Source organism: Astatotilapia calliptera, chromosome 16 (assembly GCF_964374335.1).
Source record: "Astatotilapia calliptera chromosome 16, fAstCal68.1, whole genome shotgun sequence".
Lineage (NCBI taxonomy): Eukaryota > Metazoa > Chordata > Actinopteri > Cichliformes > Cichlidae > Astatotilapia > Astatotilapia calliptera.
In genome coordinates this window covers 4,813,601-4,931,233 of record NC_137437.1, presented here as the reverse complement: position 1 = coordinate 4,931,233, position 117,633 = coordinate 4,813,601, and the positions used below count along the sequence as shown (strand labels likewise).

The following is a 117,633-nucleotide window of genomic DNA, read 5'->3' as shown; positions in this document are numbered from 1 at the left end:
AAAGTTCAGCTTGCTGTCACGATCCTAAACCACTCCTTTATCCTAGCGATGTAAGCACCGAGTGGCTGTAATGTCAAAACCAGCCTTTGTTCTCCTTTTATTCCCCACATTATTCTCCTGAAATGATAGAGCATGATCAGGAACATTTGTTGGACATGTCTTGCAGAAGCACAAGTGCAGCTTGCTGTAAAACTGCATGAAAGAGGAGATCTGGCTGTCTGCAGGAATGATGATCTATGTTATTAATCTCAGTTTAGAAAAGAAAGAAAAGACACAATACAGAAGCATGGTGTGTTACTCCAGAATTGGTTTTCCTGAATAAAGTTTTGATACAAATGTTTTGCATGGGGCCAGCAGACTTTGTGCAGGTGTGAATAACAAGTATATATTTACAATAAAGCTACAATATGAGAATCATATTTGCTTTTTTCATGTATAAATGCATAAACATGACTACCATGCACCTGTACACAAATAGCCCTAATGGACCATTGATGGTGCCTGTGAATTATAATGCCCTTCTCATAATTTTGGGGGGGAAATGGCTTGTTTTGTGTGTGCGTATGTGTGTTCGCGCGCCTTAATGTACCAGTGACTCACTCATACACTATGTAGGTGGGAACATTGTCTGTTGTATAATATAGCAGCATTGGACGGCTTTACCAGCTAAATACAAGCCAAAACCAAGTTGCCCATTAGCCTGACGCTGTAATGAAAATGGACGGGGTGCATGAAGCTGGGCAGGATAAGCACTAATCAGCGTGACCGCCTTCCTCATTTGCGCTGCTGTTAACATATCATGCCTTTGGACGTGACGTCTGTGGTGCAAATACTTTGCAGGCTTGGGCCCAATCGAAATGAACTGAAAAGTAAGCCTGCTGACACTGTGCACTACTGTCAGTGTGATCTAATGATACATAACATGCAAATATAAAGATGTGCTGTACACAAATAAAAAGCTATATTTATATGACGAGGAAGTGAGTGCAGAGTAAACAGGGGCATTTGTATTATTAAGAATGAAACTACAGACAGCTTAAAATAAAAGAAAGTTGTTGTTTTTTTAAATATAACACATGGACAAAATTTGCAAAATGCTCTCATACTGGATAAATGTTATAATGACCCGTGGGTCTGTCTGTAGGAGGCACGTCTGCTATGGACTCGTTCAGTAACTAAACAGGAAGATTTTACAAAGATCGAACAATATCGAACCATAGAGGCTGCAATATTCTGTTAAGTTATGAAGAGCTGAAACCTAGAGCCCCAACTTTGTTGTTGTTGTTTGTTTTTTAGTAAATTTCAGACTTTCCTAGTGAACTGCAAAATCTCTCAAACCTTACAGCCCCAGCTGGTTAGTGTAAGATATCTGTTAAAAGCAAACAGAAAAAACTGGTATTTCTATATATACAGTCAGGGTAAAAACAAAAGTACAAACTCCACATAAGGGCAAAATGGTCCTTACCAGATCTAAAAAAATAAGTAAATACAACCTCACATGACATTTTACAACATGTGATTATTTCTTTCTTTTACAAAAAGCCAGGTTACAGAAGCAGTGTGTGAAAACCAAAGTAAACTTTTAAAGCTTCAGCAGGAATTAAGAGGTAAGTAGCAGGTACTGCTAAGCAAATGCACTTAATTAACAGATCATAATTTCACAGCTTGCAGCTCTGAAGCATTCAGGTGTGTGCCAACACAATGTCAGTTTGTGAAATGCTGTGCAACCTTCAGAGGGCTGTGAATGAACGAATGCCTGCAGATTTCAATGCACTGAAGCGACATTGTAAAAAGAGAGAGGGCCAAAATTCCTCCGCAATCATGTGAGAGACTGATAAAGCCATACAGCAAACCAATCATTCAACTTGGTGCTGCTTAAAGTGTTGTACGAGGTGTTGATGGGGAGCAGTTAGTTTTCCACACAAAGCTTCTGCTTGGCTTAGTTTCTGTTAAATAACTAATGACATAATGTAACATTATAATATATAATGTTTTGTAGTTTATCTGACATTATATTTACCTTTCAGACCTGGTAAGGACCACACGATTTTTTATTATGTCCTGGAAAAAAACACAATAACAACAACAACAAAAACTTTCTGCAAGATGTGTATGTAAATACCATCACTTAGCAACAGCAAAGGGCCCTGTCAACTGCTACAAGTGTTAAAATTGTTGATGACAGCTGAATACGAAATGTTTTCTTTTACATCAACATCATCAGAAATATCAGCTTTAACGATCCCCTATACTTACATCTTTCTCTGAAGGTACACATTTTAGCCAATACAACCAAAACCTAAGTACTGATACTTGCTTGCCCATAATAACACACTTTAACCTACTAAGACCCGAACTTTTTCATGGCATGAAATTTTAATATCTCTTTGCTATTTGGGCTGATTGAGACCTGATGAATGGAAAAACAAAGAATGATCTTTTTACCTGATGTAGTTTCTGAGAAAAATTATATCCACCTGAGGACATTTGTTTTAAATTTCGATAGAACATTATAAAGTCACAATTAAGTAATGATGTGCAAAACTCTTTATTTGGTGTCTGAACACAGCAGCGTTTTTCCTGAGTACAAAAACAAAATGAGAAACAACAATTGTGCAGCTTTGAAGTGCTGCTAACAGTTGCAGGAAGACGTACGCCTGCAACAAAGTCAAAAAACGTAAAAGATTTCAGAACATTGCATGAAACACGAAACATGTCAGGTGGCAGTGTAATGTCCTCGTGAGTGGATATCAGGCCCTTGTATAGCAAAATTAAGTATGTCCACATATGCGATGTCCACATATGTGGATGCCAGGTCCTAGGAGGTTAAGACTGTCTAATGTTATTCTATCTAATGCAAGCTTCACAAAGACTGGCTGGGATTTAAAACCTCATATCTGAAATACTCTAGTAAGTGAGTGTGAACTTAATTTATTGGATAAACCGATAGTATCTCTGACTGTATATGTAGGGCTGTGTGTTTGTGTGTGTGCGTGTGTTCGTACAGGTGAGACTGTAAAGGCTGCTCTCTACACCAGGATGAGTCACACAACACTGCAGTCCTCCTCATTTTCTCCTTTGCGAGGAAAAGAGAGACAGAGAAACCAGCGCAGACTGAATTCTCCTCCTGTGGGTGAGGGCCTCTTCACCGTGGTGTCACTTCTTCACGACACAGTATCTTTGTGTTTCGCCCTCTTACGTCGTTCTGCGTCTTTACTCAATTCACCCGACACATCCCCTGTGAGTCTGAAATAACTGACGTTATTTTAGACAACAGCGAATGGTTTATGTGGGCGTTATGATGTTCAGCAAAGCATCAGCACAGCACATAATAACCGATTCAGTGGATCAGTGCTGCTGCTCACCGAGGCTGGTTTTCTGCTGCCTCAAACGCTGCCTCTAATTGAAACAGGGTTGAGTTTTGATTATTCCTCTTTGTGCTGCTGAACAAGCCGTGGCAGTAATTCAGTGCACCGGGATCAGGTTAGAGTCATCCCTCTGCTAGCTGCATGTCCTGGGTGACTCATTTCTCTCTCGTTTCTTTCTCATCACACTTACTTTTGTCCGTCTCTATTGGAAATTCACACACATGAGGACTTCACTGATTTTTCCCCTTAAACATGATAGTGCCTTCTCACTGTCTATTTGGTGGCTGAGAATGGAGTCATAAAGTATCAAAAGATCCCAATTGAATTTGCACAGTTGTCATGGTGAAACTGAAACTACCTGAATACTTGAAAGGCTGTTTTTTCTTACAAGTTGAGTTGTGCTTTTCAGTTCAGATTTAATTGGCTATGATATAACATCTGAAGAGCTGCCAGTGAGGGTGAGAGGTGAGAGTTAAAAAAAGAAAGAAAGAAAAGAAAGAGAAAAGCAAGTAAAAGTTCTGCATGTAAAATATCTCAGTAACTACTCTGGATTTAAATGAAAGACAAAAACACACCCGTCCATTAATTTTCTTAATCATTAATCCAGTTGAGGGTCACAGGGTTATTGGAGCCTTGAAACAATAGTTTTTCATTTAAAAAAAAATTGTTTCTTAGTATGAGTGTGGCTACGTCTTCGCCCACACTGTGTAAAATGTTCAATTTCACGCTCAGGCGATGGCAGTAGTGTTCTGTGTCACATCAGCCACAAACACAAATGTGTGTGTGTGTGGTTGTAATCACTGTGAAACGAATGTGGATATTCTAACTGTATATTATTAGCCACGATTTAACTGCAACTTCTCGGTTATTTGTTTGCTCTTCAGAGGATTAAGAGCATTGCTAATTTCATTTCAAATTAAGACATTTGGCTTTAACTGGAACAATCGATAATGTTGGATGACTCAGCCAGGGTAACTTGGAGTTGAAAGCTCTGTAATATCAGATAAAATAACAGGGAACATTGACACGCATAGGCTGTGGAAATTTGTAAATCAAAATGATTCAAATGCACTGGCCACAGTTTGCACAAACTTGGCTTGATTTGTATTCGTATAAAGAAGCAGCCACTAGCAAACAGTTCTGTGCTTGAAGGCCCTGCTGTGAGAAGGGTTAGCAGAGTTTCCAGTTTTTAACTGATTGGGATGCTTTTCAGCAACATCTTAGCCAACCCGGACAACAGCGAAAAATATGTTTGCATTTTTTTCTGAAGTAAAAGCAAAACTACCTGACACAAGCCCCTTTGCATGAAGAAGGGCATCTGGCAATTTTTACCCCAAAATGTAAGCAATATAAAGCATTAGTTATGCACATTATATTCCATCTTTTAAGCCAGAGATTTAATTTTAATTCAGTGTTTTAGTGACCTTATACTTGTTAAGAGAAGTTCTTATTGTTCCTAAGTTGATCATGTATTTCATAGGTAAAAATACACTATGTAAAATATGAAAGCCATTCCTCACACACTTTGTATAGATTGGACTCTGTTTCATACCATTTCAATTAAAAGTCTGTCTAAATGCCTATAGAGGAGAGACGTCTAAAACTGATGGCAATAGAATTCCTATGTAGATGCAGATGGACTGCAGGGAGAGTTGGGAAAAAATAAGAGAGACTCTGGCTGCAGGTATGGAGCAGGGGGAGAGAATAGGAATGAAAACCCTAATGGGAATGGGAGCATACATGAGAGGGAGGCAAGGTAGTTGGACTAGCGGTGGTTAATCTGGTTGACTTTAAATGTCAAGGTGGGTGCTGAGGACAAATGAAGAAAAGAGTCCAAGCTGGATGGGGAGGAGACTGAGGAGTCAGGAGTGAAGAATAGGAGTGATTTGTACCAGTGGGAGTGAGAGGGAGTTAGTTATCCAGCTAGACGAGTTGGGGAGGGTGCCACTGATGAAAAGGCAGGTAGAGCTGGAAGCAGCTGGGACAAAGATGCTGAGATTTGGGCTGGGAGCAATGCGGATGGGCAGGATTAGTAGGTTAAACAAGGATATTGAAGATGGTGAAGCAAAAAGGAAAAGAGAAAGGCCAAAGAGGAGATTTGTGTATGGGCTGAGAGAGGATGTGAAGAGGAGGGGTAGAGATAAATGATCAGAAGCGAGATATCCAGGGCTAATAATGAGCACCTGTTATGGGGTAAATAGCAATCACATGAAATACAGTTTGGGTGTCCGCATACATTTTGGGCATGAAATGCAGGTGTGGAGTTACTTGTAAAAGGTAGGATGGTTTTCTCTGAAATGTGGTGAAGCTGAATGACACAGCACGTGCAGTACACGTTCATGAATGCAATTCTGAGAAGGTGAGAAAAAAAAGGAGATCAGCAATAGTCCCTAAATAAACCCACAAATACAGGCTCTTTGCAGGAACTGAATATGGTTGCTTTTCTCTCTGTGCTGTGCTAGGTATGTGCAAGAGAGCAACAAGGAAGCAGAACAAGGAGTCATAAGACAAGTTGAGAAAATCAGTTGCACAACTCGGATTGAGATTATTTTGTATCAGATTTATATCTGAGTCTCTTTTCATTTGATGAGGACAGCGCTGAATAGAATCCACTGTTCTCTCCGTTAACAGCGAAAGAATTCCAGAAAGGGCAAAGGGAATTCAGCTGGAGGTGAGCCGGTCACAGCAAACACATGAGGCTCCCTGTCACATGCTCCCAGTACATTCATTAACACACAGTGTTCTTTTCCCCATGTGTAAATGGCAGCAGAGACATTTGCAGGCTTTAAAGTGGAAGAGCTGAAAGACAACAGGGCATACCTGTGCGGTAAAATGAAGGGCAGGATGATATATCAGGATGATATAAAGAAAATCCCATTACAAGTGGATCAAATCCACTGTGAGCCGGTAAATGACTAAATCTGTTAACTAAACAATATTTAGGCTGTAGAACAAAAACGCTTCACAATAAAAGCCATGACTTAAAACAAAATCAGACTGGACCAAAATATAAATAAAGAAAAATACATTATTTATGTAATGAGCATGTACTTCGGTCTAGAAAAGGACAATTTTACTTTTTTGAGCAAGAACAATGTGAGGATATGAGTGAAGTTGTTTTAAAGAGAATTCTGGCAACATCGGCGGTCATGTTGAAACGCCTCTGGGAACTTTTACAGTTAAGTTGAAGTATAAGTTACATTTGAATGTAATTGTCACCGAGAAACAAAAACCACATGTATTGAATCACCAGTCAAATCTCATTAAACATAAAGGGCTTATGAAGATTGGTTGCTGCCCCCCTAAACAAGGTTTTAAAACCTCTTTCTGTTAAACCCCTTTAGTGCTCTCTGTCCTGACTAATGTCTCTCAACCTGCTATAGATCGCGGGCAGCTGGAGATGAACAAATCTCTGTGTTACTGGAGTAGGGGGACGCAGTTTGGAACTGGCAACCTGCTGGGGGGGTCACTGAGATAAAATTCAACCCATGCTGTAAGGTACGTGTGGGGTGTGCCATGCGGGCTATCCAGCTGTGAGCGCAGTCCCGCCCATTCATCGAAAGCGCCCGGGGGTCGCGCAGAATCTGATTTGGATTGACCGAGCTGTCATCCAATGAAAGCGCGTCAAAGCGTGACTCACCCCTTTTCTTTTCCAATGGAAGCGGGCCGGAGAGGCGGATCAAAGGAAGCAAACTTGGTTGAATGACCATTAAAGCAGCAATCAGCGGTAAATATGTTATGATGCCACGCTCCAAACGCACACCGAGCGTATTGTCCGAGGTGCCGGGAGCGCACTTTTGCACCGGTTAGTCACTTTGCGAAATGGCCGTGCGCAGGAGGAGTGTCGCTGTAAACCAAGTCGGGGGTGGGGGGGTCGCTCTTCAGGGATTTGAACAGTGATGGGCAGCTGTTGGACATTGATTTGGCGCAGCGGCTGACGGTGAATTGAACAGTGCGGTAACGCGGGTTTGTTTTTGGGGGTTTTTAACCATGGACGGAGAAGCTGTCTTTTGTGGCTGTCAGATGAGGAGAAGGAGGAGGAGCGGCTGACTTCTCCTCTCTGCTCAGTGCAAGTGTGAGAGAATCGTGATGCTGATTTTTGGCCAAACGTGAGGCTCCCCCGCCGCTGCCGAGCAGGCTTCAATGTTCGCTCAGTACAGGTGCATCAGGATTTGAGTGGACGTGATCAGAGCCGTCACCATGGCATTCACCTTCATATGGCATCCCACCTCCGTCTTTTCCGCCTGCAAACCGCTGACAAGGATACAGGAAACGTATCTGCACATATAACGGATTGGAATTGGCCAATTGATGCTGCTGCTTGCACTATGATCTCTGGGGAACTATCCGAGTTGTGTAATGGTTTTATTCCATTTGCAGCGCGTGCCCTGCAACCTCCGTGGATGATGGCTAATTGGGCCCAATGATGTAGAGCCAAATCCACCTGGATCTAATGTTCCCTCCTCTCGTGGCTCCCCTGTGACTTTTTGCGCATGTTCAATTGTTTTTTTTTTAATTCCCAGAGCTTTTCGCTATTCTCGGCTATTGCTTTTGGTGATTTCATTTTATTTGTAAAGGCTTTTAAGGACGACTGTTTGCTTCTGAAAGTGGCGATTAAACTGACTGCTAACTTTACATTTTACAGTCAAAGCCCCCGGGCTGTCTGAAGCGTGATCAGCTATGGAAAGTTCAGCTAATAAAATACATTTAATGCGACTCATCCTTGGGACTAAATAGTTCCCTTCCCTCTTTTAAGTGGAACAAACTTCTTTTTCCCTCCCCTGTCTCCTATAGGCTATTTGTTTAGATAACATTCTGTCACTGCATCCACTTTTCCACTATGTCCAGATCAAACAGTGTCAGCCCACCCGGAGTCGGTGCTCCCGGGTTGAGGGGAGGGACCGAGCACAGATCAGCTTGGGGAGAGTCTCAGTCTGTGGCCAACGGGTGCCCATACTCAGCAAGATCTCCGCGCAGGAAGCTCACCCGGACCAACAGCCGGTGGACGGAGGAGGATGATCTGGACCACCGGCCGCCCGGGCGAGCCTCCACGACCGTCAGCAGGGTCAGCTTCAGGTCCAGGTCGGCTTGGCAGGACCATGGAGAGGAGAGCCGAGACAACAACCGCGCGTCCTCTAAACGTCCAGACGGCGAGGTGAGACCCAAGTCCGTGGAGCTGGGTCTGGAAGAGCGGAGAGCCAAGCCGAGGACCGACGAGGAAGAGGTCATGCCCGAAGTAAACTTTTCCTTCGTGGCGTGCTGCACCAGCGTCATGCACATTTTCAAATCCAAAAAATTCCAGTCGGAGAAGTTGGAGCGGCTCTACCAGCGCTACTTTTTCCGTCTCAACCAGAGCAGCTTGACTATGCTCATGGGCGTACTTGTGCTGGTGTACACGGTCATGTTGGGCTTTCACTGCTCCGGTGGGAGATCGGGACCGAGCGTAACGTACGTGGTGGTATTTTCTGTGGCCATCTTCCTCACGCTCGTGCTCATGGTAATCTGCAACAGGAACGGATTTCACCAGGACCACATGTGGGTCGTGTGCTATGTGGTCATCCTGATGGTGTTGGTGATCCAGGTGATTGGAGTACTGCTCGTACAGCCCAGAAGTGCCTCGGAGGGGATCTGGTGGACCGTGTTCTTCATCCATGTCATCTACACTCTGCTTCCCGTCAGGATGCGAGCTGCGGTCATCACTGGAGTTATTCTTTCCGCCATCCACGTGGCCATTTCTTGGATGTTAAACGAAACGGACAGCTTTCTGTGGAAACAGGTACGTCGAAGAATGCGCTCTGTTTTTAAACGTCTGCGCAGAGATGTGAAGCCACGCGTTGCGCGCAATAACGCACATTACACACATTTGTTCAAAGCATCCCGGTGCTGAACGTTTCTCTCACGATCAAGTGAACAAAAGTGATAGAGAAGTAATAGAAATTGTAGGATAATAAATGTCACACACACACAGTGGCAAGCACAGTCTCTCTGATGGGGAAAAAATGGGGGACCCTTTTCAAAGCCACTTAAATCACTTCTGTGTGAGCTCTCAAGGACAGATTGTCCAAAGTGTGTGATTCTTCATGTCAGATCTACCAAGACAATCAAAGATCAGAGAGGGTCTTTGAGTGTGGCCATTAAAAGGGTGTAAACACTTCTGCCTTCAGCTGTGATCTGATCTAGATTATCTGAAGCATCTGAGACCGCAAGTTTATTATGTTAACCAAAGTGCCTGTGTGGGGGGCTTTGTGGTTAAGTCAGAGTCAGGAAACTCCTAGATGCGAAAAAACAAACAAACAAAAAAGTGAAACGTGTTTACTTGAAATACTTTTCCTTTCTCTTTTTTGTGGTTTCTGGTTGTCTTTCCAACACCGAATGACTTAATTGACAAGTTGAGCTGGTGATTGGTTAGACAAACACTTCAGTCTGAGCGAAGCCACTGGTTGGCACGGAAACAGCAGCTGGCTTGTTGCTTTTCAGTGGTGCCAGCAACTGTGGGCTCAGCACAAGTATAGCTATACAGCCAGCTTTTTCCTTTTGCAGTTAGAATTCTCTGTTTTCACTTGCCTCATAAAATCTCATTTGTTCAGCAAAACTAACAGTGCGCAAAGAGCCTGGTTTAATGCCAAATACTATCAGAAAAAGTCTGACACCTGGACATATTTCACAGTTATGAATTAAAAGAAGTGAAATCGTGATCCTTTGTTACGATATCCAAATTTATTGCATTTCATTGTTCTGTTTCATTATGACACATGCCTGAATATTCCGTATTTTAGTCTTGCCATTTTAGCTCTTACTAAACTTGATCACAGTGGGTTTGCGAGGATGGAGTTAACCCCTGTTTATTGACTTATAGCATTCATATAACAGTCTGGTAAACATCCTGTGCAGAGGATGTTTATCAAACATTTGAACATGATATAATTAGTAAAACACTGAAAACACTTTTCTAACCGCAGAGCTATTGCATATTTAGGACTAATGAAGCTATAAAGAATTAATGTGCAGCTTAAACACCTGAAATCAAAGCTGTTTAACAGAAGGGAAGGAAAAAAGTGTTTGGGCTTAGCTTTGGAAAAACTGATTTCAGATTGTTTGTTTTACATCATCTGGGCTCTTAATAAGCTTACAGCTGATAGTTTCAGGGGATCTTGTTTTATTGTTCTGCTGAGCTTCCATGTTTCCCATAACATCCAAATTCCGCTGCTGGTATTATTATCCCACTTGGACAAACGTGGGATGGATGGATGATATTATTATTATTATTAATATATATATATATTTTTTTTTTTTACAACGTCAGTATTGCGTTCAACACATTTGTCCACATTTGGCTGGTGGACTTTATCTGTAATAAATGCACTCGTGCAAATGAGTTTAATTTTCCACCATTATTTAAAGGCACACTTAATTGTGTTGACTACTAAGCTCTATTAACTCCTAACTGCTCTCTGTTACGTGTTTGCATGTTGCCTTTTGTTGTTAACCCATTTACTGTTTTTTTTTTCTTTACAAGGCTGTGTGCTGCTTAAACATCGTAGCTCATGTACAGTCAGCGCTCCTATAAAGATGTCAGAGTTTATATGGAGAAAGATGCCTATTTATAGCTGAAGAACCTCCACAGGGATTCATCCTTAAATCGTGAACTACAGTAAATTTGTGGATTACTTTTTTTAGAGGCCACTTTAATAGTTGGGGCATGTTCCATAATGAGGAAATCTTTATGTTATAGTGTGCACTTCCATTTTAAACTATACTGTAACTCAAAGGATGACATTGATTGCATAAAGATGGATTGCTTAAATTGTATCATAAAAGGAGAATGCAGTTTTTAAAAAAGTTAAATATGTGCTCACATGAAATTTGATGCCAGCAATATATTTCAAATAAGCTGTGATGGGACTGCAATAGACTGCAAAGTTTAATAGTAAGATAAGCATGCAGTTTGTTTATTTATTTTGGAGCCACATATGTACTGCCACCCAGATTTGAGCTTCCTTATTTCAGAAGGATGACAATAAACTACAATGTGCAGCAGCATAGCTCCATGAACTGAAAGTATTGGGTAGATATGAAACAAAATATACAACATTTTCAACGTATGCTGCGCAGGTGAAATCCTATCCATTTAAACAATGCATCCTTCAAACACCTTTTTTTGTTTTGTAGTTTTTATTGGATTTAAACCCAACATCACAACAGAACAGTGAGCAGCTGCTTATGAGTCTGGAATAAAGAGAGGCATTTGCTCCATCAGTGAAAAGTACTGGATAGAATAGCAGATACGTCTTCAGTTATCGCTTTGACAAGATTTTCAGAAAATTTGACCTCTGATGCGTGATGTCGAAGTAATGAGATTCAAACTCGTCCAACATTTTTAGTGCATACACCTATGATAAGAAAGCCCTATGTCACTTTGTTCTTGAGTTATTCCAATCACAAACTTGGGTGTCCATGCTGCCCGCCTGCCTGCCCGGCAGGGTGACAACAATACCGCATCAACCTTTTACGGCTATGGGGGGGGAAAAGTGCATGTTTTTGAATGTATAACACAAGAAAGTCCAATGGGAGATGTTCTGTTGTTATTTTAATCCATGCTTATTAGGGGCTTTTGACATCCATCCTTCATATGCAGATTACAGATCTAGGAGAAGAGACAAGGGGTCTATCTCCAGCTCACGTCTTCTTTTGTCCTCCACTTGTCCAGTTTCTTCAAAATCCTTAAGAACACACTACACACCATGGGAGTTGCAACATTTTAAGCTAATTTTGCTTTGCTTTTTTATCTTGTTGGTGCAAAAATACTATTTTATGCATATCAAACTATGTTATCTTTGGCATTTTCCATAAAATTGATTCTTTGCTAAGGTGGCTGTTATGTGCAGACACAAGACTGGTTCATCCCTTGAGTTTAATGCCTTTTTTATGCTTGAATGATTCATAGGTTAGTGTTAAGTGGATCAACAAATAGTCTTTCCTTTGGAAATGGTCAGGTGCAAGGACTGGACTGAAAATGAGTGAATAAGTAGCCAATGTCAAAAAGAAGACCACTTTAAAAAATGACAAGAAAGTCTGGCTGCTTGGAGGAAAAACATAAAGACACGAGGGGTGGCTCAAGAATTTTGCACTATATATTCCTTTTTAATACTTGATGGATTGCCTTTAAACTGTTTCCAATTAATTATTTTGTTTAAATAGTTTCCTAATCAATGCATTCACTATTAATAGAGCATTATATGTTGTGTCTCCTTGTAGCATTGCAGTGTCGACAGCGCCGCTTTCTTCACTGAGTTTGCAATGTTCAGTGGAAGCTTTTGATAAGTCTTGAAGCAGGTTCTTATTCAAGTGGTTAACAAACAAGATGCACACATCAGAGACGGCGGTGTGTCAGAAAGAAACCTGAAGCATCAAGACTCGGGAGAGATTGAGATTGCCACACCTGTTAGATTAGCCACGGATCCTCTCCATCAGCCATGACTAAGCCCAAATGCAATGCAGCCACGCCATTTGTGGGTCCAGGTGCAAATCCTGTTGACCAGTGTTCTGAAATCTTGTGTAAAGCCTGAAATCAGAACACTGGTGGCTGATGTTGTCACGTCCACGGTTTTCAAATGACATTTTCAGCAATCTGGTGTCGATATACCCGTAAATTGTTCAGGAAAAAAAAGAAGACAAATCCTGATAGAGGGTAGATTATGATACTTTTAGGAGGGTGATCCAGAAAAAAACGGAAAAGGAAATGTCCTTGACTGTATGTGGGCCATCAGTGGTTTATCCTAATTTGGAAGGAGAACATTTAGTTTGAGTACCATGATCTCACATGAGCAGCCCTGTAAACTCCCCACCACGGCTATCACAAACACCAGAAAGGATGAACTCTTTTATGCCCTTTATTTCTTTTTGGAATCTAATTTTTGCTTATATGCAAAACTCAGACTGATTTATTAGTTTTTTTTGTGTCTGTGGCATGTGACCCCGCAAGTTTGTGTTTTCTCAAAAAGCAACATTGTCATTTGATGTGCTGATGTGAGTGTGTGGGAACGAGCTGCTGTATTTGCTGTTCTTTCCTTGCCACGCTGTTGTTTTTAGTAAATCTGTTCTCTCCTGTTTATACAGGAGCCAGCTCTCTGCTGAGTGGAACGAGTGCTGTGAGATCCTCAGATAATCGGGTTTCTGAGTCTTCTGGATTTTTTTGCAGGCAGTTTTTAAAAAACAAAACAACAACAAAAAAACAGCGAGTCAATCTTGTAATCTTTTCTAATGCTCGATTTCATGTGTGGACATTGTGGTGCCAGAAAACCCACAAGTCTGCGCGGCCAGGGTGATGTTGATTTTTATCATCCATTCATTGTGAAGTGTGTATGTGTGGTATGGCTTGTTTGGTCGAGCGAACACAATGCTGTTCAAACTCTGGTGGTGCTAGATAGCGGAGCTGGGTGGAATTGAAATGCATTTGGCCAAATTAGATTATATGTGTGGATGTAGAAAAGCAGGGGGCGTGTAAATAGAGGTGCACAATATTTGCTTTATGACAATAAATACCAGAACAGAAATTAGCTGCCTGTCCAGTGAGGTATTCATCCCTTGGATAAGTTTCATCACTACTAGGTGGCAGCTGGTAATGTTATGTGTGTGTTCTGGTGAGAGCGGCTCTCCAGCAGTGGATCTCCAAAGCAGAGCAAGAACTTCTGTCGCCAGATGTATTCCAGGACATCATTGCCAGAGTCCATCCCAGTCTGCCATGGGAGACTGAATGACACTGAGCAGTGCTGCAACAGCAGTCTGAACAGCCTGCCCATAGGGAAACACTAGAAGGGGAAAGACAGAAACGAGCTGGTTAGCAGTGACTAAACTTTTAAGATGAAAGCGAGGGGATTGCTCAATAGTAGAATGATGGTGTTGTTATCTCAGACAGCTGACAAAATGAAAATAAATTGCAAAACTTTCTTGAGCAGCCGTGACTACACTGTAAAAAGAAACTAACATTTGCTTAAAATCTCTGCAACAAGACTCAAGATTCTTTATTTGTCACGTGCATAGTTATACGAGTGCAACACAAGTTCGAAATCTGAGATTGTACATTGTGTAGTAGTGTGTTAAAGTGTCTTGTGCAGTAGTGAAGCCAGAAGGATCAGGCTCCTCTTGAGCCTCTATGGTGTGGAACCTTCTGCCTGATTGCAGAAGCTGGAACAGTTTATTGCTGGGATGTGATGGGTCCTTCAATATCTGAGCTGCTCTAGTCCAGCATCTCCTGGTGTAAATGTCCTGTAGGGAGGGGAGAGCAGCCCTTCAGCAGTGTTCTGCCGTACGGATCACTCTCTGAAGGGCTTTTTTTTATCCTTGACACAGCTGTTCCTGTACCAGGATGTGATGTTCTGTGTGAGGATGCTCTCCACAGCACCTGTATAGAAAGTCCTGAGGATCCCTGGAGAGACCCTGAACTTCCTCAGTTGTCGGAGATGATACAGGACATGCCAACAGTTTTTCACTCAAAAATATTAAATAGATTGGAAACCAGTCAAATCTCTTAAATAGACTTTATTAGTCGAATAACTACAACTAAAACTAATTAAGTTGTGAATAATTAGTAGTAGTACCACATAAAATTGAGTAAGTATAACTAAAAATTAGGAAATTAAGTGTTAGTGAAAACCACATAAAAATTGAGCAGATAATACTGAAATGCTTGGTAAAGGTAACTGACAGCCAGACTCATTTAATATAAAAATAGTTCCAGCATGTCCCGCCATCAGACGCTGTTAAATATGACTGGGAATCTCAACTTGCATGTAAGATAAAACTGTTGGCTGCTTAAACTGGCTAATTGTTGCCAATGAGCTTGTGAAAATGTGCCTGTGTTATGACCAACATATGACGTTCAAAGGAACTCAGTGCAAACTGAAGAAAAAGAACATACAGAAAACAAGAAAATATAATATATACACGGGAAAAATATATAAAAAAAAAACTTGCAGTAGTGTGACCGTGCCTAAAAATGTGTCATGAGTGTTCTGAGCCACATGTTCGGGGTGGCCGTAGCTCAGGTGGTAGAGCAGGTCAGCTACTAACCGGAAGGTTGGCGGTTGAATCCCAGGCTCCACCAGTCTGCATGGCAAATGTCCTTGGGGAAGATACTAACCCCATGTTGCTCACCGATGCATTCATCAGAGTGTGGATGTGTATGAATGTTAGACAATAAGCTCTAAACAGTTTAGAAAAAGTGCTTGGGTGAATGGGTGTGATTGGGTGAATGAATTTGTTGTATAAAGCGCTTTGAGTGCTCAGATAGAGTAGAAAAGAACCAGAGTAGAGTAGAACCAGTCCATTTACCATGTTCAAAATGCAAAAAACAACAACAACAAAAAAAGGTTGGTCAGGCTAAGACTCGTTTTCTCTACCTTGTAACTTATGAGCTCCTTTGTTAATGTTGTGAGACAATTATCAAAATTCAGCATCCCCAGGAACATTTTATCTGTGAAATTTTAAGTGTTATGGTTGTTGTATATGTTGATGTCACGATGCTGAAAATAGAAAATAGTTTCTAATTTGCTGATGTTTTGTAAATTTTTGTTTTTTCTACTGCGGCCACGTGACATTACCAGGATGGCAAAAGCTTCGGACTGAACTGGATTATGCATATAGCTTGAAAAGTCAACAACGATGCTTCATATCATTGAAGGTGACCTAACAGCGAACACCAGTAAAATAATAAGACATGGCAATAACATTTAACTATAGATGCATGTTTTGAAAAGGAAACATGCTGATCACAGATTCTTACTGTTTTGAAATTGCTTTTGAATACAGAAAAACAATCATTTTAGTGTGAATTTGACTAAAAGCTGTCTTGAAAGTAAAGCTCTTGTAGTGAAGTGCAAAAACTAAAAAGAAAAAAAAATCTTATCCCTCTCCCACTTGAAGGAAAAATGACCAAGTTGGACAGCAAACACAAAAATTATACGAGAGCTTAGATTATGAAACAAAATCAACAAAACAATAAAAAAGGCTCATGGTTTTTTTATTTTTATCCCCCAGTAAGTTACACAATAACCATCATGACACAAGGACGAGCTCAGACCCTCCCTCAGGCTAATGACCTGCATGACAAACAACTTTCAGGTTATTGTTCGTTTTTAGTACAATTACCTTTTGCTTTTTTAAAAGATGGTCCAAAGATGACTAAATAACTAAACCTTTTGATGAATATGCCCGTCCATTTAAGAAGTCCCGTGATTAGGGGTGGGCGATATAAACGATATACGATAGAAACTGTATAAATTTGGCCAACGATAGAGATTTTGACTATATGCGATAGCGCATGTTGATGATGTCATCGAGCTGCGCCTGTTTTGGACGAAAGCAGTGGCTAAAACCATTATCATCTGCAAATTATGCCGACAGTCATAGCAAAGAAATGAAACACTTTTGAAATATGGGGAAAGCCAAAAACTGCGCTTCCTCCACTTCCGTAACATTGATTCATTAATGTTGAATTCTCTCGCAGCTGTTCTATTCTCATGTTGTTGCAGTATATTGATAACTAACCTCGTATTGTGGATGAATAATATCAATTGTTCTCCTGACTGAAGTTTGGCCCGTGTATAGCATCCTGCTATGCGATTTCATTTGTCCCTGACCACCAGAATCCCTCACGTTAACTTTTATCGAGTGGAAAAAAAGTTGGCGTTCATCCTCCAGCTTCACTGTGCTAATGTTATGCTAACATAGCTGTGTCGCTAGCAATCACGTAGCACAACATTATATACCAGGTAGTCCAACTTCAGTAACCCTGCAAACACCACTGCTGTTTAGTTTTCTGTCTTCATTTATGTTGGAAGTGATAGCAGAGCTGTACGTTTGAATTAGTTTCAAAAATCTCTGTCAGAACATGGTATGTCATGTTTAGGTGGAAACTAGCGAGCTAACTTCCTGTTAACTTCTAATTCCGTTAAATTTAATAAATTCTGTTTTCATGGATGCCTGGATGTTAAACTTAATTGTTACACCTGGTAAAGCAGCAACGCTGATGATTTTATTAAAGATGAAAATTTAGACCGTTTTTTATGGGGCGCCGTTTGTAAAGTGAAACATGCTGAAATCAACGGCAACATTTTTCCACATTTAGCTCAAAACCTTACAAAAACATATTTTTTCGAGTAATTTTTTACAACATTTAGTAAAATATTTGTAACTTTTCATCAAATGTTAAATATTAAATCTAAATATTATATTTAAATCTAAATGTTAAATGTCAAATCTAAATGTTAAATCTAAATGTTAAATGTTAAATCTAAATGTTAAATGTTAAACCTAAATGTTTAGGCTAATATGCAAATGTATTGTACGGATCAACGGAAATACCAAAATAAAAGCTTCCCGAAAACCTCTGGTGCAAAATTGTGTCTGTTCTCTTCCTCGCTTCTCCCCGCCATGTGCTGCTTCACTTCTTGCCTACGAGCATGTCCAGCGATTTTGCTGGACATGTGCTGCAGCGATTGTGAAGTGGAGACTGCAGCTGCTAAGAGTGCACTACTGCTAAACCTTTGGATGGCCGACAAAACGGATCTTCCGATGTTTTCAGCTAAATCGCCGGACGTGCTTTCTCATGGTCGGGTAATGGCTGAATTCCAGTGGAATGACGGTCCCGCCATAATAGACGTTCCAGCCATGTGTTCGAGCCCTAAACCTAACCTTATCTAACTATAACCTTATTCCTAACCTTTACTAGCAGTTAAATGACGTAAAATAGTGTTTTCCAAAGCGATTTTTAGAAAATGAACGAACGTGCAGATTGAGTCCAAACGGTTCTCATATGCTCTCCTTTTTCCGTTGCCGTAATTTAGGAACGTGTTGGGTACCCGAAAGCATAAAATGTTGACAATTTGTCACCTAGCGAAAATTATTACGCTTTGGGAGTGAGAACGTGTCTGACCACTACCGGCACACTTTTGCACCGGAGGTTTTCGGAAAGCTTTTATTTTGGTATTTCCGCTGATCCGTGCAATAAATTTGCATGTTAGCCTAAACATTTAGATTTAACATTTAGCATTTAGATTTAACATTTAGATTTAGATTTAAATATAATATTTAGATTTAACATTTAGATTTAAATATAATATTTAGATTTAACATTTAGATTTAACATTTAGATTTAAATATAATATTTAGATTTAACATTTAGATTTAAATATAACATTTAGATTTAACATTTAAAATTCTGTTTTAAAAATGAAAAGTTACAAATATTTTACTAAATGTTGTAAAAAATGACTTGTTTTGAGCTAAATGTGGAAAAATGTTGCCGTTAATTTCAGCATGTTTCACTTTACAAACGGCGCCCCATCCGTTTTTAACTCTTAGTGTTCGTTTGACTTTGGGACCTGAAATGGACGGAGTTTTGGACCCAGATTACTCCGCGAAGCTCCTCACTACGGCAGCCGTAATGCTCTGACAATCCATCAAGCAGTGCGGCTTACCAAAGTTGTACTAAAACATTTTTTAACAGATTTCTGCACGCCAAAATCGGTTCGAGGTCAGTAAGCACAACCAGAATTCATACATAAGGCACAATCTCGATTTTTGAGAAAATTAAAGGATTTTAAGTGTGCCTTATAGTGTGGAAAACACGTTATACAGAAGAAAAGAATATATCGTGAAATATATCGTTACCGCACATGCTTCAAATTATATCGCGATATGAATTTTAGGCCATATCACCCAGCTCTAGTCCCATGCTTTAGGAGTAGTTTGGTGAAATATTGCCATCTACAATGCAAAGAGGTGATTTTCAGTTTCTGATCCTTTACTGAAAGGGATCCAGGATCCAACTCTAGGAATCATTTTTGATATACCTTAAAAGTATATGTGAGATTCTTGGGGTATTTTAGATCTGGAGCACAGGAGCACGTCCCTGAAAGCAACAGGCTCTGCTGAGATCCCTGAGATTACTGAGCACAGTCCTGCCCTAAATAACCATCCCTACATCAGTAGGTTTGACTGTCCTGTCTCGGTTTTGCAACAGGTAAGTCTTCATCACCTCCTCAGCCAAAGCTTCTTGAACACAGACATCAACAGCATCCTCCTGTAGACATAACAAAGAACCTGAGTAAGCTTACTTTTATCCCACATATTTCAAGATATGAACACACAAAAAAAGTGTTTTTCACATGAAATGTGAAGCTACTTGGTAACAAGCTCTCCATTCTCTTATCTACGTCATAGCTTTAGTTTTTCAGATTTTAAATTAAAATTGAAAATAGTCATTATTTAGAGCTGATATTTGTATCCAGAATCTAAAAAATCAGCAGAAAACCAACATTAAATCTTTGCTTGATATCATTATGTTGTTCTTGCATGAAGCACTATAATATCTTGGGGTTTTTTTTGTTTGTTTGTTTTTTTGTTTGTTTTTTTGCCTGTCCTGTTTGGATCTTTAGCCATCAGAATTGTTGTCTGAAGGCCAAGAAAGAGAGCAGCACAGCTCCTCCCAAAAACCCTCAGTGTCTATATGCATTTAATATCTACTATAATATCTTGTTAACTTGATTTCAGAATTAACACATCAATCCTCATGAAGTACTTTGAGTATTTACCTTTATCTCCTCCGCTTGGTGTAAGGACTGGACTTTCTTCTCTTAGCATCAGGCTACTCTCAGTATAAGTGTATTTTCTAAATGGCTTTAATTGGTATAAAAACAGTGCTAGGTGTTAGTGATGTGGGCCTTTTATATTAGATGACAATAAAAACCTTGACATGCTGCCCATACTCATCATCCAAATGGTATAAAGCCACAGACTTGGCCCAAGCAGCGTCAGCCCAACTTACCTGTGACAGCTTATGTTTATGGCTTTCGCCCATACAAAAGAACATGTAACAACCTTTTCATTATTTTTTTAAATTTTTTTCACTGATAGGTAAAAGTCCAGTTTCCTCCAACATACACGTTGTGCCGCGACGCCAAAAGACAGCTGAAACGTATAGATGCCAATCTCTTAAATGTTTTGACTCTGTTTCAAACAGTTTTATTTCTCTGAAATAAATGTAAATAAAATACCTTACACACAAAAGCATCTCTTACATTTTTAGACATCTATTTCAGTATATCAGACTCAACTAATCACTTAAGTGATATTCAGAGTTTTAATCAAGGTCATCTAACTTTTAATTATAGTGATATTTACTAAACCTCTGAATTACTTTTTAGAGTGTACATGCCTGCCCGAGGATAGCCTATGTGTGGGAGCGACAGCATGCATGTTCGGTTAAGTCATTGTTTCTGAAACTGCAGGGCTGGCCCGACTTGTGGGATGTGGAGCCACTGCAGGTGGAGGACCTGGAGCGAAAATGGATTTGTCCTGTTATACATAACACTCTTTGTGACGCTGCACCACAGCCTCCTAAGCTGTCATATCTGCGCGTACCTGACAGCATATATGCTGATACCAGCCTGTCTGTGATAGGCCAGACATCCGTGTCCAGAAAGCAGTCACTGGTGCTGATATCAGTGTTCTCAGTGTCAGCGTTTGTGGTAACTCAGCAGGTAAACCAGCTCATCTACTAATTGGGCCGTTGGTGGTTCAATCCCTGGCTACTCCAGTAATCATGCCAAAGTATCCTTGAACAAGAAGCTGAACCCTGAGTTGCTCCCAATGCAACTGTCACTAAGATATAGAACATAAAAAGTGTTTGTGTGGATGAATCAGCGATGTTGTATAAAGTGTTTGAGTAAAGAAATCATTGTGCTTCATGTAAAGATGCAGCCGAGACTGAGTGTTGATTTTTGTTGTGCCGCTCTTTGCTCTACATTATCAAAACTTGGCACACAAGGTGGAATGAAATTGTCGTTCGCTATGCACTTGCCAGTAAATGCAGCCAGGAGCTGCCATCCTGCCACAAGAAATAGATAAATTTGATGATTTTTCTTTTTTTTAATAAACTTGCATTATTTTTTTAGCCCCAGCTGATGCCACTTAAGACACTTTGTCACTTCACATAGTTCCCTCTGGAGCCACAAAAGGTGTAAAAAACCCAAAAAACTTTGACGTGCACGATTGTTTCTGTTCCTTCTTACTCTCCTCTGTACATCACTTATGAGGAACACTGTTATTAGCCTGTGTTCACATACAATGTGTTGCTGGTTCCACTTACCTTGTACTCAACATTCTTAACATAAGTTGTGGGATTTCTCATGAGCTCCTGAGATACTTCCTGGGTTTGTTTACTGAGCTTCCCCCCCTTAGAGTTTAAGGCTGCTGGAGTGAAAAGCACTCTTTCCATTCTCTGCTGCTCGCTCTCCAAGCGCACAGAGGAGGGCATGTAAGCAGACCAGTCCTATATTGGCAGAATTCCAGTGGCAACAGGGTTTCTGTCTATCTGATTGAATTGCCTGTTGCTCGTAATGTGTGGAAATTGAAAACAGATGTCCACATTGTCCTCCTTCCTTTACCTGCCTTGTTACATCCATCCCTTCTGGTCCTGACCTGTTTCCAAACAAGCTTTTAATTTCCCTCATCCCCTGCGGACAGACTTTTATCTACTTTCCTTCCCCAGAACTAGCTGGAGCGATGAGATAGAAGTGGCCCCTGGGAAAATTTTCTAAATCAGAATCTAAACATCAGATTTCCCATGGCAAGGTTTACTGCCTTGTCTCCATCCCCTGTGGCAGCATCCAAATCTATAGTTTCAGCTGCTTTATGTTTTGTTGTATTTGAGAATGCGAGCACCCTGAGGCTGAGGAGAGCGACGGACGATGATGCCGTGTCGGTGATTGTATTTGAACTACACGTGGATGTGGGGCTACCTTGAATGAGTAGCTATCAGAGACCACTGCTGATGTACTCTCCCGAGAGTCCAGAAAAACTGTGCTCAATACTCCTGTAACTTAGCAACAGCTTCTATTTCACAAATATCCACCAACTTCTCTCAGTGCTTTCCTGGGAAAGCTTGAGCATTTTGACCTGGCCTGCGCGTCATTTTGCCTGCTGGGTCATAATTTCAGTAGAAATCTTGAGAAATGGCCATACACGTTTTAAAGATACAAGTTTGGATTTAGGTGGACAAATACGGTGTGTATTTTTTCTTTTTTGTCATATTATGTCTAAAGACCAATGATGACGTGTGCGTTTTTTCATTTCGTTGCTTTCCTGACAGTAGAATTTTTTTCTCTTAGCTTCTTTGTGAGGTTTTTGTAGGACTTCAGGATCATAAAAATCAACCTGGAGAAAATTCATCACAATGTAAACGACCCCTCCCCCTTTTCTTTCACATATCAAATTTATTTAAGTGGCTGCTGGAGCTCATCCCAGCATTCAGAGGTGAGGAGATGGTACAACCAGGACAGGTCACCAGTCTGTCTCAGGACTAACACAGAGAGACAACACTCACACCTAGTGACCATTTAGAATCGCCATTTAACCCAACTCCACTACCTGCACATCTGTGGGAGGAAGCCGTAGTATCCAGAGAGAACATGCAAAAGAATCCTTCTGATCATTATTGTCCTAATCAGCACAGTCTTATAAATTTGGCCATTCCCACAGAAGGTTTCTCTAACAGCAGCTAACAACAGCACTTACTGACATAAAATTTCAGGATGTATTCAGTATCGCTGTCATCAGTCAGAAGTCAGCTTCACTGACTTGTCAGCTTGTCTCAGACTCCTTTCACAAAGTTTTACAACCTCCTCCAGAATAAAGAAATATGGACACTACTCACCCGGCATTGACAACTGAGATAAAGAGCAGACAAGACGCTGCCCAGAGTCAATTTCTTATCTGAGTGAACTCACTGCAGATGAACGGAGTTTTTGAAGTGACTCAGGGTTAAAAACATAAAATATTTAACTGATCTTATTTGTTTTTAATGCCTTATTTATTGCTAATTGTTGATGATATTCACATTTTTTAAAAATAAAGTGTGTATAGTGCTTTTATGGAGTATAGTTTAAATTGAATGCTTTTGATCACTCTTGGCTGACTAAAACATATTTGTACAGCATTATGTTCCAGCTAATCAAGGCATTTTTCTTACTTGTGCTGAATGTCACAAGGCAAATTAGTCCAAAGTTTTAGCACTGGAGCTAACTATGGATGGAAACATAGACCAAATGCTGGACACAGCCGTGCCTCCATAGTCTAGGAGGACTAATAATGAAAGATTCTGCTTCCTTTAATGTCGGTATGTTGCTGTAATTACAGAAGCATCATTTGACAGAGAAATATAAAACTGATTGATAGTTTCCTCCTTATTTACACTGTTGCGTTTCCACTGTGGTGAGCTGAGTGGAAATACTTGGGATCTTCATTGCTTCACTCTGCTCATTTGACATTCATTAGCTTTAATTAGTTTGTTTGCAATGTTGCAAATCAGACTCGGGGCAATAGTATTTTCAGGGGAAATTAAAAATAATTATGATATACTCTCAATCATGCAATTCTTTATAGCAAGGCAAGGTAATTACTCTGAGGGCTTGTGTTGTAATCATGTATTGATTCTTGCTGACCAGAGCATTTTTGTGATGATTATTGTTGTTGTTCTCTTCTTTTGTTATGTGAGGAAACAGTTGTATAGATCATAATTTTAAGCAAAAACAGGTCTTTTCCAGTCTGATGACTGAAGCGAATTACAGCTGTTGTCAACTGTTTTTCATTCGTTTGAGCAGTGATAGCATCTTATGCATCTTTATTTGACCTCCACGTCAAGAACCAAGTTAGTTTATCCACATATCTGTATCAGCCTGCAGCTTATTTTCAGTGTTAACTACCTGTGCTAAACAGACCCCATGTTTATGTTTCATCACAGCTCTGGATATCCTCCTTAATCCTTCCAAAGCATAATCAGCCACAATCAGGTCTGTGGCAGCAGGAGTGTTCCACTGGGAATATAACAGTTCTCATGATATTAAGCTCAGAGTTGTAGGTTTGAATCTCATTAAACTTGATCAGTCTAAGCTTTGAATAAGTGGCTGTATAGCGTAGTGGGTTACACATTTGCCCAGCAAGCACAAGTTCTCTGGTTTGATGCTGGGAGGAGACATAAAGTCATTTATTTAGCAGCTTTTTTTAAGCATCAGATGCAAACCTAAAATATGCTTCAGATAAGCAAAATTAAATTTAAAAATTGTGTTAAAGAACATTGTGGTGTTTTTAAAGCTGGAGTCAAGATTTGCACCAAGATTTGCCAAAAAAACCTTTATTCTCTGTCTTAATTGCAAACATATGAATGAAAGAGAAGCTAAAAAACCTTTTCACCTTGGCAGGGGAAGAAGGTTTACAGGTAATTATGCTTGACAGATAGTTAATCGGGAGGAGAGGTCTTGAACTAACGGTTATTATCAGTAAGACAACCTGAAAGTTCACACAGTTACTGTGAAATGAAGCATTAACGCAGGCAGACTGACTTTAGTCTAGTTAAAAATGAAGCTCCATCATTTTTTTCTGACTTAGCTCAGCACTACTTTGTTTCTACTTAAAGCAGTTCCATCATTTGTGTGTGTGTGTGTGTGTGTGTGTGTGTGTGTGTGTGTGTGTGTGTGTGTGTGTGTGTGTGTGTGTGTGTGTGTGTGTGTGTGTGTGTGTGTGTGTGTGTGTGTGTGTGTAAAACTATAACACTATTAATGCTTTTATTATTTTTTAGTGTTGGATGCAAAAGACATAAATATGTGGAATGGAGTTAAAGAAATACTGAACCTGAGGTTGTGGTGTTTTGAGGAACACTAGTTGTTTGCAATAATACTGCAGACACTTGTATATCTGCTTTAACATGTAGCAAGCTGTTATGCACCTTTTACTCATCTCATTAGATATGACTTTTGAAAATGCTGTTAAAATGCAAGCATTTCATTTTCAGCAGAGGCTACAATGTGTGTAAATTTTTGGTGCCAAAGTACACACCATGGTCCAGTGGCTTGCAGAACTACCTTTAGCAGAAATAACTTGTCAGTCTCATACGTCACTGTGGAAGAATTTCGGCCTGCTCTTCATTACAGCGTTGCATCAGTTCATTCAGATCTGTGACTATTTGTTTATATGAAGCTCCCAGCCGAGCTTTGACTGACTTTGCTACGCAGAGGCATTCATGGTCAATTACTTGACGGTGCTGAGGCCATGACACCGCTGCCACCATGCTGGACAGCTGGAATGAGGTGTTTGTGCTGATGTGCTGTGTTTGGGTTTCTCCAGAACACGGCACTTGCATCATGGTCAAACATTCTGAAAGTCTTGCAATTTGTTCAGATGCAACTTTGTAAAACTAAACAGTGCTGCCTTGTTCTTTTTAAATTAAAGAGGCTTTCTCCTGGGAACTTCACCAAACAAGCCATAATTGTCCAGCATTTTTCTAATCGTACTCTCATGAACTTTAACATCTAACATGCTAAGTGAGCTCTGTAGAATGTGAAATGTAGCTCTTGGGTTTTTTGCAATTTCTCTGAGCAGCAGAAGGTTTAAGCTTGGGGTGAATTTGCTGGGACGTCAGTTAATAGGAAGATTGGCAACTATGTTTTCCACTTCCTAGACTGATGGCCACAGCAATGGCTTCTCTAAGATGATTGTGGATGTTTTTCCTCGGCATTGTGTTAGCACACACCTGAATGCTCACACTTGCTTATGATCAAATTATGAAGTGCATTTGATCAGCAGCAGCTTGCCTTGAACTAAATCCAGTCAGTCAGAATCATTTTGAAATGATGTTTATCACAGAAGGGCGCAGCACAGGTTTTAGCTGCCTATAACAGGGGTTTGAGGTAATGCTGTCATCTCCTCCTTATTAAAATAGTTTTATTCTACCCCATCCGTCACAAAAACCTAACTAAAATGCGACATTTAGAACAGTAAGGTGTTCCAGCCTGTATTCAGATTAGCAGTTAGTGTCTTGCCAAAGGATAGTTGACATGCAGACTGGGGCAACCAGGGATCAAACCACCAACCTCCCAGACAGTTGGTAACCTGCACTACCTCCAGAGCCACAGCCACCCCAACCTCTGTTTGTTTAAAAAGAGGAGGTGGAATATGTGTTGAATTATTTTACCCACTGGAAACAGAATTTCCACGACAAAGCCAAAAATAATAATAATAATAGTAATAATAATTTTTGATTGGGTGGGCAAAATCTAGGAAACCCTAACCATAGCTGCCACCTGCCTGATAGCTCACAGTTTAAGCTCATATGTCAGTGGCATTCGGAGCTTTGTGGATCATAGAATTTAAAGGCATGGGAAATTTAAATGACATAAAAATCCTCTCCATTCAATGAGCTATTTTTCTCCTGCTTTCATGGGACATTTCTGTGTGTTTACTTTGGTTACTGTCAGACATGAGAATGTTATTTTATGTCTCAGCCTTGTTGAGTCTGTGGTAATTTGCGTGGTTAGCATAACTTACTGATGATGGTTTAAAGTGATGATGTAACCCTGTAGTTTTTTTAGACTATCAGTAAAACGCTTTCCATTTCTCTGTAAGGCGTCTAAAGGTCACTGAGATGCAATAAAGCTGTCCAAACTTTACCCACACGATAAACAAAGAAGAGTACATGAAGATTTATCAGAGAAAAGAAAGGTAGTTATACAATAAGTGGTAGATGTGGAGCGAGAATGGGGTTTAGTTAGGTTAAAAGGACTCACGCCTTCTTCATAATATGGGCTTTATTGGCTACACGTTGAATCTCCTGTGACATTAAAACACATTCTATTGTTTCTGCCTTTATACTGGCATAGGTGACACTACAAGTAAACTGGAGAATGAGTTACACTCCAAGGAGTCTCACCTTTCAAAAGGTGTTTGTTCCTTAGGGTTTCTGTGCAGAAGCTAACACATTTGCAGTCCTCTGCATACTAAAAGCTAACGAGTGACAGCGCTCGCAATCCCACTTCCTGATGGAGAAGATATGTAGAGCCTGTGATTGGTTGCTGTGAGAATTCATATCTGTGCGGCTGTGTTGATTGCAACGTTTTATTAGGTAGGTAGGTTCACAGTTTAGTAAGGGTTTTGCAGCTGCCTAGATATATGGTTTAGATTCAAAACAAAAGTATAGATCCAGTGTTAGTCTGGGATTACGGTTTGTGTAGCTGAGTGATCCAGTTACTCAGAAGAATCATAAGATATAAGTGCAGATTATGTCTTTGGTTTGATACCCACAGTTCTACTTCAGTTTGTCCAGTAATTTCTGGTTCAAAGCTTAGAGTGGTCATTTGTGTGTTGTGCTGTATGAAAAGGTTTTATATAAATGCTGCTTCTGTGAGGACACGTCATTTCTGGCTACATTTTGTTAGCGGCTTTCATCGCCGACTTGCTGTATGCTATCAAATAGACACTGAATATGTTTTTTGTTCTTAATCTACACCTTTCTAACAGTCACAGCAGGTTTCCTTTCCCAGTCATTTTTGGTAATTAGTAATAGAGGCTGTACAAAGTGCAGATAGACCATGAAAACATCCAGCGTTTCCAGCCAGAGTCTTAGATGTTTTTGTGATAGAGCTTTTCCGCTGCCTGTTCTCCACAGATTAGTTTGCTAGCCTCATACATTCGACACCTTAAAAATAGTTGGTCATGTGCCTTTTAGTTTCTCCTTCAGGACTCTTATCATGGGACTGTTGACACTGAGGGTTCTTTGTGCTAGATTAATAAAAGCTCTACCAGTTCTTTGATCTGCTCTTCAGTGATGGGGGAACCATTATTCTTGATGAAGTGTTAGCAAAGAAAACGACATGTGACATTGCTCGCTCTATTGTTTTTCACTGATAACAGAATTTCTGCAACAACAGATGTCAGTCCTCAGCCAGTGACACTGCTGCATATTTGGCACAGAGCAGAGCACATACTGACACGATCGGTTGCATTGTGTTGTTGTTTTGTCTAAACTGTGAGGCTACAGGTTTAGTCACTGTTTTGTTTCTAAAGTATCACTCTGTCTCTTAGAGGTAGAAATTACTAGACACCCCATGGTACACAGCAAATCCAGCATGTCCAAATTAACACTGTCGGATTTGATTTCAACACTATTAAAGTGTCTATATGGGTCCACACCAGAGAGTGTTAATTTAACTCTTTTTGGAGAGTTGGTACGTTAACTCTGATTTAGTGTTAAACACCAAATCTGTCTGGAGTTGATAATTTAACACTTGATGTTAAGAGTTTATATATTAACTCTCAAAGAGTATTTTAGTTTAACTACGTAAGCGTTATCTTCTAATTCATTCTAAAAAGCGGGAATTTTACTGTTCTGAACTTCTAGAAATTTCTTTTGGAAATAAACATTTACTAAAAAGATGCAATGGTTTTTGAAAAACATTTATTCTGAACTGTGCACCACAATTTCAAAACATTTTCTGAAAGATGTAACAGTATACATGTTCTCACTTTCATTAGAATTGTGTTTATCAAAAGGTCTGACATAGGTGAGCTGGTAAATGCAAATAACAGCATTCTCAACACTTATTTCTTCAATACAATATGCATGTCCTTCATTCATCCCTTTGTGGAACTTCAACGCACTTCTGCTCTCCCCCATACTCCATCTTCACAAGCATATCCTCTGTGGAGATTGAATAAAAATTAGTTGACACTAATTAATGGCACAAATAATCCAGTAAACAATTGCAGCACAGTAAAAAAAAAGAAATCCTCTTTGAGCCAGGTAATACTGAACTAAATGTAAAACCTCAACCTTTTTCATTTTTACCTAAACCGTGTGCACAAAACTCTGGAGGGATCTATGCTACCGTAGAACCCAGTCAGGACGCCTGCTACTGCTGTTTGCTCGTTTGTTTTTTTTATGGGCGATCGTTTTCAGGCTTCAAGTAGCACCATTATACCAACATTTCACATTCTAGACATTGTTTTAGGTGTATTTGACCAAAAGTTTGACTGAAAATTCACATGCAAGCTTTTTTTCAAGGCTGTGGTATTTGCCCGCAAACAATACCTTTCAGCTAGCTAAAACAGAATATTATGCTATCACCGAGCAACATGGCTAATGCCTTTCACACAGCTTTGTCTCAACTCCAAAGAGCCACAGAAGTAAAAGCTAATAATAATAATTGAAACAATCTTTGAAAAAATGACTTACCAAGCATGGCAAACAACTCAAATATGTAGAGCAAAATGTTCTGAAACGGCTTCACTTCAGCTTCGATTGGAGCCGTGCTGGGGGCGGAGTCTGTGAATTTACTCTGTTGGTGTCATAGCCCCTCTAGGAGTTCAGAGTTAAGAGGTCAAGAGTTAATGTTTCCATTGTAACACCTCCAGATTTGACATAGAAACACTCATTTTTAACACTCGATTTTAACTACTATCATTTTACACCTCAGAGTTACATTAAAAGAATGTGACTCTACTTAGAGTAAAATTAACTCTACTTTTGCAAGGAGACTATTAACACCAAAAAATGTAACACTTTTCAATTTGCTGTGTAGAATTGCAATTCTTAACTCACGATACTATATTATTGCACTTTTTTAACATTTTGTGATGTGCTGACTAAATGTAATCTTTTTCTGATAAAACAGCAGTTAACTGTGATAAATTGTAGAAAATCACATATCTGTTGTTGTCTACAGTTGCGCTCAGTTACAAAGACTCATTCAGACTGATGGCAACATTTTGGCATCTGTCTGCATTTATAAATTAAACTGTAATCAAAAATCTCACAAATAGTGACTGCAGTCAGTTCAAGTGACTGTTTTCACAAAGGTTGCCTCCTATCACTCACCCCCAGTTAGGGCTGTTCGATATAACGATATATATCGGATGACGATATAAAAACGTCGATCGTTTCATTTTACGCTATCATTTGTTTCGTGGTGTCACAAAATAAACTGTTTACGGCAATATTTTTTCATGGTTTTAATGGTCACTGTAGTGGCTATATTAATTTCTTAAAGTTCTCTCTTTCTCTTATGGTAACAAGCCAGGGTAACAGCATCGCGTGTCTGCTTGTTTATGTTCCACATAAACCTTTCACAATAAAGCTCAAGATCCTGTTGAGACTTTTCAAAATAAACTGAATCACGTGAAAGAGCAGATTATTTACGGATGAGAAGTAAAAAAGAGCCGCCAGGTGCTAAAAAATAAACCTTAGACTCAAACATTAGAACAGGCTTTTTCCCCGCAGCACGCCGTGTAATAAATACTCACAAAGAAAACGGCGGCCGTTACAACTTATGTCTAAAAATGTATCGTTTCATGCATCGGTTAAAACACTCGAGTCCAGGTACACGACACGCAGCTGGAAACACTTCCCGCAAGTCGAGCTGCCCGAGATTCACAGAATTTACAGAAAATGTTACATTTTTGTGATTTATATCGTTATCGGGACGATAGAATTCTTATATCGGGATATGAGATTCTGGTCATATCGCACAGCCTTATGCCCAGTGTTGGTCAAGTTACTTGAAAAAAGTAATTAGTTGCTAATTACTGATTACTTCTCCATGAACATAATCCCATTACTTTAGCTTATTTTCAAAAGTAATTAGTTACTTTATTACTTAGTTACTTTTTAAAAACACGATACACAACCTGAATATGCTATAAAGCAACAGACCTTTCAGCTCAATTCTGTTTTTTCTGAATAATCTGTCATATAAAATGTAATCAAGTGAAAAAGTCTCTTTTTAAAGATCCATTTATTAGTTTTAATCTTTTAACTTTATGCACATTCCATCAATCAAAAATGAAATTATATGCAACAGTCTTTGACTTGAAGAAATGTGTCTAACATTTAAACCTATTTTCTGCACATTCCAGCATATAAAATAAAATAAAAGGCACTTGGCTCACAGAAAGTTAAGATGAACTGGTGAATACACTCAGTCTTTCAAATAGATGCAAGTAAAACACAGCAAAAAATAGATAAAAATCAAAGATTCAACGGCACTAAGTCCTGTCACTCTTAAATCTATTGTCACCTGTTTAGCAGGAGTGGGGCGGGTGGAGGTTTGCCTGGTGCCGCAGCGGTCATGTGAGTGGGAGGATCCGGGGGTTTCTCTGTGAATTTCACATTCCCGTGGCAGCGTGCTAGGTGCTGCTCAGATTTGAAGTTTCACTGTGCAGCAGACGCCAATGTTTTTGTCCCTTTTCACGGACTCAAACTCAAAGTAATGTCAGTACTTCCGAGCTTTAAACGTCGCATGGTCATACTCTGTCCCGCACTCCACATTATCCATTGTTGATCTACACACGTCTGTTGCTGCCATGGACGTCGCACACTCGTATGTCATTGTCAAGAGACACTCTTACAAACAAAATCACGGTTTAGTAACGCAGCATGCTTGCGGGAAAGTAACAGTAATCTAATTACTGTTTTGCAATATTAATCCCTTACTTTGCTCGTTACTTGAAAAAAGTAATCGGATTACAGTAATGCTTTACTGCCCATCTATTTACTCACCACAAGTTGCAATCGGCTGCAGAATGTGAAAAAGTTCATTAGAAACACCAGCCAGCCCTCTTGTTTCTAGTAATCTAAGAATCCTTCCATCCATTCTCATCTAATCCAATTCAGATCTGAAGGCTATCCGAGCTACCAGCTATTCCAAGAGTATTTTAACTTATTTAATAGAATATCGATATTTGGTTTCCCCATATTGATACAATATCCTCACACAACTATCACAATGCCGTGCTCTACTAATTTGTCTTTTTTTTTTCCCCTCACCACTTCTGTCTCTAAAGATTTAGACAACATAGTAAAGTGGCCTCAGGCCTTTTAGTCTTTTTCAAACGTTCTGGATAATGTAACTGTGTTTCTTGACATCTAAATAAACACAATAATTAGTTTTGCCATCGAGATAAATTCAGCACTGTTTGCTGAAAAGTAAACATTTCTCAGATAAAATGTCTCATGCAAGAGGAGCACCATGTTTCAAGCAGTTTATCTTAACTTTATGTGAGCCAAGTGCCTTTTAAACAGCGCGCGGAGGTTAAAAGCACTATAAAGTGCTAATATTCCATTGGATCCATGGCTTCTGCTCACTTACTTGACCTCATATCACAATCTGGTTGAAACCAAAACGTTTCCTAATGGCGACCAATGCTAAAGCTAAAGCCTGCCAGTTCCAGTTTCTGTAATCTTTGAACAGATAAATGAATGTGGATGTGCAGAATCTGTGATCAGAAAGCTTTCTATTAATCCATGACCTTTTCAGCAGGCGTTGGCTGCACATGTGTGAAGAGCAAAAGAGGAATTGCATTTGCCAAAATGCATTCTTAAACCCATTAGCGAACTAGTGTGATGACGACTACGCTTTTTAAAAAGGACCTGGAGACTGCAGGAGTTTGCGTTTGAAAGCAGTGTCTCGCTTTGTGTCATGGTTTGTCAGGTTGAACTCGGGAATGATTGTTCAGTGAGTTTATTTAGTGTTGGTGCAGATAGTGCTAAAGTCCAATATGTACCAAAATCCAATGGAAGGAAGGTTCTGTGTATGCAAGTCCCCGATCCTCTCAGTCTCCTGAACAGAATCTCCTAACGCTGCTAAGCAACAGGCACTCTCTTATAACTTTGCTGGACTGTCCTAGGCACAGCTAGAGACGCATTAGAAATCTTCAACAAGTAAACCGAACCAGAGACTTACAGCGAGAGAAGGTAAAGACTACCACAGTTAGACAGCACTAAGGCAAAGACTGAAGGTCAGAACCCAGCTTAAATAGCAGACAGCTGATTGTCAGATGATCTGCAGGTGCTTGATTGATTCAGGTGCGTCCAGGAGAAGGTAGAGAGGATCCTGCAAAGTAGGTCAACACACCCACACACAGAGCAGCAAGCCCACAAACAGAGAGAGGGGGAGAGAGGAAAAACAAAAGGGGACCAGGAGAAATGGTGGCGATGCACAGGAGCACTGTGACACGTATTAAAGGTATTCTAGTATTACAGATGAATAATTTGTAGTGGGCTGAGAAATAAATAAAAAGCTACAGATTAGTGTTTTTCCCCCTTGCACTCGTATTTTATCACTCTAGCCCCAGAGAGGTTCAGATAAAGGAAAATCAGTTGTACATGTGATTATGCATATGTGATTTAAAAACATGTCTTTCATTTTTTTCTTGTTTTTAATGTACCATGCTGCTCAAACCATTGAGGTAAGAGTAAAAGTAAAGTGAGCGTGCATAGAAAAATTATGTGGTGGATAAATGTTCAGTAGGATCAATACGACCTGTTACAGGAGTCCTGCTTCTGCTTGACTCTGCAGGAGGAATTTGGTGCAAAGTGCTGAAAACTTTAGCATGATTCTGTATATCAGTGCATTTTTTTTAAATGTCGCTTATACTGCATTTAAATAAATTTGATATTTTTTTATTATTATTTTTTATTTATTTTATTTATTTATTTATTTGCCACACACTATTAACTAGTGTGTGGCAAAAGACCCTTCAGGTTGAGCCTGTTTGCAAACTCTCATGACTTGCTATAGTGAGAGACTCTCAGGCAGCTAATGTGCGTTTCTCATTCTCTTATTGCCTGCTGATGACAGCTTAGTTTTTCACATGATGGAAAGTAAGTAGATGTTTCCTTCCTATCATTATTTTTCCTTTTAGGAACGAGTGATTGATTTAATGAAGTCAGTGACCTCTAAAAATATCCCCACATAAATATGCCGACTTCTACACTTATCTGTAACGCGGCCATCAGCGAGTTTGCAGATTATTTCCTCTTGGTGGTACGCTCAGAATTAGGAAGGCGAATTTCATATGAATGGGAGAGCAGAATACAAAGTAGTGACTCAGTGGCTCAATTTGAAGCAGGATATTTATTCATTAATCTTTTCAGCAAAGTTAAAACAGAGCTGTGGAGAAAATGAAGTCATTTGTTTGCAGTTTAGTGAACTACACAAGAAGCTACAGCTGAAACTGGAGCCTAAGGCACTGCAGCTTTCGCTGGTTTCAAAACACATGCTGCTTCTTGTGAATTCTCACGATTCCCGACGTTAAACAACCATATTGCTTAGCTTCAATAGTAATAAAGCATAAAATGATGAACTAGTTAAACTACCCCCAGCCTTGCAGAGCCTACACTTATTTGTCTGCAATTAACAGGAGATTAGATGGACAATAATAGAATAAGTCTGCATAGTTCTTGCATTCAGCTGTGAGTACAACAGGTGGTAGCTTTAGTCTCTGATGTTAAATTACGGAAATAAAGAAAGAAAATACAACTCAAAAGGCCGCTGCTATATGCGGTCTCTTTGAGAAGTTGTGGTGACATTTTAAGTACTAATGGAAGTTAGGTCGCTCCTTGTTGAAGCATGTGAAAGTCCAATTTTGTCATTTGCAGCCGTGTTCCCCTGTTCCTGCATTGTGCATCTCCAGACTCGAGGTTATCATTTGTAGACGTCCTCTTTTCTTTCTTTTTTTTAAACTACTTTACTAAGAAAATACGATGTTCATTACTTTGATACACAGAATGCTGGTTAGTTACTACAATTGTATCTCCAAATGTGGGAAAAAAAGCTTTGACTTCTGTGTTTATTTCCATTAGTTTGGCATCACGCACAGATGCTTGCTGTTGGATGTTGCAGTTCTGTTGCTGTTTAACCAAATAAATCAGTTTTAATAACTACTGGAGCGTGACATGAGCAATTGTTTCCTAGAGGCTTGTGCCCGTTTCCTAGAAGAGTCCTCGTACACTAAGGCACTACGCTGGTGTTTGTATGTGTACTTTGGCAGACAGATTAAGTGCACAGATCTGGGAATAGTGACTTATTTTTGCCCGTAGAATAGCTTATAAATAGCAGCAGCAGCTCAGTTGTGTTTTAATGTACCCAGCATAAAATGGGGACATGGTGTATTGTTTTTTTCTGACCTGACCGTGCGTGCTTCACCACATCCATTTTTATTAGTTGAGTATCCCTCTCTGCCAGCTGCATAGGGGATTGCCGGCTCGCCTCATAATCAATGAATCAGAGGCACTCCATGAACAGAGATGCTAAATCTCCGTGCTGATAATAGCTGCAGCTGGAAGAGGAATCGGGTCCCGGGTTGAACCTCATGAATACAACTTGTATTCTGATGTGTGTGTGTATGTGTGTGTGTTTGTGTCTCAAACCTTATGTGTAAAACAACCAGAGTGCATGATATCCAGGGAAACGGTTGGATTTACTGTGTTGTTCTTCTACCTGGCCATATGTATCCAAGTGTAATCAGAGCCACTGTGGATCCTTGGAAAGATTCCATGTTTTCCCCTTTTTTCAGATTTCAGGACCACATTTGTGTTTAATTCATTTGTAGTGTGCCCTTTTGCTGTTTTACAGCGTGTTTACACATTTGCACTAAGCGCACAAATAAATCCCTTGAACCAACATTAAATGTGTTTTGGACTCTGGCGAACTTCAGAGCAAATTGCACAATATTTGTGTAACATTATCATGTATTCGGAGCTTTGTTTGTGAATTTATGTCCAATATTCTCTCATATTTCAATATCTGGCTTATCTGTTGCTCCACTGTTTTTATCCACTTGTTGCTAAGTCAATGTTGCCAGAGTGCTCCTGCATGAGCATAGAGTTTGATAATCACAGCTTGTGTTGGTGCCAGAAATGTGGTTGATCAGAGCAGTGAGAGCTAACAATGCTCTATAAACAAACTGCTGTTTTTTTGTTGTGTATTTTTAAAGGAAAGTTGTTTAGTGATAAAAAAAAATTTCTGTTTACAGCTGAAGGCTTTATTACCCTTAAAGGTAGAAAAGTATTAACAGGAGGCTACTGTTAAATATAAAATTGTGCATTATTTTTTCTTCGGCAAGTGCAAACTGAGTTGTGACGCTGTTAATGTGGTCAAACTCTGGTTGTTGTGGGTGTGTAGTGTGGTCGCCGATCTTTTTGTAAACAAGAACGGTGTGAAGTTTAACTATCATTTAGCCGTAGGAAGAAAAGAGGAGGACATTTAGAAAAAGTATGGGAGTGAGTAAAAGCACAGATGGTGTCTGTGTAAGAAGCCCAAACTGGAAGCTGGTTCTGCAGGATACCTTGTCATCATTCACAACCAAAAAGAACTGATTTGGGGGGTACAATGATGGTTAACCCTTTATAATACAAACAGAGTAATTCCCCTGTAATTAAATAGGAATTTCAGTGTCTTTTATTTGAAATTACAATTTAATTACATTTGCCTAGAGATATGTAATGGTAGGCAAACTAAAATAAGGGGGTAACAAGCCAGGGTTTTACAGGAAACAAAGAAATAAATATACTGTAAATCTAAGTATTGTGCAATTTTTATGGTCATTTTGAGGAAAAGTAAACAATATTTTTCCATCTTAATATGCTATACTTTTTGGGGGCGCCATACTATGGAGTGGATTAAAGAAAAAGCAGGCCTCAGAACAGCGGCTCCCGACCTTTTTTGCGCCACAGACCGGTTTATGTCCAACAATATTTTCACGGACCGGCCTTTAAGGTGTCGCTGATAAATACAACAAAATAAAACCAGTAGCGGTACCAAAAAAACAAAGATTTATTTATAACTCATGGGAAAAGACCCAGGGAAACTGAGTTAATGATAAAAAAAATAACAATAGAAAACGATAAAGACCCTGAAAACCATAAATGTCACACCCGACCCTCAACTCTTGCAGTTCAGTACAAATGACTCACGGACCGGTCTGTGGCCCGGGGGTTGGGGACTGCTGCCTTACAATGATGGATCCAAGTCATTTTTCAATTTTTTTTTTCAGTCACTGTTCAAGCATAGCTTTCATAAAGAGTGTCCCCTTTCCTGTAAAATACATGGAAGTTAGACAAGTTTAATCCACAATAACCCCATAAAATAGCACATGCCTGAAATGTACAGTATACTGACAATGTAAGAGAGGGAAATATACTATATTACTTTATATATAATATATTATATTATTATATATAATATTAGGATATATACTGTATTCTAATACTTAAAATAGCATTTGCATAATTTGTTTCTCCTTTCCTTTAAAATACCTGAAGTTCTTAATTCTTATAATTACCGAATGACAGCAGCATCAGGAAGATGTCCAAAAGAGCGCAGTCCTGGGAACAGCTGAGATACTGCGCAGGAGCCTCAAGCTCCCAGGCCTCTGGTAGAGGACCCGAGCCTGAAGGAAAGACTTGTTATTATTACTGATATTATTATTACTGATACACTCAGTATCAGTAATAACCTTTTTATGGACATTAACACAGTACAATGTTAGAAATAACAGTACAATGTAAACTGAACCACTGACAGCATCATACTAACTACTAACTATTATACTGACTATTACCAAATCATTTTTTAACAGCTCGCACAGCTCTGACCTTGTTCGCACAGTGTGTGTGCCGCACACAGAGTGCTGTTGCATGCACATTTGTGTAGCGCACCACACAGACTGCCATTGTCAAGGTGGCACGAAGAGCCCATTGAGCCCATTATGTGCCATTATGCTAATTGTGGAAAATAATTTCATTATCAATAGTAATGAACGCAAATATATTATCCCGTCTTCACATCGCCAAAGGATCGAGATAGAAAAATATGCTGTTGTTTTGTTTTTGGGGTGTTTACAGATGACTCACCAGTGCAATGTGTGAAAAACTGCGCTCGGTGTGATACGTATAGATCTGATAATGAAGCCTGTTTAGAGATACACTATGTCTAGCAGTCTTGATATATTTTATCTGGAAATCTTGCTTAAGACAGTTGTTTTAGTGTTGTGCTGTCCACTTTTGCATGTTATTAAGCCTCACTCCTGCTTCCCTTTATTGTTATTATTATTTTTATGGTCTGCTCTGTAGTGAGAGTTCATGACAGAGACTGGATATGGGAAAGCATTCCCACTGCAAGTACTGGTGGGAAGCAGAAGCATTTGGGACACATATGTCCCATATGGTAACCAGGCATGTGACAGTCAGCCAAACTTCTCTCAACTGTTTCACTACAGCAATTAGAAGCTATTTTTTATAGAGTTTTGTTTTTCAATGTTTAATGTAGTCAGGAAATAGTAACAAATGCTGATCACGGTGTTGCAAAAATTCAGCTGACCCACAGCTCAAACATAGAAAAGCAGATAAAAGCTGGTTGTCCCTTAACTATGGTTTAAATTTTAAATTTGTTTTTAAAATTTGCAATTACCAAACTGCTTTCTTAAGTAATACAAAGTGATACTTTTTTCCCCTGAGAGAAACAAACTGTTGTATGGGTGTGTTTATTCTCACTGGAAAGAGAGCGAGTGAGAGAGGAGTGTGTCTGCACGTTTGTTTATTCTTTTTTATATTTAGAAAGGGCTGGCTACATTGAGCTAAAACTGGCTCTGAAATTACAGATGGTCCAAATCGGGCCCAGAAGAGCTGTCTTTCAGCACTGAGGTTATCATTATTCTGTGGCTGGTTGTCAAAGAAAAGCCTCAGCACTCTGATCCCTCTCCAGCGATGCGGCCCACATGTGTTATGACTGTGAGGCAGAGCAGTAAAGGAACACAGGGTGTGATAAGGCTCATAGTCTCCCCACCTGGCCTTATATGGATGGAGTTTGAACGTCTGCTGCTTTGTATGCTGAGCTAGATACAGCTGCTCACGGGCTACAGGTTATGGAATTAGCTGTCATCCTCGTAGAGCTTCCCTGATCCATGTCTCTGCTTGTAAATTTAATCCTGCTCGACGGCTTTCCAACGAAGATCCCGGAATTGCAGGCGTTATGTTTTAAAGTACAGCTCTTGGGTCCAGCCTTAAAATGAATCTAGAGTTAATCAGATAATTTTTACTAATTATTGTACTGATTTGGGGATTCTAATTACCCATCTGAGAGTTTGAAAGCACAAATACACACTGGATACGATATTTGTTGCTTTTGATTTCTTTGTTGTTTCTCTGTATGTTTCTCACTTGAAGTTTCAGTGACTGACTCTGCAGAAAGTTGCAGACCTCTGCACAATATGCACCTCAGCAACCATTGACCCTGCTCTGGTATTTTTTTTTTGTGGCATTTTCTAAATACAGGTCATCTTCCACGTCCCTGTCTTATGGTGTGCCACAAGGCTCTGTGCTGGGGCCTTTATTGTTCTTAATATATCTACTTCCCCTCCAGCATGTTTTGAGCCCCTTTGAGGACATCAGCTATCACCGCTACGCAGACGATATCAGTTATAAATTTCTTTTAAGCCCCAAGATGTTTCTAAGCTACAGATTTTGAATGAGTGCTTAGATTCCATTAAAGGTTGGATGGCTGACAACTTCCTCCAACTTAACGAAGGAAAGACTGAAGTCCCTGTATGTGCTCCTGACAGACATGTACCTAAGATAAGGAATCTTGGTCCCCTTGGAACATTTGTTAAATCATCTATCAGGAACCTCGGGGTAACCTTCGACTCAGCTCTCACTTTGGATGTTCACGTCAAATCTCTGGTTCGGTCTTGCTTTTATCTCGTAAGAAACATTTCTAAAGCCCTATTGTATCTCTTACTGAACTGGAGATTGAACTTCTACAGCCCTATGTCCCTAGCAGGTCACTTAGGTCATGTAATCAGGGTCTGCTTGTCATTCATCATACAAGGCTGAGAGCTTTTGCCACTGTGGCTCCCAGACTGTGGAACTCACTCCCACTGAGCTAAAGATCTCTGGACTCAGTAGCTTCTTTTAAAAAAACAACTAAAAACACATCTTTTTAGATTTGCATTTTGTTAACTGTTGTCTGTTTTGTTTTATTCTTTGTTATCCTTGTGTGAAGCGCTTTGAGATCTTTTATCTAGAAAGGTGCTATATAAATAAAGTTTTACTTACTTACATTTAATAATGCACACTAATGGATGGTTTGAATAATGCATAATGTTCCCGGTTTCATTTACACCGCAAGACTAACACATGGTGCTATCAAACTATTAAAAGGTGTCAGATGTGCATTATAAGATGAAATTAAGCAATTACTGCCTCCATAAATGGTGAACACTACCTCCTTTTTACCCAGCCATCAGTCTAGCACTCAAGTCTTCAGACAGCTGTTGAGGCTGTTTCATGAAAACATCAAGATGTGTTTGACATTTTGCTGCTCTGCTATGTTGATTATGTCTTTCTAATTCCCAGGTTGAACTGTGAGAAATTACAGAACAAACGCACTGTTGTTGCAGATGGTTTGATTGTTCTATTGTTCTGAGTGTCTGAATGAGCCTATATCATTTTACCTCAAAGCAGCTGCAGGAAGAACATCAAATCTGCATTCAGGCTGATGAATTAAAGTCCTTTGGTCAACTATATATATCATATACCTGGTACGCAATGTAATACTATGTAAGTGTGTGTGTGTCCAGTAGAGGTTTAAGGCTTTCCTACATACAGCTTGCCACATTTTAAATAAAAAAATTAAAAAGAAGCAAACGGCCTTGCCAATTTTAGAACGACTGCCTCTCAGCGTGGAAGTGCAAATGGTGTTGAGATATGCCTGAGATCATACGCGGTGAAGCTTTACGAGTGGTGCCCTGTTCAAATTATGTTAAAAGAAGACGATATCTTAATAGCACCAAAAGGTCATTATAAAGTTCCTCTTTTGTACCAGGCACACTTCACTTGGTATTTTGCAGATATGGAGTTGTAGATATGTGGAGATATGTTTGCGAGGGAATGTTGACACAACCGAACAACAGTCTGAAGGGTTTTGGCAGGCTCAGCAGTGCAGTTGGCATATTTTGAAAGGTGTTACAGTGTAAACTGTCACTGAACAGGCCAGTTGTAACCGAGACTCAGTCCAACAGCCTCTGAGGGCTCCCAGTCTGTTTTGGCTTGGCGCTGTGGAAATCACAGCGTGGGTGTGTTTGATCATTCAGACAGCACTGTCCGCTAGCCCCAGATGGCTATCAGACACCCAAACGCAACAGACGGGCAGACACGGAAGAACGGGGCTGTGTAGATAAAACTGTGAACCAAGTGGATATAGCGCAGTTATACACAACACATCTAACACATACAGGTCTCAGAGTTCATGCTCTGGCTGGCCACTTTGGGAACCAAACATGGAGCTGGAATTTTATTTGTCCGTACCTTTCTACTCCTCGTTCTTTGCTCATATTGTCTTGAACTCCCAGGTGTAACACCTATGTGTAGGTGGAGTCCTACGATTTATGGCTGCTCACTAAACAAAAATGTTTTTAAAAGGTAGACGCATTTGGAGGGTTTTTTTCTGCTCTGGCCACACCTTTTGGGGACGCAACCAAACCCTACGACTCTATTATAACCAACAAATAAGCAAACTAATCGATTTCATTGATTTGATTCCCATTCCTCATGATCTTCTGTTTTTAGCCACTTTACGCACTTTTTCACTGTCTAGCGTCTGTCTGCAATGTTTTTCACTTCAGTGCACCAGTCTGTGAGTTTTCATAGAAGACCTTGTCCGTATCCATAACAATAAAAGAAAGCTTAACCAAATTAGGATTTTGTAATTTATCCACTAAACAGGTTGCAAGAATGACTGCTTTCTTTTTTTTAATTGAAGTGTTTATTGGTTATTTTACAGCCCTGTGCTTTTATGCCATGGACACCTTTATATCTTAAGATATCTTAAGATATTGGATCAACTTCTTGACGTTGCAATAAACCTTCTTGCAAAAATCCAGGGATCGTCAGAGTCAGCAGATCATCAAAAGTCAGTTAATCACTTCCCCCAAAATTGATTACAGTAAATCCAATGAGAATTCAGTCTGGACCAAGAGATCCACCAACCATCAAACTCGACTAAAACTCAAGGATTGGGGTACAACTGTGATCTGTGAATCGTTTCAGCCGCTTTGCTCAGTTGTGTATGCAAGACAAACGCAGTATGTGTCCAGTCACATGTTTGGCTTCAAGTACATTTGGTGCATGTCCAATTTCATACTTGCATGGAAATTACTTTCTTATCATGTGCATTTATGAAAATCAAGGTCCAGCATGCTTTAGCCATTCTCTGGGTTACATTCAATCACATATATCACGAGAATGTGTATTTATAGAACAGAGCACACAAAAATACAAATCATAACCACAGCAGTGTCCTCATACATACTTTTCTGTGTATTTGAACAACTGCTCCTGGGTTGTTTAGATTCCAGCTATGCTTGAAACTGAATGGAAATACTTTAACCTGATACAATAAGGCCCACTCGTGATATCATGAGTTACCACAAACAACTGAAGATGACCCTGAGTGTTAGACGTGCAGAGAGACGACAACCACCTCATTCACTGCTTGCAAATGCTTATTTGACAGCATGTTGTGAATATATTTTGAATAATAAGCTCAGTGCCGTTATCTTTATTGTGGTGGAAATAGAATCGTCGCTGACATCTGTCTTGCAGTTTCCATTATAGATGTAATCTCCGTGTTTATAGTAACATGAAACAGGATGGCATTTATCGACTGTAAAAAGCAGATTCATGCATAAATACTTCTCTTTACTGACTTTAAGTCTCTATTATCACCACTAAAGCTCTGTATAGCTCTTTAAATGTTAAATACATGAGGCCTGTCTGAGCCTCAGCATCTAAATCCCTGTGAAAGCACAGCATATTAGGTGAGATTAGAAAAGCTGGTTCACAGTCTTTGCAGTTATTCTACCTGTTATCTCCTGCTTCCACTGTTTATCCTAAGTGCTTACGGTCTGTTTGAGATGAGCTTTGTAGACATAAGAGCGCGTTTGCTAAAATGTTCAACTCTTTCATTAAATTCAGAGGAAATTTGAAAGCTCCGTCTACACAGAAAGCGTCTGAGACACACATTTCTGTCATGTGATTGAGCAGTTGTGCTCCCGTTTGATTCAATCCATCCGTCTATACTGGTGGTGCAGCGCCTCATGCTTTATTCGTTTTCCTCAGCTTCAATCAACTCCTGTTTTCCTCTATTGTACCGATGTAACTCGAGCGATTGCACATCGGGCTCTGAGCTCATCAAAAACACAGGTGACTCAGCTCAGTACTGTTCCTAAACTCCTTCTTTGTTGACACACACACAGAATACCAGAGACTTTTCTGCTAATGTGGTGCACGCTCTATGTTGTAATCTAAATTTTGTGCATTTGTGCAGATCACACATCACTCTCCGTTTTCAAACTGAAAGGGTTTGCCATGTATCTGTCTGAAAAACAGTTTCTGTGGCAATAGCCCAGAGAATGCATGACAAGTATTATTACAGCACCAGCTGTCCCAGGACACACATTAGGCTTTCTCATTGTGTTTTATCATTGAGGCAGACAAGGGGACGCCTTCTCAGGCCATTTCTCTTTTTTCTATGTAAGCTCATGGCTTCTCCAGTAATAAGGTGATGGGGATGTTACCGGATATTTGCGCTATTGTTGTAGACTATTTCATAAGGAAGCATTTAAGGTAAGATGGGGTCTGAATCCTTGACTGCACGGCTCTGAATAAACCTGTACAGCCAAAGAAAACCGCGTTGTCATTTCTTCCTTTCATCAAAGCTGACATACCTTGCTATTAAAAATGGATTTGTTTCCTGCAAGAGTTTTCAAAGCATTGCAGGGGAATAGATTTGAGTGCAAGGCGTTGACATCAAAGACTGCCATACAGCTTTGTCTCCCATATGACCTGCGTTAAAATCCAGACGCTATATTTGGAAGAATCTACAGTTAGTCAGTGTCCCCTCACTGTCATTTCTCTTTTGAAGCGTGAGATGAAAAATTAAACATGCTTTTTCTTCTGTTCATCGGTGGGCTTGTCTTTCTTCTTCAAAGGCATGACTCACATGATGACCTTTCAGTAACCAGGAGTTCAGCGTCTCCTGTGAAGCATCAGGGCTGCTTGAAAGCAATTTTGCTGCAGTGTGTTAAAGAAAAACTCCAGAACTGTTTGCAGTTGGAGACTAACTCAGTTTAAATGGCTTACACTTCACATTCTGTTTATATTGGAATTTGTCTTTAGGTTCTAGAGATGTTCTCACGCCAGGACCCTGGAAGTCCAAGGACAAGCAAGAGGCATGATGAAGGGTGTTTTCACACACGAGTTCAGAATCAGATTCTCGAGTCTCTATCAAGACTTAAGTCGAGTTGTCGGGAAGGGGATTAAAACAATGAAAAGCTTTCATGTCTGAGTGTGTGGCTTGTGATGCTCCATCAGTGCCTCCAAATGAAGTGCTGTTCTTGTTCTCAGAGAGCGAGACTCCAGCGCAGTGATTAATTCAGCCTGTAATTGTACAAACAGGCTAACATTTCAGCTGTGCCGTATCTTCATCAGAGTCCAGCTGACCAAAGAGACAAGCAGTTATTGTCACCCCAGCCTAGGTGTGCAATTGTCATTCGTTATGCCCAAAGGCTCCACTCTGTTGAGAGCGTTAACCTTATATCCACCTCTGTGGCCCACGTGATGATTTCACCATCTTGTGAAACACTTGAGACTGGCTCCAAATACAAGCCAGCCCCCACAGAGTGGTGCGTTATAATGCTCAATTTAAAAAGCTTCTGTTTTCTCTTTTTTTGACAGCTGTACAGAGGATGTTTTTTTTTAAATACCTCACCTGTTTAAAGCTGAGGCACAGAATTTGCATTTTAATGTATAACTGGTAATTAGATCATGTGGGCACTGGCAGCAACGTGCGTCGCCTGTACATAACTAAACAAGGATTTGAAAAAGTGTAGCAGATAATGGATGCACTTTGGTAACAAATATAGCTAACACTGATATAGCTGATAACTTAGGACTCCTGCGCTTCTCATCCCCCCCCAAACGAGACAAGAACTCCAAAGATGCCAGGGTTAAGGCTTCAAATAATAGTCCACATTGTGCTCATGAAGTTTGTGTAATATTGTTTTTTTGTACTCTTTCTGTTTCTCTTAGCAGCTTCACTTTTTTGAAGAAGCTCCAGACTAATCGTCTGTCTGTCACTGCAGGTTTCTCTTTTCACATATTTCCCATTATTCTCCGGCTGCTTGCTGTCTTGTGAGGGCAAAAATGTGTTCTCCAGAAACGCTGCTAAAGTCGTTATTTGTCACAACTTTGAAAGTTGATCAATTCACAGCTGTAGCCTTCATGATTATGAATTTGAAGAACTTCTTTTTGAAAGTTGCTTTTAATTTTAAATCGAAATTTAGTTTTGTAAACATGCGTATGAACGGCAGCTCATATGAAAGAAAAACTGTTATGCACCACGAATTGCGTTTACTTGTCTGCATTTGTTTGCATCTGGTGTGACAAAGTCTGTCTTTGGTCCATGCAGTTTGGTTCTTAGGTCTGTTCCTGGTTACCAAGGCATTAATGTACCAGCTGACAGCTTTTGAGGGGAAATCCAGCAACAAACAACTGCAGGCTATCACGTGAGAGACCCTCTTGTACACTGCCCTGCAGAATGAGGCTGGCAGCGGGCTGCTCACAGTAATCAGCATGCAGCACATGACCTGCATTTATCCTTACAGCACACAATGTACTTCAGTGTTCTAACCAAAGGGGGTGTAAACTGGTAATATGATATTTTAATCATAATTAAAGGTATAATTAGACCTACAGTGTTTCACGGCAGTGAGACTGTTTATTCCTTTCGCTGACTTTTCCCTCAAAATAATTAGAATTTTAAAATGAATCTGTGCTCAGTGATCATAAATATGAGTAAATCACTAGTTTATTTATTGATTTATTTGGTGTCCAGAATGCTTGAGTAAGCTCTGTTGCTCCTTATAGCACATTTGAGTTTGCCTAATTCCTTGGCAGCTTACTTTCCCTTCAGAAGCTGCAGTTGCTTATTTGCTGTTGCATTGCAAAGTGGTACAGTAAGCATTCTTGGATGAGATGGAATTAAACTAGTGGTTTTCGATTTTGCCACTGTTCCATTTGCTGACGCACTCGGGACCTTTCTTCAGCTTTAATCAATTTGCTTTTTATCCCATCACATTATTTACAAAGGCATCACATCTATGAGATGAACTGAAAGTGTCTGCCATCGAAACCAAACTTGTTATAGTACTCTTTGCCAAATTCTGTGAAGTTGTGCTTATGTTATGTCAAATCTTTGCATTACTCCAAAATATTGCCTTACACCAGCGCTAGTTGCAGAGAAAGTCAAATGGATCTGAAACAGCGCATGAAAAACATCATTTTGGTCAAGGCTGGATGTTAGCTGTTGCTACAAACACTATATCAGGTATCTTTGAAATACATGAACATATATGGAAAGTCTACTAGAAGCATAGCTAAAACTCACGAGTAGAGAGGAAATCTGACACCTCTGAAGCAATAAAAAAGATAGGTGTGGGAGACTAGTGGGTAAATATTGACGCCTACGAGATCTTACTCAGTTTTTATGGCCTCTGCTGGCAATTATTAATCACCTACTTAAAAAAAGTAAAAGTTATGCATGCATCGCATGTGCAGTCACTAATGTCTAAGGTTGGCTTTTTTCTTGGTGATATCGTTGCACCGCTTTTACCCAAGTTAGAGAAAATATAACGTTTTTGTATGGTTTGTTCCTGCTGGTTTACCTCACTGTCAACCTAATAAAATGAATGATGTTTCTGCTTTATGACTGCAAAAGATACAGGAAACATATTCATGTGATGAACATGTGATGCTTTGGAACAAGAGGAAGATAAGAGTAAGACTGCAGTTTGATAATATAGTTTTCCAGTAATGATTTTGCAGTTATTAATAACTATATATTTAGTATATATTTGTAAATGTGCTCATGCTCAATTTGATGTATTGCATTCAAGATAAACAGCTCAAAGTCTCAGTTTGCTAGTGACTAAAAATTAATGACATGGACAACAAAATTCACTACAATCATAATAAACCAGTGTTTAAAACGAATAGTTTTTAGTGCACATATTGAAACAACTGTACCCAAATACAGCCCATTAGACAGTAGACAAAGTATTAAAAACACCTTGTAGTTTAAGCACATTTAAGTAATAAAGTAAATCTGTTGATGCTGTATCAGGACTTTAAACTAAAGGGCTCATCTTCAGGTCTTTGTTCGCTTCTGTCGCTGGTTTTCAGAGATGCTCGCTGCTCACATTGCGTTGTGTGTCATCTGTATCTTGTGATGCTCATTCTGTCACGTGAAGAAAATCCATCTGAACTTGATTTCTGGAGGGGAAAAAAGTCTTTTGATTCCAGTTTGATTCCTAGAAATTTTGAAAAGATTCTTATAATTTCAATCATCTTTAAATTAGGAAACTGTTCTCGCAGAATGAAATCAGTTCAAAAATAATGCAGCTTTCTGGGAAAAGTTAGCAATAGTTGTAAAACTGTAAAATGTTCATTTATGCATGCAGTAAATCACATGCTGTGCATCTGATTTCCCATAAATCTCTCCTTTTGTTTTATAGACCTCTTGTGATAATGTGTTCGTGAGCCGCTTGGCCCTGTTTACAAATGAGACCTCACAGAGACACACTGAGTGTATTGAGTGTTGTCTACATGCAACATGTATATTGACTGGTCCTGATTGCTGCAGTGGCCTCCATCAATCAGCTGATCCCTCGAACGAGGATATAACAGGAGTGTCTTATCTGTTTTTTCTTACCTAGCTTGAAATCTGCCTGTTGTGTGATGATGCTTAGCGTCTTGCTTGCGGCAGCATCACAGGTCCTTGATCATGTGGGGGCTTTGAGCTGAGTTTAGGCTGGCTATGTTTTCCTCTGTAGTTATTAGATGATAGATGTCTGTGTTCTTCCCTGGGGATGAGCTCCGCTTTAAACATGGGATCCCTTTTTTTCTTTCTTTTTCCTTTTTTTTGCACTCTCACTTTCCCTCTGTGGTGAGGAAAAGCCCATAGGTTTCCAAATAAGGTCTGGGTGAGTGCTGGCAGTATTAATAGAATAAGACTGCCGCTGGGGAAAATTTCTATTGACCTGTTGAAAGACTTTATGTGATCCGTGCTGTTTCTATGGCAGTGTGGGGGGCGGGATGCTACAAGGGCTCCGTGGAGATCCATGAGCAGCTTTAGCTGGCTGGTTAGCTTCAAGTAAATCATAATTAGAGTGACGTTAACCAGCTACGCCACAGGTAGCAAGAGCCCACCTTTTAAATGTCAAATTTCAAACAGCAACACGCGTTTCCTAGCAAGAGTGTTGGGAAACATACAGATCTCGACACCCTACTGTAGCAGTGAGGCTTCAGCTATCAAGGGTTTCATGCTACACGGCAATTGTTCGTACAGCTAATAAGTACTCACTCCACTGTAAATTCAGACACATTTGTTATGCAAACGAGACCCTCTCAGGCTCACAAACATAATGGTTGCTATGAAATGCTTTCGATCCAGCTGTCAAATACACCCGTATTCACTTGTGTGATGTCAGGGTCTTTGAAAAACTTTCAGGTTTAAGGTTTTGTAGCACAAAATTTGTATTATTATTATTTTTGCATGCAGTAATATTAGTTGAAGAAGGATAATAATTTGAATGCAAAATTTGATACTTTAGTCTTGTACAACCTGTTTCCAAGAAAGGTTTGGATAAAAAAAAAAAAGACTTTTTCAACTGGATCATAAAATCCGTTCAGTTCTTCGTTCATTTTTTTTCATTCAGCTTTTCTGTAAAGGTTTTAGGAACATCTAAACATGTTCATATGCATGCACTGAGTAAAGTTTATCGATGTAATTCACTGTAACAGTTTGAGTATTTATGATAAAGGATCAGCAGAAAAAGCTGAAAGACCAGTAGCTGGAACATGATGGGAAACAAACCTTTGTGGGCAGGAGGACTTCTCAACTCTTGACTTTATCTAAAAAGTCATTAGTCTTCTTTGGTTTGGTCCAGTTCATCTAAACAGTGTTTCAGTTAGACAAGAAGCAGAAATGGCAAAGAGCAACCTTTTCTAAATTCAGCACCTTTCATGTCTCATGCCTCATTTTCTTTTTTTTGTTGTTGGCTGTGGGTCACTTCCAGGTTTGCCTTCCGCCAGCCACTCCTCCTTATGAGTCTGGTTGTTTTTCCCTTTTTTTTTCTTTTGCATGGAGACCTGCTGAGGGGTTTTTGACTTGATAAAGACGTGCTGTGTTTGTTCCGGCAACACTGAGGCCTGTGGTGTTAATGTGATTCAGCTGGCTGATTCAACCCATTAAATAACTCTGAGAAAAGAATGGCCCACTGGCTGTGGCTTGCTGCTGGCTGCCAGTCCCAGGACTCACTGTATGCCTGCAACTGAATGGAAACAATGTCTTTTAGCACTGGTGCTTTGGGCACACGGCAACTTGCGAAGCTGTTTGATAGGTGGAAACTTGGACAGAGTCAATGAAACCCGGAGACGCCTTTTTTCCTGTAAATTAAATAAAATAAAATAAAATAAATCGAGTTTTCTTAAGGCCTAGATGTGGAAACGTGCCTCAGAACGGGGTTTCCCACAGATGAACAGCTCTCTCTCCTGTTCTACTAACTGTTGGATGCTAAGAACATAACTGGACAGTGTGTCACTACAGTAAGCCTGCATTAAATGCAGCGGCTCAGTAATCAGTTTTCTCTGTAAACCTTACTTTATTTCTGAGTCATTACTCATTACTTGTTTTAGCTTTAGTAGAGATTTAATATACTGCTTTATGATCCCGTTCACAAAGGGATCATAAAACACATGTGTCAGTGTTTGTGTAAGCGTAAGCTGAAAGCCTGGTTAGAGGATGGATGTTGTATCTTAATAATGCAAATAGCCATATTGAAGAGGTTCGGTTTTACTTTCATCTAATGTCAAATTTCCTTTCATCTTGTGACTTAGCAGCAATGGCAAACGATCTGAAGTCTTTATCCTGCATGATCAAAAGCCCAGTTAGTCATTTCCATGACTAACAATTAATACTTTTTGTGTTTTGTTTTTAAGTCAGGGTACAGAAAGCTAGCAGTAAACCAGGTGCCTTAAAAATGTCTGGGTATTCTCAGGACGATGTTACATGTTAAACGTTAGATAAACTTTTATAGACTCGGCTTATGCAAATTTTATCTGAACAGAGGCAGTTAACACGGTTAACAAGCGTTAACCGTGTTAACTCTTTCTCGTGGTCTTCGACACTGAGCGCAGATCTGGGTTTAAAACCACCAATTAGTTTTTGTACGTTTTTGCCGTTTATGATGGCAGCTTTGGAAAGTGTTGTTTTTGTCCCTGTGTTAGTGCAGTGCCACTGATAAACACACTGATTATCTCTGCCTCATCACATGCAAACATTCACACTGGGATCATGTGAGTTGGCCTCTGTTGAATCTTCTAATCAGAAACAAGACAGCGCCTTGTCGGGGTTTTAGGTGGATAATCTGATGGAAGCTGTGTCAAAGTCAAAAAAGCAGGTTGTGACACCTCAGTCCTGCCTAAGGAGAAGGAAGTGCATCAGTGGAGCTCGTGGAAACAAAGAGTGCCTTTGCTCTTAGAGGGAAAACAAAGGCACATGTGGAAAATATACACCGCTTTCTACCTTTTTCAAGTCGTTTATGTCACTTTTGCATATGTAAAGTGTAAATATCCTTACTTTGCATTTTCATTTAGCCTCTAAAAAAGAAACACTTAATATTCGTGTAAAATGTTTGCCTTTAACTACATATTTGAGATCATACTTACTAAAAGTTTTGATCAGCTATGTATTTCCATAGTTCACTTTCTCATTATCGCAACTCACCATTCTACCCCTCTGCAGCTTTTTATTAGCACTATAACTATATTTGACTATATTTGGTCAATAAAAAGTCAGAAAATAGTCGACAGCTTATCCACTGACTTCTTTAAATGTCTTCTTTGTTTGTCCATCTGTCGCTCCTGCCTTGAGGGAATTTCTTCTGGAGCTGATACAGCATTCACTTGGATTCAAAGAACTGATAAAAAAATTGTGATATTCCAAGGCCAAGGTCACTATAACCTCGTGAGGCCATTTTTGGTCATAAGTTAAGAATTTTTACTAAGAAGTTTATAGTTTATTGGATTTATTGGATTCTCAGAATCATATCCCAGCTGGCACAGGGCGAGCGGCAGGGTACACCTACACCCTGGACAGGTCTTCAGTCACAGGGCTAACACAGAGAGACAGCGGGACTCTCATTCACACAATTCGGCCAATTTAGAATCACCAGTTGACTCAACCCCACTAGTTGCATGTCTTTGGACTGTGGGGGGAGGAAGTCACGGGGAGAATATGTAAACTCCACACAGAAAGATGGTGGACTCAAACCCCGGACCTTCTCGCTGTGACATCTTACTAATCACCACCCCACTCTGAAAATAGCCCAAACTAATATTCTGACGACTGTGCAATCATTTGCACAGCAAATACAGTTTCTTAATGTGATTTAAAAAGAAAAGATTCCACTTAAATACTAACAATTTTCTTCCATGAAAGCAAACATAAGAAATATAGCAATAGCAAATTAATCTGTAGGGTGAATGATTGTATGAGTGTAAAAGTCCTTTTCCAGACATTACTTGCAGAATTAATACTCTTAAGTACTGTAACATATTTTCCCTTCATTTTTCTTTTTAGCTTGTGTGGATCACACCTCTCCATCTGCTAGTGCTGTTTCCGTTGCTTTTTTAAGAACTCTGTGCCAGGTGCAGTTTTGCATAATATTAATAACACCTGCATGCACACTGAGTTAGGAATCCCGCCGAGTTTAGCACTGTGCCTCCTTCTGTTTTTGGCCGTCATATGTTAGCAAGTCTTGTACAGCGAGTAGAACAAGCAGTTTCAGACGCGCGACTCACGAGTGACACAAAGGTGCAATGAAGAAACACTGCTTTCATATCGCGGCACCAAAGTTTCACCCAGACCTGAGGAGATGAAGTAGCACGCACGTGTATTCTCTGTATTTTGTTTGAGTCATTTTGTGTTTCGCTCCTCCAAAAGACATTTCCTCTATACTGGGAGGTTACTTTTGACCTCACTTGTCTGTATTGTATAGCTCACTCTAAGTGAGCTGCACCTACTGGGACTCAAATGAATCATTATATTATAGTGTAAGAAAAAATATCTACTTATGTTCTTGATTGATTGGCCAAGAGTCAGTTTTCAGTAACGTTGTAGGGAGAAAGGGAAATGACAAGCAACAGTAGGAGCGTTTCATCCCTGGCTCACATGGAAACCCTGTTCTCACTCCCACCTTCTTCCACAGATAGTGTCCAACGTGCTGATCTTTTCCTGCACCAACATCGTGGGCGTGTGCACCCATTACCCTGCTGAGGGTTCCCAGAGGCAAGCCTTTCAGGAGACCAGGGAATGCATCCAGGCTCGCCTCCACTCCCAGAGGGAAAATCAGCAGCAGGTGAGAGAGAGAGAAAGCTCTGGTGACAAAAGAAAAGTTTGTTTGATTAAATCAAGCAAACTTTTTATTAAAGAAATGCTTCACATATAATAATGTCATCCCACCCATGATGTGCTTCAAAATTATGTCAAACACCACAAAGTTTTATAGTGAGTACACATTTATATCGCTATATCGAACAATCAACAGTAGACAGGAACTGTGTTCACAGGGATGGTCGTAATATTAACAGGTTCAAAGTCAAGTTATGATTCTGTGATTATTTCTTGTCTTAAAATATCGCTTTTGCCCTTGTTTACCTTCTCCCTGTAGTGGTGTCCTATGCCCACTAGAAGATTACGTTAATGCACTTAGAAGCTTTTTGCCAGCCGCCATTAAACAACAATGCAAACAATTAAACAAGAAGCGTGTGGTGCAAAGAGATTAGGCGATACTGTGCAAACATGAGACGCATGTGTAGCCAAAGACTGATATAGAACTGATGGTTATTGGAAAAAAGAAGAAAGAAAAGGAAATGAGCTCCAGGGTGAGAGAGAATCTTTAGTGAAGAAGTATTACTGTCACCTTAATAATTTAGCATGACATTTTTATACAGTACAGACTATTCATTTATAATTTTAAATTAAATTTGTTCAGGTTGAAACTCGTCTTGCAGCTCATTTTCTCACGTCATTCACCTGCAATCCAACAATGAAGGAATTAAAACTGCTTATTGTTTTGTTTTGGTATAGGTTTTTATTATTTTTTACCTGACATTCAAGTAAAAATATGCAGCTCATCTTTTCATGCATTTCAAAATGTCATGACCTGATAACGTCTGTAATTCAGCTGTTGAGAGTATGGCCCGTATTTTTTCGCCATAGCAGCAAAGAAAGAGGTCATGCTGTCTTTGGCGTTTTGAAGGTTATACTGTATTATTATTATTATTATTATTATTTTTGAACAATGGGAACAAAATGTCCAGATTTTATATTGCAAGTTAATCAGCACAACCACAAATGACCTTGGGACAAATATTCTCAGTTCGCACTAAGGAAGTGACAAGTTTTGAAGCTTCTCACGGCCCTCTCTAAATGACTTTGAGCTCGCACTGGCAAATTGGAATCAACGTTAAATTATCGGCGTTTCCTTCTTTACTTATTCAGATTGAGTCTCCCGTAATGTGGCTACAATCCTCATCTATTAACACGCTCACTTGACCTTTGAACTTACGGCTCCTTCTCTTTCCTGCAGGAACGTCTGCTGCTCTCAGTGCTTCCTCGCCATGTTGCCATGGAGATGAAAGCTGACATAAACGCCAAGCAGGAAGACATGATGTTTCACAAGATCTACATCCAAAAGCACGACAACGTCAGGTAACGATCAGGGGCTGATCAGTCACGGGGAGGAGCTGGTCTGGCATTTTTAGAGCACTTCTCCCAGTCTGACTGAGCACTCAGAGAGCTTCAGAATACACTGTTACAAACAATGCATTTTCTCAACAGTCTCCACAAAAACAATGCATGTTTGCCCCGTGAGGCCCAATTCATATTTCATTAGTGTTTAATGTATTTATGTTTTGTTTCAGACAGTATTTTGGTGATTGAAACTGGACTTTGAAAGCCTTCAAATGCTGCTATTAACCTACTGATTATTAGTAAACAATCTGAACTTACAAAATTAGCAACATGTAGACTTTCTGCTGTCGATTATTGATTACTGTGAAATCACAACACATTTCTTTGATGAACTGACTGAACTAAAGTATCTCAACACAACTGAGAACACAGACTTGCCAGATCTGAGCTTATTATTGTAGTTTCGCAGCCTGTGAGTGAACCTACAACATCTGCTGTCCATGCTCAATAGCTCGGGACGTTTTTACACCCTCACACCTTTTATGTGGGGGAGGTAGACGTGCTGGGAGCAGCTAATATGTACAATTAACATATAATCTACACACTGTTAAACACACGTAAGGAAGTTGCAGCAGAAGTGCTGAATAAATGACGTTTAATCCAAGTTAATCCTGAACGGTGCTGCCTACTCACAGACGGTGGCAGAAGAGGTAGGGGGAAGTGCAGACGCTGCCATGGCAACGAGCTGTATGCTGTTTTGACAGAATATTTTTCACCTGCTTCTACGTACGGGATCCATGCATCCATCCGTGATCCAGGGCCATCAAACTCATTTTACTTCACAGATCACACACAGCCCAGTTTGATGACTGATGCAGTCAGCGAGGCATTAATTGATTCACAAGACCCAGGAAGACACACACGTACTCGTGTGTTGTTGTTTTTTTTGTCTGTTATTGTGAAGAATATTCAACATGTTAGTATTGTTTCATGTAGCACCATAAGACCAAAACAGCTGTGAGACCAACAGTTACTACTGTGACCATTTTTATACCGATACTGATTAAGCTTACCTGCTTCTCTTAGAAATTTTACAGCATTTAACGCCCTCTGTCTTTTAGACTGGTGGCTGAACTGGAGTTGGAGTGAAGGGTTTGGCCGTCTCAGCCTTAAACCACAGAGCTTTACTAACCAGATGGATGTCTGCATCATTTTTGTTACACAGAAATGATGCACTTGATGTGGATTTAATATCTGGAACTCTGATCGTGTTTGTCAGATCCCAAATCTTTCTCTTTATGTCTTTTTCAGTCCCACTTTGTAACAGTTCTAGCCTGTTCTTAACACACAGTTTGTTTGACTTATTTTTTATGTGGCTTTGCTCTATTAGCTGTGAACACTGTGTAAACTGTGTAGGACAATGGAAACTGATGTTAGGTTTGGCACCACCTCGTGGAGTAAGAAAAGACTACATCCATTTGTGTCAGTGTACCCACATTGCAGGGATGGAGCCTGCATGTGTCATCAGTTAAACTTCAGAGCTCTGCACTCATTTTGGGGACAAAAATCAGGTATCCATAATTTATCACAAAGCATCAGTTCCAAATCCGGTCTGATGGTCACGGTTGCAGTTAGATAAGCTGTGCTTATGGTGAGGGTAAAGAAATAAATGCACATCTGTACAATGCCATCTGAGATGACGGAAACAAGACTCTTTCTTCTTCTGTGTGCATGTGTGTGTGTCTGCTGGTGTGGTAACAGCAGCCCGAGTTTTGTTCCCTGTAGCTGTTGCAGTCAGGTGGCAGCCCAAACCTCCATAAATAATAGGTGTTATTGAAGTGCTTTATCACTTTGATGTGTCCCCGTGAGACTTCATGGGTTGGAGCATCAGGTCACGTACTTGTGTTCTTGTACACAAAAGTTCTTTTCATCGCTGCTAATGCGATCGTCATTGAGAATCATCTTTTTTATGGTGCGGATTGTTTTTGGAGCAAGGGCAAAGATTAAAGAAAGAAAGAAAGAAAGAAAGAAAGAAAGAAAGAAAGAAAGAAAGAAGAAGATGTGCATGTGACAGAAGTTACTTAGGCTAGTCTGCATTTGAATGAGCGTATTGTCTAATTGCTAATTAAACATCAGGATAGTCACGATCATTTACCGTAGATACAGTAGAAACAGCTAATGCTTTAACCTCCTAAGACCCGAACTCTTCCAGAGCATGCATTTTTAATTTCTCTTTGATATTTGGGCATATTGGGGCCCGATGAATGTAAAAACAAAGAATTACCAGATTTTTTTTTTACCTTATTTTTGTTTTTAAGAAAAATAAGAGCCACATATGAGGATATTCGTTTAAAATTTTGATAGAACAGAGGCAGTATAATGCTCTTGTAAGTGGATATCAGGCCCTTGTAGAGCAAAATTGAGTATTTTGGTCTAAATAACCCAAAAAGTGAAGTCCACATATGTGGACGCCAGGTCCTAGGAGGTTAAGCTAATGCTGCATCCTTAGACTCATGCTTACCTGTGAAGAAGTTAGCGTTTATGTAATTATAAATCTACAACACTGGATTCCAAAAGCAGGAGAAGAATGAAGACAGAGCTGTGATGTCCTGTTTTCATGCGACTCACTGGGGAGTATGCTGCACATTAGCAACCGCTAAGCTTGGCTAACTTCTCTCCGCGGTCATGAGTGTAAATTTACTGTCGAGCTAACCGAGTGTGACCTGGCCTGTTCGGGGAGCGGGCAGTGGTTTGCTGGTAATTGGGGCTCTGCTGAGCGGCCGAGTAACAACAGGAAGAGAAGTGACAGCTCCCACTGCTACCACTAAAGAGCAAGGGGGGAAACAGTTGGAGGCAGTGAGGTGGAGAGGAAGTCACTTTGGGTTTGGAGCTTATTGCTGCTGTAGAATAGCATTAGGGTCTGCAGTATTTCTACCCATCCCTCCGTCGTGAGAATTCAGACGCAAAGGGTAGCGGTTCAGTTAATGGACTGTGAAAGACATATAATTACATCCGTAGACCCGACACATTTCTACCATTTCAGCCTGAACCGCAGCTACCTAACCAAAGGTAGCGTGTGGGGAAAACATGCCTACAGGTTCGACTAATTTCAAGCAGCGGCGCCTCCAGCTCGGCCTCACTAAACACAATTAGCAGATGGAAGACGTGCAGAGTCGGGCCTTGTGGCGGTGCCGCTGGCTGCTGCGCTACACTGCAGGGCTGCTCGTAAGCTTTATAGGGAAGCTGATAAAAAGATTTCAGGACTGTGAGGCTAAAGTCAGGCGGTCTTCATCAGCAAATTGTAATGTCCAAAGTCCAGAAGCAAGAACAGGCAAGTTAATTTTTTATTTATTGTCACAAAATAGTGAAGAATAAACCACTAAAAATAATAAACCAAATTTATTGGTTTATTATTTTTACATTCACAATTCTAATAGGGACAAAAACAGTCAAACTGAGCAAGTAAGTACACTCCTACATTTATCTTTCAGTTAGTCTCAGGTTTTCCAGATTAGGTGTCAATGATTAGAACATATTTAGGGAGGAACCTTTCCGACTCTATGACATCAACGATTTGCTATTAAATTGCAGATTGTCATCATGTATGAACCTATAGTGCTCTCTCAGCCCCAGAGGGGAAAAAAACAGATGCTTATGAATCTGACAAAGGATTTGAAGACATTTATTATGCTCTATGGAAAGTTATCTACAAGTTGTGCAGATGTTGAAAGGAAATTTTCCAAGATTTCCGCAGCAAACTCTGAAAGTTTGATTCAAAAACAAGTCTGTAAAACAATCTGCATATCTGCAATATCTACAAAACCTAAGATTTACTAACATATAAGAAAATAAATCATTATCTTTTTGCAACCATCTAGAAATATCAGTGTGTGCATGTGTGTATGCTGCCACAGGACTAAGCAGCTCGGCTGATTTCAGCAGGCCTTTATTAGTTGTTTTCCAATGCAAGTCTTTTATTGTTTTGGGTCCGCAGCTGTTCTTTGCTGTCTCTGTTTCCCCTTTCACATTTAAAATAATATTTAGTATGGTTGATTGTACCGACTTTCAACAAATAGTACATTCACTGCTGGAGGTAGAACAGCTTAGGAGCAATTGCCTCACCCTCACTGGCTGGAGGAACTTCAGTCATGGTGGCCATTATGTTACCTGAAACTTTTTCTTTTTTCCACTGTGTTCTTGATGGGAGAGTACAGGTGTCGTGTTGCTGCCACTGAAGTAAAGTAATATCCTCCGGCTTTTAGCAACCAGGCCAAAATATGCACTGACTGAGGGATTATGTAAGAGGGCTCTGGGGTAAATCTTACAATAATAACAACAATAATGTTAATTGCACGGCAGTAAAACAAGGAAAACCAGCATTACAATGTGTGTTACGCCAGCACTTAATACACATAATACAATACAAATGTACAAGTACAAGTCTCAATGTTTCCAGCCTGCTAAGATATCCCCAGACAGAATAGTGTAACTGGATCTACTCTGATGGGACACTTATGTGTCAGTCTGAGGATAAAAACATGGAAAGAATATGGAATAATTAGAGGAACTGACCTTATGTTTGTTTTACGTATTCTAATTGACTTAAACAGAAGAATTACAACTGAACAGAGGTTTTGGTTATGCTGCTGGGGCCATGCCTGACCACATAATACGTCTTTAGTGAATAGGCAGCAACATACATGTATGCAGCAAACAACAGGAAACACATTTGATGTTCACAGTCTTTATACAAAAAGACTTTAATAATGTTCAATAATGAAAACATGTATGGTTTGCAGAAAAAAGGAATAAAAGGAAAAACAGGAAATTAAGAAAACTGTGGTGGAGAAATTGGAAAAAAAAAAGGAAGAGACAAAAGCAGAGAAGCAATGATGGCAGAGACTGGAGGAGCTGTTTGTTCTATCCCAAATCTTATAAATTTCCACCATGAAATCACATCATGCATTCAAATCCTGTCTTTAAATAGTTACTGCAGACATTTCAGCATTAATGTCTGCGCTTGCACCAAACACTTTATAAGTACTGTTTTAGTTTCCCCAATAATAAACAAGGGGAAAATATTCTCTTCACAGTGTGCAGTTATGACTGAGAGATTTTTACCACTCTGGGCATGTGGCACATGCAGAACGTATTGTTTCTATGAAGCCTGCACAGCTTATTTCTTATTTATGACCAGGTAAGCTATGCACATAATTAGTTAAATGTTTGTTTTAGGCGAGGGATGCAAATCAAGCAGTAAATCAAGAGCTTGTGACTGTTGAGCTTTGGGTAGTGACCACGAGACTGAGGATGCAAGCGGCAGAAATTAGCTTTCTCTGAAGGGTTGCTGGCCCCTCCCTTAGAAAGAGGGTGAGATGATCAGTCATTCAAGAGGGGCTCAGAGTAGAGCCGATACTCCTCCACATCGAAAGGAGCCAGTTGAAGCGGTTCAGGCAGCTGACAGGATGCCTCCAGGGCGCCTCCTAGGTGAGGTGTTCCAGGCAGACCCAGGACATGCAGGAGAAATATCTCTCGGCTGGCCTCGGAATGTCTTGGTGTTCCCCCGGACAAGCTGGAGGAGGTGGCTAGGGAGAGAGAGATTCTTTGCTTAGGCTGCTGCCCCCACGACCTGGCCCTGGATGCTTTTTGAGGATACTGTAAATTTATCTTTGGTTTTTAAATTGTGCAATCAGTCTGATCTGTTGTCCTCAGTTACCCCTGCAACAATCCCCGATTGTGTTCGGAATAACCGTAAAAACATTCACTGATCTGAAACCAAAGTCTCTGATTCTTCTTCTAAAGAACTTCCTCTCATAATTTTTTCCCCACGTCTGTGTAATTGCCTTTAATCCTGTAAAAAAAGGATAAAACCTCAAATCCATGAAGAACAATTTAGTCCTTATAATCCAGCGTTGTTTACTATTTCCTAATATGTAAAACTTTGTCCTCTTCGAGACCGTAGCATCTAGTGCATGATCTGCTTTTTAATCATTGTCACAAAACTAAAGATCGGTAAGAGTTCACGTTGAACTTTAAGGAGCCAGTCATCACCCACAGCAAAGATTAAGTGGTACTTAGGGCACTGTCTCTTGTGCATACTTATTCTCCCCTTTGTTGTTTTGTATGTTACCACCCACTGTTCCATCTTATGCTATATCCGGAAGAGGCCTTGCTCTCTGCGTCTCTGGGTCACTGGGGTGGGGAGGGATTGACAAGATCTGTACATTGTAAACAGATTAAGTACTTTAGAAAAAAAACTATTTGCATTACTAAACAAATAAATCATCATCTGTCATGATGTGCAGTGTGGCAGGCAGGCAGGAGCGGTGGACCCAAAATGCAGGACTCAGACACGGAAGTAAAACTTAAAGCGCAGCTGTATTGCTGGGAAAAACCTCACCAAAAAGACAAACAAAACTCTGGACAGAGGAACTAAGGACTAAAACACTGGAACAGAAATACTAAACCGGAGCAGGAGACAAAAAGCACAGCAGGTAGAGGGTGAAGCTCAGGCAGACACACCGTATAAATACACACACCAGGTAATCAGGAAATGGCACAGAGGAGGGGAGCTGGAACTAATGGGCATAACGAGACAAACCTAGAACGGGAAACTCACACTCACCAACTCGGGGACAGAACACAGAGGAAAGACACAGGTAGGGATGATCGGAACAACTAAACACACGACTCAAACCCTAAGAACAAATACAAAACAGAATAAACTAGAAAAGAATAATAGTAAACACAAAGCGCTGGGTTACCGACCCAGGACCACGACATCATCAGGGAGTTTTCTTTAATCACATCGGTCATTTCAATTACGTTCTGTATTCTTCTGCCTTTCTTGTGAAACACATAAAACCCCACATTTTCAGGATAGTTCATATATTTTTTGAATAAATAATAAATATTCTCAGTCCTAAAAAAATTGTGATACTATTATTACTAGTGATGTACTAGATACAACTAATTTAAATCCAGGCTTACATTTTTGGCCCATCGGCTACTTTTTTGGATTGTGTGAGTCTTTTCTTTTTTACTCGTAAAGGTCTGTGTCCCACTGGACAGCTTTGTTTATTTATAACTAAAGAGGGTAAAGCAGTTCTGCTTCCCTTTACTTATCTTTGACGAACATGATGAAACAGGCAATAGTCAGTCTGTTAAGTGAGTGCCATAAGAAACCCAGTATTGTCACGGTGCGGCATGGCACACCGTGGGGATGTGGGGAAGGAGGAGGACCCAGGCGCGGAGCTCAAAGTTCAAGCAGTGTGTTTATTTACAGAGTGAAAACAACGTAACAATAAATCCCCGTGTTCTCCCAGACTCCCGTGTCGTGTCTCCCGTGAATAGTCCGTGTGCTCTCTGCTCCCGTGTCAGCACCCCCCGGTGCTCGCTGCTCTCCGTGCCTTCCACGCTCTCCCTGCGGGAAACAATAACGGCAGCTGTCAGGACACTCAGAATGGCAGGCATACACTTTCTGACTAAACTTAGACAGGGTGACTAACGTGGAGTCTCATGCAATGATCCCGCGTCGGTGGGAGCTCCAAGACTCTCTTAAGTAGCTCCCCCGACGAGGCCCGATCAGCAGCAGGTGTGTGGCTTCGGGTGTGGCCAGTCCCCTTGCAGGGCCACACCCTCCAGGCCTGACGCCGCCTATAAACAAGTGCTCAGCCACCCACACATACATATACACAAGCACAGGGAAGGGGGAGCAACACCAAAATACACAACAACAACAATAATAATAATAATAATAATAATAATAATATAATACATGACTGCTCATGGATCCTGGGTCGCCCAGTCCCAGGACCCTGACAGTACCCCCCCTCTAAGGGTCGGCTCCCGACGACCCAAAAACCAAAACAAAAAACAGCACAACCAACCCAGGGCGGGCGGCCGGGGGAACCAGGACGGAGGGCCAGAACCAAAACAAGCAAAAACAACAAAACAACAAACCGACCCAGTCCACAGTCTCAGAGTCAGACCGCGCATCCCGCAGCGGTGCAAAAAGAAAACGAAAAGACGCCACAAACAGTCACAGGCGGCCCATCAACACAACAAGAGAGTTCAGGGGGCCTACCTCGAGCCCAACGGCGGTGACGTAGCAGCTCCGGCGGACGGCCCCGGGTCTGGCAGCAGCAGCAAAACAGTTCAGGGGGCCTGCCACGGGTCCGGTGGCGGCGGCGCTGCTCCTCCGGCGGCCAGCCACGGGTCCGGTGGCGGCAGAACGGTTCTGGTGGCCTGCCACGGGTCCGGTGGCGGCGGCGCTGCTCCTCCGGCGGCCTGCCACGGGTCCGGTGGCGGCAGAACGGTTCTGGTGGCCTGCCACGGGTCCGATGGCAACGTCGCTGCTCCGGTGAGCAACAGCGAGGCGTGGCAACAGGTCCATGACGCGCCGATCGCTGACGTGGACGCACCGGACGTGGACGGCGAGGAGGCCGCGCTAGACGTGGAGGTCCCTCCGGTCCGCTGATCTCCGGCTCCGGCTGAGCGGGTCCCTCCTCGGCGGCTGGCAGCGAGAGCTCCTCCTCGGCGGCTGGCAGCGAGAGCTCCTCCTCGGCGGCTGGCAGCGAGAGCTCCTCCTCGGCGGCTGGCAGCGAGAGCTCCTCCTCGGCGGCTGGCAGCGAGAGCTCCTCCTCGGCGGCTGGCAGCGAGAGCTCCTCCTCGGCGGCTGGCAGCGAGAGCTCCTCCTCGGCGGCTGGCAGCGAGAGCTCCTCCTCGGCGGCTGGCAGCGAGAGCTCCTCCTCGGCGGCTGGCAGCGAGAGCTCCTCCTCGGCGGCTGGCAGCGAGAGCTCCTCCTCGGCGGCTGGCAGCGAGAGCTCCTCCTCGGCGGCTGGCAGCGAGAGCTCCTCCTCGGCGGCTGGCAGCGAGAGCTCCTCCTCGGCTGCTGGCAGCGAGAGCTCCTCCTCGGCTGCTGGCAGCGAGAGCTCCTCCTCGGCTGCTGGCAGCGAGAGCTCCTCCTCGGCTGCTGGCAGCGAGAGCTCCTCCTCGGCTGCTGGCAGCGAGAGCTCCTCCTCGGCTGCTGGCAGCGAGAGCTCCTCCGGCTCGCTGAGCGCCTCAGCTGGCGGTGCGGGCTCCTCCTGCTCGCTGAGCTCCTCAGCTGGCGGTGCGGGCTCCTCCTGCTCGCTGAGCTCCTCAGCTGGCGGTGCGGGCTCCTCCTGCTCGCTGAGCTCCTCAGCTGGCGGTGCGGGCTCCTCCTGCTCGCTGAGCTCCTCAGCTGGCGGTGCGGGCTCCTCCTGCTCGCTGAGCTCCTCAGCTGGCGGTGCGGGCTCCTCCTGCTCGCTGAGCTCCTCAGCTGGCGGTGCGGGCTCCTCCGGCTCACTGAGCTCCTGCTCGGGCATGCTGAGCTCCTCCGGCTCACTGAGCTCCTGCTCGGGCATGCTGAGCTCCTCCGGCTCACTGAGCTCCTGCTCGGGCATGCTGAGCTCCTCCGGCTCACTGAGCTCCTGCTCGGGCATGCTGAGCTCCTCCGGCTCACTGAGCTCCTGCTCGGGCATGCTGAGCTCCTCCGGCTCACTGAGCTCCTCAGCTGGCGGTGCGGGCTCCTCCGGCTCGCTGAGCTCCTGCTCGGGCATGCTGAGCTCCTCCGGCTCGCTGAGCGCCTCAGCTGACGGTGCGGGCTCCTCCGGCTCGCTGAACTCCTGCTCGGGCATGCTGAGCTCCACAGCTGGCGGTGCGGGCTCCTCCGGCTCGCCGAGCTCCTGCATGCTGAGCTCCTCAGCTGGCGATGCGTGTGAGGTTTCCCGAGCTCGCACCACCCCCCGGGCTTTACGCAGGGTGCCAAGGCAGGCGGAAACTCCCTTGAGCTGGCCGAGGTAGGGGTTTCCCTCCAGGATTGCCTCGATGGCATTTAACCCCACCACTCTTGCCCTTGCGTTGGTGGTGTGAGTTACCCAGTCCATCAGGCGTTGGATGCGTGTGAGGTCGCCCCCTCCGGACAGGGCTGCTGGAGTGGGTAGTGGAATGGAGGCTGCCGCTGGTGGAGAAGATGGCTGAGGGATGACCGCATGCGGATGAGATGACGACAGCGCCACAACCGCAGATGGTGAAGCAGCGAGTGGTGTGAAGACCTCTGACCGAGGTGATGTTACCTGCGCTGTCAGCTCGTCCACTGCAGACACAAACACAGATGGTGAGGGAAATGGAAAATTGTCCGTACTACTCACCACAGCCGGCTCTTGAGATGACCGTGGATGTGGCTGCGGTGAGGAACGCTGGCGGCGCGAACGTCGCTTCCGTGTAGACGTCGGGGCCGGCGTCTCAGGCAGTGAATCCACCAGCTGTCCGAGCTGGTGGGCAGCCTGAGGAGGAGAGTGGAGGTGGAGGGTGGAAAGTAGAAAGTCCAGGACCACCGCATTGAGGGAGTCCACCAGCCAGGGGAATTTAAAAAGCATCTCCTGCAGCCGCCTCTCCACGGCGCGACGCAAACCTTCCGCTGGCTTCTCCCACCATAAGTCACACATGCGGTACACTTTGTCCATAATTTCCCTCCTGAGCCTCTCCTCGGAGACCGCTGGGTCCATAAGCGGCGGGATCATTCTGTCACGGTGCGGCATGGCACACCGTGGAAGGAGTGGGGAAGGAGGACCCAGGCGCGGTGCTCTACGTATAGACAGTGTTTATTTACAGAGGGTGATATCAAACAACAATAAATCCCCGTGTTTCTCCCCAGACTCCCGTGTCGTGTCCTCCAAGTGCTCTCTGCTCCCGTGTCTGCACTCCCGGTGCTCGCTGCTCCTTAAGCCTTCCACGCTCCTCGTGGAGTCCCAAGCAATGATCCCGCGTCGGTGGGAGCTCCAAGACTCTCTTAAGTAGCTCCCCCGACGAGGCCTGATCAGCAGCAGGTGTGTGGCTTCGGGTGTGGCCAGTCCCCTTGCAGGGCCACACCCTCCAGGCCTGACGCCGCCTATAAACAAGTGCTCAGCCACCCACACACACATACACACTAGCACAGGGAAGGGGGAGCAACACCAAAATACACAACAACAATAATAATAATAATAATAATAATAATAATAATAAAAAAATACATGACTGCTCAGGGATCCTGGGTCGCCCAGTCCCAGGACCCTGACAAGTATACAGTTTTATTTGCAGACGGTGAGAGAACCCAGTGCCATGTTAAATGACTTCATAGACCATTACTGCTACACTGAGAAGCAATAGGTTTTCCAGATAATATTCCATTTGGGTTTCTTTTCTACTAATTGTTAAATGTAAGTATATAACATTTACACCCAAAAGCTAGCCAACATGAAGTGATTGCTCAGGTGATGCTTCTGTGCATCCTAATAGCCAATCATTAATTGGGTGCTCAGTTTCAGCTACTTTAGCTTGGTCACAGTCACTTCAAACCTGCAAGCTGCTTTGCAGCCCAACTCCACCACAGCTTTTCACTCATGACTTAATGTCAAGTCTGTTGTCAACGCTGGCCAACAAGAGACAAGACAGACAAACCAGTCCACCTAATTCATATTACTGCAAATGGAAATAACATCTTCTCCTGACTGTTGTGGTTACATGTTCTTAATTAGATCGCAGTGTTATAACCAGGGGTGCACATAAGTGGTCCGCAGGTGCGCATTCGCTGTCAAAATAAAAGTCGCGCACCAGATAAGAAGTTGCAACGCGCGTTTGCGTGCATAAGATTTTCTGGAGGAGGACAAACATGTGTTTAGAACTCTTAAAGATGTCGAAGAAGCTCCTTTAAGCAATTACTTTGATGTTCCTCCACCTCCAAAGAAATGTCAGAAGGAGTCCGAACCGCAAAAGAAGCGCGTATTCTCGGAAAAGTGGTTGCAGGAGGTGAGCTGGCTTCAAACAAATGATGAACGCACAGAGATGTGATGCAGAATATGCCGTGAAAATCCTACTCTAGCGGACAAAAACAGCCTTTTATATGTACGCAAACGTGCGTTGCAACTTCTTATCTGGTGCGCGACTTTTATTTACCTGCGGACCACTTATGTGCACCCCTGGTTATAACTTTAAAACCTGTAGCACATGTCAGACTTTCCTGTCTTTCTTTCTTCCATCCCACAGTCACCCGCTTTCCTTCATTAACCGTCACTGCCCAATTAGATAGACCTGTGCTGAGTCCAGACGCATCGGTCAAGTGTCTGGTTTCACTTCACCTCCCATGCAACAGTTCACCGAAAGCAATCAATTATTCTCAGAAATGTGTACCCCAGAGAGGGAACTCTTAATCCTTTGCAGCCTAAGACCCAAATTGAGTAAATTTAGGAATTTTGGAGCTGGAGTTCATTAGAACACGTTAGCGCTCTTGACATATGAGCAGTCAAGAGAAAAAGGTAGCATGTGAACCCTGGACAAAAAACAAAACAAAAACAAACTGGTATAACGCTTAGACAAAATGAATTTCACATACCCGAAATACACTCACCTCAAAGCAACCACAGGGCCAGTCTTGGCATACTGTACAAACACACCATGTTCTTTCGCCTCTGTAACAGCCACTTACCCTGTGAGATTCATGTGAGCTTGTTTGGTCTAAAACATTTCTGTATTTATAGCATCCTCTTCTCCTTCCTGGAGGGTCTTAATTTGAAAAGCTAATTGTACATAGTCGGGGAAGTGATTAAATCTGCTCCTCATAATGTGAAACAATGACAACGCTTCTTGCCTGCTGGTGTTGTTGCACAGCTGAATATCGGATCGCTGCAGACAATGTATGAACTTGTACGTGATTGTGATTATATCAGAGGCAAAAAGGCAAAAGTTAAAAATGATATAAAATGAGTGAATTGAAGTTTACATTAGAATGTATTTGATAAAACACATTGAAATATGTCAGGAATATGGAGTCTACCTGTGAATCAATGACTGAAGAAAACATGAATATTCACAGATAAGTATGAAAAAAACAATTTCTCGAGAATGAACGACCTTGAATGATCTCGCATTAATCTGCCTTTACTTTTTAACCACATTTTTCTGCACTGTGATGTTCCTTTAGGCTCTGTGCATTTGGTACGGCAGCACAGTTTTATCATAATGTAATGACACATGTTCTAATAAATTATAGGATTAATCTGGGGTCTTTATTCCCCACCTGACCATGACTTACAGCACAAGTTGTTTTCCAGTCCTCTGCTGTGAAATGAAGATTTGGAAACTAAGTAAAGTGAACTCTCTGACATACAGGATGTAAACATGTATGCCAAATATGATTTCTTCTCTTAAACAGTCCTTTGTGAGCATTATTTTAACAGGTGTTTACAAGTGTAGTAAGTGACTGTACATACTGAAGTAACAATTTGTTTTTATAACGACTTTAAATATTAGCATCTCCTTTTTCTGGAGTGAAAAACCTGTTATGCCATATGGGGCTGTTTTTTTTTTTAACATTTAACACTTCCTCTAATATTTTCTAACATCAGATTTTAGCCAGATTTTTCATATTTCAGTCAGATATTTTTAACAGAAGATTAGTTTAGCTTTCCTTTCAGGGCGTTATTAGCTGGCTCAAGCCCATGTGTGTCATAAAGTGTACATTACACTGCATGTTTATATTGCAATAAAAGCAGCGTAGTGCAGTGATGTGCTGCAAAGGTCAGCTTCAAACGTTGCAGTTTGGATCAATCAGAAATCATCTTTTCGGAGCGGGTAAGAAAAACACAGTGTGCATCCTTTTATTCTTTCTTATTTTTCATATTTTTCTTGTTGAGGCGAAGGCAAAGAAAACAGTTCTTAAATCACTTATAAAGAAAGCATAAAAAAGGATAAAAATGAATTTGAGAGGCCCTGCAGGACTTGGTTTTTTGAGCTCTGCAAATTCCAGGCTGTCCTTCAAGGTTTATCTTTGCATTAAATTGGGAACGACTGTCATAATAAAAAATAAAAAAAATCTCTGAATAAAAACTATTTATATCCACTAAAATCTGTTCATGCCTGTTCACCCACCTCCCCTCCTAGATTAAAGCAGGAGATAGATGTGTTGTATTTTTTAAGCTTAAGTGAGTGTTTGTTACAGCTGCTGCAAGAAAAACCCTGCTAAGCAGTATTGTTTTTTGCAGCACACGAGGCACGGTCTCATCCCCTTAGTTTGAGTAATGAAGTTCATCACATGTTTCACCCCATGAGGACATCAGAGAATAACTACACTCATTGAAGAAAGAAATGTCAAGCGTGAAACAAGACTTTCTGTGGGTTACGATGTTTCACAGAACAACTTCAGCCATTCACAAGCCTTTTTCGTGGCTTTTATCTGAGTGTACGTGAGGCCAATCTCGCTGTCTCCCAGAGCTAAAGCCGAGCCTATTACTGCCTCTATCTGCCAGCCTGGCCTCTTTGTCCTTGTTTCTTTCAGTGGTTCAGCCTGGTGAGATCATCAGCCCCGCTGTTGTGCCAGTGTCAGTAGAGTAAATGCCTCAATCGCAGAAAGGCCTGTGCTGTATCATCTTACCTTGTTCCCAGCTAACTTTTCGCAAGCTCAGAGTTACTCCACATGTATTAGACACACTCTCTCTCTCACAAACGCACATGCAAACACACACACTTTGCACAGACCTCGTTTAAACTCCAGATTAAAGCCATTGTATTACACATGACTGTGCAAAGCCCCCTCAGCCGCAGTCTCACACCTTTCATCTGCATCAGTGGCTCCAAGGTACATCTTGAAATCTCTCGTCTCCATCTCCATCAATTCATTTGAACGCTTTGTATTACTTTTCTTTGTGAATTCAGTAAAAACAACAGCTGTCGGCATTGGCACATATTTTGAATTGCATATCAGTAAACAGAGTGTAGTCTTACAGAGCTTTATTAGTAGCCACATCATCCGTGTAGTTTGAAAACTTGTTGTGAAATGACTTTATCGTCTAACTTATCCAATCATAAACTGATATATAGAACCTTTTGTCTCAATGACAGCTCAGTTGCTGTCCACCAACTATTTATAACACATAAAAGACTCATGCTGTTGAACTAGAGTCACACTGAAACACAGACAGAAGCTCTTACCCAAGCTGCGAAACTGCTTTCCGTCTGTCATCAACACTTGCTTATCCTCTTCAGCGCCACAGCTGACAATTTGTCTAGAGGTGTGGTATACGCTGAACACGGCTGACGCCAGTGGTCACGCTCACGCTCCTGTGGGCATTTTAGTGTCACACTCATTGAACTGTGGATGGAACATGTGGGCTCAGAAGGCTTGAAGTCATGCTGGCCCGAGCTGCTAGAAATCAAACATGGAGTTGTTTTTAGGATAATCTATTCCCACAGTGCTGATTGCACTGTGGGAATAGATTATTCCCACAATCCCAAATCAGTTTGGGATTTGTCCTGAATAATGCTGACCTTGCCACCGGTGGCACAGAGATTTGATTCCCGGTAGTCCTCTGACTTGTTCAAACAATAAGAGCTTATTTAGATCACACGTGGAGCAGCAGCAAAGCGACAGTGTCGTAGCTACAATGGCAGCCTCGAGGAGGGTGCAGTAGAGCTAAAATTATGCTTTCCAAATGCTACGTGAACAAGCGTACTCCTGTCGCTCCTGCTTTTGTATTTCATTCCTGTTTCCAGCCTACATCCTGACAGCTGAATTGAGCATACTTTCATAGTCTCATCAACATGTTTGACATACACATAGTTGATATTTGTTTCAGTCACCCTGCAAGTCTTTACAAGCCATTAGTGGTTTGCAAAAACATTTCCACGTATCTCCAGAGAAGAATTATTTTAGCTTTCACTGGATTTCCGTGGATTTATACTTTGTAGTGAAGTTCATCACAGGGATGTGAAAAGTAGTACTCAAAGATACCCTTTGCTCATTTTTGTTAGCATGCAGTATCTTGTTTTTCTGCCTCTTCAGGTAAAAGTGTGGTCAGCAGGGAAATCACTTCAGTATAGAGAATTCAGGGAATGAGAAAAAGGCTTTTCTGAATGAATTCTGTCTCTTTTGTCTTTGTGTTTCTTTCTGCAGCATCTTATTTGCGGACATTGAGGGTTTCACCAGTCTGGCATCGCAGTGCACAGCACAGGAGCTGGTGATGACTCTCAATGAACTGTTCGCCCGCTTTGACAAGTTGGCAGCGGTAAGGATGTAATCGCTTGCATGTATATGTAAAGAGCTGTGCAAAAGTCTTTTGATAGGAAAATGAGAAATAGCTGCAGTGATTCATTGGAAACGTGTGCAAGCATACATGGAAGTATAATATATATATAATATGTAAGGTCCTACAAAGCTGAACCCACAGTGGGGCTCATTGCCTGATTGTTGGTGAATGCAGCCAAAGTGCTTCGTCTCATCTGATGTCTCTTCGTCTGTTTGTGTGTGTTTAGCTCACCCTCACCTCTGACTAAACAGACACTGACCTGCAGGTTTTTATGTGTAAACAACACAGAGAGGAAAGATAGCCGTGTAATCTGGGTGATGGCCTTAAACAGCTCCTGCCTGTGTTGTTGCAAAATATGAAGAATAAAAATGTAAAATATAGCAGGACAGATAAATGCATCAATGCACACTTCCTATAGGTATGATAAAAGAAAAAAGTTTCTTTCATTTTGAGGACAGTTTAAATGTATCCAAATTACAAATCTGAAAACAGTAAAGAACTTAGAAAAGCACTGATATTAATTAACGGCTAATTCATTTCTTCTCGGCAATCAGACAGGACCTTCTATTCATTTCGCTTTAAGGAGACAAGAAGCGATGAGAGGATATGTAGTTTTCATCTAAGGATGTCTCATACAAATGCTACACTTGGACATAAAAATAACTGAGGCCCCTGAAGCTGCCGTTGGAGCTGGGGCTTTTTCATTGTTTGATTCCTCTGTGCACTTCTTGCTCGCATTCTCTGTAAGAAAGAGGAGCTAAGGTATGAAAAAGAGATGCATGTGAGGTCAGGGGAAAAATGTCTGTGTAACGAAAGGCCCAGTGGGTGTTAATTCTGAAAATATTTGCCCTTATTCTTTTATCTGATATTTGTTAGTGGTCAGACAAACCTGACTCCAATTTCATTATCCTGAAGTACAAAACTACATTTGTGAAAGTGGATCATTTCAGTAATGCAGTAAAAGAATGATATACAAAGAGGAGGAAATCATTTTTGGGATAAGTTTGGTCACTGACAAAGAAAGGAACAGCCCATTATATTTGAGTAGACAGAATATCAACCAGAAAATCCCTCAGTCTCAACAAAAGGTGAAAGTGCTGCTGTCAGATTAAATCAAAATCGAGCTCTTCAGCATCAACCTGACCCACTGTGTTTGCAGCAAGAGAAATGCTGAATATGACCCACAGAACACTATCCCCACAGTCAAGCACAGAGGTGGAAACATTATGCTTTGTACTGTTTTTCCTGCTAAGAATACAGGACGACGTCATCGCACGGAGGGCCCAGCGGACAGGGCCATGTACCGTAAAATCTTGGATGAGAACACTGAAGATGGGTCGTGGATGAGTCTTCCAGCATGACCCAAAGTGACTCAAAGCGTACCATGGCAACAGTGGAGTGGCTAAAGATGGTCATAGGGTGGCCGAGCGAGTCTTCAGACCTCAGTACTAAAGTAAATTGTGGAGCTAAAGCTTCCAGTTGCCAAGCAGCAACCAAGAAATTTAAAGGATTTAGAATATTTCTGTAAAAAGGAGTCAGCCAAAAACCGTCCTCTGTGCAAACTTGGCGACCAACTACAAGAAATGTCTGACTGCTGTGCTTGTCAACAAGGATTTCTCCACCAAGTTTTGCTTGGGGATCAAATACTTATTTTATATAATGTACTTTTTTTCTGGATTTTTGGTTGATATTCTGTCACTCTCTATGAAAATGAAACTACAACAAAAATTAGAGACTGTTTATTTATTTGTAAGCAAGCAAACTTCAGCGGGGGATCAAATCATTATTTCCTCCACTGTTTAAATACTGTGAAAGCAAAAGTTTCAAAATTTCCCAGCTTCCCCAAAGTGTCCCCAACGATGCAGTAGGACACTCATACATTCTCTGGTTAATGTATTACTAAAATATTGGTGGTATAGCGCTTAACAGCATAGTTCTTATTTTCCAGGTCTGCATTCACCACAATATTTCTAAGCGCGTGGAGACAAAGGAGGTCCTGATACAGAAAACTCAGAACAAATCAAATGCAACTGCAGCCCTCGTGCTCAGTGATCACAGTGTTCCATTAAAAATGAATGAAGCTTTCAGAGAAAAGCATCATCTTTGATGCTGCCGGTGCGGGCAAGTTCTAACAAAGACTGAATACTCATACTTTTCTGCAGCTGGCCTGAAAATCATTATCGATTTGGTCAGTTTGGTTACAGGTGCAAGAACTGCATGTATGTGTAGTCCACAGTATTTAGACACCAGGAATTAGTAAAGTAACCTTAGAGGCAGCTGGAAAAGGTCATTAAATACATAGTGAATGCTGCTGTGAACACAGACGTGAGCGCAGAGTTCCAGTGTTTAGAAAGCACACCATAACATCTGTTTTATGTCTGAACCGCAGTTTCATAGACGCACATTCAGGAACATTGATTTTTCTTTTTTCTTAGACAAAAACATCTTTGTTTTTTCAGCTAAACCTCAATATATACCATTTGTTTCTAAAAGGTGAAAAGCTAATTAATATTTCATAGTGAAACGCCAATAACGGCATTATATACCAGACAGGTTGCAACTGACACTTTTAGGTCCATGCCAGAGGTACCTTGTGTCTCTGCAAACACACAAAGACACACACAGCCGCACGTATTTTCTTTCTGTGCTTCTTACACAGTGGAGCTCATTGTAGTTTCTCAGTCCCATGTGCTAGAGCGATACTCAGGTGGCCATCACGAGACACTATATTCTCCTATGCCTTTAGGATCAACAGACAAACACATGCGCACACAGAAACAAACACACACACTGTTAAATGATTCTAAAAGTTAAAAGTTTTAAGGCAAATGTGAGGCATCTATACTTGGTTACCGTATTGTGGAAATCCTAGTTTCTGAACTCTGTGGAATACCAGGATTTCTGCATTCATTTAATAAAAGAGAATTTAGGAAAATTGACATAAGTGTTGGAATGACAAATAGATAATTTTTTGAAAGCAACTGACTCCTAGTCTCAGTAATGGTCTCAATAAACATGTGGATCAAAAACTTGTCAGGCAAGTTGTTACAATAAGTTTTGCCAAAAGAAAAAAATTCTCAATCTCAGGCTATTTCTTCTTTCATCTAGTTTCATTGTTTTGTTTAGTTTTAGCTCTAAAAATCTTGGCGTGAACTTTACATAGCATTGTAGGGGAAGCAAGGGAGAAAAACAGAAACAAGGACTAAAAGCCAAACACCATCAGAAATGTGTACTAAAACATTTTGGTATCATCACATCACAAATGTATAAAAGATAGTTGGGCAGATTTACAAACTACAAACAAAATCTTCGAAAGTGTAAAGCATAGAGGAAGGGTCATCATGGTTTGAGGCTAATTTCTTTCCTCGGGGAGTTCCAATCACATGAAAGCAAACTGATATTAAGATTTTTATTTTTATTTATTTATTTATTCTGTCAGGGCAGCAGGCCATCACCCAAAGCTTAACAAATCAAGAGAAAGAAAAGGATAATTTGTGGAAAATCTGATCTTGATCTAAATCCAGTGGAATGATTTAAAGATGACTGTTGAATGTCAAAAGAAACAAACAAAATCATCACTGTGCAGTTAGCGGTCACAGGAAACAGCTGGTGGACTGTTTTTTAGCCGTGCTGTCCAAATTCTAAAGATGTCTAAAAGATGAACTTTTGGGATTTTATTAGTTTGATCACATTGATTTTGTCAGTTTTTGTTTCACTAATGAAAAATAGATCACATTTATAATAATGCACAAGTCCCAGTAAGGGGATGAAGAAATTGAGTACCAGGTTTTCATAGCTTCTAATAAGTTCATGAATATACAAACAAAACATTGAGCTGAACTCTGGTAAAAAGTTTTATATTTAGGATTAGGTAGGAAATTATTCTATCAGTGCAACAATAACTTTAAAAATCATTAGTTTATTCAACAGCAGGAAAGGAAGTCTTTTGTTATTTGTTATAATTTATCAGTCATATGATTTGGCCTGTCTTACCTCAGTTCTGTCTACTTGATTTAGTTGGAAACTACTGAGGTATTTTGTCCACTGAATTGCAAGATACTATAGTAAGGTGAAAGATGAAGAGAGGATATCATAAGGTGGATCCAGTTATAGCTGTGTGTCTTTGTTTCACTGGCTCCCAAAGGTCTCCCACCATCGGTGAATTGCATAAAAGTGAAGTAACTCTAAAACCCATTGCAATAACATCTTTATTTTCTAGGATACCTCTCCAGTAAGTTGCTCTTTCTTGTGCTCATGCTTCCCGTGACAGGAGAACCACTGTCTGCGGATCAAGATTTTGGGAGACTGCTACTACTGCGTGTCTGGTCTGCCGGAGGCGAGGGCCGACCACGCCCACTGCTGTGTGGAGATGGGGCTGGACATGATAGAGGCTATCTCGTAAGTTGCCCCCTGACTGTAACAAGGCATCTGTGGCTGTAATTAAAATGCTTAAATATGTGCACATAGCAGACAGAGGTGGGGCAAATGAATAAATGGATGATTTCCAGATGCAGTTTTAGTTATATTTGATGTTCCATATACAGGGTGGGCCACTTATATGGATACACCGTAATAACATGGGAATGGTTGCTGATATTTAAGTCCTGTCTGTGGCACATTAGTATATGTGAGGGGGCAAACTCCTCAAGATGGGTGGTGACCATGGTGGCCATTTAGAAGTCGGCCATCTTGGATACAACTTTTGTTTTTTCAATAGGAAGAGGGCCATGTGACACATCAAACTTATTGGTAATGTCACAAGAAGAGTTATTTACAAGTTTCTGACCACTTATAAAATGTGTTCAATGTGCTGCCCATTGTGTTGGATTGTCAATGCAACCCTCTTCTCCCACTCTTCACACACTGATAGCAACACCACAGGAGAAATGCCAGCACAGGCATCCAGTATCTGTAGTTTCAGGTGCTGCACATCTCGTATCTTCACACCATAGACAATTGCCTTCAGATGACCCCAAAGATAAAAGTCTAAGGGGGTCAGATTAGGAGACCTTGGGGGCCATTCAACTGGCCCACGACGACCAATCCACTTTCCAGGAAACTGTTCATCTAGGAATGCTCGGACCTGGCACCCATAATGTGGTGGTGCACCATCTTGCTGGAAGAACTCAGGGAACGTGCCAGCTTCAGTGCATAAAGAGGGAAACACATCATCTTGTAGCAATTTCAAATATCCAGTGGCCTTGAGGTTTCCATTGATGAAGAATGGACCCACTATCGTTGTACCCCATATACCACACCAAACCATCTCTTTTGTTGTTCCAGCAGTCTTGGAGGGATCCATCCAATGTGGGTTAGTGTCAGACCAATAGCGGTGGTTTTGTTTGTTAACTTCACCATTCACATAAAAGTTTGCCTCATCACTGAACAAAATCTTCTGCGTGAACTGAGGGTCCTGTTCCAATTTTTGTTTTGCCCATTCTGCAAATTCTGTCCACCGATCTGGGTCATCCTCGTTGATATGCTGCAGTAGCTGGAGTTTGTAAGGGAGCCATTTGTGAGTAGCTAATATCCGCCGAAGGGATGTTTGACTAATGCCACTCTCCAGTGACATGCGGCGAGTGCTACGCTGTGGGCTCTTGCTGAATGAAGCTAGGACAGCCACTGATGTTTCTTCATTAGTGAGTTTTCTTGCGTCCACATTTTGGCAAATCCAACACTGAACCAGTTTAACAAAACTTAGCAAGCAGTTTGCTGACTGTAGCATGGGAGATGGGTGGTCTCGTAGGGTGTCTTGCATTGAAATCTGCTGCAATGACCCGGTTACTGCGTTCACCAGATATCAACACGATTTCGATCCGCTCCTCACGTGTTAACCTCTTCGACATGTCAATGGCTGTGAACAAAGAGAAACTTGTAAATAACTCATGACAGAATAAAGTTACGTTGAAACCAAGCACACCATTGTTTTTCTTGTGACATTACCAATAAGTTTGATGTGTCACATGGCCCTCTTCCTATTGAAGAAACAAAAGTTGTATCCAAGATGGCCGACTTCTAAATGGCCACCATGGTCACCACCCATCTTGAGGAGTTTGCCCCCTCACATATACTAATGTGCCACAAACAGGACTTTAATATCACCAACCATTCCCATGTTATTACGGTGTATCCATATAAATGGCCCACCCTGTACTTTGCCACATATGAAAGTAGTAATGAATAACATCACTTTATTTCCAGAAACCATTAAAAACAGTTTGTGACCATGTTGTCAGCTGTTGTCAGTGCCTCTTTGCAACTTCACAGTCAGAAATATTCTCTGTCAGTTTTTAAGATGATTATTGTTGAGTCAGATTAATAATCCTCAGATTAGGCTAAATGTCTGTGGTTGTCCTTCTTGTTGCAGAAAAATGAAATACATTTGCTGTTAAAGAGCAATTTCACCCAAATCACATAATTTCCATTTTCTTCGTAGCATGTAACCTGGATTTCAGTTTTATGCAGGCATTCGTTTATGAAAGTTATGATTCCCAAAGTGTTGGATGATATATATGGACATTTATGAGTTTACGGACAACTCTGTCAAAACGATCCGGTATGCATGTAGGGATTAAAATGATGAAACAGGAAGTTGCTTGCAAGCAAAAGCAGAGATATAAGATGCACTGGGAAAAAAGGTGATCCCTGGGATACCCTAACATCAACACACTGGTGACGAAAAAGCTTAACTTGTAAATTATCTCTTAAAAATGCTATCTGTTTTTATTTGCAGGCTGGTACGGGAGGTGACTGGGGTAAACGTCAACATGCGAGTGGGCATCCACAGTGGCAGAGTGCACTGTGGGGTGCTGGGGCTCAGGAAGTGGCAGTTTGATGTCTGGTCCAACGATGTCACGCTAGCAAATCAGATGGAAGCTGGGGGCAAAGCAGGGTATGTCTCTCCAATGATATTCAAGTTCAGACTGCCCTACTCTAAAAAAAGTTGGGATGTTGTGTAAAACTTAAAGAAGAAAAATAATTGAATCATCTGCAAATGTGATAAACCTGTTTATGTTGAGAAAATGTGGCATGTGCCAAAGTATTAGTTCATTTAACATTTGTTAGGAGCAAAACGTCTAAAAACATTTACCACTGTGTAGCATCCCCTCTTCTTTTAACAACCGTCTGGGAACTGAGGAGGACCAGCTGGAGTTTTACCGGCAGAGATTAAGTATTTGGAACTGAGTGCTGATAACAAGGTGGAGGGTTCCTCTCCTCTTTAGCCGAGAGGATGTGGTGTCACTGTTTTCCTAAGAGAATTTCAAATTTTGATTCACCCAACCACAGAACAGTTTTCCATTTCGTCTCAGTACATTTTTAAGAGAAGACAGCAGTGTTTCTGGATGATCATATGTGGCTTCTTCTTTGCGTAAAAACACTTTAGCAAGCATGTATCAATGGGACGAGTAACAATGCCTCCTAAGCCCATGCAGTGATTTCATGGTTACAACTTATTGCACATCGCTGAAGCTTTGCTCATCCTCACTTCTGAGAAACTCTGAAGATGTTCTTTGATAACCAGCTGTTGCTTTTTAGTAACACTTACATTTTCAGCGTTTTTGTTTCCCCCGCTCCAACTTATTTTGAGATGTTTAATGAAAAATGTGCTAATATTTTTCACGTTTAAAATATCTCCATTTAAACATTTAATGTTTTATATTTTCCACTATCAACAAAAGCTGGGTTTGCCAAATAGAGTTGTAACCAATTTTGCTAAAACTGTTATATTTAACAGCCCACAGAGTTGTAGATATGAATATACAGTGTCTGAATAATCAATGTGTGTGTGTGTGTGTGTGTGTGGTTCTCATTTTAGGCGCATCCATATAACTAAAGCCACTCTGAATTACCTGAATGGGGACTATGATGTGGAACCGGGAACAGGAGGAGAAAGAAATGCCTACCTGAAGAAGCACAACATAGAAACCTACCTCATCGTGGGCTGCAGTCAGAAAAGGGTATTTCACTTATTACTGTTTATAGTACAACTATATACGTCAAAAATACATTAAAGTGATTTAAAGTGGCATTAACTGATTATTAAACACGAGGGGGCAGAAAAGAAACTCTGTGAGCTGTAATTTGTGGCTTATAGTGGGACACATTATTGTTTATTCTTATGGCTCTTATGTCTTTTTACTCCTGTTTGACATTTAGTAGCTGCAGAATTTTTCAATAATAATTTTAAATTTCAAGGAAACCCATTGTTGACCTATATAATATAATAAATTAGCCTGACACGATTTAAAGATGAGGTCAAGGGTCAACAGCACACGTCTGTCAAGGTTGAAAAAGTATAATGTAACATCCCAGAATTCCACTGAATCACCGTATGTGACATTTCTCTAGATCACAGAATCTGAAAAACTGATCGTTTTATCGTCTGTGTTATAAACCGGGAATCTGTTTCATCCAAGAGTGAGTTCGTCTCTGCTTCGCTGCGTGAGCTCAAGTTTGTTTATGACCAGACTTTTATCAGCTGTCTGTCCTCCAGCATCATCACAAGCTGCGACTATAGATAGCATATCATGTGAAGTGATATTGTCTTCTTATTTTGCTGCTCATTGCTGGGAGACAGAAGGAAGATTGTGCAGTCTAATTATTTTGGTTACTTTTATCTTTTCTTTCCTTTTTTTTGTGAATACATCCTAAAGCCAGGATGCAGATCTAGAAATAAAAGTAAAAAGAAATAAAATGACTAGAGATTACCATCTCAGGAAACCAGCTTTTAACACAACACCAGAAGGAGAAAAGGAATATTTTTCATCAGTGTAACAGTTTTACACTTGGTGGATGTTTTTACTTCTTCTGCATTTAGGAGAAGATTACCCTCTGATATTTTTCTGATATATATTTGACCTGGGCCACTTCCATGTGTGCAAAAATATAATATGGTTTTGTCTCCTGTGTGATGTCAGTCCAGGTCATGTAACTGTTACATCAGCCGCCTCATCTGAATGTCTTGCCACGAGAGTCTCGTTGAAATTGGCTGTCGGACGTAGTTAAAAGTGGCCCTCGACATTTGAAATATTTGGATGAAATCTTTGTCGGTGAAGCCATTCACATCATGATCCCACCACTCCTGGCTCGAACTCCAGCATCCACACACACACACACACACACCTCTTTGTACCAAAGTAGCGGCTGTTATGCTACAAAGAGGCATAATGAAAAATGAGGCTCTCTTTTCCTCCCCTGCCCTTCATCCTTATCATCATCTGCTTACAAATTTGCTGACTTCCCCTGTTCATTTCTTTTATTTTTTCTTATTTTACTTGTTTATTATTAACAAGGATGATGTGCATTGTTATAAATGTATCAGAGTTAGCAAGGGCTAATCTAAAACATTTCCAATAATCAACTGTGACCAAACACAGAGAAAGTCATGTGACATTCAACGTTGCTATAAGGATTTGCTCATCTGCCTTCATATTTTCCTTTCTTAATCCATAGGGTTTAAATATGATGTGGACCAACCGTTGCAGCTGTAACAGGAAGGCTTTCCACAAGGAGTGTGCTTATTTTTGCATTTAAATACTCTGGGAATACCGTAAAAAGAGGGTTTATTTTATGTTCCCCCATCCTCAGATAGTGTCAGACAAACAAACCTACATCAACCAAATAAAATCATTCAGCACTGGACACGCTTAGCTTGACACAGCTACTTCCTAATTCAGGAGCAAGGCTCGATTTTTGATGATTTGTCCCAATTAATTGCTTTTTTTTAGAAACTGATTACATGGAATTCCCAGATTCACCACTTTCATTCACAAACTGGTAGCAGATGACTCCGTCTTAAGGCAACATTCATGGCAGGTTTTGGTGACAGTGTTGGCACGACTGATAATCATGCCAGCACTGTGAGATAACGTTATCTTATTGGATAGAAGAGATATTCACAAGTATATAATTTGCAGTTGATAAAAGGTGATGAATCCTAAAATATGTTATTATAACTCTCGCAAAATGTGTGAACTTGTATGTGTAAATTTTATTTCTAAAACCTGTCTTTGCTTTTTCTGTCTTACAGAAAGAGGAAAAGGCCATGATTGCCAAAATGAACCGGCAGAGGACCAACTCTGTCACCCACAACAGTGGACACTGGACCGACCGTCCCTTTTACAACCATTTAGGTGGAAATCAGATCTCCAAAGATCTGAAGAGGATGGTAAGACAAGATTTTTTTAAACAAATGTTTATCGATAGATTAAAAGCATTCTAATGGTCTGCTTTGTAGTGCTGCTGTTTTTGGTGTTGTTGGAGTGCTAAAGCCAGGTGACTCTCCTGCCAATATCACATCTTGGCTCTCATTTGGTGATGAAGCCAACCTGTTGTTAATACAATAATCCTGAGATCTGCAGTCCTGGTAAGCAGCAGCTCACTTCGCCTCTCACACCTTACCCCTGGATCCAAGAGGCTCTCAGGAGCACTCGTGCAAGGGGGACAACAGCAACATGTAGGCGGCCGCAGTTAAGCGGGAAATGTAGCAACGGCAGAGAGATGGAACCTCACCGAGACTGATTGTTATTTACGTACCGTAGCACTTCCTGCTGAGCCGAGCCTGCATGTAGTGACTCACTTGGCGAATGGATGCACCTATGCCTGTTTTTCTTATATCCCCAATCCACTCACCTCTCACTGTATCTATGGCAGGAAAGAGGACGATGAAGTCCAGGCAACATGTGCGCTGTTATATATTGGGGAAATGGATTCTGTTCTACACGCTTTATTTTAAAATTGGTAATATTCACAAAAAGTATCTATTAAAAGGTGAATCCCATCATTTTTTTCACATCAAGAGCAGTTTTCTCTCAGATCAGATCAGAACAGCTTGTAATTATGTTATCATGTGAAAAGCGGTTAAATATCTTGTAAAGCAAATCTGGTTTTCCCGCAATAACAAGTTAATGATTTCATTGACATGAGGAATGAAAAGGGTTTTTTCTTCCCTGTGCTGTTGTCCTCATGGGTCATGCATATAATTAGCCTATTATTGACGTGCATCAGGCTGATTAATCTCTACTCCACTTAAAAGTAGCAGCGTGTGTTTTATTCTTGCTGAGCCTTCTCACCTTTGTAATACAGAAAATTCAGTGTTGATCTAATCTATCAATTGTAGCGCCCCGGAGAACAAACCCGTACTTAGTCCCTGAATCAAACAGCCAGGTCGTCTTCACGGCTACCAAGCTGTCCGCACGCATCTCGTGATCACAAGAAGCAAAACGGGTTTATTTTTTTCTTGTAATATCTTGCTATGCTTGGGAACATCTCAGAGAGAGAACGAGATCTGCCTTTTCTTTTAGTTCCACATAACAAGATGAATCAATCTGATAACCACAACAGAAAAGATAACAGCAAGCACAGCTTTTTTTTCTGCTTCTGTAGTTTTCTCATCCTATTAAGTCCTGCTCAGCTTGTGGCATCATCAATGAACTGCACTTTTGTAATGGAAAGGCTGCTTTACAGTTGTAGTTTGCCGTTTGTTGCAAATCTTTTAGCTTTCAGTGGGATATTTTTATTCACTTCCAATGCGGGAAAATCAAAATCTGGACATAAGGAAGTACTGAACTCAGTGTTATAGAGATGCACGACTAAAAAAAACAAGAATACCACTTTAATGGTTGATGTCAGACATATAGAATGAGAACAGATACAAATATTTTATAATAATATTTAGGTCATGTTTATAGGTAGGTTGAGCACATTTTATAAAAGTTATTTTGGATCGATCTGTCTACTAAATGAGTGTAATGTCAGGTTGTGAGCACAGCCAGACAGAACAATAAGCTTACCTCTCTCGTGAATATACAAACACCCTTTTCTACATCTTAGTTCTTTGTAACAATCCCACTCTGACCAAAGCATTGGAAACAACTTGGGGTACAGCATCTGGACCGAGGCAATGCACAGGAGAGTTCGCCAGGTACAGAGAGAACATGCAAACTCCCCATTGACCGTATTAACCAGTGTGCTTTTATTTTGAAAGAAACATCAGTTCTGCTTTAAAACGATTACTTTTCATTAAAATAAACTGTCTGCACAGTTAAGTATTACTTTCTGTATTTTTATGTGACCCACAGGGGGCTCTGTAGCTGACTTGGAGCTCTGTGTAGCATAAATGCTACAACAAGTGTGCACATAAAAAAAGAAACAACATCAAATTAATGCTGCATTGATTTACATTGGATCCTTCTGGCACTTAGAGCTAAGGCTGCTCAGCACAAAAATCATCTTATCTCTCATCGTCCTGGATGACTACGTTCAATTACTCGTCCTGACATCACATCAGCAGCTGCGTTGTTTTTCTTTCCTAATATCAGATGAGTGTGTCACCAAAGTCCTATAAAAGTTTGCAGAAACACGAACGCTTTGACATCAACTTTATTTGCTGCAGCTCTGCCTTCCTTCATTGTCAGCCTCAGTTTTCTTTCTGCCTATTACTCTCTCACCCCATATCTTCATATCTCCATAGTCTTCATTAATCACAGCAAGCTCTGGAGCGAGCTTTGAAACAGAGCTGTAAAGAATAAGGAATCAAATATGCACAGAGAGCATGAGGGAGGGTTTTTATATGACCGGGAGGAAACCTGGTTATGTCTGTCAGACACAGAATGGACTTTGGAGGTATTCAGGATTTTACACATGTACTTCTACTCCTGCTGCCCATTCAGGCTCTTGCTTTTGCAAACAGGAAGCAGTGGAGCAGGCAGGAATGCAAATAATTTCGTTTTTACCTTTCACTTTTTCCTATTTGATTTTTTTCCCCCTTACTTTCATGCAGGGGTTAGCTGTGCTGAATATTTCTTCAGCATAGTCATTTGTGTGTTTCGCCACAAGAGGGAGGTAGAGCAATTTGAATATCTACAAGCTGGTATTCTGTAATGCTGTAATATGGCCAAATAGTTTAATGACAGTGACAATCTGAACATAGTATAAACTGAGTAACAAAATATGATTAATGTGACTTCATAATGAAAAACAGGTTAAAAAATATATTACATTTTTTTCCATGACACAGCACACTGTATCGTTTTGCAGGACAGTTCACCCAAAGTGTTAAAGTTGTGTGCTTTGCATCTGTTTGTTTATAGACATATTCTATCTTTGCATTTCAAACGGGTGAAAATAACATTTGAAACTTGTCTTGTTTACCTCTGCTCGACAACAAAGCCTCCACTTCTTACATCTTTCTTATTTTGCTCATTCTGTCGGTTTATCTCTGCTGAAAAACTCAAAACCTACCAAAAATGTTTAATTTCACGTCAATCATAGCCGTCATTTCTCGCCGAATAGAGCTGACAGTGGGTGAACGGTCCAAATCTTGAGCTGAGTTAGATGCAAATGTCTTTTATTCGGTTCATACCTGAAGTGATCTGGGTGATTTTTTTTTCCCCCCGTGTCTGCTGGTTTCCAGCCACAGCGAACCTTTCCCTGTAAGCGTATTTTTCATTTGGCTCAGGGTAATTATTATGTCATCAGGCCCCCCAATAGCTGTCTAATGGCAGCGTTGCGGTTGCTCATTATTTGTGAAGTTAAATTGAACAAGCTTCAATCAGAGGAATGATGATAGGCTGAGGCTCCTTAATGTAGTTTGAAAAGGAAAATTAGAAAATTAAAATAATTTGTAGCAAGGTTCAACCGAAGCAATAACCGCCTCTAAGCGGTGTATATAAATCCCGAAAATCACAGGAAGGATCTAAACCACTGTAGTGATATAACTCGTCCGAAGGGTGGGTGTGGGGTGTGTGTGTGTTGGGGGGTTGTTGTTGCTGAGGTACCTTTCATTAGCTGAAGATGTCTTGGGAGATTGCTTTGGCTGTTATCTGTGAAGTCTCTGAAAAAATTGTTCTAAATCACCGTCAGAACAGCCAGAGCACACACTGATCGTCAAGCAGTTTAGTCCAAACATTGCAGAATGACAGATATTTAATGTAGAATGACAACTTCTAAATATTGCAGAACATTGGATGTTTTTGCTTTGTTATTCATTTTATCATTTTAAAAATGCTTTCATTGAGTGAATCACCAGATATGTTGATGTGATTGTTCTGAGTTGTATTAAAAGAGCGTTTAGCTGTAAAGAAAAAGAAAGCAGAACCAATCTGGTTTGAAAAGATTAAACACCTTTACCACGCGCTGCTCTAAAAATCCTATTTCCTGTTGTCCTTTCTCTCTTGCAGGGCTTTGAAGACCCCAAAGACAAGTGAGTAGTGACTCATTGTGCTTGTTGTTTTGTCTGTGTGCCACCTTAGAGGATTTGTTCTTGCTTTGCCCAAGACGATAGGCAATGATCCTGAAAATGAGCTGAAAGACAAGAAGAAGCACTTTGAAACACAAATATGATTGTCACTGGTAATTTTAACTGGAAAGTCAGAATAAATGGCATAATAATAAGATGATGTGCAAGATCTTTGATTTGTATGAGAGTCAGTGTCCAGGTAAAGGATCAGTTTAAATTAAAATGTTTTGGGGGGGGGTTTCAATTCGGTTTTGCCAGAGTGCCAAATCATAACAGTCACCTTAAGGCATATTATATTGTAAGGTAAAGACCCTACAATAATACAGAGATAACCTTAACAATCAAACAATCCCCTATGCAAGTACTAGGCGACAGTGGGAAGGAAAAACTCCCTTTTAATAGGAAGAACCAGGCTCAGTTCAGTTTTCAACATGTTGGAGGTTCAAAGTGAAAATTAGGGCAGTTTTGTATGGAAGAGGTAATGCAGGAGTCTGCATTTGCACTTTAACCCTTTATCATGCAGCTGTAGCTTGAATATGTGTTGTGTACACAGCTAAGATAATAAAAAAGTGTGCCAGCGTCCATCAATATATGAACTTATCAGAGCTTGGTGGTTGCAATCACAGTTTTAAGCATCATTGATCGATAAGTCATCTAACGTTTCTTGGAGGGCAGGTTAAACGTGTTCCAGGATCGCTTCTAGCAGATGAATGCTTGCAGTTGTCGTATAATCCACCTGTATGAGTGCTAGTGTCTAAATTCTGATTCTCTCCATGAGTCTTTTGCTGCTGGACAGAGTTTATGTTCTTAATGTGTTGCAGTATCAACTGTTTCATCCAAGATTTACAAAAAAAAAAAGGGCAGAGGAAGGGATAGTTAAGCCAAAGGCTCTCAGTGATCAAAGAGGAGCTGTCGTTTATGGAGAAGCTGTCCTCCTCTTCTCCTCCAAATAGTTCTGTATATGTGAGTTTGTTCTGAGCTGCAGCATCCAAGCCTCTGCCTCTGCCGCAGGCTACAGCACAGATCTTACTTCTTATGCAGACTGACAGGTTTTTAGAGTCGAGAGGAAGTACATGCTGGGTTTTTCGTCAACTGCTACACTGGATACGATGTCACAGCTCAGTTTGGAAATCTGTTTCCATCTGTCTTAAAATCAGTGAATGTAACGTATATTAAGACTTGACATCGTAGAGACAAACCAATCCTTTCTTTCTGATTTGTTGAGGCCTCAAATGCCACCGATTAGAGCTACAGTACAGCACTGAAACTGACAAGTGTTTAAAGACAAAACCTTTAAAGTTAGACATGTCTACACAAAATATTCCAATTAACTACTTAACAACTCCTAAAATTCTGCCTCCAATCACTCAATGTCTGGGTATTGTTAAATCCAAACACAGTATTCCAGACTAACCGTCAAATGCATTTTATATGTAGGTGAATCTGCGTTTTGCAGATTTAGTGATTGTTTTTAGACAAATTGTCTCATCTGACTGTTCAAGTTTGAGGGCTGCAGTGATCTTTCAGGTCAGAGGTGTGAAAAATCTTCCTGACTTCAGTTTCTTCCATCGTTTTCACACTTAATGTTAATATTGGACAAAGATAACCCAAAGAAATAAAAAAATACAGTTTTTAAATGATAAGTTCAATTATTAAGGGAAAAAAGCTATCCAACTCTACCTGACAATACGTGAAAAAGCAGTTGCTGCTTAAACCCAATAACTGGTTGCGCCAGCCTTGGCAGCAAGAACTGCAATCATGCATTTGCAATAACTGGCAATGAGTCTTTCATACTGCTGTGGAAGAATGTTGGCTCACTCTTCTTTGCAGAATTATTTTAATTCAGCCAGGAGAGTTTGAGCATGATTGACCTGTTTAAGGTTATGCCAAAGCATCTCAATCAGATTTAAGTGCAGATTTTGACTGGGCCTAGGTTTATGCCGGCTGTAATGGGACTCAAAGCTTCCAAGAAGTTCAAATTTTCTCTCATCAGTCCACAGAATCTTTTCCCAAAAGCCTTTGGGATCATCAAGACGATTTTTGGTAAATGTGAGATGAGTCTTTGTTTCCATTTTGATCAGCAGCTGTTTACTTCTTGGGACTCTCCCATGGGTGCTATTTTTGTCTTGTCTCTTTGTCATTGTGAATCATGAACTCTGACCTTTAGATGTTTTTAACATGGTGTTCTGGGTTCTTTAATGAGCTCTCAGATGAGTTGCCTATGTGCTCTTGGAGTAATTTTGTTAGGCTGGCCTCTCCTGGGAAGCTTCACCGCTGTTTCCATGTTCTCATTTTCAGTGTTGGGAAGGTTACTTTTAAAATGTATTCCATTACAGATTACAGAATACATGCCCCAAAATGTATTTTGTAATGTATTCCGTTACGTTACTCAATAAGAGTAACTTATTCTGAATACTTTCGATTACTTAATATATTATCATGCTGTTTACAACTACATGAATGTGATTTATTACTATTACTGAAGTTCCGCGGGTCTGAACCGTAGTAAAGGACCTCTGGCTAATACGTCGGTTCTGTGTTGGGCTCGTAGCCGAAAAATAGCTTTACTTTGTTGTCTGGGTCAAGTTTGCTTGCCAGAGACAGAGAGAGGCGTTGAAAGGCTGCTCCAACGGAACTTATTGTTTCGGAGGAAAACACGAACACAGCGTACAGTCGAGTCTTAATATCTTACTTACAACTGGGCTCGTCAGGCACTCTTCTTGGCTGCAGTGGTTATTATTATATTTACATGCTTCCAGCTCCCGTTTCTGCTACGATAACTACTTTTCGACTCTCCTTTTTCTCCCTCCTCGCGCTCACAGACACATAACGTGTATGGCAGTCCATTCTCCCTGCAGCACGGACTACACTGCCCGTGATGCTACATTCTTTAGAGCTATGCTTGTAGCATTCTGCCTGTTAGCTTAGCACAACAACAACAACAAAAAAAGGTGCTCTCTCACCCAGGAAACACAGTCACAAAGAGAGCGCGTCACCCTGTAACCATGGTAACCGTAACGCTGCCGCCTGGAACAACAGAACGTAGCTGTCAAACAAAACCCAAACAGTCCTGACCCGCGACAATATGAAACAGGAAAGTACTGCTGTGTAATCCATTTATTTCAACAAAGTAACTGTATTCTGAATACCACCCTTTTAAACGGTAACTGTAATGGAATACAGTTACTCATATTTTGTATTTTAAATACGTAACGGCGGTACATGTATTCCGTTACTCCCCAACACTGCTCATTTTTTGAATAATGCCTCTCACTGTGGTTCACTTGAGTCCCAAAGCCTTTGAAATAGCCTTGTAGTCCTTTGCAGACTGATGGATGACAATCACTTACTTATCTGTTCTTGAGTTTCTTTAGACTGTGGCATGATTGTGTTGCCATTTTTTAAGATCTCTGAGTCTGCCTCACTTTGTCAAACAGGGATTTCTTAATTCTTCAGGTCTTGTAGTAATCAGGCCTTGAATTGAATTGAAGTCAACTTTCAAAAAGAAAGCTTATCTCTGATCATCAAACTAATTTGATGATGTATGCAAAAAAAAGCCCCTAAGAAATCAGATCGCAGCACTGTGTATGATTTCCTATTTGCAGCTACACCTCAGGTTACAGTGGGTTGTTAAGGTGACCCTCGAACAGTTTTAGTAAACTTCTGTTTAGTCAATAGTTATTAAGAAAGTCTTTTGGCTTGATTTTCAGACAAGTTCTTTAAGAAAGCAGTGGATCAAAAAGTTTAGCTGCAGTAAAGCCAAACAGTCTTTGTTGACTCGGCATGAAATGTAAATGTCAATCAGTCTCCTCTTGTTTTATTCAGGCATTTTATTTTCAGAAACACACAGGAAAACCTAAACCCAGAGGACGAGGTGGATGAGTTTCTGGGCCGGGCCATCGACGCGCGCAGCATCGACCGTCTGCGCTCGGAACACGTCAAGAAATTCCTGCTCACCTTTAGAGAGCCTGACCTGGAGAAAAAGGTTAGACGCGCACACACGCGGACACACAAAGTCCAACTGCCAATATAGCAAAAGATAATTGGCCGTGACAAGCAATCTTCTTTGTGCAAAAAGCTCTCTCTTTTTCGGTCCCTCTGGGAAGTCACTCAAAAGCAAAGTATAACACAGAAAGAGAGGAAGCAGGGGTTTAAATGGAGAAGAGAAACTGCTTCAGACAGTGAATGGCAGGCTGAGAAGAGGTTTGCAGCTGGGTTGTTATAAAAGGAATTTGGGAGGAAAAAGGGAAAAAGAGTTTTTGCTTCGTGTACGGTGAAAGCGAGATCTGAAGGAATTTTGGAGAGCCTCCGGTTCCATGTCTGTCAGACCACTTCTGCCTTTAGGCTCGTGTACAATCTTTAAATCCTGTTGATCCACAGTTTGATTTTGAGGCACAGCAATATCTCCAAGTTTGGAGAAACAAGTTTCTCTTGGCCATACAGAAGGAGTATTTCAACTTAGAGTTTATCCAGTAAAATAAACTTTTTGCAGGATAGCAGCTGAGTAGCCGCTGCACATGCCAGACATGGATCAGTTGCTAAGATTTCTTTCATTTTTAAGGATTGTAAGTAGTTTTTTGATATCGGGATATGGTTTTCTTTTCAGCTGTAAAACGCCAATAACCAATTTTTTTTTTCTTTTTTAAACTTCAACAAACATCACGAAACAATCTTTTCAGCTTTGAAATATCAATACTCACTTGAAAACCTCACTGTCTTTCAGCCATTGTTCTCACATACGAAAGTCTAAGTCAGAATTTACGTCTGCACGAACAAATTATGGCTGTGCTCTGCAGGCTCGTGAGAATCAACTGTTCAAACTCTTGTCATATTTTTACATTTTGTTGTCTTTATTTTTCTAATTTTTTATTGACTGGTTCAAAGCTTGAGTATTTCAAGCTCGTGCTTTCTAATTTCAAATGGGATTTCAAAGCAGCCTCAAATCTTGACGGAGTTAAATGTCATCTGTGCTAAATGTCAGCTGTTCCCAGATTCTCCGAATGAAGAGGAAGTATTTAGAGAAATAAATAAAAGTCGAGGCTTACACTAGTTAAACCCATGTCAAGTGTGAACTCGTCATTTTTGTGATTTATGTCTGACTCGAGTACAGCTCTGCTACAAGCGTCTGTGGTGTTGACGTACTCGTTCCAAAATACCCAGAGAGACATAATTGAGTCAGACTTTTCATACTTTTTTTATCTTGTTGGTTGTTTTGTATGTTTTTCACCCCTCATGCCGTCAGAGGGACAGAATGTAAGAAAAGTCTGTGTCACTGAACTGCTGTTTCCTTCCCTCCTGCAGTACTCCAAACAGGTGGACTCCAGGTTTGGGGCTTATGTGGCCTGCGCCTCCCTCGTCTTTCTCTTCATCTGCTTCATCCAGATTGTCATCGTGCCACCGTGAGTCAACACTCGGAAATAATACACAGATAGGACCGTGGAAGTTTGAGATTTACTTCACAACTTTGAAAAGTTTACTCTGATTACAGTTTAAACAATTGTAGCTCAAATGTATGAAATAAATAAGTGCAGAGTACACAAAGTGAGCTTAAACGGCCACACGATTCATTTATATATTAAAATCAGATAAACTTTTAGGACTAGAACTTTGGAGAAAGAGCACTTCTTACTAAAGGTTTTTCTTAATATACATAAAAGATAATGTGGGGGTGGGACGGGGTAATCAATATTCCTTTTGGTCTAAATGCAGTTTTTAATAATGCAGCACAATTTTAATATTCATTGCAAATTATTTTGTGAACTTCATGGCCATGGGCTTTGGACCCCCGGCGTCTCCAAGGCCTAGTTTGAGAACTACTGCTTTACACAATCAAAATTGGGTAGGTCAACATTTGCCACTTTATTAGGTACACCTGTTCAGCTGCTTGTTAATGCAAATATCTCATCATCCAATCAGCATTTAGGCATTTAGACACGGTCAAGACGACCTGCTGAACTTCAAAGAAGCATCAAATGGGGATAAAAGGTGGCTCCGAATGTTGCTGGTCTGAGTATTTGAGAATCTGCTAACACGGGATGCTTTGAAAATAGAGAAATTATCCAGTGAGCCGAAGTTCTCTGGGAGAACTTGACGCCAGGGGCCAGAGGAGAATGGTAAGCTGATATTAAGGCTTAAATAACCAGTCGTTAAAACCAAGAAGCATCACTAAACTCACAGCACATTAAAACTAAAAGCAGATGGACTGTAAATTTAGAGACCACACAATGTGCCACTCCTGTTAGCTGAGTGCAAGAAACTGAGGCTGGAGTTCCCACAGGCTTACCGAAGAAAACCGAAAAGTGCTTCCTGGTATGATGAGTCTCAGTTTCTGCTGGAACATCAAATTTGGTGTTAACATGATCTGTGCTGTGCTGCATCATCAGTTCAGGCTGATAGTGATGAAGAATTAAGGCAGTCTGAAGTCGAAAGGGGGTCCAACCTGGTACTAGCAAGGTGCACCTAATAAAGTGGCCAGTGGGTGTATATATAAGAAGTTGCTCCAAGTTGAAACTGAATTGCTTGGTCTTCTAAATAGTACTCCCATGGTATAATCCCAAAAGCTGTCTTTATTAGGCAAATATAACTATCTCCTTATATTTCATAAGCACTAATACATGCGTTTTAATAAATTGTTTAGAAACTATGTCTTTGTTAGTGGTCAGTGTGTGCGTTCAGGCTTTGGAGCCTTACAAAACTCGGCACAGCTTTAGTCTTAATGCTGTCTGTTCCAAGTTCTCTTCCAAATTCTTCAGCCTTTATCCTTAAAACAGGACTTATAAAGATGAATCACTGAATAGAGGAGTAATAAAAGATGATGAGTAATAAAAAAGAATATCAGATCAAAATCAGCATAATTGCACCCGAGCACTGGCCAGATTTTAAAGCTCTGTCAGATTTTGTCTCAAAGCGAGCCCTCCTCTCTCTCTTCTTTTTTTGCAAACTGCACTCAGAGGTTTCTCCCTGCCCATCTCTTAGTATTGATCTTCTTTAGCCTGCCTCTTTATTAACCTTTCTCCTCAGTACTTTCATCTCACCACTCCTCTCTTGTCTTTTAATCCTGTCCTTAAAGTCCCACATAGGCTGCCTCCTCACATCTCATGTCCCTTGTTATTTAATCTATTTTTATAATCGCTTTTACCCTCTTAATCTTAATGCTTCTTCTCTTTGGTGTTATTCATTCCCGTCACACCCACGAGTAAGATGTTTACTTCCACAGTATTTAGCACAAGGTTGTAGACTATAAAGAGAAAGTGTTAACTTATCAGATGCCACACTGACTGTGAATTGCAGAGTAATAAATATTGCAGTAGATACATCCAATCTCTTTGTTGTCTGCAGCTCCAGACTGATGATCGGCTTCTTCGTCACCTGTCTCATTATCCTGACGGCTGTTATGTTCGTCTCAGCTGTGTACTGCTGTTTTGGGGTGAGAAGTCTATGCTTGTAATGAATGACACAGAGAAACTCAGAGCTTTGCTCAGATTTGTTGCAGATATAAGGCATTCGGCAAAGTGATAACCAATACAAGCGATTATAGATGCTTTTATGAGAATGTTATCCCGTAAGATAGCTGCCTCGTTTCAGTTCGGTTCAGCGTAAGACATCGTTCAGACAAATCTAAATGTTTTATCGGGCTGTGGTTTGGATGCTGTACTTGTTATGAATTGTGGTCAGAGAATCCTTCATCTAGAAAATGAAAGATATTCTCCTCAAAGGAAGTTCTTTTTGATCAGAATCTGTTACATTTTTACAACAGACTCCCTTGGTGCGTATCTATTATATGAATTAAAAATTGTTAAGTTTCCCTCGTGTTTATGTGAGTCTTTGAGAAAAGCTGCTCCATCTCATATTTACTTTATCTAACATAATTCAGGATACGTTTCATGTTTCTGTAGTTTGTCTGTATTCTTGCACAAGATTATTCACAGAAGGGAGCCTTTGTTCAACTTTGTTCTATAAAACTTTATGCATATTAGCCTAAGGTTACTAGACTATAAACTTCAACAGCAACAACATAAACTTTCAGCAGTCTCTGCTGTCAATTTGATCAGTATTTAAAGGTGCAATTATTGTTTTTTGAGTTACAAAAATGATTCTACTCATAGATAAACATTAATTAGTGGGTACTTACATGCAATATGTAATTCCAACAAACTGATGCATTCTCATAAACTTAGAATTAGTCCATTAAAATAAATAGGAGCAGGCTCCAATTTGTGGAAGCTGTCATGTTGCCTCGCTATCTTCAACACAGTTGCCGAAACGGACATCTCGGTTCCACCAAATCAGATTTTATTTGTTCAGCTAGAGACCAGCCACATGTGTAGTTTGCCAAAGGCGGGGAAAAGAGAACTCATAGGAATTCATTAGGAGGCAAATGTTAATTCATACCTGCACCTTCAGGCTCAAGATGTGAAGGCTCATGCTTACAGTATGTGAAGTTGAACATGAAGGAAAGAGACAGCAGGACTGGCATCTTAATAAAACATCATCCTCTTCCTCCTAACTGCTAGCCTCATCCCCTGAACTGAAAACAGAGCTCTAACTCATGACTGTCGCACTTACTTGTTGTCAGCAGATTAGACATGCAATCCTCTCATCCACACACAGCTGACAATGAGCCGGCTGAACAACAGCAGCTGGTTTTAAGCTAACATTATACAAGCTAATGTTCGGCTCGAGTGTCCTAAAAATCCCACTTTCCCTCTCGTGACAGCCGAATTACAACCACACATTGTATCAGAGTTTATTCACTAAGTCCAACCATGTTAGATACACTTCACTGACGATGGCTAACAGCAGCTAACAGAGGCTAACAGAGGCTAACAGCAGCTAACAGAGGCTAACAGAGGCTAACAGCAGTGTTTACCACAGAAAAGTTTAGGATATCCTTAAAAACTCGCAGTCAACTGCAATCTATTTACGTCTAGTGGTGCGATTTTACACTCTGTACCCTTAACAAAGCCTGTGACTCTAAATATCAGGTAAAAACTGAAGATATTTCACATGGTTATCCTAGTCAAATGTTATGGAGTTTTCATTTTTAAATAACAGCTAACACAGCATTTTTTAAAAATTGCATTTCATAGGATAACTTAAGGAATAGTATTTTAGTAAAATATTATCAATCTCCCAATGTTTAGGTAGCTGTTTCCTCCCTCTGTTCTCAGTTTTGATCTGTTTGTGTGGACTTTAGCAAAGAACAGATTGTGCTTTAACAGAAGCAGCTGATGTTCTTTTTGCACTACGTCTTCAGCTGCGTATTTGGTGCCTGTTCAGTAAACACAGGGGTACTGAGCGCTGTGCTGTAATAAAGACAGTTACAGAATAGCATGCAGCTCAGTTGATTACTTTGTTGCGCTGCCTCTAATGTAATTATCTGGTACATTCTTCTGGAGTTAATAAGTTCGCAAATTTTCACAATCTCTTCCACAAGTTTCTATAAAGTGGGCCTTGTCGAATAAGATTTGCAGTGAGACCGTAAATCCTTTTGTCGATCAGTTTTCTTTCTGCTGTTGATGACTCACAAGAAACGGGAAAGGTTTGAGAAGAGAAAAATAGAGCTGCTGCTTGAAGGTTTTCATAACGGTGAGTCATGGCTCTTTTTTTTAAAAACAAAATATAAAAAAAAGCAGAGCCTCTTTTTTACACAGAGCTGTAAAAGCATGGTCAAACTGGAAACCAGTGACTGAGAAAATGAAGTCAGTTAATTCAATTAAAACTGAATATTAATTGTTGGAATTCTTCTGTCCTCCAGATCTTCCCAGTGCCTCTGCAGACACTCTCTAAGAGAATAGTTCAGTCTAGACTAAACAGCACCTTGGTTGGTGTCTTCACCATCATCATCGTCTTTCTTTCTGCTTTCATCAACATTGTAAGTTTTCATTAACAGGATTCCCAAATTCCCATTTTCTTGTCATGGGTCAATGTTTCAAGGAGAGGTTTTTGACTATGATGCTTTTGAGTGTCTGGATTTGAAAGTCTCGCAATAATTTTGACCCTTTTTAGTTCACGTGCAGCAGCCATGACCTGTGGAGTTGCATCAAAGCACAGCACAACATCAGCCTGGACAGTGTCAATGCCTGCCATGCTTACTTCCTCAACTACAGCCTGGACACACAACACAGCCCCTGTGGACATGATGGCCTCATCTGCAGCTTTCCTGAGGTACAGATGCCTTGTTTTATCTATGGCCTATCTGTTTTATTTATTAGATTATTTCATCAATAAATTTACAGGTATCCTTTTAAAGTATGACACAACAAACAAAGAAAAGAAGATCCAAGTTTGTTGAAGACTAAGGAAAGTTAGGCGGATGATTTGTCTAAAAAAAGTACAGCCAAAAGATAACCTTTCAGAAAATGCCAGTTGAAGTTTAAATACTAAAATCTGCTGGTCAACTCACTAAAGTACATTACATCAGGCCTCAATAGATCAATTAAGTTCCTTCCATCCAACCATCCATCCCTCTTTCCATTCTTCCTTCCATTGCCACTATCCGAGGCCAGGTCACAGGGGCAGTAAAGAAGCCCGAACCTCCCTTTCCCCAGCCACTTTCTCCAGCTCATCCGAAGAAACACCAAGGTGGTTCCAGGCTAGCTGAGATACATAATCTCTCCAGTCCTGGGTCTACCCATAAGAACTCTTCCCAGCAGGACATGCCTGGATTTCCTCGCCCAAGAAGTGCCCAGGAGGTTCCTCCTGACTCACTGAACTCCTCACTCCCTCTCTCAGGCAGGGGCCAGCTGTCCTTCAGAGAAAGCTCATTTGTGCTGCTTGTGTGTGTCTCTTTGAGTCACTACCCAGAGATTGTGAACATCAGATGACCCGTAAATCAACAGCTCCGCTTTTATGCACAGCTCTCCCTTCACCACAAATGACTGGTACAGCGACATGGCCCCAGTCCATGTATCAATCTCTCGCTATACTCATTTGTAAACAAGACCCCAAATTCCTCCACATTTAAGCAGCAACTCCTCCCTGACCCAGAGTGGACCCTCCACTCTTTTCCAGCTGAATACCATGGGCGTAACAAAACATATATAGTCATCATAAGGCGCTTTATATTGTAATGTAAAAACCCTATAATATTACAGAGCAAACCTCATTGATCCAATAATCGGTATGAGCAAACACCGCACGGAGAACAAGACTGTGGCTTAGGTAGGTCAGCCATCTGTTGCAGCTGGTTGGGCAGTGAGGTGAAACAGAAGAGACCGGAGCTGATGGATAACCTGCGGGCTGTCCGCATAAGTGCAAATTAATTTTATTAATCCTAAACTGAACAACAGCCAATGGCACGAGTCCAGGACTTAAATAAGACACAAATACGACTCAGGTGCTGCTGCCAAGTTTCCCTCATAGGGATAAAATGTGGGCAGAATCTCATTCATACAACACTTTTCAACCAGGTGTTGCAGCTCAAGGTGATGCACAACAATATTAAAACTGCAAGCAATAAAAAAAAAAAAGCAACGATAAAACACAAGCACTAAAAAGAGAGAAATGCATGTGCTTAAACAAGTTATGTACTTTATAGAACATTAATGAGCATTATGACATCTAATCATTGCTTTCTGCTGTGACGAATGGTGTAATGAAATCACCTTGTATACCATACACTGTTAGAGCAAACACATGGTTAAAATTGGGTAAAATTTGTCTTGCAAAGTACTGCATTGCTTTTTTTGAACACCACACACACACACACACACGTAACTGTAAGATTTCAATGTGAGACTTCTGACATGAAACGAAATTTTGGGAGCAGAACAAATGGGTGCTAAGTGGGGGTAATTGCAGCTGTAAATGTTAACATTTGGTGTGCACACTCGTGCTCAAATTAGAAGTTAAGCAGTGAAAATGTGGGTTAATCGTGTGTTTTATAACTCATCCAGATGCAGCTTGTTCAGTCAGAACTGTTGCAGCATATAAAGCCTGGCCACTAAACAATAGTCTCTTTGCATTTTCTCCCTCAGTACTTCTCGTCCTGCGTGCTGCTGAGCCTGCTGGCCTGTTCCGTCTTCCTGCAGGTCAGCAGCATCGGTAAGCTCTTCCTCATGCTCTTCATCGAACTGCTTTACCTTCTCATCATGGAGGTTCCCAAAGTGAGCCTCTTTGACAACCAGGACCTGCTGGTCATGGCCAATGCCATCAACAACGCGTGAGTCTCTTTATTACACCTGTGTGTGTCTCTGTGTGTCATTTCATGCCTGTAATGATTAAAGCTTCGAAGGTGTGCAGATGTTCTTAGTGCTCACCGGCTCTTCTTTGTTCCTCCCTCACAGTGAGCCCATGAATGGAACAAGGTGAGACTGATGGCGGGACCCAAAGTGGTCTCTGTCATCTGTTTACGCTAACAGCATCATTATCACTCCTCTGGCACAAATGGAACTATAATGACCTGCTGGCAACAGATGCTAACGCTAATTAGCCAAGATTTAGAGGGCAGCTTGTTTTTGTGTTTTATGTTATTTTCCTGCAGAGTACATCTTTAACTCTGTGTAATACCTGCATATATCAGTGATTGTGGTAGCTGGGTAACTCGGCATAAAATCTATCTGTAATACTAATATGTGTATGTGCTGACCTCCAGGTGTGGAGTAGACAAGGTGCCTCTAAAGATCATGACTCCAGTGGTGATCACAGTCTTCGTCCTTGCCCTGTACCTTCACGCCCAGCAGGTGGAGTCAACAGCAAGGCTTGACTTCCTGTGGAAACTGCAGGTTAGTGTGTGTGTGCGCGTGCGTGAGAACAAGAGTAAACAGAACCTATAGCGCATTGCTGCCCCTTCCCCTTGTATAGTTATGATTCCATTGGCCTCTGATGCTTAAAAAGTAGTTTTGGTTTTTTTTCCTCCTGGTATCCGAGTTAAGTGTCATTATGTGACTTTGTAGATACGTATTTGGTGTGCTTTTTAGCATAAATTTGCATTTTTAGGAAGGGAATCGCTGTTATTATTTTGTGCTAGGAAATTAATTTAATTCAAAAACATGTTGGGATTGAAAGAAAATAAACACAGCTAGCCCAACTTGCCACTTGATGCAGAATGTTATGATTTAAATGAGCTGCAGTTGGTTTAAAATGTGGCATTTAACAGCTGATTTAGTTGATTTAGACTTTGTCAGGAGGAAGTGGATTTCCATTTATTTCCTTTAAGTGAAAATATTTGGTGATTTGAGAAGTGATGAGGCTAGGCAGTACCTGAATATCGTCATCAGCATGACAGGGAAAATATACATATTTAAACAGGCATGGACACAACAGTTGTGCATAGATCTGTTAGAAATGCAAATGATGTCTCACTGTGTTCCTTTAAAGGATGATAATAGGAATAAACAACAAATTAACTTTAAATGTGGGTCAGACATCCTGTCAAGGTGAAGGCTGGAATCAGAAGCCAATGAGAACAATTAAGTGCTGTAATTTTAAAGCTTTGTAGAAATGAGCAAATAGGCAGCATCACAGAGTCCGTCCACTCTCTGCAGTATATTGTAGTTGAGTTGAGGTCTGGACTTTAGCTGGGCCATTGCAACACTTAGATTCTTTTCTTTTTCAGCCATTCTGTTGTAGATTTACTGCTGTTTTGTGGATCAGCATCTGTTGTAACTTTGGCCAAGCTGTAGTTGTTGGACAAATGGACTCACATTCGACTCTCCAATACTTTAGCGTACAGAGGAGTTCATGTTCGATCCAGGTCCCGTGGATGCAAAAGAAGCCCAATTCAAAACACCACCGCTACCGTGCTTGGTAGCTGAAATGAGGTGGCGATGTGCATTTTAGTCAGATGCAGCTTTGCAAACCTAGACTGTGCTCCCATGTAGACACATACAGGGTGAACAAGTGCTCAACATGAGATATTTCTGATCATAATATTATTCATCTAACTGTAAATCTGAATAACAGATTGAAAAATACATTATGGAGACTTAACATTAGTGTTAAAATATTGAACTGGCTATGAAGAAAATGAAAAATGAAATTAGGGACCCTAATGGATAATAAGAATGGTCAAGCAGATTTCTTGGATAGTCTGGGAAGACTGTTAACACACACCTGACTGCTCAGGACCAACAAACTGCCAAAACATCTGCTTTCATAGAGGTATTCACACTTGCTGACAATGATTGATGATCTTAATCTCAGTAATGAAGTGTGTTTTATTGGCTCGGTAAGATTGGTTACACTCGTAATTGTAAGCATGTACTTAGGTGTACCTAGATTAGTATAAAACGTGACTCTGAAAAGTTTGCATCCCCTAACATGAATCATTGCTTCACCAATAAACACTGAGATAGTTTACCAAATTCTGTTGTTAAGAAACTTTTTGTTCTTATTTGAGAAAGTACAAACATGTCAGAGGGTGTATGTGTGTGTGTGTGCGTGTGTGTGTGAGTGTGCGTATAATAACCAAATAATATTCAGTACAGTATCAATTTGACAATAAGAACATTCCTTAAGGGATGTTCATGGCTTCTTTGGCATTTTCTGACGGTTGTGAAGCAGGCTGTTCTGCTTGTAGTTGCTAATCCAGTCAAGTGGATAAAAAACTTATTTAAAAAAGCTGCTGGAGGGCTCTCTATTTTCCAGCTCACTGCTGTCACCAATGGTTAGTAAAAAACAAGGCTGTGAGTCTCAAGCTCCATTTGCAGTTTTGTGAGGCTGAGATACCAAAACAAAGTAAAGAAATTTAGTGATAGGTAAAAGGGTTTTTTCCTGAACCTTCTTTAAAAAATAACAACTTAGTGGTGATTACCTGTCAGGATATATTACTGAATGCTGCTGGTGGGGCGAGATAATATGTTAGGGGACCACCAAATTCATTAGCATTCATCTTCTTGGCATCTTCAATATCTGTGCCAAATGTCATAAAAAATCCATCCAGTTGTAAATGAAGTATTAATTTTTAATCCTCTTCTCTAACTCATCACAAGGCCACAGAGGAAAAGGAGGAGATGGAGGAATTGCAAGCCTACAACCGCCGTCTGCTCCACAACATCCTTCCCAAAGACGTGGCTGCTCACTTCCTGCAGCGGGAACGTCGGAACGATGAGCTCTACTACCAGTCGTGCGAGTGTGTTGCAGTTATGTTTGCCTCTATTAGTAACTTTTCTGAGTTCTACGTAGAGTTGGAGGGCAACAATGAGGGAGTGGAGTGCCTGCGACTGCTTAATGAAATCATCGCCGACTTTGATGAGGTAAGATCTGAACTATTCCAGTTGGAAGCTGTCTGAATGTATGAATGCAGAACAACGGCTCTGATAACATCCAATTACTGTTTGCTGTGTTTATTTGGTTACTATTGAATCCAGTGGACCCAAAACTCTGCTAAATATGGCCACTGATATTACAAACCTTCGTTCTGCTATCCTCAGATCATCAGCGAGGATCAGTTCCGCCAGCTGGAGAAGATCAAGACTATCGGCTCCACATACATGGCAGCCTCCGGCCTCAATGACTCCACGTATGACAAGGTCGGGCGGTCACACATCCGTGCTCTCGCTGACTACGCCATGAGGCTGATGGACCAGATGAAATACATCAATGAACACTCCTTTAACAACTTCAAGATGAAAATAGGTGGGTAGCAGGAAAGAAAAATGGACTTTTTTTTGCAGAGTGTAAGACTGTTGTTGACTACAGCTCCAGTAAAAGTAACTGATTTGCCCAATTGGAATTAAAGAACCAGTTTCCAAATTGAAAAGATTCTGAGATCTGATTTTGTAGGATATATACATCATATCTTTTAACCTGCACCTCTGTTTGGCAGTTTTAATTATTCTATATTTATTTCTTTTCCTAGGTCTTAACATTGGCCCGGTGGTGGCTGGGGTGATCGGGGCCAGGAAACCTCAGTACGACATCTGGGGGAACACTGTAAATGTGGCGAGTCGCATGGACAGCACAGGTGTACCAGAGAGAATCCAGGTAACAATTTTATATGTCCCGTCATTTAAATTCACACTGATGATTTTGTGTACTCAGATAATCAGTAAGTTATTTAAAATCAACTATAAAATTTGCATTCCATCAGTAAATTATTCTGAACTCCTTCCCTCCCACCTCCTTCAGGAGTTAATACAAAATGTTATTGACAGAACTATGGCATCAGATGTGTTTATTACCACTAATTCAGGAAGAACAACACAGAGAACTGATTAGACACTCCATTGGTGATTTACAGATCACAAGACGTGTGCATAAACTATATAATTCCCCTCTCGCCCCTGTGGGCGGACTTTATCCTTCAAGCGCGAGTCCTCTACCAGAGGCCTGGGAGCTAGAGGGTCCAGCACAGTATCTTTGCTGCGCTTTTCTGGACAGAGATCTCTGATGTTGTTCCTGGGATCTGCTGGACGCCTAACTTGGGAGTCACTGCACCAAGTGCTCCGATTACCACTGGGACCACTGTTACCCTCACCCTCCACATCTTCTTGAGCCCTTCTCCAGCTTCTTGTGTTCCTTCTTCATGATATTGCTGTCATTCTGTATAGCTACATCTATCACTACAGCCGCCTTTGTCTGCTTGTCCACCACTACTATGTCCGGTTGGTTATCCATCACCAGTATCTGGAAGTCCCACAGGATCTTAGCTCGGTCATTCTCGACCACCCTAGAGGGCGTCTCCCATTTTGACCCTGGGACTTCCAGTCCATACAGATGTTCCTGTATACTTTGTCGATCACTTGGTTATGGCGTTCCATGTATGCCCTGCCTGCTAGCACCTTGCAACCTGCTGCTATGTGCTGGATTGTCTCAGGGGCATTATTACACAGCCTGCACCTGGGGTCTTGCCTGGTGTGGTAGACCCCAGCCTCTATGGATCAGAGTTTGTTCCTATGCTACCATGATTAGAGCCTCCAGAATGAAAGATAGTCCAGCTTTGTCCGGCCACTGGTAGGATTGCTTGATATAAGCCACTTCCTCTATCTGCCGATGGTACATACCATGCAGGGGGTTGTCCTTCCATGATGTTTTTTCTTCTTGCTCCTCTTCTTTCTCATATTTCTGCTTCCTGAGGTATTCACTAAGCAGTCAGTTGTGGCCATCTTCCTGATGTGCTCATGGATGTTTGTTGTGTCATCTAGGACTGCTTCATCAGTGCAGTCACCTTCTTCAGCCAGTAGGCATGAATCATGTTAGAGCCTGGTGCTTCTTACTGGACCTTTTCTTGGATGTCTGTCGCTGCCATGGATCCTGGATCCTGTTCGGGAAGGATGCTGTGGTCTGCTCTTAGAGCCACTAGCCACTGAGCATTGCCGTTATGGGTTGTGTCCTTCTCCCTTGAATGGTTCAGTGGAGTACAACTGGTTTATTCTCCTGCCTTCTAGCTCTCTGGTATACCTCTTCAAGTGGCTGGCCAAGGATGTGAGTCTTTGATTCGCAGTTTCCAAGGCTTCAGGTATCACTGCTGCCATGGTGATCATCAGTTTCAGTGACGGTAGCTACATTTCGCATCTTCTAGATGTACTCCAAGTAGTCTTGGTAATCGGCGGAGGGCCAGCTGCTCTTGCACTCCCAAGGAGCCAGACTTTCTTGCATGTTTCGTAATTTTCCAAGCTTTCTGAAGGTCTTTCAACATTTATCGTTGGACATTGGCTAATTTTTCACTCATTTTCAGATGAGTCCTTGTATCTGACCAGAGAAAGTTTTCTCTGTTGAGTACATAACACTGAGCTATGAATTGTTTAAGCATTAAAAAACAGCTAAGAATCAAGGTAAAATATTATCCTTGGGCACGTTTGATATTGAGACATGGATTGGTCTCCCCAGATTCCTGATCTCAACATTATTGATTATTTCCAATTTTCGTAGCAAAATATAAAGAGTTTAAGACAGCACTGTAGTCAAATTAAACTGGGTTCAACTTGACTGAAAGTTATTCTTTCTAGAAATTATGGTTCCATTAAACTCCATCTTAATCAATGACACAGCATGTTTGACTTTCAAGCTGTCAAATCATTGGTCACTAGGAGTTATTAGCAAAATAATGATAAATCTCAAAAATGCTGACCAGGGAATTAAATATTCCATTCTCCATCTGCCTTCAGGTGACCCCAGAATTGCACCAGGTACTGAGCTCTTATAACTACACACTGGAATACAGAGGAGTGGTCACAGTCAAGGGCAAAGGAGAGATGATGACCTACTTCCTCACCAGTGGACCTTCCAGCAGTTAACCCACACCAAGTGACAGACACATAGGGGGTTACACGCCTTACGACATACAAAGCAGGCTTAGGGTGGACTGAGATTGAACTTTTCTCACAGCACTGAACCCATCTCAAACCTGAGGCCATAAAGGATGAGGAAAATGTTCATCCCAACGCCCAGCCTGTGGGGGAGCCGATGAGTCGGAGAAGCCTCGCTACGAGTCAGCCGATGAGACCAAAGATGTCCAGTCAGAGCATAAAGACAGATTATTGGTCAGCTGTGCGAGTCTGGGTCCTGAAGGAAAAATGGTCAATAAGAAATTTGATTTGCTTCAATCAGCCGTAATTTTCCGATGGGTTTTTGGACACACCTGCGGGAGGACATAAGCTGCATTACCTCTTCTCTTTCGCTCTGCCTTGCTCCTGCTGAAGTATATACAGTATGTACATGTAAAACACAGACAGTTTTATGTGTATGTACAGAATTTCACGTATGGTTTGTAATACCTTTGGTCCATGTTGTGATGCAGGTATGAATCTCTCAAGTATGGACACTAAGCCAGCACTGCAGCACTATCCGTCCTTGTGTCATTATCTAATCACATCGGTAACTAACAGATTCATGGAGGAGATAGTCTTTATTGCTGAAGAGTGTGTCCTACAGGTAACCGGGTTTCCTGAGATTATATGAATTTCCTTTTATAACAGAAAGAAAACGCTGCACAGTGTTTACAGAAAGCTTCCCGCCAGATGTGCAATATCACAACCTCAGTAGTATCAACAGCATCATATATATATATATATATATATATATATATATATATATATATATATATATATATATATATATATATATATATATATATATATATTCACAAACACATAAAACAAAGAGGATGTCAGTAAAGAGCTTTTTCTAATCTTTAACATTTTCTATTTTAACTTCGAAACACAAACCCTATGAGATATATTAAGATTCTATATTTTGTACATGAATATATATATTATACATATTCAGATATACATACTGTATAATTCATGTTGGGATTTCAGACGTCCTCACTGGTGTTGCCTGATGTTAGCACTGCATCACAGCTGATGTTCCGTTTAGCTTCAGCTCCCCCCAAATAGCCTCTTTTCTTGCCCTTTTCTCACAGCGAAAAGCAAGTCTTAAAACCGAGCAAGGCGGTACATTGAATGACGGACTAGAGGATGGAAATGCATCAGCCTTGGTGCTCAAAAGCCATTTCTTTTTGCACTCCAGTGCTTTCAGCCGTCCACCTTGTTGTGCTCTGCTCCCACAGCTCCCCACTCGCTTGCTCAATCAGATGGTACGACCCAATGAATGTCCGATGATCTCCGATGAGGCCTTTAACATGGACTCTGTACTGACGACGGTGATGATGCTCATCCTGTGGACAGGGACAGATAAGCACATGTGGACATGTGCCCAATTATCTGCTGTTTTCTTTCCTTAACAGAGCAGTTCTCTTCAGTATTACATCTTTATTCAGCGTGTCATCAGACAAACTGACCTGGCTGGCTCATGGACTCAAGTGATTTTTAATGATGATATTACCAAATACTTCACCTGGTTTGGTTTGTTTTGTCACAGGAAAACGTAAATGGACAGAAAAATGTTTTCACCTGAGAATACTGAATCCAGAAAACTTCAGAACCAAGTTTAAAGGATAAGGCTAGAAAACTGTATATAAAAGATGGATGTAGGCATGCATGACGTCACCCATTGGTTTGTGAAGTATTGTTAAGCCTTGAGCTAACAGTTTAGAGGCCACTGGGGGTGGATCTCACTTAGAAACACCGCACGCTCATCTGGTTGTCAATCGCAAGGAAGATCATGCTCTGCTTTGTTCTCTTATTTGACTGTCAGTAGTCAATATCGTGCTGTATTTAGACACTTGAAGCTAGCAATCAAGACGAACTAATTAGGAAAACGCTTACAGAGGTCATAGATAACTGGAGCCTAGTAAGTGTCCTTCCAGATTTCTTCTTCCAGTAAAATCAAACTTGTTTTTGTAATCAGAGGAGTCGCCCCCTGCTGGCCATGAAAAGCATGTTTAAGGCACCTAAACTGCATTGGCTTCTATTTTCAGACCTGTGAAGCTATGTCCATATTTTATATAGAGTCATATTATTATAACTGTCAACTGATCTCATGAAAAGAGCAAAATTAACATTTTAAGTAATGCCTGCAATATTCTCTCCACTTGCATCTTGTGAAAACAAACTGAATTTGTGCGTGAAGTTATTTAAAACTTATTTGGTATGCTATGCAGATCAGTATTTACTTCACTACGATGTTGTATGTATTAAGTGGACTCAAAATGAACTGCAGTCTATGGACTTCTATCTGAATAACTAGCCTCAGGTTCTATTTAAATCCTGCATATTAACCTCCTAAGACCCAAACTCTTCCACCGCATGCATTTTTAATTTCTCTTTGATATTTGGACATATTGGGGCCCGATGGATGTAAAAACAAAGAATTACTTTAATTTTTTACTTTTTTTTTTTTTTGCCTTATTTTTGTTTTTAAGAAAAATGAGAGCCACATAGGAGGATATTCATTTAAAATTTTGATAGAACAGTGACAGTGTAATGTCCTCGTAAGTGGATATCAGGCCCAAAATTCAGTATTTTGGTCTAAATAACCCAAAATGTGATGTCCACATATGTGGACGCCAGCTCCTAGGAGGTTAATAAATGTATTAATTTTAAACTGCTGTCAGAAAATAATTAATTTGGACACTTTCCATTAAAAAAATATTAATAAATTGATAGTTGAACTTGAAAAGATTATTTAAACTCACAGAAATGTGTTGTCAAATTCCGGCCAATCAGAGCTCTTCTACCACTCAGTGGGCGGATTTTCAGTTTACGGAAACTATAAATGTTTAAGCGGGAGTCAGATATTGTTGGCAGTCCCAGCAATAGTCCAACTTATTAAAAGATTTAAAAAAATATTGTTTAAAGAGGAGAGAATCAGTTACTTAGGACTAATATTTAATCTTTCAGTATGTATTGAGTAACACATGCAAATGAAACAATTTATTAACAAGTTAGACTTGTTTCACTCTATTAATTTATTTTAATTCAGACTTGACGCGCTCAGTAAGTGCCCATGATGATTATATGGAATAATTGCCTCACTAATCGTTGCTTTTGAACAACATCAGAATTTAGTCCACTGGAAATTTGGTCGTTTCATGGGACTTTGTTGACCCAAAAATATTAGCACTAGCCTTATCCTTTGAATTTCATTCCTTTTTAAAGAGTAAATGGCACTATGATTCTGAGCCTGTGGAATGAAGGGGAAAAACCTGCACTGGTCTTCTCTGGCGTTTTTTTTTTAAAAATCTTTGTTAATGTACTGTACTGCTGCAACCATTATCTTCACACACCCCGGCTAATACCTATAGGTGTCATTCCATATGATTCCAATTGGATGCACTGCCATTCTACACCCACGTCACCCCCCTCTTTCTACTGTTCACTGTGCATGAATGTGCCATTAGGGAACACGAGGGGCTTGGAGAGGCACAGACCAGAGATGAGGGGCGTGACTACAAGGTGCCTGAGTGGATCCATCTTTACAAAGTACAGCATTCTCATTCGCTTTTTATTTGACACGAGGTGGCCGTGTCTGTGACACAAATGGCTTCAGAGACAAAACTGTGGATTGTTTTTGTTGCCATGCTAAACATTATGCTGTTTTTTTATAGTAAAATAAACTGCTGAGAGGTTTCACAGGTACCCTGAGATCTGATTCTTGTTCATGTTCTGCTGTGCTGTCAGGTCTCTTATGGATCTAGATTGATGCTGGTGTTTACTTTGTGCAAGCTGTCGTTTTGGCACACAATACCAAAGCTACGGACTTAAATAAGAAACAAAAGTGACCAAATGTATGTGGACACGCTGTAGCTTGGAAAGGTGCATTGTCCAAAATATCACAGGCTGAGGAAGACTTTTTCCTCTTTCAGCAGCACAAAGCCAAAATCTATAAACAAAAGGTTTGTTTAAATGTGTGGAAAGCTCAGGTGTCTCCTCTGTTTTAACTGCACTCTATCCTGGGAGTCATTTTACATGTTCACGTAGCTCACCAACAGATGGCAGGAGCACTGCATGACAGGCTTTACGCATGAGGTCCTTTGTCTTCTTTTTTGTTATTACTGATTATTGTTTATATGACGGAGGACAAGGAGGAAAAATGCTAATCTCCTGATTAACGCTCTGCCCGTTACATTATCCGTCATGGTATTAATATCTGTATTTATAAGTCAAATCAGTGGCTATTATCTCCAACAGGAATCAGTTAAGATCTTGGTCACTCCTGCTGTGCATTTACATAGCAGTGCCAGACTGTAATCAAAACTGAAGCCTCCCAATTTAAACTGAGCACGCTCGGATAAAATAAGAATCGTCGTCGACTGTAATGCAGCAGCTGCAGGAACAACAGTGTTTCCTCTGCTTTTCTCCGGGAATTCAAACCCATGTTAGTGCAAACAAAATCTCCAGACTTAATGAATGTGACCTTTCTGAACAGCCAACCTGTTGGCCTCTAACTATGTGAGCGTTGCTACAATCACATCGTCACCACGCTGACATTCAAGTTCAAATTTGTGCAGGTCAGGCAGCACATATCTGTGAAAATGGGAGCACTTCCTGCTCAGGAGAAGCATCCCTGCTTTTTTGTTTTAAAACAAAAGTGATTTTTGTCTTCACAATTACTGCAACATGTACCAGATATCCCTGAATTTGGTATGAAACTGACAGTGCTATGATAAAAAAAAAAGATATCATTGTAATGGAAATGTTTTTTAATGTTCGGTGTTCCACAGCTTTGCTCATGTTTCAAATTGAGGACCAGATCACATCATGATGTGCACGTGCAACACACACAAAAATGGCCAATATGGAGCTACTAAGACTGGCTTAAAACTAGCGTTCCAACACATTTACCCCATCAAATCAAATCAATGTTTTCCACATTTCATAACTTTAACATTTAACAAGATTTTGTATTCTAATCATAACAGGTCTCTAGTGTCAAATAAATTCAAAGTTTAGATTAGAAAATTCCATTTAAAGACCTGTAAATGATCACATTCATGTTCCACACTTGGATTACTTAAATCTTTGACTTTCAAGTTTCCTATTTTACAGCACACACCCACACAACACGTTTACTGCTGTGGAAAACATTTGAACAATCTAGAAGTTTGCGAATCACATTTCAGTTCCAATCAAGTCTGAGCCGTAGGGTAAAAAAAAAAAAGGAGCTATTAGGTCATGTAGGTGTGGCACCCGATGCTGGAAAGCAGAGAACATTCAGATGATGAATCACATGAGAATGAAGTGTTACAGCAGTCTCTGGACAGAACAATAGTGCAGATGCCAGATGGACGTGAAAGCAAAGCTGCGTACGCGTCTATGCTCTGATTCATTTTTCACTTCTTCCTGTGAGACAGGGATCATCCAAAATAAATAAAAAATGTAAATTAAAAAAGAAAAACGTCATGACAGCCTCGGCACAACTGAAACTGCTCATGGAGAGAAAAAAGAAAAACAACTCAATTCTCTCCCCTTCTCGTTTTGTTTGCTGTTAGTTGTTGGGATGATGCAGGAACGCCGGGAAATCACTCCATAAATCCCCGATGACAATAAATATGGCATCTTTGTGTCATAATCGTGTTAAATGTGAACACTGCCAATATCCTTGATACAGGCTAAATGTGAAAGATGAGTTTTTGTTTTTTTCCTTCTTGTTTTTGTTTTTAGAAATGGCAGCCAAGTCTGAACTGAGGGGCTCGGTGGGAGGGGAAAATAAAATAAAAAAACAGGCCAGAGGCTGTTCAGATGATACAGGCCGCCTCTGGCTTTGACAACGCAGCTATGCATCTATACCGCTGCCAACACAGACCTGTTTATTAACACAGTCACTTGACACTGGCATATGCTTGAGGCTGTGTAGGCGAGGAAGTAGGGTACGAATGCAAACAGCCTGTTTGCGTCGGCTGAAACAGGAGCTACTTTGCGACTAAAAAAAGACACAAGTGTACATAAAAGTGGAGCAATCACCAAGCAAAATTCATAAAATCTGGAGAATTCTTCGTCAGAGAAATCAGTCGGTAAATAAATACGCAGAATGGTCTAAACGATGACAAACACTTACGAAATAAGATACGAGGACACACACGTGCAGAAGTTTTAAACCATGACTGAAACCAGTCGTGCACCTGATGGAGAACCAGTGGGTTTACATAGAAGATGAAAAATAACTGAACAAGTAACTGAAGTTCATGTGATTGTTTAGCCGATGCATTTGGCAGCGAGTGGCGTCGCTTTCAATACTTGGTGCTTGCAGAGGGAGCAAAACTGCATCCGTCCTGCAGGTGGGATGGATGCACTGAAAGGAAGTCGAAAATTGTTATCGGGCAGTGGCTTCCCAGTAAGGTCCATAAATGATTCAAACTGAGATCTGTTCACAGCTGCTGGGGTTTATTGAACAGGGCTACCGCGCTGCTGCGAGATCGCTTTTGGCTTTTCTCACTGAATCGAGATGCTTGGTTTTTGGTTTTTTGTCTCTATTTTGTTTCCAGTATTTTCAGACTACAGGTCCATTTATCCTTTGAGTTTCAGATCTTTTTTTGTCAGACATTGTAGTCCGGTGCTTTGCCGAGCGGTTGCCTCAGTCTGATCTGCAGGGTCATGAAGGCGCCCACCGCCACGTGAAAGAGGATCTGCCAGATGTTCCTCAATTCGTACAAATACATGTTGGAAAGACAGATGAGTGCAAAGGCCAGGAAGGACTTGCTGTTCCTCCAGACTGAGAAGTAGGCAAACAGGTAGCACTGAAAGGAGAAAGACAGAGAGCGTGAACGATGCGCAGACCACATGACCGGCGGGGATGTTTTTCATAAGAAATCCCATTTGATGTCTCTGTGCCCATCACTGTGTCTACCAGTCTGCGGTGATCCATTTAGTATCAGGAGCTGCACAAAAAAAGCTGAGCAAAATCTTTTAGAGAAGGTACTGGACCGAAAGGCACTGAGCTTTTGCTAATGTGTAGCTGACAAGCTGCTGAGCTATAAAGTGCAGGGCTGTTAGTCAGCCAGTGATGGGCTCCCCTTACCGCAGACTATCACTTACCTGATACAGACAGGCCGCTGTGCCGAGGAAGAAGGCAATCACGTAATTAAAGTCTTCATCATCATTCTGCAGACACAGAGAAAATGCTTGGGTTTTTTTGTTGTTTTTTGAAGCGCTAGTCATTTATGTAGGGACAAAAAAAGAAACCAATATGACAAGAACATGTTGAGGTATCTTTATTCATGCATTTCATGTACTGTGATCTAATCTAGTTCATAGAGTGTGATGTGACAGGTGCTCTATCAAGGGACACAATGGCAGGCATGTGGTAGTGACGTGAGCCCAGACAGACCATAATCAGTCATAAGTTTATGTTAGTCAGGAGATATTAGTGGCTCATGACGTCAAAGTTGAGGCAGGCAGATAATTAGTAAACTGGGATGATGTTTACAGTGAAGTCTTTGCCATCATTTTCTCTTTAGAATAAATCCCACCACCTTTAAAGTCTGCGTTTCCTGACTACCTGATTGCTTTTCTGTGACGGACCTACATTCCCAGCCCTCGGGAATTCATTCGTCCTCTTAAGTTTCTTGCTACAAATAAAACTGACAGCTAAAAGTATCAAACTAGAACCAGCCTTGCATTGAGCATTCATTTCCCTTTAAGAGAAACTGAATCTGAGAGTCGTTTCTAGAATGCCCTCACCTGCAGTATGCTCTCTATAGCGTGGACCCCTCGCAGCAGGTTCAGCCCCCCACAGAGGATGCTCAGCACACAGGATACGATTCCCGGGAGAGTCACCGGCTCCAGCATCTGCGTGGGAGCTGTAAGAGAACAAGGACGCAGGTCTCGGATAAATCTGCTTTCCGAAGAACAACAAAGCAACTAGATTTGACAAAATTTCATTTATATATATACACATGTAAAAGCTATTATGTGCAGGACAAAGGGAATAAATCCCTGAATGGCAAAGATAAGCCAAGAATGTGTTGTTCTCAAATCTCACTTTCAAAACATTCTTGTAGAGTAAAAGAATTAATGTGTCACTATTATCAGATTAGCATACTTCATCCCTCAGGATAAAATGATTTATGTTCTCAGAAAAACAAGACACTGGGAAGGTCCGCGGAGAGTGAGCAGAGCGTGGAGAGCTGCTCTCTCGGATGTCAGGGGGAAACACAACAGCTACAAGTGACCCGAGGTGGCATCGCTTAGCTTGGGGCTACTGATGTGTGACAGTGGGGAAAAGGGGTTGTTTTTGTGGACGATGTAAAGAGCACGGGGTCTGAGCTACGACGAAGCAACAGCGGAATGGATTCATTTTGAAAATGACTATCTCATCACACAGTCTCTCTCTGCCCTTTAAAATCCACCAGAAAGTAACCATTTCAAATTTAAGCAGCTGAATGACTTCTGCTGCGGATGTTTTGTTTTTTTCTTTCAATAAATATTTCAATATTTAGGGCTTAAATGAGACTTTGTAATTAAGAAATGTCTTTGTTAATCCACTGAAGATACAGGAAAATACGGCGATGAGGAATCATTTTGGTTCTGAACTGCATATTAATACATTTTAATAAAAGCAAAAGAGGCGTGAACAAACAGCTCAAAAAGCAAAAGGGACTAGGATCCTGTGGAGAGGCCCTGGGTCCAGGGAAATGTGTTTATCACAGAAAAACGTGCGTCCATGGCAGGTAGAGCTGGGCGATAGAACGATAACGATATGTATCGCGATATAACTTTTACTCGATAGAGAAATTAAGCTATCGCGATAGACCTCGCCGCTCTTGTCCTCTTAAAAAAAAAAAAAAAAAAAAAAAGGTCAGCCAATCCAAATTAGGTAGCGCAGAGCCGAACCAATCACAGCCGCAGCGTCACGTCGCGTGACTTGTTACGTACAGCACAAGTGCCAAGCCGCACGTGTGTTTGTTTGGGAAGCAGCCAGCGGGTAATGGAGGAAATGAGTGTGCCGACTAGAAAAATCAACCGAGCGTGACCGAAGAGAAAACAGATGATGGTTCCAACGCCGGAGAGATTGTCGAACGGAAGAGCCATAGAAGTTCCGTAGTGTGAAGGTATTTCAGCTATTTCAAGTCTGACAAAAAACAGAGTAGCGCTCACTGTAAATTGTGCCGAAAGCAAGTCTGGAAATACAATAAACTGGTGCATGCGTCACACTGTGCGCCACGTTATTGTTTCGGTGAAATGAATTTCTACAATACTGTTAATTCTACTCTCTGCAGTGTTTAAATGCTTACATATACACACAGTTACTGTCCCTCCACACATACGACTCGGTTCTGCTTCTATGCCCCAGCTTTGTTTACTTTTTCCCACCAAGGCTTCTAGACTTCTGATTGGCCAACATTTCTGCACGGTTAGGAATCTAGCGCCACCTGCTGCTTTGGCATGTTCATAGCAGCGTTTTCCTTCATTTCTGCCTTTATGTGTGGACGGGATTATTTTTTAAAACGAAAACGGAAAATCTCCGTTTTCAAAAATACCCGTGTACGTGTGGACGTAGCCTCAGTCTCTGACTGGAAGCGCTAATTCGTCATTCGGCTTTTGTCAGACTAAAGTAACTGTTAAAACTGTTTGAAAAGCTCAGCTATACAACAAGGAGAGATTGAGAATTTCCTTTTAGTTCTCAGTTTATTTGATATTGACAAAAGTTAGTCAGTTTTGTCTGTTCTTCTGTAAAACAAACTAAGATTTATTTTTAGAATTAATACTTTGTTTCTAAGTGGAATTGACAATTTAGTCTGTTTCGTTTGTTCTATTTTGAAACTTAAACGCTTTAGCGGCTGCCTTTTGTGTAGTTTGCAATATTTGCCTTTATTTATCTGAAAAAGTCTCATGTTCCTTAAGTACATCTACCCTGTTGAACTTATTATGGGAAATAAATATTTAAATAAAAACAAGCTGCTGATTATTTCACATTTTACTTGTGAGCAACGGCACATTTAAATCTTACAAATATAGTTATTTGGCTTATATCGTGATAGATATCGTTATCGCCTGAAATGAAAAAAACATATCGTGATATGAAAAAATCTCATTTCGCCCAGCTCTAATGGCAGGGGTATAAAACTTGCTCTGAACTCTGGGGTTAATATTTCTGATTTGTCCAAAAAACCTCGATAAAGGATAAAAAAAACAGATGCTTCCTGAGGCATTTTGTTTAGGTTGAAATGAGCAAGCAAAACAGAGCAACGCATATCAACTTGAAGTCTTCATCAGAGTCTGCTTTGAAAGTCTTTAAAGCCATGTAGCACTTCCTGTTTTCCTTTTCCAGGAACATTTTGAGGGAAAAGCAACTATGTACATCATGTCACAGTCTTGTGGTCAATACCATCAATGTTAAGAATGAAAAATTAATACAAATAATAAGATTAAATATCTAAATTTAATGTACATGCACACCCTGTATATATATTTATGCACATGAATAAATGCATCTTTAAATGCTGTACGTATATAAATTCATTACAAGCCTCTCTCATACTTTGCACGCATACGTGTGCAGCTTATGTCCTACCTATGCCCTTGTACTTTGAAGGTGCGTGCACTGAGAATCCATTGATAGCCCGCAGGTCCTCAGGGGAGAGCTGGTAGGGCGGTCGCAGCTTGATCTCTGTCTGCATGTCAGCCAGGTTGATCTTGGTGGACAGGGAACGAGGGTTATTGTAGCGCTGTTTGGTCTTCTGGATGAAGGTGTCTGAGGGATAACAGTCAGCACAACAAAGAGCTGATTAATAATACAAAGAGCAAAGCCGGGCAGAACCAAATGCACCCTTTGTGTGACACAGCAAGATGCTGTTAATGTGGAAGTGGAAAATGATTTCTGAATAAACAAAAACATTTTCGATCAACAATAGACAGAAACACTGCATATCACATATTACATAACAAAAATGCTATTTCATACGCTGGGCCAGTGTCTCAGTTTTACTGTCCACAAAAACAATGTTTTATATGTAAACCTAATTTAGTCTATTAATTATATTTAAAATTGTTTATTCATGTCTTTATGTTTATTTACATCTGTAAAATACTGTTACCAAAGCTCTGAAGTAAATCTAGTTGAGTAGGCTCCATGCTGCCCTGTAGACTCACCCCTGCGTCCTGCAGGTATGGCTGTGACAGAAAGTAGGACAGCTGCTGGCAGCCTGCAGCGCAGTGGCCAAATTTAAAGATCATAACAAACTGAGCTGACAGTTTATGTGAATACAGACAGCTTTTCTTAAAACTGCTATTTTGTCTCTGTGCAACTCAAACATCGGTGGATAAGATCATATTTAAGTTTGTTCTCCCCGCGGTGGGGGGGAGGGTGGGGGGGACTATGTAATCAGTTTTGTTTGTTTGTCTATTTGTTAGTTGTCTCGCATCCAAGTTTTTTAAATGATCATTTTCAAATTTTGTTTGATGGTTGACACCAATAACAGCTCGAGCTCATTTCATTTTGGTGAGATTGGTTTTCGTTGTTGTAATTGGGAGTAATATGTGAGGCCCGTCCTCAAAAGCCTCTTTAAAACGACGGCAAGGAAAAAACCTTTTAGGTAACGATGACTGATGTAGTGCTTTTGTTTCGCAGGTGAAGTCATAAGTAGGTTTGGTAGCATAAAATACTTTTTGACTAGTCCCAGGCCATCAAACTCTCTTTTTTGTATCTGAAATTTACTGACTGTGACCCCGTATTGTAAAATTTGTGCACTACCCAGGAGAAACTTTAAAAACTGAATATTGTAAAGAATGAGGCCAATTTTACATCTGATAGGTACCATCAGACATGGCACCCGTTTTAATTTGAAAAGCTGACATCATAATTCCCACATGGTCGTTTCGGCTGAAACACACAGTTCCACGGACTCACCAAATTCGATGAAGGAGTAGGGCCGCATGGCACTCTCGATCCGTTTGGTGTCATAGGTGACAATAAACTCCTTCTGTAGCTCATCCAGGAAGCAGAAGGCCAAAACATTGGGATAACTTGCAGTGCATACCATCAGGTATCCAACGCCCAGCGAGCTCGTAAAACTGAAACACACAAACACAAATATTATTGCTCTAATGCAGCGTGCCACTCTTCCTCTCGACAGAAACCCTGGGAATCTGTAATTAGGACACAAAGCTATATCCAGGGACACAAAGGCATTTCTGACTTCTGCAGGTTGCAGCTCTAAACACAGAGCAAACACAATTTAAGCGCATCTCTGCTTCAACGCCACACTTTCACAGTTAATTTAACACAATGGCTCGCATCCAAATCCACCTCTGCAGAAACAACTATGTGCTGGCCTTGCAGTGTTAATTGATACACTAAGTGCAAATTAAATTCCCCAAACACAAAGACGTTCACATTACCAGAATAGCTCGGAGCGCATCTGAATGGATATGAAACCTGAATGTCAATAAAGAGTTGAGACTAATATGATGATTATCATGGAAAGAAAAACTCGCGGTGTTGACGATATCTGAGGAATGAGAGTCAATCTGATCTGAGTAGCCACATACATACGCATCAGAAATTGAAGCAAATGACTCACGTTTAAGGGTGGGATGGAGGCGGGCCCCTTACCCACAATTTGAATTGATGGATTCATTTTTATTGTGCCCTTTAGTTTCACAAGCTGCTGGTGCATATATAATAAACACTGAATTGAACCTGTAAGTTGCAATGTGCTTTACAATAAACCCCTGGACAAATACGTTTACCAATATCTGTCTCGGAGCTGCCTGACTGTGTCTATAAAACCTCACCGAATATTAGAAAATAAATCATAACTCCACTGTGGGTAACAGCTAAAATAAAACTGGATTAAATCCCACGATATAACTGATGATTCATAACTGTGACTTACAGTGCGAGTATGTTCAAATATTACAGAAGTAAACTAGTCCCTAAATTGCTTCCAGTGATGTGCATTCTCTAAATCACTGTGTAAAACTTGGGGCATTAAGCAAGCGAGCCGATGTTCTAAAACCTCCTGGATTAAATCTGCTGAAAAAGGAATTTCATCTAGCTTTCACAACACACAAATATTACAGACATGACAAGGGCCACTGAAGAACCGGGAATATCACAGGACAGATTAACCGGTGACTTTAAACGCCGCCTCTTTCATTTTGAACTTCAGCAGCCTTTAGACGTCCGCACTCCTCAGAAGCTTCGAGCTCTCGCTGATTAAAGAGACGTATCAAAAGGAGACTCTGTGGTTGTTGAAAGGTATAGCCGGCCCATTGATGGTTGGCGGTGAGGTTCTCTAAGGTCATGTCCTCTGTCGTAATAAGACTAATTAGCTTTTAACAAACAATGCTTGAGAGTTTCAAAGCCATTCCCTAAGCACAAGCAGAGCTTTCAGGAACCGTCTGACACCTCAAATGAAGCCCGAGCTGTCAAATCGCTCAAATTTAAACGCTTTTTCTGTATTTTCTTTAACCACATGTGTGTTAGAGGGGTCAGAAAGAAAGCAGTAAAACTGTCAACAGCAGGCTATTTCACCACCCATGGGTCATTAAAAATGCATTGTCTAGATTTTGGTTTTATACCGGGAATTGAAGATACACTGAGTGAATGCAGATGCTTAAAAATGCGCGAATATTTCGGCCCTTGTCCAAAAGAGGTTTTAGTCAAAATCGAAGGAAAAACTAACCCTACACCTTTAAACTGATATTATCTTACTCAAGCCAAACAGACCTTTTTTTACACCAAAACGGCCCATTTGAAACATGTTAATACCAAAAGTTATTTAACATTTAACAGAGCAGAATAACTGGATCTTTTGCTAAGAGTAAAGACCTACTTGATGTTGTATGGTCCAGTCCTAAGTGTGCAGCGGTCAGGAAACTGGCCGAGTTTCTTGGAGAGACCTTTGAGGAGCCTCTTTGTTTCCTGAAGCTCTTTGTCCTGCTCATAATCAGTGGATGCTGAGAGAGGCAGGCCGTCCCCGACTCGGACCACAGAGGCAAACAACACCATCGACATCTTACAGCTCTGGCAGTCTCGCTGAAGGCCTGCAAACGAGGGAGATGGCACAGATCTGTGAGTGCAGCAAGGAAATGTTCTGCTTTTTCATCATTGAACTTGGGATTTTGATGTGTTGACAAAGCTTTATAGATTTCATGACAATTTAGACTAAATGACTAATACTTCAGTAAAAGAAACAATGAAAATTATATTAAGTTGCAACTCAGTCTTTGGTCACAGCATTGCTTTCCATTTATCACTCTACAAAGGGCAGAAAAAAAATCAGTTCCTTATTAAATTCTCAAATATCAGGTTTTTGTAAATGTACAATGTTTTGGGAGGTTTAATAACAAACTGAGATGAACACACCGAGCACTCAGACACTGACTGTTTTCCTCTCAGGATAATATAGATTACTGTGGTGACCTCTAACCTCACTTGACTGCTTAATGGATAATGTCTGCACACTCATCTATCCGAACATGAAATATTTAACAGTTTGTTTTAGTATTCAAGCTACAACAGTGCAATTAGTTATTTATATAGATATATATATATATTTTTAAACTAACTAATTTTTTTAGCATTCAAAATCTCCGATCACTGGTATCTACTGAGAAGCTGAGAATGTGCGTTAGCGGGACACTTTCCACGTTTGTCCTCCTGCATGCGATTTGAATTCCGGTCAATTTCCTTCCTCCTTGACTGACAAGTCCACAGGATCCGTGACGTGAGCAGAATCAGCGAAGTGTCAGGTACCACAACTAAGAACTACCTTCAAAACCAGACCAAGGTCGGATGAGAAGACAAACAAAACGGGGAATATCTTCTATATGCTTTTATCACAGCACTTAGAAACAATATCAACGCCAAGTGTTGTCCGTGGAGATATACTATATAATAAATATTTTAAAGCAGCCATCTACTTGTGAGTAATACAAAAGCAGCATAGAGTGAGAGTGTGAGTACTTCCAGGGGGGGGATGCCAAAAAATGTAAAATTACAACACACGGAAGATTATAAACAGACATTTTTTCTAAATTAAAGCAGCGCCTCAAAAAGGAAATGTTTATTCGTTTGCAGTCCGTTTGTTACCAAATTCAATCACTACCAAACATGACTTGCTAAAAGCATAAAGCAAGTTTCATTACGTGTTAAGTTACTTAGTAAAAATCTCATTTTGAGCGTATTCTAATTGATTTTGGGGGCTTTGGTGATCTTGCACCAGCACTGAAGAT

At 40.8% G+C, this 117,633-nt stretch overlaps 3 protein-coding genes and 1 long non-coding RNA gene across 5 annotated transcripts in view; 1 reads left to right on the top strand and 3 right to left on the bottom strand.

The window, feature by feature from the left end:
• The first annotated feature begins 7,055 nt into the window (after nucleotides 1-7,055).
• Nucleotides 7,056-103,149, top strand: adcy5 (adenylate cyclase 5). 2 transcript variants are annotated; one of them, XM_026143873.2, is made up of 21 exons: nucleotides 7,056-9,144; nucleotides 52,359-52,508; nucleotides 53,742-53,863; nucleotides 69,795-69,906; nucleotides 74,198-74,325; nucleotides 76,661-76,819; nucleotides 77,744-77,885; nucleotides 79,958-80,095; nucleotides 84,108-84,130; nucleotides 88,007-88,151; nucleotides 89,468-89,565; nucleotides 91,505-91,592; nucleotides 93,924-94,040; nucleotides 94,175-94,333; nucleotides 96,145-96,329; nucleotides 96,454-96,474; nucleotides 96,762-96,891; nucleotides 99,100-99,363; nucleotides 99,541-99,745; nucleotides 99,969-100,093; nucleotides 102,217-103,149. In XM_026143873.2, the coding sequence occupies exons 1-21, from the start codon at nucleotides 8,209-8,211 to the stop codon at nucleotides 102,343-102,345; spliced, it is 3,576 nt and encodes a 1,191-aa protein (XP_025999658.2). In that variant the 5' UTR covers nucleotides 7,056-8,208; the 3' UTR covers nucleotides 102,346-103,149. The 2 variants fall into 2 exon arrangements, with proteins under 2 accessions (XP_025999658.2, XP_080146914.1); XM_080290788.1 differs by having other exon boundaries at nucleotides 87,992-88,151.
• LOC145421045 (uncharacterized) lies at nucleotides 28,637-29,739 on the bottom strand. The gene is made up of 2 exons (XR_013902315.1): nucleotides 29,431-29,739; nucleotides 28,637-28,894 (listed from the first exon to the last, which is right to left on the bottom strand). It is a non-coding gene; the product is annotated as an uncharacterized LOC145421045 (long non-coding RNA).
• On the bottom strand, nucleotides 61,101-64,883 carry LOC145421044 (uncharacterized). Its single transcript, XM_080290789.1, has 2 exons — nucleotides 61,354-64,883; nucleotides 61,101-61,268 (listed from the first exon to the last, which is right to left on the bottom strand). The coding sequence occupies exon 1, from the start codon at nucleotides 64,405-64,407 to the stop codon at nucleotides 61,831-61,833; it is 2,577 nt and encodes an 858-aa protein (XP_080146915.1). The 5' UTR covers nucleotides 64,408-64,883; the 3' UTR covers nucleotides 61,101-61,268; nucleotides 61,354-61,830.
• A 3,992-nt stretch (nucleotides 103,150-107,141) lies between the features above and the next one.
• sec22a (SEC22 homolog A, vesicle trafficking protein) overlaps nucleotides 107,142-117,633 on the bottom strand; it is an 11,526-nt gene continuing 1,034 nt past the window's right edge. The window contains exons 2-7 of the mRNA XM_026145313.2: nucleotides 116,232-116,442; nucleotides 114,302-114,465; nucleotides 112,967-113,146; nucleotides 110,134-110,252; nucleotides 109,489-109,554; nucleotides 107,142-109,190 (exon numbers count right to left, since the gene is read on the bottom strand). Coding sequence (XP_026001098.1) covers nucleotides 108,990-109,190; nucleotides 109,489-109,554; nucleotides 110,134-110,252; nucleotides 112,967-113,146; nucleotides 114,302-114,465; nucleotides 116,232-116,413 — 912 coding nt within the window. The 5' untranslated portion in view covers nucleotides 116,414-116,442 and the 3' untranslated portion in view covers nucleotides 107,142-108,989. The remainder of the gene's footprint in view (nucleotides 109,191-109,488; nucleotides 109,555-110,133; nucleotides 110,253-112,966; nucleotides 113,147-114,301; nucleotides 114,466-116,231; nucleotides 116,443-117,633) is intronic.

What these genes read in the sequence shown, in the direction of transcription:
- LOC145421044 (XM_080290789.1), bottom strand. Translation starts at nt 64,407, where the DNA reads ATGCCGCACCGTGACAGAATGATCCCGCCGCTTATGGACCCAGCGGTC.
- adcy5 (XM_080290788.1), top strand. Translation starts at nt 8,209, where the DNA reads ATGTCCAGATCAAACAGTGTCAGCCCACCCGGAGTCGGTGCTCCCGGG. An exon ending in CAAAAGCACGACAACGTCAG is followed by an intron (nt 53,864 to 69,794) that starts GTAACGATCAGG and finishes TTCTTTCTGCAG; the next exon opens with CATCTTATTTGCGGACATTG. An exon ending in TCATCGCCGACTTTGATGAG is followed by an intron (nt 99,364 to 99,540) that starts GTAAGATCTGAA and finishes TGCTATCCTCAG; the next exon opens with ATCATCAGCGAGGATCAGTT.